The 138,332-nt window shown below is 40.3% G+C and overlaps 2 protein-coding genes across 3 annotated transcripts; one reads left to right on the forward strand and one right to left on the reverse strand.

The window, feature by feature from the left end:
• Nucleotides 1-10,341: 10,341 nt before the first annotated feature.
• On the forward strand, nucleotides 10,342-57,524 carry LOC131232422 (membrin-11-like). Its single transcript, XM_058228642.1, has 6 exons — nucleotides 10,342-10,505; nucleotides 17,864-17,933; nucleotides 23,259-23,626; nucleotides 40,982-41,102; nucleotides 45,009-45,158; nucleotides 57,184-57,524. The coding sequence occupies exons 1-6, from the start codon at nucleotides 10,342-10,344 to the stop codon at nucleotides 57,343-57,345; spliced, it is 1,035 nt and encodes a 344-aa protein (XP_058084625.1). The 3' UTR covers nucleotides 57,346-57,524.
• Nucleotides 57,525-59,780: 2,256 nt separating this feature from the next.
• Nucleotides 59,781-76,366, reverse strand: LOC131232843 (uncharacterized). 2 transcript variants are annotated; one of them, XM_058229334.1, is made up of 2 exons: nucleotides 75,224-76,366; nucleotides 59,781-60,085 (listed from the first exon to the last, which is right to left on the reverse strand). In XM_058229334.1, the coding sequence occupies exon 1, from the start codon at nucleotides 76,068-76,070 to the stop codon at nucleotides 75,231-75,233; it is 840 nt and encodes a 279-aa protein (XP_058085317.1). In that variant the 5' UTR covers nucleotides 76,071-76,366; the 3' UTR covers nucleotides 59,781-60,085; nucleotides 75,224-75,230. The 2 variants fall into 2 exon arrangements, with proteins under 2 accessions (XP_058085317.1, XP_058085316.1); XM_058229333.1 differs by having other exon boundaries at nucleotides 59,781-60,169; nucleotides 75,224-76,364.
• Between the last annotated feature and the right edge of the window lie 61,966 nt (nucleotides 76,367-138,332).

Below are 138,332 nucleotides of genomic sequence, written 5' to 3' on the forward strand. Positions count from 1 at the left end.
TGATTTCCATGTTTGCAATGAGGATGGAGCTGCTTAGACTTCTATAATGCTGGTCATGGTACTATTTCTCTGATCTGTCTACATGGTTGTCTCTTTGAATGGTTTTAGCTGTGCTTCCTAGGTAAATAGACATGGCTGATCTCTAAACCAGTTCTATGATCCCCTGCTTGACGGAGTGTTTGGATGTTCTATAAAATGAAATTACAATCGAAAACTTCAAAAATGGGTTTTTAAAGTTTATCCATTGTCAAAAATCTGGTAAACAGAGGGGAGTTATTTCACACTCTGGTTGCATATGATGCCTGATACAGAGACGCTCAAAATTTATATGCGTAGCATATATTAACTGAAATCAAACCACCTAAATAGTGGAAACCTTACAATCTGAAAATCAGATTTGTTGAATTGTGAACGCTTGTTTGCTGAAATAGAGTTGTTGGATATTTGTCATTACAATCGTCCAATAAATACCCCACCTTTCTGACAGTTTATATAATCAAAATAAGTATCACCTTTGGTTTATGATGCGTCTAAATTGTGATCCATGATTATTCCAGTTGTATTTTGAACCTCTTTTATGACACAATGTATAATTTATCAGTCTGTGTATCTTCCATCTCACTCTGCTAGAGTATCAAAGTTTTCCTAACAGAAGGTGCATACCATTGTACTTTTAGGGCCTGTTTGTTCCACCAATTAGCACCGTAATATAAAGAAAATGTGCAATTATTACAAATTACTCCCAACTACATCTGCATCTGTGTTGATTCTCATATTTGGTTTATCGACATTAAAATCGTAACGATGACATTTTACGTTAAAGCATGTCAAATCATTACTCAAATCGTAATGATACCATGAAAAAGTGCAATGATTACAAATTTCTTTACTCATCTCCCAAATACATTTGTACTTAATGATTCCCATGTTTGATTTGGTAATAGTAAAATCGTAATGATGAGACTTTTTTTATATGTTATTGAAGTTACTAGCGAAATAAATAAACTCTTCTTATGAGTAAGGTGGCAATGCCAAGCCAAAAAAACAAAAAACAAAAGAAAATCCATTAACTTGGACACGTAATTTAGATTAGTTTAGAATTGTAATTCCCAAAAGCATTTAATTGGGGGATTGATTGGAACCTGATTTGAGGGAATGAAATGCCTGTCAGACATCTTGGTCACTCATCAGGTAGGATTGCACTGTAAACATAAGTTGAAAGTTAGGGTCGCAAATTCATCAATTGAGCTACAAGTACATTGAATTTGGACCGTTTGACTTCTTTTTTACTACTCATCAGGTGAGCTACAAGTATATTGAATTTCAACTATTTGACTTCTTTCTAATATCCATTTTCCTCGTACAAGTTTGACTTGCTTCACCAATGAGCTGGCTCCATCTTTGGTCCAAAGCATGTTCATGGTGTATCCTACCAGATGAATGGCCCAAATCTATGACAAGCGTATCATGGGAATGGATCTCTAAAATGTGTTCTTCCACCCCCACAGGAGGGGCACTCATTGAATCATGACCCCTTCACAATTCTACAGTATGTTTTGTAGGGAGGTGGTTTGTTAGAATACATTCCAGCATATTGCAATGGGATAATACTTTAGCCATTGGATTGGGCCTTTTTTTATGACCCAAATATTTATATCATGGGCCTCACCGAACGTGGGAACTTAAAAATAAACATAAAAAATCACTTTGGATTGAAATAGTTCAACCCCTTGATCATCCAAAGGATTGACATTTCAATATAAGAGTATTTATTCCATAAACAGATTGATGATGACCCCCAGATCTAAAGGTTAAAAGCACACCTTCTACATGGGCATCACATGTTCAACCCTGGTAGACAATGCAATATCAAAGCCGTCCAGTGGGTGGGTCTTAACTGTTAAGATGTTCTTACTGGTGCCCTCATCAAGTGTGGATGAATACCTTAAACTAAGAAATTGTTTGGGTTCAAGCCCCTACTTCAATGCTAGGCAAGGTCGTTTCGACATTGACATCTCAGTTTCACTCCAGCTTGCCGATTGAAAAGGGGAGAGAGAGAGAGAGAGAGAGAGAGAGAGAGAGAGAGAGAGAGAGAGGGAGATTGTTTCGAGAAACTATCAAGATTTCTCACCCAAAAGAGCAATTTTTTATTATTATTATTTTTTTTCATGTATTGTTTACCAAACAAGTTTCTTCAAGCATAAGCAGCTTTCAAGAAGCAATGTCTAGTGAGCCTTAAGAGATTTGCAATCGATTTTGGATGTTACCTTACCTACATCATTAGGCAAACTAATGTGAAGAAAAGATGTTCAAAATGCAAATGTAGAAAGTTTGTGCAAGATCTAAGATGTTCAAAATGCAAGTGTAAAAAGTTAGTGCAAGATCTAAGTTGTTCAACATGTGTTCCCTGTCATATCCCATAATCAAGATCATACATTATTGGCTATACTAATAGATTTGTTCTTAGGTACATAGAGAATCCGTTTCACACGCATGCTAAAACGTTGCACTTTTGTAATGATTTGGAGCATTCCTAGATGGAACCCACTTTTAAGATGCTTAGCTGAAGGATTTATCAAGCGTACTCATTATTAAATCTCAGGTGTTAACTAACACTAGTTTAACTAAATTATTATGAAGAGAATGGAGTAAAACGGAAAGAGGAGAGGGCTGCCACACAGAATGACACTTGCCTATAACTTGGGCTATGGGACCCTATAACTTTATTATTAACCAATGAAAGCATGTGCTGTGTACGTGTCATATGTGAGGCTCCAAGTCACTTTGGAGATTCTCCTATGTCTAATGATGATCTTACCTTATGAATCACTTTGGAGATCCTCCTACACAAAAAGGTGATCTTTTTTTCTTTTTTCTTTTTTTTTTAATTATTATTATTTACTCCTGCATCTGGTTTACACGTGCATCTACGAGTTTATTGGTCCACGTCAAGAGTTACGGTGGATTCTTGTAGCAGGAGACATGCATATAAGCCCATACTCTATGAGGGCTGCTGTTCTGTCCCTGTTGTATCTACTGCATCCGTTTCGTTGCTCATTTAGGGCATGAACCCAAACACTTGCAAGATTCAAAACTCAAATGCGCCGCAGCACTGTGGATTGAATTCCCACCATTGGAACCTTGTCGGGGCTAAAAAAAGGTTTTGAATCAAGCTGATATTCATGTTTTTCATTCATCCAGGTGGTGATGTGTGGACTCTGGAGGGAGGATTTTCCAGGGGATGGGAGATCGACTCGCTTTTTCATGAGTTACCTCTCTCAAGGCCTTTCGTTTGGGGATAAGAGGGTGTTATATTTTAATAGATTCACCACTAACCAATTATTTCAATCCTACAATCAATTAGACCCTGTAGAAAACACTTTAGATTGAGAATCTGAATATCCTTAACCCCAAAATTACCCTTGAGTTTGTATTCTAGAGATTTCGAGTAAAGGACTGCGGTTACAGAGATGGAAGGTGTTAGGCACTCACTCTGTCCATACAGATGTTCGAGCTTTACTTCACAAGATCTGACTAATTTATGAGAAATAATGTTAGTTCTCACATGCAGAAGATGTAATGTAATGCAATGACAACAATAATTGATCGATCCGAATTTATGATGGCCATAATATGATTATAACGACAAGCTGTAGAACATCCATTTGAAATGATCGAGTGCTGAGTGCAAAATATGTAAAAATAAGATGAATGGGATGCTCGATGTTGTGTTGATGCTTATTATAAAACAACGACTAACTGGCTAAGGTTTCTGATGGGTAGGCTCCGATTATATCAGCAAGTTATAGACCATATGACCATGGGTTAGATACGAGAAAATGATAAAATGTGATGTGTATAACAAAATGATGGCTAATTGGCTAAGGTTTCTAGTGGGACTAATCGACAAGTGGCTCAGATTCGAACTTAGGTAGCTCAGGAGGCTTAGGTTCTACCTAGGTTAGGCTAGACCAGGGCTGGGCTCTCTCTCCTGGTCTAGCCTCTCTCTCTCTCTCTCTCTCTCTCTCTCTCTCTCACACACACACACACACTCTTACTCTCCTTGGTGGAGGGATGGAAGGGGACTCCTTATGTGAGTAGGGGTGGTTGAAAATGGGAGTGGATCAAGATCTACTAAATGTAGTGGGGGTGCTCCCTCTGAATTCTTGATGCTTGAAATGAGAAGGGGAGGGGGCTATTTGTAGCCTCTGAACCCGGTTTTCTAGTAATTGTTGGTAATCCTATGGGCAAAAGGTGGTTGAAGGGCTACGATTAGAGATTGCCACGTGGCATCATCTCATATGTTGAATGATGTGGTAAATGGGTAATTTTGGGTAAAGAGATGGGGATCGAAGTAAATACACCTCAACCACACACTTAGGGTGTGGAAAAGGAAAATCCCACATGTTTGAGGGACGCCACCCCAAAGATAGGGAGTGCCACGTGACCGGCGGCAAGATGGCTACTATCAGTCCCAACTTAGACTCCCTGCTTTAACAGGCAACCTCCTCTAAGCATATGGAGGCTCTGCTATGAAGGTTGTTATTTTGATATTTTGCATAGTACTCCGATTGGGATTAGTTTTGGGCTTTGGTTCAGGCTTGGTTTTGGACTTAGCTATGTGAGTTGACTAGGTTGTTGGACTGGGTAGGTTGATCGGGTGAGTTGACTCGTTGAGCTAACTCAAGGCTCTAGGGTTTTGGGTTCGTCTACAGATGCCCCCCTCTTTGGTAAAGGTTGTGTGTAACCGAATGCAAAGCAAGTGGAAACCCCACCTTTACTAGTCAGTCATGAATTGCGGTATGGATTTATTGTTTGCATTTGTATTTGTGTCAACTGGTTTCTTGGAAATAGATAACTCGCACATATCGTGAGGGTTTGAGGAAAATGTTGCGATTGTCCCTGTGCGGGCTGCCAATTGCAACCCATTCACTCCTGATCGGTACTAACATCAGAAAGGTATAATAGAGCCCATGCACTTTCTATGGTCTTATTAGGATACTGACCTGTACTGTAATGTCTGTTGCTTCTTAGATCACCCCAGGAGTACTTGTTTTGTTTTATCATCAAAGTGGTTAGCTACCATGCGCTCTCTACGAGCTTATGAAGAACTCACTATGCCGACTTAGACTCGATCAAATTCTGCAAGCATCCATGCGTAGGTATGTGCGAGTGACCTTTTTCCATATATCTTCTAATTTTGACACTTAGGTTACAATTTGTCTTTTTCGCCGTTTGGATGATTTCTACTAACGAGTCTTGGCCGATTATATTTTCTTAGCATTAACATTTCATACGATGAAGCTGACACCGAAGTTCAGTCTGATTGTACTTTGATGTGCATTTGGATCCGATAATCTCTAGGGAAACTGCTAGATATCGGATCTTATTTTATTTTGCACCGACTCCCACCTAGAGATATAAAAGATCTCTTAGTGCCTCAGAAGTCTGACGCTTTACTTTGAAAATATTTTATGATTTTAAAGTCATCCCACTCTGGGGAGTGATACTCCATGTTGGGTTTTTATTGCAGGATGGTTTTAAAATGGGTCTAGCTTACTAGTTGTATCTATTGGGGATGCCCATGAGATTTCAAATAAGTTGGTTTTTATTGAAAATATGTAAGGGGCTAGTGCACATGATGGTTGCAATCTGAATTGACGTGGCTAGGGATTATGAACTTTTAGGATTTTATACTTTATTGCTTGGATTTTGGTTGTCGCAATCAAGACTGATATCTGTTGGGGATGGTTTATTTAGTGCAAGTCTGATTAGAGGTTGTGATCGAGAATCTAAATCACTAGAGACAATTGATCGGTTCCATCGTCTCACAGGGTAATCAATCTTGATTTTATTTTTTATTTTTAGCTAATCTGGATTGCTGGTTGTGATCAACTCTGGCTTTTATAATGGATGGTGCAGGTTTGTTCGTCGTTGGCAATTAGGATTCCGATTTGCGACTAATCAGGTCCGTCGTCCCATTGGTTTGCGATTAAGATTTGGATCCATGATCAATTCCGTTGTCCCGCTAGTTTGCAGTCAAGATTCCGATCCATGATCAATCGGATTCGTCGTCCCTCTAGTTTGTTGTCAAGATTTCGATCTATGATCGATCAGATTTGTCGTCCCACAGGTTGCTCTTGGGGGATTTGAAAATGTTTTTGTATTTTTAAAAGATGATCCTATCCATCAGATTGCGAGGTGACAATCACGATTGATGTCGGTCTTTATTGGAAATATTTTAAGACTTTTGAAATGATCCGGTCCATCAGATCGCAAATCGACAGTCACGATCGATGACAGTTTTTATTAGGATATTTTTTACGATTTTGAAGATGATCCAGTCCATCGAATCATAAATTAACGGTCGAGATCGATGCTGATTTTTATTAGGGTATTTTTAAAGATTTAAAAAGGTGATCCAGTCCATCAGATCGTGAATTGACGGTTGCGATCGATGCTAATTTTTATTGAAAATATTTGGAGATTTTGAATGATGATCTAGTACATTGGATCGTGAATTGATGGTTGCAATCGATGCTGGTTTTATTAGGATATCTTTTAGAAATGATCCAGTCCATCGATCGCAAATCGACAATCGCAATCTATGCCGATTTTTATTAGGGTATTTTAAAAAAAATAAAATGATCCAGTCCTTCGGATTGCGAATCGATAGTCGTAATCGATGTCGATTTTTATTAGGAATGTTTTTGAGATTTTGAAAGATGATATGTACTATCAGATCACGAATCGACGATCGCGATCAATGTCGATTTTTATTGGGAATATATTTTGAAAATTTTAAAATTAATCCAGTCCATTGGATTCGGAGTTAATGGTCACAATCGATGCTGGTTTTTATTGGAAATATTTTTTACATTTTGAAAGATGATCTGGTCCATCGGATCACAAATCGACAGTTGCAATTGATGCTAGTTTTTATTGGAAATATATTTTAATTTTTTTGAAAATTATCCAATCCATCGGATTACGAATCAACGGTAACAATCGTTGATGGTTTTTTATTGGGAATATATTTTGAAAATTTTGAAAATGATCCAGTCCATCACATTGCAAATCGACAATTATGATTGATGCTGGTTTTTGTGGGGATATTTTGAAGATTTTGAAGATGATCAGTCCATCAGATCATGAATCGATGGTCGCGATGGATATTGGTTTTTATTGGGATGTTTTTTAGAAATGATCCGGTCCATCGGATTGCAAACCAACGGTAATGATAGATGTCGGTTTTTATTGTAATATTTTTTGGAAATGATCTTATCCATCGGATCGTGAATCAATGGTCGCAATCGATGCTAGTTTTTTTGAAAATATTTTGAAATTTGAAAATGAATGGGATTTTCTCTCCTCCACATCACCTTTCTAATTTCTCTTAAGTTATTGAATTTTAGATTAACATTCAAAATTTCCCACCATTTTCATCATTTACTCTCCTTCTCTCTTCCATCACTTCATTATAGATAGTCCATGCAAGATTCTTTACAAGAAGTCTTCCTAAGGTTCCTCTCTTACCAAGGAGAGAGAGCTTGGCCAAGTCACTTCATCAAAAGGAGGGCTAGTGGCAAGCTGGCTATTGTCGATCCCCCCTTTACCCTATCGTTTCTTCCAGGTGCCAGGTAATAGGGTGTGGCTTCCTCTTCTATATATTCCATGTCGTGGTGGCCCTTCCAGCATGCCTCATTCTCATAATTTCTTCATTTCCTTTCTCTCATTTCTCCCTTTCAAGCTCTCTTTCTTTCCTTCTTTTCCCTCATTCTTTTGGCTCCAAGTTGAGGTTTTTTCTGAAGGTTGGACAGCAAGGGTAGTGCCCTAGGGTAAGTATGAACGTAAGGCCCATTCATGCTTTTCCTTTCTTCCATTCATCCCTTCTTTCTATATATTTTCTCATGTTTTCTTTCTTCACTCCCATAGGTGTTTCTTTGAAGTTTTGAGTGTGGTGCAGTGGTGGACAATAAGAAATTTTTAAGGTTCAAGTGGTGCATTGAGTTGCACTTTCAAGACTTTCTATTCTTTCTTCTTCTTCTTCTTCTTTTTTTTCTCTTTTTCTACTTTTATTTGCTCTCATCTTTCCACATGTACAAATAATTCTCCTTTCATGTACATCAAGCTACATGTAAGGGGTGCTTCTTTTTTTTTTGGGGAGCTTTTGTGTTATGTAAAGAATGGCTCCAAAATGATTCCTTGGGCCTCATGTGTATTTAGGTGGACCCAAGTTCCATTTTGGTTCTCCTTTTTATGCTCTTTTTTATGCTTCCATGCTTTTCTTATCTTTTCTTTTTACAAATGATTGGGCCCATTGAAATAAGAATGGACTACATCAGATCTTCCTCCCTCAAGATTCTCCATGATGGCCTAAATGTCCTTTGGGAACCCTATGGACAAGAGAATGATCCATACTAAATTTAGACTTTTATGTTCAAGTGGGCTTGAGATTCCATTGTGGGCCCAAGTGAAGCAAGTAAGCCATCCTCCCTTAGAGCCTCTTGGCTTTGCTTACTCCTTTTATGTTCTTTGGCCACACGTTTCTTGGGCTAGGATAGCTAAACCCTTTTGCCTTATTTGGTGGGCCTTAAATAGCTTTTGTGGCCCATGTCAATGTTAGTCAAGGGCTTAGGGCCCAAGTTCTTTTCATGGGTTCACTTTGGGAGGATCGTTCACTTGGTCATTTCTTACGACCCTTGATTTGGAGATCTCGAGTCCATTTGTACATGTAAGTGTGCTATTTTGTCATTCTTGTTTGTAGAGGGACCCTAACTAGTCCATAGGAAACCATTTGCAAGTTTGGGAAATGAGACATCCTTTTATGGGCTCATGACACAGGGATGGACATGATGAGGTCGAGCATCATCTTCCTCAACGATAACTACTCTGAATCCACGGAGTTTCTCTGGACTCCTCACAGAGATTCCTTGAATCCGCGAGGGAAGAAAATAGAAAATAATTTCTAATAATTCTGAAAATAAATTGATTGATAATTGTTTAATATGTATGTGTCCCTTTTACACCAATAATAAAGAAAAAATTAAGCTAAAATTCGTAATTACCAAAAATAGCAAAATTCTAACTCTAATAAAAATCATAATTCTAGTAAAACTCTTCTAAATCCTAATTTCTAAAAATAAAAATTCTAAATAAACTTTTGCTAGAAGAGTCCTAGCATGATTAAAAGTTATTTTTTAAAAAAGAAAATCTAAAACTCTAAAAATAAAGAAATATTACAAATATCAAAATTACTAAAAATAATAATTTTTCCTTAAATTTTTATTTTTGAGTTGAAAGCACACATTTTCTAAAGAAACGGACAGACGCGACCCTCGTTGTGGGTCGGTTCACCTCGGATGGCTCGTTGTAGTAAAGATTGATAAGGTGTGCCCTCATAACGAAACCCGGATCAAAAGTTGTGGCCACTTTATGGTTCACCTTCTTTTGGTCCAACCATGCTAGGAATGTATCTATGCCACATTCTACATCAGACCCCTCCACTTGGAAAAAACTCATCCTCGAGTTACTCAAGGGACTTCACTCATGGTACTCAAATAATTTCTGGCGTCGATGTTTATCATCCTTTTTCATTATACTTTGTATTAAGCTCTTGAGCTGACATAATATATGTACTCATGCTCTCCTTTACTTGACTAGTATGGATCAGTTCCTTCACTTGTGCCTGCAAGATGTCGCATTCTTTCTAATAATGTAGGCAATTAGGCAGACTTGCTCCTGAGACAAGATCAATGTGGTTTTGTATATCTCATATTAGAGGCAATTCCTTAGGGAGTTCAATGAGCACAATCACATTGAACTCCTGTAACATTGGTTTCAAATCCTTCGGGATGTTCACTGGCTCCATATATTTTTCATTTTCAATTAATGCATCTACATCTCCCGTCTCCTTAGATTGTTTAACAAAATCGTGTTCGATTATGAGAGGTCGTACCTTCACTTTAGAAGTCTTGGGTTGGTTCTTCGTTTCCATAGGGGCCACATGTCTGCCACTGATGAATCTTGTAACACATCGCAACTCCGTTTTGACGAGGTCTCTCTCTCCGATAAATAATGAGATTTCTCTGCATAACCCCTTACTGATTGGCTATTCTGTCAAGAATTTTGGTTTTTTTGGAATAATACTTGATCGTAATCTCGATTGAGGAATCGCATGCGCAACAACTGCTTCATCTGCGATCATGTGTAGATTGGCGCCTTCATCTATCTCGTCCGCTCGAGTTAAAGTTGTTCCTACCAAACCAAAGCTCCACCCTTCAACTTATAAGCCACAAGTTTAACTTTTTTCTCTTCCACGATGTCCATGTAGTCGAAGAAATGTTCGACTTCAAGCAACCAATCGAGAAAGTTCTTGATGTGGAGTTGGCCGTTGAAACTAGGAAGATCGACTTTCATCATGAATTCTCGATCCTTTCGATCGATCAAATCACTGCCTCATCCAGGATATTGCGAAATTATGTCGTTAAATCCTACCTTCTTGGGTACGATTCTGCGATTCATCATCGGCATCGCCCTACGATTAGCGCGATTATGAGTTTCAGCACCTACCGGTGGTGGATCATCACCACGAATACGGAGTTTTCCTATAGCCTCCGTTATGCAATCGATGGTAGCCTACAGCCCTTGCATGACTTACCCATTCTCTCGTTACACCACTTCGAAAGCCGCCACTGTTAAAGGTAAATTTCCTAGAGCACTGTCTATGTGAGTGTTGCCCGACCCGTCATTAGAAGTCATATATCCAAAGAGAAAGCCTCACTCAATACCAATTGATGTAAGGATGGACTTGATGAGGTCAAGTGTTGAGTGTCAAATATTGCATATTTTTTCCTATTTATATCTTGGTTTTATGAACATGGTAATACTTAATGGTATATATTATGCATGTTTGTGTTACAAGGTAAATCTGAGAGCTTGGATTGAAAAGAATACTAAAAGCATAGATTTAATGCTCAAGAATCACCAAAGCAAAGGAGGGCTCTTAGGAGACCAAGAATGAAGAGTTCACATGCCAAAGATCCAAGGAAACCAAGTACAAAAGCTGAAGAAAGGACTCGAAAAATCACAGAATCTGTAGCAGAAAACAGACAAGTTTGGTCCAACTGAACCCATGTTCGGTCTTACTGAAATCACACAAAACAGTCCAGTAGCCAACAATGGAATTCAGAAGCTAATTTGGTTCAACTGATGGACAATTTGATCTAACCGAAACCCAGTTCGGTCAGACCGAAAGGAGGATTCGGGGCGACCGAAAGTGCACAAAAAGCTCCAACGCTGAAAGGAGTTAATTCGGTTCGACTGAAGATTAATTTGGTCCGACTGACAACTTAAGTTCGATCTGACCGAACCTAGCTCGGTCCGACCAAAATTGGGCAACTGGTGAAATAGAATCCTTTCCAAATTCGGACTCGACTTCGGATTCGACTTCGATTCGACCGATGCATAACGCGGCTGCGTAAATTGAGATGTTTTCACAATCGAATTGCGAACATTCCAAGTAGATGCGTAAGGAGGAGCTTCACAACTATAAATAGGAGTCCTTAGGACATTCCTATGGATCTTCTAAGGTTTAAGGAGTGGAGCAAAAGGGTTGAGAGCCACTGCCAAGAGTTCTTCTTCTTCTTCCTTAGTTGTTTTTATGCTCTCCTTAAGAGATTTTGGTTTAATCATGTCTATAGTTAACTAAACCTCTTAGTTAGGGCTAAGAGATGAAGCTTGTAGTGTGAGTGGGATGTTTATATTTCTTTGATCCTTGTTTTTATTGAACTTCATTGATTTCTAGTTGATTTTAAGGAATATTTTCAGTTTTCTATGGTTTGTAGTGACTCAAATTACAATAGACACTGCGATAGCTTTGAATATCTTCTTTTCCTATTTGAGATTGTAGGATTAGTAAATCACGTTGTTCACCATCGTCTCCTGGGCATGGTTGGGTGTGGAATCCCTTCCAAATCTTCACAATTCTTCTCCATTGAGGCTGGATCAATGAGAAGTTTAGAGAATTGACCATCTCTTTCTCTAACTGGATATGATAGGACTCTGATTCCAGTTGAATCTCTTGAATCAAGTAAGGTAGCATCTTAATAGCTACAAGTGGATCCTTGGCACCCTAGTTCCCACCTTTAAATTCACAAGTTTCAATCTACAATATCACAATTACTCCAATTATTCTAGATTTCTAATTTAGTTCTTCTTCTAGTTCTAATTCTAGATACTTTCCGAATACGCATGAGTTTAGTCCCTGTGGATTTAACCTTGGTCTTACCGAGATTATTACTATATCACGACCCTTCACTTGGGGTTGTGAACAAGTTTTTGGCACCGTTGTTGGGGATTACGGCTGCGCTTTTCTGAATTTAATTAGTATTAGAATTAGGTTAAGATTATGATTAACTTTCTATTTTGTTTCTAGGTTAGGATTTTTCTAAACTTATTTTTAGAATCTAACTTGGTTTTCTGTTTTGTAGCATTCTAACACATAAATCTCCAATCCGGTAACCTCTTTCTAATTCTCTCTCTTATTTTAGATCTCTTATTTGTTTTATTTTCTCTAGTTTTCTTTCTTAGGTTTAGATTTAGTTACTTGAAGGCTTTGAGTGTTTCATGCTTAAGTGGGTTCGTGACAACACTCGACATCTCTTAAGTGAAGGAGGATTAGTCGAAGGGTTGCCTATCCATCACAGGATTAGACACCACCAGATATCCTCAGAGTCAATAGAAGTGTTGGATGCAAATCAACTTACAAATCAACCTCAACCTCTAGTTGAGGAAATTCAGGATGAGAATGAGGTGCATAACGTACCCCCGCCTCGTACCTTACGAGATTTCTTACAACCACCGGGGGTGAGCGCACCTTCCTGTATGATTTTTCCAGAAAATACAGGAAAAATGGATATCAAACCAGGGGTGATCCAACTCCTTCCAAAGTTCCATGGACTTGAATATGAAAGTCCATATCTATACTTGAAAGAGTTTGACGAGTAATAGCCACTTTATATTTTCCTAATGTGTCTAAGGACACGATCAGGCTTAAACTCTTTCCCTTCTCCTTGAAAGAAAATGCTAAGATGTGGTTGCATTCACTACGTCTACGATCTATTAGTAGATAGAATGACATGACAAGGAAGTTCATAAAGAAATTCTTCTCATACCATAAGACGAACACTATCAGAAAGTCGATCATGAACTTCTCCCAAAATGAAAATAAGACATTCTTCCAATGTTGGGAGCAGTTTAAGGATCTTGTCAGTTCATGCCCACAACACGGTTTTGAAACGTGGCGCATAACAAATTTCTTCTACGATAGACTGAGATCTTCCATGCACCAAATGGTTGAGACAATGTGTAATGAGGAATTCATAAACAAAGATGTCGATGATATGTGAGATTATTTTGACAAACTTGCTGAAAACACACAACCATGAGACATTTCCCCAAGACCAAACACCACTTCAAAGCATACTCAATCAAAGGAGAAGGGCAGAATATACTTGTTGAAAGAGGAAGACGATCTAAATGCTAAAGTGGCTAGTCCCACAAGGAAACTCTAGGCCATAGAACTTAAGAAGGATAAGGCTAAGGAAGTTGTCTGCGGTATTTGTGCTTGTAACATTCATACGCTGAAAATTGTCCAACAATACCTGTTTTTCAAGAAATACTGAATGAGCAATCGAATGCTGTGAACAACTACCAAAGGCCTTTTAAAGGACTCACTTCAAACTCATATAATTCAAGTTGGAGAAATCATCCAAACTTCAGTTGGATGAATGGACAAACTGCTACTCCTCAAGGAATCCCTAACCAATTCTTGAATCAAGGGAAACCTCAAGAGGAATCGATACAAAATCCCACACAAACTCAAGAGCTTATCCAGCAAAGTACTCTCCAAGCCTTATAAGAACTTACAAAGGCCATACAAAATATAGACTCACGCGTTGCGGTTATAGAGAAAGGGATCCTTCTAGCTCAACCCATACCCAATGCTAAACCACAATACAAAGTTAGTGACCCAAGCTCTTCAAATCAAATGGAGCAAGCCAAGTCTATCACCACTCTTAGGAGTGGAAAAAAAATTTGACAAATCTATTCCGGTAAGGGCTGAAAAGTCTATGGATCTAGAAGAAGACACAGATGATACACCTAGCACTACTCCACATGGATTAGAACTGAAACCTCTAAGCAAGCCAATTGCTCCATTCCCCCAGCGGTTGATTGCACCAAAACATCTAACTAACTCACAGGATATTCTAGAGGTGTTAAAACAAGTGAAGGTCAACATCCCTCTTTTAGATGCTGTGAAACAAATTCCTTCATATGCCAAATTTCTAAAAGACCTATGCACAACTAAGAGGCTGTAAAGTATCAAAAAGAAAATTTTCTTGATAGAAAAAGTGAGTGTTATCCTCAAGCAAAATGTGCCACAAAAATATAAAGATCCTGTTAACTCAACTATCACTTGTATAATTGGGAATCACCAAATTGAGAACGCACTTCTTGACTTGGGGGTGAGCATAAATCTGATTCTTTCCTCGGTCTACGAATAACTAGTCTAGGTGAATTGAAACTCACCTAGACCGCATTACAACTTGTTGATCGCTCAGTTCGTGTACCAAGAGGGATTATTGAGGATGTATTGGTCCAAGTTGATAAATTCTACTATCCAGTGGATTTTATTGTCCTGAATACTCAGCCAATCGCGGACATGAGCACTCAAATCCCTGTCATACTTGGCCGCCCGTTCCTTGCTACATCCAACACTATCATCAATTGTAGGAATGGGCCCATGAATTTATCTTTTGGAAATATGACATTGGAGCTCAATATCTTTTTCAACATGAGTAGATAGGCAAAGGATGATGACGAGGCCCATGACATTACTATGATAAACTCTTTCGTGGAAGATAGAGCTCTGATGACCTTATCCTCTGACCCTCTAGAGACGTGCTTGGCACACTCCCCCAAGTTGGATGATGACACGATTAGGGAGATGGATGTCATGGTTAATACTGCACCGGTACTTGAAGTTAACTAGTGGAGGCCACAATTTAAGAAATTGCCCCAAACCAACGCAATGCCTCTACCCTCTAGCCTCAAAGCACTAAAGCTTAACCTAAAACCTTTGCCCGTTGATCTTAAATATATCTACTTAGGTCAAGACAAGACATACCCGGTGGTGATTTCTTCCCACCTTGAGCAAGAACAGGAGAATATGCTCATTGCTACTCTCATTGAACATAAAGGAGCCCTTGGATGGTCAATTGTGGATCTCAAGGGAATCGATCATTTGATTTGTACTCACCACATTCATCTTGAAAATAATGCGAAAACCTCTCGACAACCACAACGTCGACTCAATCCAAATATGAAAGAAGTGGTTAAAGGAGATGTACTTAAATTGTTGGATGTGAGTATCATATACCCTATATCTTTTGGGTATGATAAAATTGAGATTAAACTTTGAATTGTTGGAATTGGATCAACCAAGTAAAATTTCACCTAAGTTCTTACACTCAATTGATTAAGAGGAAGTTGAATATCATGTTGATCTAAATTACATGACACATTCAAATTGCTTTCTGTGAATTATGCTAGAATTTCTTATTATTAGTATGTGAATCATTGATAAATGTTGAGAATTTAGTCTGGAGAATTTTGTCCACTTCAAAAGATAAAAAGAACCAAATTTAAAAAAAAAAAAAAAAAAACAGTGAGATCGATAAAAAGGTCATGTATGATGAAAAGACTGGAAAAAGTTTGAAAAAGAGTGAAAAATTCTGAAAAGAATGAATAATTAAAAAATAAAATTGACCGTCGATATAAAATCAAAAATTGGAAAAAGAAGGATAAGGGGATGAGTTCGGAATCAGTACTTGAGTTTTTACTAATCTTAATATGTGAACATGGCTAACATTATGAATTGATAGTATTCTCATGGGAAGAAAATTAATTTTCACTGAGCACATTGAAAAACATGATATAGAAACTTATGCTCTAAAGAAATTAATAAAGAACTTATTTGATTGACTGCTTATATGATTCAGCTCTAGGTTTTCAAAGTCCACTCTCTTGTCTTAATTCTACTCATTCATACTCGATTGCACAAAAGATTATTTTCTAAAAAAGGTTTGAACATTGAGAATTGAGGTTCACTTCACGCATGTTTTGCTCGGGACTAACAAAATGCCGGCTGGGGAGTCTGTTGAGTGTCAAATATTGCATATTCTCCCTTATTTATATCTTGGTTTTATGAACATGATAATGCTTAATGGTATATATTATGCTTAATGGTAAATCTGAGAGTTTGGATTGAAAAGAATGCTAAAAGCATGGATTTAATGCTCAAGAATCACCAAGGCAAAGGAGGAATCTTAGGAGACCAAGAATGAAGAGTTCACATGCCAAAGATCCACGAAAACCAAGTATAAAAGCTGAAGAAATGACTCGATAGATCACAGAATCTATAGCAGAAAACAGACAAGTTCGGTCCGACTGAACCCATGTTCGGTCTGACCGAAATCGCACAAAACAGTTCAGCAGCCAACAATGGAATTCAGAAGCTAATTCGGTTCAACCGATGGACAATTCGGTCCGACCGAAACCCAGTTCAGTCGGACCGAAAGGAGGATTCGGTGCGACCGAAAGTGCATAAAAAGCTCCAACGCTGAAAGGAGTTAATTCGGTTCGACCGAAGATTAATTCTGTCAGACCGACAACTTAAGTTCGGTCTGACCGAACCTAGCTTGGTCCGATCGAAATCAGGCAACTGTTGAAACAGAATCCTTTTCAAATTCGGACTCGACTTCAGATTCGACTTCGGTCTGACCAATACGTAACGCGGCTACGTTAATTGAGATGCTTTCGCGATCAGATTGTGAAAATTCCAAGTCGGTGCGTAAGGAGCTTCACAACTATAAATAGGAGTCCTTAGGGCATTCTTAAGGATCTTCTAGGGTTTAAGGAGTGGAGTAAAAGGGTGGAGAGTCAATGCCAAGAATTCTTCTTCTTCTTCCTTAGTTGTTTTTATGCTTTCCTTAAGAGATTTTAGTTTAATCATGTCTATGGTTAACTAAACTCTTAGTTAGGGCTAAGAGGTGAAGCTTGTAGTGTGATTGGGATGTTTATCTTGCTTTGATCCTTGTTTTTATTAAACTTCACATATCGAAAGATCACACTCCTACAAAGCAAAAGCGTGATCGACCCCAGAAATTCGGGGCATTACATGGTGATTGGCAAAATATTCATGGTTGCCCCGTTTTTAACCCAAATATGGGGTATAGAACATCCATTCATATGTGTCGATATAATTAACGACTTAAGATATTGTGACATTATAAACGATGGTTGACAGAAAGTTATTTTGTTAACATTTATGCCAGATTCGATAGTAATAGAATATAACTCTTCATGATGTTTCTTATTATTGTAAATCACTTCTTCTTTAATCAATATTACTCCAGTTTCTTCAAAGTCTCCTTCAATACTACTCGGTTGATCTAGTTTAACCTAGAAATTAAGAGGAAGCGTAAACACCATGTTGCAATTCATCCTTATTGGAGGTAAAGTTCTAAAGGTAATAATTGTTGATTCTTGCTGATTATCGTATTCACCATCCTTCGGATTCATTGATTGCTGAAAATTGGTGTCCGCTTTTGAAAACTTTGCATTAATCAATGATTCTTCAATCAATAGTTCTTCTTCTAAGGAGTCATATTGATTCAAATCTCCTTCAGACAGATCACCTGGATTTTTCTAGCAAGCTTTTGTTCGCCTATAATATTTGTTGGTTTTTGTGTAGATTGGTTCTTCGATTTTATGACTCTTGTATGAACTGTTCATGTAGGTACAATTACGACCATTATTTGGTTGATTATGTGGTGTTGACTGGTTTTTTCGATTATCCACAAGATTCTGTTCTTCCATAGTCACTTGCTGCCGCTGCCAAAAATGTTTCTGCGTCCTTGTCATTTCCATTGGATATTGTGAAAACTTGGGATGAACGTCTCTAGTCCACTGTTTGACAGTATTCGCAATTGGCTTAACCATTTGAGGTTGTTTATCATCATATCATCTTTGAAAAGTACGTTGTTTTACACTCAAGTTAGTGTTCAAAGGAGGAATAGCCTGCGTATTTCGAACATTGTTATATTTGTTATATCTATTTGAAATTGTGAATTTACTGCTATAAGTGAGACTTGGAAATATGGCTAATGTCCTAAGGGGGGGTGAATAGGACTTTTAATATTTTGACTAATTTAATCAATCTCAGCCTTATATAATTGCACTAATCAAGACAAAACGGTTTAGTAGGTGTACGCATGTAAACCACTAGATCCAAAGATAACAACATCATAGGCATTTCATCAACACATTTAGCACATGTTTATTTAAGCATGAAGGATATATTAAGAAGGAGGCAGGCACAAGGACAAACAATCAATCACAAATGCACAATGATGTATATATTGGTTCAACTAATTGTCTACTTCACTCTCGGTTTCCATACTCTCTCCATAAGTGCATCGGATTTCACTATCTTCGTGGTTTTAAATCGGGTTTACCACCAACCCTCACATCCTAATCCTAGGACACACGTATACCACCCGCCGCCTCCTCTCCCTAGCGATTTTTAAAGTTGGACCTCAAACTCTCACTGATTCTAATCCAAGAACCAAACGCTTATGCTCCCGTCGGGGGCCACATGGGGACTTACTCTTGAGATTGGGTCACAATCTCTTGACCCCAATCTCAACAAAAAGAGGATCAACAATGGACTCCAAAGACTAGACACTTACTAGTTGGATGAGCTCCGATTCAGCGTCAGATGGTGTAGCTTCAACTCCTCTCTATGCTCCCAAGATCAGCTACCAAGACGAAGGTGTGCCTATAGTGTGCCGAGTAGTTGAGAGAAGTAATAGTGTTCCTCTAAAGATGTTCAAGGTTCATGATTTTAATGTTAGAATCCCTAAATCTAAGCATTAAATGACTATAAATGACCAAACGATTTGTCTATTAAGCTTATGTTAGCTATTAATGCAATCTTGAGTTCATTCTTCAATCCAAGTTTTGAATACTCAATGATTAAATGATGAAATCAAGGGAATAAAGAGTAAAGAAGTGAAGATTGAAGTGGAAAACACTCTCTTTATGCTCTATTGAGTGCTACTCCCTCACCTCTAAAAGCCCGTCAAAGATATATTTATAGATGCGTTGCAACTGGTGAAAAATGGCTAATTATCGACCTGTCGACTTGAGGCTTCGACCGGTTGAAATGGTCCTTTGACCTATCAACTCGAAGCTTCGACCAGTTGAAATATTCAGTGGCACAAGGTATTTCTAACTATCCAGTTTTTGCCACTTTCAACCTGTCGACTCACAATTTTTTATTGGTCGAGCTTGACCTTTGACTTGTTGAAATAGTCTATCCATGGGTCGAAATTATCAAGATCATGAGTTTTCATTTTGTCCTAATTTTACTCATTTCGACCTGTCGAGAGAGTGTCTATGGGTCAACAACAACATACTTAGTATATTTGATGGTCTTTTCAAATTTGGTTGTTTTGTACGTCCTTCCACAAAGTCCATCCTTATCTAATAGATACTTGACTTTCGTTATATGGATTGAGGAACGTCTATAAACATTTAGGCCACCTAACGAAGGGTTTTGGGATCCTATTAGTCTGGCTAAGTGAAGGCTTAGCAAGGCACATGAATAAAACTTCCAATACACTTGCACTATTACCTTGACCTTTTAGTGGATAAAATTCTTTTGCTAATTGTTGTTGCTGAATATCTTCATGACATCTTTCACACAACCGATTATATCTAATCACCAAACAACCATTAGAAGAACATTGCCACTAGTATTTCTTTGGTGATTGTCCATCCTCTCAGCATTATTATGTTGGCAATCATATCGTTCTCTCTCCGATCCAACTTCTTTTCTCAGTCTAGAGGCATTCATACTTGGCAACTATGCTTTAGCCATGTTAATTCCCAATGTTGGTGGGAATGTGCCAACGTTGACGAACATAGCCCCATTCTCTTTATCTAGAAATTTGAGTAATTTTTAATATATGTTATCTTGAATCATGTTCCTGAAAAAGCAACACGATTCCCTGTAGAATGAAAATGTGAATCATGCCATTTACAATATGCTATCTTTTTCGATTCATCTTCCAAAAGGATTCTTTGTTTTGGTGGAAGTTTGATGAGTTTAGACATCAATAAAAGTTCAAATATCTCGTTGGCCTTTGTAATATCAAGGGAATATCGCCTGTTTTGTTCCAAAACTCCCTTAACTACACCAGAACCTTGAAGAGATGATTCATCCTCGGTCTTGGATAAAGCCTTACAAACAAATGGTTTATTATAATTGATTTCAGCCAAAACAATCTCATAATTTGGGTTACGATAATAACTACCCAAAGATGAGTTTCTCCTTTGGTTTTCCTATTTGAGCAACCATTCATACCTGGTTACTCGATTAAACAAATCTAGCAGGTCTTCAAAATCCATTTCTTCAAATTTCTTTCGGAGCTCCATATATAAACCTTTCACGACTAGTTTCACAAATTAAGATTTCGGTAGAAATACTTGACATATATTCTTTGCTTTTTAAAACCGAGTGATATATTTTTTGGCTGGTTCGTCGGGTAGTCGTCTGAGCCGAGAAAAATCAGTTAAGGAAAACTTGGGTTCAGTTCGATAAAACTGAGCACGAACATTTCTTTCATATCTTGCCAAGATTGCACCAAGTTTACAGGTAAGTTAATATACCAGGTAAACGTTGTGTCAGTCGGCAAATTTGTAAACAATTTCAGTTTTCACATATTCATTGATTTCGTTGCATTGTATGGTGAACCGACTAGTATGTTTTACTGTAGACTGATTCATATCTCCATAAAATAAAGAGAATTTTGGTATTATTATTCCCCTTGGTACTACAAACCGATCAACCCAATCAAGATACATTTTATGATAAATGGGACGATTTGTACGTTGACCATGACATTGGTTTGTTACCTCATTTATCAAATTAATAATTTCTTCCTGGCCCGCGGGTAGGAGTCCAGGGATTCCTATTGGAGGTACTTGTAAACCATGAGAAAGCTGCATACCGGGCTCCTAACCTCTGATAATGCCATTATTTGACACAAATGGTCTTATAGCCGACATGCCATGATTCAAATCATTTTCAATTGGGCCGTTAAATTGTCCATTTTGTCCGTTCCTCCTAATGCCTACCTATGGTGGCATATTTTGGCCTACAACGTCCGAGTCTGGGCATACGTTGCGTGGAGGTATCATCAGCATTTCAAGCATATCATTGCCGAATCTCTAAATTTTTAGATTAGATTGACGGTAATTTGGTAGCCTGTCATTAGGGAAAGTCACAAGCCTATTTATTGCTTCAGTTTATAACCTGCCTTGTTCAATTAATTCTCGCAGGCTAACATTCACACTTTATAAGACTCCATTAGAATTTACAAAGTTATTTTGTGATGTTGATGCTACTCATGGAATTGTCGGAAGTAGTGGATTAAGGACCCATGGTTCAACCTGCATTGCTAATGTTTCAAGGGCCTAATTGAGGTCTTGTTCTTCCATATTCCCACTTACTTGAGTAGATCGTCTACTCATGTTGTTAAAAGTTTCGATTAACAACCGCACACCAGTCCCACTGGGTATGTCAAAATGGTGTTGGTCCTCAAATTTGACAACGCAAAACACATGCAAGGGTTGCGGGCATGCCAGAACCAATTAGGTTCGATTCAAACCGTGACCATCGATCCATGGTGTTGAGATAGAGCGTGGTTCAATCGTGGCTTGACTATTCGTCTATTTGGCCAACTATCATGCGCTCATTACTCAAGTGATTGGTGGAGGTTGGAGCTCTTCTTCCAAATAAGCTCTCTTTTGGCTTGGAAATCCAATGACTTGTGAAGATGCAACATTTGTATGGTTGAAATGAAAAAAAATAAAAAATAAAAAATAAAAATAAAAATAAAAATGAATAGTCGAAATGAACAAGGAGAAGAGATAGATGCGGTTAAGAAAAAGGCGAATAAATTACCATTATGGGGAATCACTTGCCTGGCTTAAAATAACAATGTGCTTCTGAGAGTGATGTGCTGATAAGCGAAGGAAATGCAATTTCGAATATTACAACTATGGTTGGCCCCAATATAAGCTTAGGCGGACGAGTTCCTAAACTGCAGTCTTTCCTCAGATCTAGCACACGGGACACAGATGGAAAGAAATTACAACTTTAGCTACAACCTAATTTGGTCCGGTGCGTGTGCAAGAACAGACTACTCCGAATGCTACGCTAAGGGTCCGCTACCTCTGAGCAGGAAGAGACTAATCTAAACCTTAGTACACACAACGTTTTGCTGGCTTGAAAGTGCTCTTGATGAGGATCGAGAGATCTCTTTCTTCCCTTTTATTCATTGTATTTATAGGCTGTATGGGAAAGATAAGATAAAAACTGTCATTCATGTGTCTTCATCATGTGCAATAAGATAGGAACAAGTGATTACACTGTGTCAACCATGATTTCGCCAATAAACATGTGCACCTTGAAGCTGACGTGGCTGAGGTAACCACTTACTTTTATCTAACGAGGCTAAAATACAAAAAATAAAAATAAAAAAAATGCCCGGGGGAAAGTTAATCCTTGACCTCATATCACCTGTTTTTTTCAAATGTTTTTAACACCACGTGGCAATATTAATACCATTCATCTTATCCCTACGGATTTTGGAACAAACATATTACTAACACAAAAATAGGTCCAATCGGGAATTTGATCCATCTAATTGTTGGGGCAATATGGCCTTTTTATGAAAAAAAAGAAGAAGAAGAAGAAGAGAAAAACTCTTTTTAGTCGATTTTAATTGGGGCTGTCAACGGCGGGCCTGGTGGGTCTAAGCTTGGATTTTGAAATGACGGCCGGGCATTATTAAATTCTGATTTTCAGGCCTGAGCCCGGCCCATTGACACCCCTAATTTTAACCATCCCACTATTGGCTTTGAAAAGGAACGGCTGAATGAAATAAGGCCAAATCAAAGATAAATTGGATCATCCGATCAGTTCGAATTTTTTATGGTAGCGTATTTATTATACTCTTGACTTAATGAACCGTTCAGATCAATCGATTGAAATGTTCACGTGAATTGATACAATCATGAGCACCACAACTTATTGCACTCTCAGAGCACTGGAGTAAATCCAGAAGGAGGAAGTGATCGAAGAGGGCTGTAACACAGGAATCCTGTGTCCAAGGGGCTCTAATCGCAGAGTTAAGGAGACGAAAAGGTGGAGGAGAAGAAATATCTCTTTGTCAATCGCGATGGAGTGTGGAGGAACGCTGTCAGAAATCTACCAGAGCTCGAGGCATCTGCTTCTTCGAACGCGAGACGGACTGGAGAGGCTGGAACGCCTCGATGCATCTTCCTCTTCTTTCTCTTCAAATGCCGTCGACTCTCCTGACCTCGCCTTCTCTATCAAGAAAGACATCTCTCAGATCCAATCCCTTTGCGTCGAGATGGATCGGATGTGGCGCTCCATCTCCTCCAAAGGCCAAAGAGATCTCTGGAAAAGGTACCGCAATTTGAAATTTCAAAAGGAAATCGACATCTCTTCTCTACATCTTTTCCGTTCTTTCCTCCAATCGGCCGGTCGGTCGATCAGACCGTTAGGATCGTCCCATCATTTTTGTCGTCTAGAAAACAGCATCATCCTACGGATTTTCCGCCCAAGTGTCTAATTCGGTTGGGAAATTTGTATATTTTTGTTTATTTCATCCTAATAATTTAGGCTGTGTTTGGATGGCTGTAAGTTTTTTAAGGTGTAAGTAAGTTGCAGATAATCTTGTTTGGATATTAGTTGTAACTTAGTTTCTGTGTTTGGGTAGCCTGGAACTTAGTTATAAGTAGGAAGTTGTATATTCACACCAACTATAACTTTGAGTAGAGAATCATTTAAAAATCAAATTAACACATAAAAAAGCTTAAATAAAAATATGCCATCTTATTGAGCCCATCTAAATGAATAGTTGGGCCATTTTTTAGGCTAAACTAATAATTACTTGGGCAATAAAAGCAGGCCATGTATTCAAAATTCTTACATGGTTGGTGATCCATAGCCCCACCATAATGTATGTGTTTCATCCACGCTGTCCATCCATTTTTTCATATCATTTTATGGCATGGGCCCAAAAATAAGGTAGATCCAAATCTCAAGTTGACCACATCACATGAAACAGTGTTGATTGAATGCCCACCATTAAAAACTTGGCGGCCATGAAAGTTTTGGATCAAACCGATATTTGATTTTTCCCTTCATCAATGTCCTTATGACATAATCAACAAGTTGGATGTCAAACAAACATTATAGTGGGCCCTAGGAGGTTTTTAATGATGGACATTCAATTACTATTGTTTCCCTGTTGTGTGATCCACCTGATGTTTAGATTTGCCCCATTATTGGGATCAAGCCCTAAAATGATCTGGATAAATGGATGGACAACGCAAATAAAACACATACAAGATGGTGGGCCCCACAGAGCACCAACTAGTAGCTATGTGGCTATAGCAGTGCCATAGCCAAACCGTTTCCGTCCAAAGCCCTGACACCAGATATAAAATAAAAAAAGAAAAAAAAACGATGAAGAGGGAAAAAATGAAGAAGCAAAAGAGGGTTTTAGGGCATCCCTCCTCTGGAGTTGGACGAAAGAGAGACTGCTGAGAGAGAGGAAGAATGCCACCTACCAGCTTCAATATAGGTAAACCTACCGGCGACCTCATCCTTCAAGAGCCTTCAATGGCCGCACATCCCTCCAATGCACCTGCGATTCTCCTAAGAAGTTTCGAATTTGAAATTTCAAACTGTTACCTGTAAGAAAGTTACAGGTAACTTGAAAAACGACCTTTCTCCTTGTGAGATTTTCAGATCCTTTTCATGTAAGAAAGTTACAGGTTGAAAGAAAGTTACCTCAACCTGTAACTTTTCCTCCCCAAACACCACTTGTAACTCACCTGTAACTTTTTTGCATTTTACAGAAGTAACATGCATCCAAACGGCCCCTTAGTTTTTGTTATCTTGTTTTGAAATCTGATGGATTTTTACGTCGAACGGTTAGGATCGTCCAATCTTTTCCATCATCGAGGAAACTGCATAATTTGATGGGGTTTCTGCCCAAGTGTGTAATTTGTCTCGGTAATTTGTCTATTTTGTTTGGTTCATCTTTATAATTAGGTTTTTGATAATCATGTTTTTGAAATCTGATGGGTTTTATGCTGAGTGTTGTAATTCAGTCTGGAATTCAGGCTTTCTTGTTCGCCTCACATCAGGAAAGGGTTTTGGTGGTCTCTATTAGGAATTGGTGTTACTATGTAATTAGGTTTTCTGTCAACTTGTGTAATTTTTTGGTAATTCTGCATCGTTTGGCATGCTTTATGTCAATAATTAGTGTCAAAATATTATTCTTCTCAAAAGATGAGAAATTATAGGGTCCTGATGCATCATAGCATGAATGGGTGTCCTTACATAGCAGTGGTTCTGTGATTCGGACCGTTGAGCTGATGGGCCATGGCATGGACGGAGGATGCGTCAAAGATCTTTCAAATTGGATGCTCCTTAGCTGTCAGGTGTATCATGTTCTTTCCAAAACAAGGTTTTAAATTGGGCATATCAGGCATCGTCTCAGTCGCCACTGATGCAACGATCGCCTCTATATTGGCTGTTTTGAGCAATACACAATCAGCCATATTGTTCAAGGGAGACATCGACATATTGGTGCAACCCAGTTATCGCGTCAATGAGATTTCGACAGCCAAATCACAATGAAATGGACAAGAGTACACCTACAAGAATATTTGTGTAGCGAGGGAGAAATAACTTTATTAACATCAGGCTTCTCCTTACAATACTTAAGAAAACTCACACAAAATTTTGAATGCCTACCTCCTTATAGACCCTAAATGAATCTTTAATGAAAATCTCTCCAACTATTAGATTGATTTAAATCAATGTAATCTACCTAAGATGGAAATAAGCCTAATAATAGTAAAAATAAATCTGGAAATAATCCTTAAAATCTTCAATTGCATCTTGAAATCAGCCCTCATATCTTCCACAAATAGAAAAATGCATTTATTGATATTTAGGCCTCAAATCCATCAATAACAATCCAATCAGCACATATTGGGCCTTATGGTGGACCGTGGGCCTGCATCATTTCCCCCAAGTTGGAAATAACTTGACTCTAGCGAGTTGGACACTTCATACAAGTAGTAGATGTTTGGATTAAATCTTTTTAGTTCGTTACCTATGATCCATGTGCATTTAAAATATGGCTTTTTCTTTCATTTCACCAAGTATTACTTCTGTTGGCCCAATCAAGTGTCAGTAGTCTTCATACGTAACACTTGGTCAACTTCTTCTTTCTTTTTCTTTAGGAGTTGTTTATTGACATCAATAATGACTTTATCTTGCACGTTAGACGCCTCACCTACTCGAACAAATCCGCTACATTGTCATTTGGCAACTCGATCATATAGACATTGTCACCTAATTTCTTGACTCGACATGGACCAATCGTCAAGCCAAATAAGTTTGCAAGTGGTGTAGGCCGTTGATCTATATTTTGCCTCAGCACTTGACTTGGCAACCACATTTTTCCTCTTACTTTTCCAAGAAACCACTTAAAAAAAAAAAAAACAAAAAAAAACAATGATGGGTTTTATTGCGTAGAGGCCAAAGGCCTAAAGAATTACAAGAAGAAACACACGAAAATGAAAAAAAGCAGAAACTACAAATCAATTCAACTTTCACCAAGCTGATTTGCCACAATTGCCTTAGATTCGATAGCCCAATCCTATTCCCTGATATGCTCTTTTACCAAAATACCAACCTGTTCTGAAGATCTTTTCCAATTCCTGAAAACGCGATTGCCCCTTTCCATCCATAAAACCTAAATCTCGGTCAGTAGACATAGGCGTCATGTCATATATTCTTTTCTATCTTTCCTTTACCCCCACCATGCCAAGAACGAAATAGAGATTCAATAGTACCCAACAAGAATAACCGCCCAAAGCATTGTTGTAAAAGCAAAGTGGATGAAAAGGTGGTCAACCGATTCCTCATCTTGGTAGCACATAAGACACATGTTCAGAAGAATCATTCCCCTCTATGCAAATTGTCGACCATTAGGACTTTGTTTTGTCCCATTAACCACGATGGTGCTGTATGATTGACCTTGGTACTAATTGAACCGCCACGGATCCTCTGGTAAAAAGAGTAAATTGTGAACCTAGATTTTTTTGAGATGAAGGGGGAGCTCCGTATCTCCTAAGATGAGCTATATGATTTTGACATCGGTACTAATTGAACCGCCATGGATCCTCTGGTAAAACGAGTTAATTGCGACCTAGATTTTTTTGATAGCCACCTCAACGAGTCTCTTTGTAGAATTTGTGGCCAAACTTTCTCCAACAAGATCAACAATATCAACGATTCCTTAACCTCTTCCTCATTTAAATTCCTAACCCCAAATAACTTCCTTGCCATGGATAGAAAAGCATCTTGCAACTGACATATTAACCTCTAGTGATATCCCTGCTAGGAGGGGAAACATCTCCCTTAATTTACTACCACCGGCCAAACATCCTCTCAAAATCTAATCCCCTCACCATTACCCAAGTGAAACCCCACCCCTTCTAAAAGCATGTTTTTTAACGTGGACACCCCTTTCCATAGAGACGAGGCCTTATGCAAAGATGATTCATTGATCCACACTCTTGAAGACCATACTTCATACCCACTACTTCCCTCCATAAACTCCCTTCTCTAACCCCAAATGTCCACACCCACTTACCCAAAAGCGCTAAATTCATCTCTCCCAAAACCTGAAGACCGGCTCCCCCTTCATCTCATGATTTACAAACGTATCCCACTTCATGAGATGAAACTTATCACTCTTCTGAGTTCCGCCCCTCTCCACATAAAATCCTTCCTAATTTTCTCGAGCCTATCCACCACCCCTTTAGGACATTTAAATTAGGACATATAGTAAACGGGTAAATTTGCCATCACTGCCTTTATAAGTGTAAACCTTCCACCCAAAGACAAGTGCTTCCTCTTCCAACATGATAATTTCCTTTCAAATCTCTCGATGACTTTGTCCCATAGATGTTTGGCCATCTTCTCTATACATAAAGGTAAACCTAGATATGTTGTCAGAAATGATCCTTCCTTACATCCATAATCATTGTGAATGAGGATAAAGCCACTCCCAATAACTCGCTATTGCCAGAGTTTACCTTAAGACTTGATACTGCCTCAAAACAATGAATAATCATCCGAAGATTGTCAACCTCCACTTCATTTGCCTCAGACATTAGTAACGTGTCATCCCTTAAACTAGACCCGCTGCAACACCTTTATTCATCATTCCACTCAAAGCCTCCATTATCACCACAAATAGATATGGCGATAAAGGCTCCCCTTGCCGTAGCCCTCTTGATGCTTAGAAGAAACCATTTAGAGATCCCTTTTTCAAAATTGAGAATTTTGCTATTTTAATACATACTCAAATCCATGATCGCCATTTTTCTCCACACCCCAAACAACCCAACATGTAGTTGAGGAAGTCCCAATCCACATTATCGTATGCTTTTTCAATGTCTAGTTTGCAGATAACTCCCTTCCTACCTTTCTTGTGATAAGAATCGATAACTTTGTGAGCAATCAGTATACTATCTACAATTTGACAACCATCTACAAAAGCCTCTTGAGACTTGGATATTACTTTTTCTATTAAGTATCACTTCTCAGAATCTAGAAGCTAGAAATTTGATCAAGATCTTATATGGACTCCCCAAAAGACTTATCGGTCTAAAGTCTTTCAAACTTTCTGCCCATTCCTTCTTAGAGATTAGGGCTACAAACGTGGCCCCCAACTCCGCCACAATTACTCCTTTTTCATAAAATTTGTTAACAAATGCAATTACATCTACGTTTAACAGATCCCAAAACTGTTAAAAGAAAGCAATTGGGTAGCCATCCAGGGCCAGGCCCAGGGCTTTATCACACCCCAAATCCACAATAGCCGCCTCAATTTCATTAATTGTAAAAGCTCCCTCTAGAAACTTGGCCATCTCCCTCGAAATAGAATCAAAATGAAGCTTGTCAAGTGTTGGTCTTACCCATTCTTTCCGAGATAGTAGGTCTTTATAGAAATTAGCTATTGATGTCCACACTCTTGCTTCCCCCTCCAACCTTTCCCCCTCAACCTCCCCACTTGATATTTGTTACACCAAGCTTGCTCACTAGCTATCGCAGGAAAAAATTTCTTATTTTTGTCCCCTGCCTCTAGCTAAAGAGCCCTTGAGTGTTGCCTCCATTTAATTTCTTCCTCCTTAAGTCTCGCATTAAATATTGCCTTATAGATTTCTCCCCACGCCCTTTCTTCATCTAAGAGCCCACTATCCTCCTCTTTAATATCGAGCCTTTGAATTTCTTGCAATATCTTTTGAGACTCTTCCTCCCAATTTCCCATAACCTCTTTTTTCCAAACATTAATTTTCCCCTTTAGCAATTTCAGTTTCCAAAAAAGTGAAAAACCTGCCCCACCCCTGACTGAAAAGGATTGCCACTATTCATTACCTTATCTGAAAAATCTTCGATTTCTAGCCAAGCTAGCTCAAATCTAAAATGACGGGGCCCCCAATCCTCCTCTTCCATTTCCGAAATGATCTGATAGTGATTGGAAACTGGTCTGGGCAAGCCTCTTTGAAAAACTAAGGGGTATCTTTCCAGCCACTCTACTGACAACAGGAATCGATCCAACTTTGATTTGACTGCCCTCACCTCATTATTTGACCATGTAAATTTGACGTCTCCCATAGGTATATCTACCAACTCATTTTTTCGTATCCATTCCGAGAAATTCCTCATACTTTTGGTGCAGTGACGAACACTTGATTTTTCAAAGGAAAATCTGATTACATTGAAGTCTCCTCCTACTACCCACGACAATTCCCATTAACTTTGACATAAATCCAATTCAGCCCATAGAAATTGCTGTAAACTCGGTCTATTTGGCCCATACATGGTCGTAGAAACCCACCTAAAATCTAAGGCAACCTCTTTCAGCACTACTGACAAAGATTAAAGTGTATTGCCCCTCCCAACTGTCTTCCTTTACCCATAATTTAGAGTCCCAAATGATCAAAATTCCACTAGCTGAACCATCCGCTTTTGATGCCAGCCTATCCTTAAATTTCCCTTTCCACAGAATTCACTATGCACTGCTCCACTGACTGTTACTCTCTTTCCTGGAAAACAACTAATTGAGCCTTGTAACGTTTACATATTTCCCTCACTTGTAACCTCTTTTGCAAGCATCCCAGGCCTCAAACATTCCGGCTAGTTATCTTCATGGAAGGACTTTACTTGCCCCTTTCCTTTTGTAGGTCTCTTCTCTTTCTTTTGCAACTCCTGGTTCACTTCTGAAAGGGGATTTTCCAGAACCCTGCTAGGATTGGAGGCCTGACCTTTTATAGGTCTCCCGCTCATTAGGTGGGTTGGTAGAGACTGTAGTGTGTGTGAGTGATCCAGGGTTCAATCCCTGGTAGTGTTACCTTTCAAAAAAAATTGGAGGCCTGACCGTCAATTACTACTCAACCTCTATATTCCACAAATTCAAACAATTCTGCATGGTCCTTTGGCCTGTCTCCGACGGTAACCCCAACCATATGTGCTATCTGCACCACTACTCTTTTCACACTCTTCATCCGTTGTGCCACTGTGATTTTGTTAACCATCCTCTGCTGATACTCTGAATCTGCCATAACCACACTCTTGAGAAACCCTTGCATTCATTCCTTTAGCTGTTATCACAGACTGATTAAGCTCCCTTGTCACGCCCCTTTCCTACTCCCACAATTCTTTTGACACGATAACAATCGACACCTCTTCGAGTGTCTCGTCTTTGTACAGAAGAAACTGATGGCTCTGCGCATCTATCAATCTGCATACCTGGAACATAGCCACGAACTGATTGTTGCACTTCGTAGCTCCCTTCTACCTCATCGAGTTCCTCTTGGTTCTCGCTTGCTGAAATGAGAAACTTTGAACACTGTGACCTCTACTCCTTTTTTTGTAAGAAACCATAGTCGACGAAGAACAGTAATAAACAGACCAGCGGAACAGTATATAATAGATCCAGGCGCATGCCATTACTAAAGACGTCACCCACCTATGCAAGGTTAAACACGTGCGTTGCTCCCCCTTGTGTGAGTAACATTGCCACACCGTCACCGTGTGGAGAGAAGCCGATATTTGGAAAATAATTCAAAACTTCAAATTTTCTTTTAAAAATTCCCTCTCGACTTACGTCAGCAAACCATGCGTCCTCTTTACATCTTCCTATCTTAAAGCCTAATACCGCCTTACCACGACGTGTCAACTAATCATACCTTATGACTTCACCAACCCCTTTCTCGAGATGGCCACCCTCTGCCATGGCAGCTCGTAGCAAGCCATTACGTCATTGCATCGACGTGTCAGCCCCTCATGTAAGCAACTTTCTCCATCATCTTTTCCTCCAATGAGCATCTTACACCTAGCAAACTCTTCATCCAGTACTCCACTAGAGAATAGGTTTGGTGTACCTTCTTCTTCATTGCACTCCTTCGCCATTGACGACGAGCTAGAGCAATTTGCTTCTTTGTCAATCCCCCATTCTTGGCCTTCCCTCTCCAAGTTCAGACAAACACTATCATTCCCGATTCTAATGCGAATGTGGTATGGAGTTGCTTGTGATTTTTTCCTTCGGACACAAAATCTGGCAAACCGGAGTTGTTTGCAATTATTTGTTTTCAAGTCGACCTCCACAACCATGTCGAAACAATCCCCGATTTCCATAAAAACTTCGTTTATCCATAATTCCAAAGCAAAGTTCCAGATATGAATCCATATATCTTCCCATCCGAACACAAACTAGTTCTCCTAGTATTGAATCCTTCTCACTGTGTCGCCTCGGTTGAGATTGCATGACATGAAGAAACGATTAACCTCCTCTTTTGAGTAAATAGAAACCCATACTGCATCTTCCCTTAAGACATCATTGTGTGATCATCCTTTTCTAGATTACAATTCTCATTTAACCAAAAACTCATCTCTGCCTTAATGATCCCCGTGTTCAGTGACAATACAAAACTAAACTCAAGTTCCTTGCAAGAATTATCTAACACTTCTTGAGAGATTCTGATTTCTGACCCTTCCACTGTTTCTTCCCTCCATACCCCTCTTTCTTGTGACTTTTGACTAATTTCCCCTTTCTCTATCCTCTGAGGGATCCCCTTGCTTTCATGACCAGGAGGCTTTACCCGCGCATCTTTATAAGATCGGTTATCAATCTCCCCTACCGGTTCCCTATCTAACCTTCCCTTCCCTTTCCCCAAACCTAGATCCATCCTCTGCCTATTTCCTGCAACAATATTACTTCCCACCTTTGCTCCAACTTCCTTTTGTCTTTCACCTTCCCTGTTCTTTACCTCAAGGCCAAACCGGGCTTTCCAAACACAATTTTTGGCCTTTGAACCTTTCACCATTCAATAACTTTATTGCCTTCTGCACCTCTTCTTCCCGACTCATTCACACAAAGGCTAAACCACGATATTCAGCAAAGTACCAAGCACAAGGAATAATCATAACCATCCCTACTCGACCAAACACATGCTCAGAATTGATCAGGAGCCATCCTGCCGAAAACCCAACTACATACCGCGTCGAGAACTCTGTGAGATCAGAAGTTGCTATAGAGCCCTCCAAGAAACCACGTTGCCACAAGGAGAGTACAATAACCTGTAGTCGACCGTCTGTCATATCTTGGCCCTACATAATCTGCATCGGAATAACTATTTGGAGATAAGCATGAGACCTATATAAGATACCTTGCTCAGTTTACCCACCTAGGAATTCTCATGATTGTAGCTAAATGTGGGGCTCCTCGATTTTGCATAATTCGACTAACATGCTAACGGAAAAGGCAATATCAGGTCTTGTAACGGTCAAATAGATGAGCTTACCGATAAGCCTTCTATACATACTAGGGTTTGCCAATACTTCTCCTTCAAGCTCAAGTCTGAGTTGAGAATCCATTGGTGTTTCTGCTAGCTTGGCACCTAGCATACATGTCTCTTCTAGTAAGTCATAGACATTTTTTCTTATATAAATTTATTCCAGCTTAGGATCTAACCACTTCAATGCTAGAAAATATTAAAGAAGACCAAGATCTTTTATTTGAAACTGAGATTGAAGATGCAACTTCAACATCTCAATACCCTCAAAGTCATCACCTATCATTATAATATCATCCACACGTCAAGGTGTTTCGTATCCGTTACGATACGCCCATAAAGGTTGATACATATAGGTAATTGCCATGACCGTTACGTGATACGAGGGTGAAACAGGGCGGTTGGTTTTCTGGGACTGTATTGGCCGTTACAGTGGTCGTAAAGGCCGTTACGGGGCATAACGACCGTTACCACCATAATAGTCGAAAAACCACCACCTTTTTTCTTTTTCTTGTTTTTCTATTTAAATTCATTTTTCTCCTCATTTTTTTCACTTTTCTCATTCCAAAAACTCTCTTAGATCATTTTACAACAGATTTCAACCACTCTTACTATAGTTCTTAAGATTAAAATCGTAGATTAAAATAATTTGAGTGAATAGAAGCTCTGAGGGATTTATTTTTTTCAAAAAATTGGAAAAGTAGCATTTATGCCTTTTTAATGATTTCTAATTCTAATGCTTGATTGTGATGTTAAATATTAGAGACATATAATCATGTTCACAAATTCACTAAACAACTCAATACAACAATCTCACCAAAGTGGACCGTTACACTACCATAAACATGTTCAAAACAAAAAATGAATACATGTTTGGAATATTTACATTATTATATATTTTCTAAATATTTTTTCAGATTTTTTTGAGCAAAAGAAAATTTTCAACCGTTACGGGGGTCGTAACGGTCATTACGCCCCCGTATCTGCCATTACAACTGATTCACGTATTGGTAATGGTGGTGACCGTTACTGCCACCGTAACCGATACGGAATACCTTGCCACACGCACAACGAGGATAATATAGCCAAATGTGGTATGATTTGAGAATACTGAGTGATCTATTGTACTTCTCTTCAGCCTATACGATACCACCACACCACTAAACTTCAAACCAAGCTCGCGGTGATTGCTTCAATCCATATATAGATTTCTTTAACTTGCACACTTTAAATGTCTCCCCCTAAGCAACATATCTGGGAGGTTGCTCCCCATAAGGTTCTTCGTGCAATTCCCCATGCAAAAATGCATTCTTAACCTCTAGCTGAAAGAGGACTAATCACGATTTGTAGCAACGGATATAACAATTTGAACCGAATTGAGCTTGGCCACCAAAGTAAATGTATCTAGATAATCTACTCCATAAACTTAAGTATATCCCTTGGTAACTAGCCTAGCTTTGTAATAACAATTAATTTGTTAGGAAATTTTTACCGTGTAGACCCACCTACACTTAACTGGTGTCTTACATGATGGCAGGTCTCCCACATATCATTGGAATGCATGACACTCATCTACTCATCTATAGCCCTTTTTCCAATTTTCATCCAACTGACAAGGCAAGAGAAAACTTCTTATACTTTATGGAGAAGTGGTCAAAAGCAACAAAATTGGAGATTTGATAAGAGACACATGAACGCTTGTCTTTACAAATCGCAATGGGGAGATTATTGCCATCCTCTATGGACTCGGAAAGAGGGAGAACCTCATTGGATGCAGAAGCCAATGGTATGGATTGAGAGGAAATAGTCTATGATACTTGTCTTTTCTCATTTTTCTATAATATGTCTTCGTAAAATCCTTTCGGGATGGGAGTTCCTCGATATAAGAATTTGGAGGGAAAACATTTGGTAAAGGAACCTCCATAGGCACCACTTCTACAATACGTTTGGTTTTACCATAGAACAGGACATTCAAAGAAGGTGATGTCAGTTGACACAAAGTGCTTTTTAAGGGAAGGACAATAGCACTGGTAACCTTTTTTGGTACTAGAAAATCTCATAAATATGCATTTTACAGTATGAGGTGCAAGTCTATTTTGACCAGATTCAAGCTAATGAAGACAACAAGTACAACCAAACACCTTTGGGGGAAAAACTGGCCGATTAGGAAATAACAATGAGAATGGTGTTTTACCATCTAAATTTGACGAGGGCATCTTGTTTATCAAATGACTTGTAGTAAGAACTGCACCACACTAATAAAATTGTGGAGCATTCATTTTTAACAATAAAGCACAATAAGTTTAATCAAATGTCGATTCTTGCGCTCAGTCATTCCATTATGTTGTGGTGTATAAGCACAAGAAGTTTGATAAATAATACTTTGATTTTGTACATAATTTTTAAAAATCCCGAGAAACAAATTTCAAAGCATTATCAAATCTAAACATATACAAATTTGCACCAAGTTTTTATTTCATTATGAAAATTTTGAAACACATGAAAGACTTCTATATTTAATAAGATATAAACCAAGCCATCTTGAAACAAATCATCAATAAAAGACAGTACTTAAAACATAGTAAGCTAGGAACAGGAGCCGATCCCCGCTCATCACAATGAACTAATTTAAAAGGAACATCACTCTTAATATCGACCATAGATGGAAAATGAGATATATGATGTTCACTCAACTGTCACTTTTCTCATTCTAAATTCAACATCTTGGGAAGGGATGGAACAAGAGTCTGTAATTTTTAGAGAGATGGATGACCTAAACGACGATGCCACTAAATTGTTGGACTCTCATGAAGCACTATAACACCTGCTTATTCCTTCTCCAAATAATACAGACCATTTCTCTCACGACCTCGTCTTGAGGTCCTGAAAAACACAATAGGAAGGAAAGAATGAGACAGAACAATCTAAATATTGTCAGCTTACTAACAGATAAAAAGACTAAAAAGGGTATTTGAGGGCATACAAGATAGAAGATATAAATACAAATGTATTGGATTGAGCAGTACCCAATCTAACAACAATGGACAAGTTGTTATTTGCCAAAGTAATATATATTTAACGAGATATGATGAAGAGAGAAAAAGAGCTATTCACGCAAAATATGATCCAACACCCTAGAATCGATGACCCATGGAGAAGAAAGAGATGACAAGCGGCACATTTTACTTGTTTAAGCCAAAGTGAGTGTAAAGGAGGAATGAACTATATTAGATATAGAGCCATTAGATGAGAGAAACTGCGCATATTCTTCTTACTAATATTTGACGGAGTAGGCGAGGTGAGTTTCCCATCGGCATAAATTGAAATTACATGGAATGGGATACCACAACTATGTGTGGAAGCTTGGCAGAGCTAAGGAATGATGACTATGTCCGAGAGAGAGAGAGAGAGAGAGAGAGAGAGAGAGAGAGAGAGACCAAATAAAAATTATGCCTCTAAATCCAATTGCCTACTTAAACTAATATGCAAATTAAATTAAACAAGACAATTAACTCTAAGGCTTCCAAGCCATTAGAGGGTCCAATCACATAGACTACAAAGGATGTGGCAATTAGGATCAAATAAAAATTATGCCTTTAAATCCAATTGCTTATTTAAACTAATATGCAAATTAAGCTAAACAAGGCAATTAACTCTAAGGCTTCTAAGCCATTAGAGGGTCCAATCACATAGACTACAAAGGATGTTGCAATTAAGCAACTAGTTTATAAGCATGATAAGTGTACATGTGTGTGTGGAATGTGCTAACTATCAACACTTAACATTCATCTAATCATGTATACATATAATTAAACATCCACCACATAAACATAATTAAACAAGTGCTCAAATAACAATTCCAAACACAAGCATGCATGATGGTTCGGCTTCCCTACTCCATTCCCGGTGGATGCACTCAACCTATGAGTGTACCAAATTTCACTATCAGAGGTTTTAAGTCAAGTTCATTTCTAACCTTTACAATCCTACACAAGGACCAGCTCCCGCAAGAAACTATGTGGTTTTTTGTAGGCTCGCCACGAACCTCAGTCCTACACAAAAACCTATCAGCATACACTTCCGCTGGAGGCTCCTGCAAGAGACTTTAGTTGATTTTTTTATAGGCTAACCAACAACCTCGGTCTTAATCTAAGGACCTACGTTTACTCCCATAGAGACTAACACATACGCATCCGTGTTTGGTGGCCTACACAAGGATTTTGATTTAGGCCTTACACAAGAACCTAGTCAAGTTTGACAATTCAAACTCTTACACTCAATCCCACATAAGGAATGAGTGTATACAGACTCTTACACTTAACAACTTGTCGGATTGAGCCCCTTTTGTAGCACCTTATCGGGCTGCTTGATCGATGCTCTCCCGATCATGATGCTGATGCTTTGCTAAGGCTTCAACTCCTAGATCAAACACCTTGCATGTGATGCTCCGATGCGGTGACCAATGTGATGGGAGGTTGGGTAGAATGTCCTACAACTAATGGGAAGTTGTAAAGCTTAGGGGATTCTACTTGATGAACACTCTAGAGGTTGATAAACACTTGGATTTGCCAAGAAAAATTGCGTCTAAACTTTAGAGAGAGCTTGAGATCATGGTCTTCTTGTAGAGGAGCTTAGAATGTTCATTAAACTGAATAATCACCAAGAAGAGGGCATGGATCTCATTGGGATAGATCTTATGAGGTTTGGAAGACTTGAGATGCATTAGGGCTTCTAAAATGCCAAAATCTATCATAACCACAAAGATCCAGTTGCTAGATTTATAGGAAAAAAAGCTTAAACGAATTTATAATGGCTAATCTCCGGTTGCATCGAGAGCATGTTCAGTCCCACTGAATTATGTTCGGTTGCACCGAATTGAGGTTTAGTCGAACCGAATTTAAACAGGAAAGCCGCCGGACAAACTTGGGTACTTTCGGTTGCACCGAAGGTGGTCTTCGGTCACACCTTAAATGGTCTTCAGTGAGACCGAAGGTGGCACTCGATTGCATCTGAATTACCCGAAATTCTGCCCCAACACGCTGTCCTGTTTTAGCCGTCTTTCGGTCAGACCGACTGTGGCTTCTTTGGGATCAAAGGTTGCTGAAATTGTGTAGTTTTCTCAGCAACACGGAACCTCTAAAGCTAGTCTAAGGATGGTTAATTTAGGCTCCTATGGATTAATGGATTATCAATAAAAGGGTTTACCTGTTGGGTTTAAGATCATCTAGAGGTTTAGATTGTTTTGGGTCAAGGGTTAGGGTCACCAAGGCACTGTATTTACATGTTCTTTGCTCCTTGTTGCTCCACTTTCACTTGTGTGTTCGGTCTTCAGCTTTCAAGGGCTCAACCGACTACATGACACAAGGACTCGCGTGATTGACAAATAGGGTGCATAAATCAATACACTAACAGAAATATGATCCATCACAAGAGCTTGATTAGCCTTCAGAGTCTTCTCTTGAAGATCCCAACAAAAGTCCACAATATGATTTGTCAAACCGCAATGAGTGCATTGCGGTCTCCTCTACCACCATGGCGACCTTTACCTCTCCCTGGTCATTTACTACCTCTACCACCTTTGCAAGAGAAACTTGCTGAAGTCTAGCATAGACCTTTGCCGCTAAAGGAATTGACACACCACTTAAAATATGATATTTAGTTGATTGATATTCTTTTGCAAACTAAATAGAAGCTTCACTACTATCATATCCTCAAATTGCTTCTTCACAGTAATATCGGAAGTAACAGGATGATATATCGAGAGCTCTTCCCACATGCTAGTAAGTTTAGCAAACTACTTCCCAAGGGACTTATTCCCTTTTCGAATGAGAAAATCTCCTCATACAACTGTTAGACCTGCGAGATATTCTGCTATGAGGAATACATCTTTCTCATGGTATCCCAAACATCTTTCTTAGTGTTCAAAAACACCAAATTAGAGCCCACCTCGGGTTCCATGCTATTCCACAACCACAATCTAATTTGGACATCATCACACATCCACTGTCTGAATCTAGGATCAATTTCCTCCAGTTTAGATTCTGTGAGGAATTGATCATTTTCTTGGGCCAAGAGGAAAACTTCAACCAATTTAGTCCAATGAAGATAATTCTTCCCATTCAGTTTCACGGAGGTTATGGACACATTAAACAAAGGTCTAGACACCTTTCCCAGTGATGAGGAACCACTAACTGTACTTTTGACTCTATAACAGGTAGTGTTCGTAGTATCAGTATTGTTACATGTATCACTAGATAGGAATATGGAAACATGTATTTATATTGCCGATATTTTCACTGATACCTGGAAATGCATCATTGATTGAGGGAAACATTGGGGAAACACGAGGAAATGGTGGAATTTCCCAATGAAACTTCAGGAGATGCTAAAATACACATTTGCATATTTAGGAATCAAATAATTGCAAATAAGATGCATACATAATAACTTTTTTCCTTTAATGGGGGTCTAAAAGCATGTAACACTTACTCCTATGCTCACTTTTTTGCAAACGATTCCATTTACTTGACAAAAATTGCAGAAAACAACATGTTTTCTGCCCAAAATGCAATGAGAACCACCTTTTCCTTAAGATCCAATCAACCACTAGGGTTTTGGGGACCTCCAACCTAGATCCAAATATTAGGGATTTGAAAAAGAGGTCGGTGGTCCAAATCACTCCAAGTCGTGCAGTGATACCATGTAAAATAGGGAAGTAAGGCTGGTTCTAACAGAAACTAGAGAAAAGAGGAGAAAGATGGAGAAAATAGAAGAAAAGAGGAGAGAAGAGTGGATGTCTGCTCACTCTCTATCTTCTTTTCTTTTAGGGCCTAACATTTTATAGTTGAAATTACATAAATGCCCTCCTTGTGTAAGAACTAACTAAAACAGTATTCATATGGGACTAAACTTAAAAACAATACACAACAAAGCCCAAAGGAGCCCAAGGACCAAACGTGTGGACTGCAATACTTTTAACAGATACAATACACCCATATCAGCCAATACGATACTGATATTTCAATCCATGATTGTGGCTTAGGGAAGAGATACAAATATGCATTCTTTCATAGCATGGCAAATGGGAGCTGTAGAATAAACCACATCCATAAGCTCCGAATTCATAATGTGGTAGCTGAGGATCCAAAGGAGATCAGAAATATGTTTATTGAGTTCTGTTCAAATCTATATTCCAAAGGTGTTTTCTCAAGCCCAAGGTTGAGATGTATTCCGATGTTGATGGTGGGTCTGCTTGAAACAAGGTTTGAAGAAGTTTAAATTAGGAAGGTGTTAGGGGATATGTACAGGGACAAAGTGTTGGGGCTCACCATGGCTTTTGACACTTTGAAGCATGACATTGTGGCTTTTATGAATGAGTTTCATGAGAGATCAAGATTGAGTAGAGGGTTGAACCCTATGTTCATTACCTTAATCCCTATGGTATAAGAAGCATCAAGGCTAATTGGAAGCATGTGCAAAATTTTAGCAAAGAGAAGGGGTGGCAATGGACCAGCATCTTGGGCCCTAAACTTAGTCCAAGGGCTGGGCCGGGGCCAATGATGAATGGCCATGTCAGGTCTGTTGGACTGGTCCAATCATCAAGTGGGCCAGCATTATACAAAAAGAATGGACGGTTTAAAGACACTTGTGTGTGGTTCATGACTTATCCATAGTGGCCATGTTTTGGTGTTACATACTCATTGAACGTGTAAACACACTTATCATATGCATGACTTCATGTATATCGGCCAAGTTTTGTTGTGTCATGTGTGTAAACACGCTTATCATTCGAAGCCTTTCTTACCCTGCTCAGTATCTATTTCTGAAATTTTCTGCGTGCTGCTTTATGCTAAAATCTATTTTTTTGTAGAAAAGTGGAGCAGGTAGCAGAAGAGGTCGACTCTTTGAAGGAAAGCCTGGATAAACATTTACTACGCAATCAAAAACGGATGCTGGAAGCTAAAGAGAGAGCAGAATTACTGAAAAGAGCTGTATGCAATCATTTTCCTCATTAAATTTATGAACATGAATTCTTTCTTCTTCTTTTTCCAATTAAAAAATTTTATGAACATATTAATTACTTATATCTTGTTTGTGTTATATACAGTTGCCATCATTTCTTGGTCGAGAAATCTAGATCATGGATTATCACCACGTAGTTACATGTTAGTGCTGCCTCAGCCCCACTAAAAACTGAGTTAGGGTGAGTTTAATCACTATATTTTGTAAAAAAAAATTTGAAAAGAAAGAAAATTAAGGAAAACTTATGGAGATTAAAATCTGTCAGAAAAAAAAATGGAGATTGAAGATCATTAAGGAAAACCATACATGGAAACCTAAATGAAGAACTAAAACAGTGTTTAGAGTGAAAATAAATAACCCAAATATTTGAACACATGTGCTAACAAAGAGAAGATGCAAAATATAGAAAAAAATTGAATTTAGTGGATGCACCAAAAAGAGAAAATGCATCATTTACAAAAATAGCTATCATTAGTGCACAATGTGCGCTTGCGCAGAGAGCTATAATCTATAGTATTTGTAGTTGCAATCCAGACCCTAGTGCATGATATTTGTAAACTAGTGTTGCGCCAAGGGTTCACTGATTGTGTGTGTGTGGGGGGGGAGGGGGTGGGGGCTTGTGTGTGTGTGTGTGTGTGTGTGTGAGAGAGAGAGAGAGAGAGAGAGAGAGAGAGAGAGAGAGAGTCCATTGTGACGTGTACGTGAAATCCACTCTAACCATCAGGTGAGTCAGCCCATGTTAGGCCTAACGCCCTAAAATCAGCTGCATGTGTGATTCAGGTGGGCCACACAATTGAGAACAATGTACAAGGAGATGCCTGCCCTTCAAACTATTTCCCTTGGTGCAGCCCCCCTTAATGTCTGACCAGCCTTGTTTTTGGGCCCTGGGCCTAATCTGATATGAATCATTTGATGGCTGGAGTCGATTTCTCATACACATTACTGTGGGCACTACAAAAAATCAATGGTGAGTGTCCCTCTCCCAACTATTTCCTTTGGTGTGACCCACTTGAATTGCAGAACAGTATGATTTTTGCGACCTGGGCCTAGTGTGTGATGGTGCATCTTTTTTTTTTTACACGCACACACACCCCACACACTCACGCTAGTGGAATTTCGCCACCTATGGGTACTCGAACCCTTGACCGGTTGCGTGACGGTGCATCTTGATGGTCAAATTGGGGTTCACATGCACATCATGGTGGGCCTTATAAAAATCGAGGGTTGGCATTCCTCTCCCAACTATTTCGCTTGGTGTGGTCCACCTGAGTCATGGACCAACCTATTTTTTGGTTCTTGGGCCTTATACATCTAATGGTTGGGGTGGATTTCACGTACACACCATGGTGGGGCCCGCCCCTACTTTGCTTGCACGTAAGGTCTTCAACGGCCCTTCTCACAAGAGACATTTTCCTACACATGTGTGCATGTGTGTCTATAATACCAATAATTAATAAGACGAGGAAACTAGAATTTGATGGTTTGGTCATGTACAATGGAGATGAAGAAATTGCACCGGTTAGGAGTTGGTACAAGTATAGATGGAGGTAGTAAGAACGGACTTGATAGTTGATAACCTATGGTCTAATTGGAGGTCTGGCCCTTGATAGAGTGGAATGGCAGAATAGGATTCATGTACTTGACCCTAATTAATTATTATTATTTTATTTTTTTTGGCTAGAGAAATCAAATTTGATATGTTAATTAGTGAGGGTTGATCTATCAATTGGCATTTAGCCATAATTTTTCCCTTTTCTTTTGAATAAATTATTTATTTTTTAATTATTTAAATTTTAAAAATGTTTAATATGGAAAATGTGTTTTTCATTTTCAATTAATGTGGAAATTTTATATATTAATGTGTTGGCCTATCTATCAATTGGCTACAAATTTTTATATTTATTTTTTACTGATTTTTTTCAACCGCACATGGTTTAAGCCTTTTTAACAAGGAAACTTATTACGTATAGCTGTTTTATGCAATGTTTTACCATGTGCCTTTTAACATCTCCAGAAATTTTACTGAAAAAAATCCCACCTTTTCCCAATGCTTCCATCAGACTGATATTTTCTTGAATATGGGCGATACCAATACATGTTTCTGTATCCCCCAGTTATCGATACATGTAACGATACCATAACCTGAACACTAGCTACATGAATCATATTTTACCATTCCTCTCTATCAAGGTCCATCTCCTTAGTTAGACCCAGTGTTTCAAATAGCGCCTGTAGCGTAGCGTGGCCGTAGCGCTACGTAGCGTCCCAAATAGTGTAAATCCCCTGTAGCGTACGCTACAGGGGTCGTAGCGTATGCTACAGCTACATAGCGCGTAGCGTCCGTAGTGTAAGCTACAATGTATTTTTTTTACTATTTTATTTATTTATTATTATTTTTTTTTCACGTTTTCTTTGTTTCTAATGTTGAGGAATGTGACACTTGTATTACACTTGATACTTTTAACCTATGAGATTTATATTTCTTTTCATAATTGTAACTCGTGGTTTCAATTAGACATTATTAATTAAAGTGATTTGCTTAGAAAGTTGTTGATGTGATAATTATTTGATTTGGCTTATATACGTGGATTGACTTTTGATAAATGATAACTAATGACTTTTTTGAACATGCTTATAATTGATAAAATGAATCATCTTTTAGGCATTTTTATATTTTTTTTTCCTTTTTTTTTCCCACTATTTATTTTATTTGTCCGATTTTTAAATTAAAAAATAGAAGTATCGTGTAGCTTACGCTACACGCTACGTATTTACGCTACATGCTATAGAGGGTTGAGCACTGCGCATCAAGCTACCGCTATTTAAAACACTGGTTAGACCATAAGTCATCAAATCTTTTCCAACTTGAACCAACTCCTAACTAGAGCAGTTCTTGGTCTTTGTTGCACATGATCAAACCATCCAAGTCTACCTTTTCTCATCTTATTACCTATTGGTGCTACTCCTACATTCCCACAAATGCATTTATTCTAATTCTATCCTTGCGACTAATCATCTCAACATCCTCATTCAGCCAATGCTCATCCTATGAGCATGTCAGTAGTTAACTCTTCATGGCCACTTTTCCAAGTTAGCTGAATCTCATCTCTCCAATGCATTACTCAGGTCATGTGTTAGATCTTGAAGTTTCTTTTTTAGATTGCTTGTGATTGGAATGGTTTCAACTCAGTCCTATTTTGACTTGGTTCTCCATCTATGACGATACTTAGATCCTTAGAAAAACAAGGGCACCCAAGTCGGATGCTCAAATACTTGGATGAGGGTAAGGAAAGATGGACCTCCTTTTCCCAAGACAAACCATATTTATTGCCATTTTGAATTCTAGATCTTTCAAGGGCACCCAAGAAAGGGAGTCTTCTTCAAAGCAAGTTCTTTGGTTTTTAGGTCTGCTGTGAATGCCAAGCTAGGTGGTTGTAGTTTGTCTGGCCTAGATTGGTCTGCGCTTTAGTGTTTTCCCTTTTCTTTCTTTCTCTTTTCCTTGTATTCTTTAGCGGTTTTTTTTTTTTTTTTTTTTTCCACCCATTAATAAATTGCCATCCTTTAAAAAAAAGGGCACCCAAGAATTTGTAGTGGATAGTATCGATTCATCAGTAAATTCAACTCGTAATATTGTTATGGAAATATTTTAACATGATTATACATTCATGCAAATGTTCGATTTTTTTTTTTTTACACATGTGCACTGATCAATCCTTGCGTATCCTATCCTAAGAATTTTAATTTTGAGCATAAGCCAAAATTGCATTACTTAGTTTTGACAATTTATTGCGCTATATCAAATGCAATAGTTTAGTAGACTATTTTGCCGAAATGAGTTTTTTATCCTTTCATAAAGGTTTACTGTTATGTTTCAGAACGGGGAGTCTGCTCATGTTCTAAGAATTTTTGATGAGGAAGCACAAGCGATGCAGTCAGCCCGGAATTCATCGTTAATGCTGGATGAAGCTTATAATACAGGAGTGGCTGTTCTTACAAAATATGCAGAACAAAGGGATCGTTTGAAGGTAAACTAAGACTCTGGATTTGCGACTGCTGCTCACAAAATTTCGTTGTTGAGTTCTTCAATGATATGCTGAAAATCCTGAAGTTTTTCTTATGGCACTGTAGTACAATGATTTAGTTGGCAACTTGCCAGGTCAAATACATGGAAAGCTTAGCACTCATTTTCCATTTTAAAAAGCAAAGATAAATTCAAAACTCTGCTTTAACTGTCTTATCAATTCACTCCATCCATTCATAATATCTTCTCTCTAATGTACAGTAAAAAAATCTCAGATTGTGTTCTCTATTTATGCTCCCTCCAATCTCCTTGAGAAGAGGCGCATAGGAGCTGGTGACCAACCTGCATGCCAACTATCCATAGTAGCCTACCCACAGCAAATGCCCATGCCCCTGATAATTGCATTGTTGTGCCTGGGCTGTGAGGGCTCTCAGTGCATCTAATATCCTCCTCTTGTGAAAGTTCAGCAGGAGTTGGCAGCAGTCCACGCACCCACACAAACACACACGCACCAAAAAAAAAAGGAGCATTTGACTGGTTGACTGCTGGGCTAATGGCCAATCCAAAAAATGGCTCATCAATTGGCAGTCAGGATTGATGAATTTAGACAAATTGGATGTTACAGATAATTTAAACATGGGCCTTTGCTTTATATCTATACAATCACTTTGATATGAACAGAAGCTCTATTTGTGTTCTTTATTAATTATACATGCGTGTTTGTAAATGTAGTTCTGTAATTGTTAATCCTGAATTGAAATGTCACCATCACCATCACCATCATATCATAGCCTTGTCCCAGCTATTTGGGTCCAGCTTTCAACAGGGATTCTCATGATTGCTAAGAAAGAAGTTCTACAATGGCTCTCCAATTGAAATCAGCCCTTCTCCTTTACCCAGGCTTAGAACTGGTTGGACAATCAATTCTAGGCGGTGCTTCCAATCTAAAAGAAATACTATATTTAATTATTTAAAATTTATTGCTAGAAGTTTAACTTCAGTTCATTAATGTTTATAAAATGCCATAATTATTTTCTGAGTGAGCAAGATGCCACATACGTATTGTTAAAGTGCAAAACAAACATGTTAGTAGTAGTCTGATAAATCTTTTTGCCCAAGTAATAAGTAAAACTAAGTTTAAATGAAGATTATTTATTTATTTATTCAATTTTGAAAGATATTTATTTGTTTATTTGTTATTATTATTTTGTGATAGAATTCATTGGGGCCCTGTTTAGGAGCTTGGAAAATAAAATTGAGGAATTTTTTTTTTCCAAGAAAATGCCACTCTACTAATTAGAGGAGTTACTTTTGGGTGAAAAGTAAAATCTAAGAAAATGGATTTACTTGGGTGGGCGGAAGAAATGGAGATGTGCCTCTAAAGTTTTATGTGATTGTCATGTACCAATCAAATTGAAGGGAAAATTTTATAGGACAGCTATAACACAAGTCATGCTTTATGGGACGGAATGTTGGGCAGTTAAGGGGCATGATTTTCATAGGAGTGTTGCTGAAATGGGGATGTTGAGATGGATGAGTGCAAAGATGTGGAGGGATCATCATTATCATCTAAGCCTTATCCAAGTTAATTGGGATCCGTAAAGATGACGAAGGATTCGATTAGAAATGAATGCATTCGAGGGAACTTAGGAGTAGCAGCAATGGGTAATAAGATGAGGGAAAGTAGACTAGATGATGATCATGTGCAATGGAGACCAGGAATGGCGCCGGTTAAAGGAGTGAATTGGTGCACGTTGAAGGCTCTAAAAGGGCAACGGGAGGACCAAAGAGGACATGAGTGGAGGTAGTAAAGACTTGATGTCCAATGGTCTAACTAAAGCTATGACCCTTGATAGAGTGGAATAGTGGAAAAGGATTCATGTCACCAACTCTAATTAGTTAGGATGAGGCTTAGATGATATGATGATGAATTTCCTTGGAAAATCCGAATCTAAAAATCTCACCCTTCCCACTATTATTTCATTTTCAAATACAAGTTTCCTTCTCAATTTCTTATTTCTTATTTCTTATTTCTCTACTCTCCTCCTCTTCTCTCCTTTCTATGGGTTGTCCAATTTTAAGTTGGATGGGCCATAGAAGGTGGGCTGCACTTGATAGACAGTCCAAGGTGGACTGTCCATTTTCCACACCATTTGTAGAGATGGTTAGGATAATTCAAGCAAAGTAGGTCTTGAGACGAGGAAATGAAGGTAGGCCGCATGTGATGCAATCCAAGTCATCAGACCTTTTCTAGCATGATTAATATGCACTGTACATTTTCCTAGTTATTGGTCATGTGGTTAGGATTAGCCAATTGTAGTGGGTTTTGAGAGGATGGGGCAATCAAAGAGGGGTTACATATGATGGATAGTCCAAATCAATGATTGGACCTTTTCTAGCATGGTCAATATGGACCATCTGTTCTCTTAGGCAATGATTAGATGGTTAGGATCATCCAATCAAAGTGAATTTTGAGAGAAACCCAATCCATGATTGGACATTTTCTAGTATATCACTATGGACTGATCATTCTCCTAGCCACAAATTAGATGGTTGGGATCATCTGATCAAAGTAGGTTTTGAGAGGGATGGGCCAGATCAAGCTGGGCCATATATGATAGATGACCCGAAGTTAATGATTGGATCACCAGGCTCTTTCTAGTATCATCAATGTGGATCGCCTAGTTTCCAAGCCATAGTAGAATGGGTGGAATCATTCAATCAAAGTTGGTTTACCGAGGGTTGTGCAATCAAAGGTGATCCCCACGGGATGGATGGTCCAAAAATATGATTGGACTTTTTTTTGCATGATCAATGTGGACCATTCTTTCTTTTAGGGGTATGGACCATCCATACTAGCCATTGTTCAAATGGTTACGATCATCCAATCGAAGTGATTTTTGAGAGAGGGACAATCAATGGTGAATCATCTAACATGAAGCTTGTCATTCTGGACAATAAGATGTTACCTATTGGCCCATTGGAGCCAGTGCATATATTGGGGTCCATGTGGTAAGGGTGGTGGTGGATTGGAACCATCCTCACATTCCAAAACAGAAGTTTAGTCTACTTAGACCACATTTATTTTGTAGCATAGATTCCAAGAAAAATTAACTCTCGAACAGCAGAAAAGCAAAAAAGGAAAAAAAATAAAAATAATAATAATAAATCCAAGATTTTTTTGTAAAATCTCAAATAGGTGAGAGTTTTTTTTCCTTTCCATATTTTTTCTTGGAAAGGAGGGACCAACAAAAGTCACTTTCTTTGCTTTTATTTTCCAATCTCCCAAACAAACCCTAGACATAAGTTGGCACTTAAGAAATATTAAAAGAACACCCTTTTGAGAAAAGCATGATAGTAATGGATTTTTATTTTTTTTTTCGTAGTTAAAAACTCTAAATCATTAAAAGATTTTTTTTTTTTTCTTGACTTGAAGCTTCTCTTTGGCATGGTTTTTGGTGCAACTTTGGGTAATTCTTATCCATGCTAAGAAGGTGTGATGAGAGAAGGTGCTACAGAAGGTGCAAGAGAAGCTTGGGACCATGAGGTTTGGGACCGAGAAGCTTGGGATCGAGAAGTGAGGTATCACAGAGATCAGTGACTGGAGATGGAAGGGGTGATTAGAGAAAAGGACAGGTTAATTCTTCAAGGCCTTCGTGGAGAAGGAGTGGCGCCGGTGTCGTTCGTGGAGGAGTGGCGCCGGTGGAGCGACGAGGTGATGGCTACATGTGGAAGATGGCGCTCAACAAGGAGGACTTCTCTTTATGCCAAAAGTGGGTTACCTTGGAAGACCCTCCAGCCATGAGGGAAGTGGTAGCTTTTAGGGACGTAAATAACAATGGCATCTAGAAAATGGAGTACACCACTGCTTCTAGTTCCCTTGGGGGGGGGCACCACACTGCAAGAACAACGACATCCCTAACCACCAGTCACTTGAAGGGGAGGAAGGTTGGATAGTGGTGGAAAAAAGGAGGAAGAAGCTCCATCGAGGGAAAAAAAAAAAACGGGCCTCTTCTCCAATACTTCCTAACCCTATTTGTAGATCACTTCCGAACGAGCTCAACTTCTCTAGAGTATTAGGTCGGTTCAGTATGATATTGGATACGTCCATCCAGAGATTCAAAGGATCCTCTTCCATTAGGGGATTTGTGAATGTTAAGATGGAGAAGGCATCAAATCTTTCAGTTGCAATTGAAGCCTTGAATGGTAAGAAGTTCCTAGGTAAGGCCATAAGAGTTGAAACAATGCGTTTTGAGTAACAAGGAGAGAACTGGGAATAGTGGTCCTTCCCTATCTGCTTCCGATTGGTGCCTCCTTGCCCCCATCCTGGGGCCTCCTGCCTGAGGATCTGGAAGTGGGAGAGCTTTCGAGGCATCAACCGACTCCTTTAAAGAAGTCCTACTAGGGTGGAACCCCTCCCGTCTTCCAGGGGATGTCCTGGAAGGCTCTGCCTTCAGTCTGTGTCAGCCAATACCTAACCCAACCCCACCCCCCGACCTTGTCCCCTAAAATAGTTGTTTCCCGTTCGGTGGTCTCTAAAAGCTGCGAAGTGGCTCCGTTGAAGTCTGGTGATGAAACGTAACCCGAGTTTTTCTTTACAAGATTTGGTTACTTGGGTTCTGCTGCAACTTAGACTGGTGATTTTATCCTTCATCACCTAGACCATCGGTCGGTCTAGATATCCCTCTGAGAATCAGAGGACTTGAATAAGATCATCTTCTCTAGCCACATCCACGGGGTGGGGCTGGGCGGACTCCATTGTCAAATGGTCGGATTGATCTCCATTTGGGTTCTTCGAGGTCCGGTTTCCCTTGCTTAACATCCCTCTTGAATTTTGGTCCTTCGAGTTCTTTCGTGCTTTGGGTTCTAGTTTTGGCAGGACTCTGGTTATCGACGAGGTGTCTGAGAAATGGGAGGAGCTTCGAGCGGCAAGGCTTCTCATCTGAGATCAATGTGTTTGTCGGAAAGTCGTCGTTTCAAATCCATGTTTTGAAGGACTCCCCTGCCTTCCATTCTTGGAGAGGTGTTGTTGCAGCTTGCCTCTAGGGCGGTTCTCTGGCCCCTTCTCTGATGTTGGTGGTCTTCATTGCAAACCCATCTTTGTGCCCAGCTCGTCCTTGCTCCAGGGCGCATCTGCATGCAAATGGTGCCAAGGCCCTCCTCGTGTGACGGTGTGGCCCATGCGTCTCGTGTGAACCTGACTGCAACTGAGGAGGCTCCACGTGGCCCAGGGGATGTGTTCCACATGCCCTCCTGTCACTTCTAGGGTTGTCAATGGGCTAGGTTCGGGCCTGCCAAACTCAAAATCCAAGCCAAGGCCAACCCCAGGCTCGACCCATTAATGCCCTAGTCACTTCCCACCGTCCTTCCAGAAGAACATAAGGATTTATCATCGACCTTTACATACACAATCCTTGGGCGCAAATTTGCAATATTGGACGGTAGATATCCCTCCCCTAACGCTAGACCCACGTAGCCCGGCCGTCAAGGCCGCCTCCTGTAACCGAGATTATATCATCGCTGGAGAAATTTTCTATATTGTCTCCTAAAGTTCGGTCTCCGCCTCTGGACTGGTCTGAGGATGGTCACACGCTCCTAAGACTAGTGTTCGAAATATCAGTATCATGTTATGTATCGCACTCTGGGGATATAGATATGTATCAATTACGCATGACTCATATCATTTGTATTGGATAATTTATCGCACTTTTTGGGAAACATTGGGAAATTTGTTGAATTTTTCAATGAAACTTCAAGGTTCATTTGAAATGACCTTCATACACACTTTTAAATAATAACATCTAAAAAAAGGGTGCACATAATGTTTCCTTTGTATAGGGTCCTAAGCTATGCATTGTCTGACTGAACTAATGCAACTATATTTAAATTAAATTAACATTTATAAATGTATCAAGACATGTATGAAAATGCAACCAATTCATTGAAAAGCAAAAGAAGAAGTAGAGAAATATACATATCAATGATGTAGATTGGCTGTGGCCGAGCGCAACTTGGGCGAGACCCCAGAACCAACTATGTGGATGAGACCTTGATCGTGGGGCCCACCTTGATGTATTCATTGTATATCCATGTCATCCATATGTTTTTCCAAATTATTTTAAGAAATAGTCCCAAATATTAAGCTGATAAAAGTTTAAGGTAGACCACACCACAAGAAACAGTGGTTATTGAATTCCCACCATTAAAAGCTTCCTAGCATCTCTACCGTAATGTTTATTGAACATCCAACCTGTTGATGAGGTCACACAAATCTGGATGAAAGGAGAAAACAAACATCAACTTGATCTAAAACTTTTGTGGCCTAGAAGAGGTTTTCAATGGTCATTAACCACTGTTTCCTGTGGTGTGGTCCACTTGAAATTTGTATCTGCTTCCTTTTTTGGGACCATGGCCTATATTAATATGTAAAAACAGATGAACCATGCGGATATATGATGAATACATGGAGGTGGGCCTGAACGATCAGGACTCACCCACATCGTTGGTTCTGAGGTCTCACCCAAGTTGCGCTGACCGAAACCGCTCCCCGAGCCCAATTCGAACTGCACACGGAACCAGCGATGTTAGTGGGACCCTAACTGTGGCCCTCACCATCATATATGTGTTCCACCATCCATCCATTTGGAGAGAGCATTTTAGGGCGTGAGCCAAAGAATGAGACTGATCAAAAGCTCAAGTGGACCCTATCACAGAAAACAGTGGGGACAATGATACCCATCGTTGAAACTTGAAACCATTTCTGGGGGCCCACCATGATGCTTATTTGAGATTCAACCTGTTTACAAGTTTAGGCAGATATTTTTTTTTTCAAAGATAACCAATATATATATATATATATTAAAAAAAAAAAAAAACGAAAACAGGGGCTGTTGAGTTAGCAGGAAACAGGAAAAGAAAACACAAAAGAAAAGGAAAAATTAAAAACCTAGGAACTCAAGGTTATAATCCAAGAGGCCATTTACATTAGCCACCCATTCTATGATCTGTCTTTTGGCCCTAAAACACACTATATAAACCGAAGAGGAAATATCGTTGAAGCATCTGTTGTTTCTTTCTTCTCAAACTGACCACCATATGGCGAGGATCACCATTCTCCAAATCCGGGTTTTGTTTTTGCTCATTTTACACCCATGCCAAGACGTCAGCAGATCGGCAGATGAAAGCGGATGACACTAGCTAATTTTGAAGCACCTGGAGAATTCTGACCAAATCTAGGATATAAGCGGGCAATGGACCAGAAGATGATCGACCATTTCTTCTTCCTTCATGCAGCAGAGGCAAACATTGACCAGTTGCATACCCCTTTTTCTGAGATTATCAATAGTAAGGATCCTGTTTTTGCTTGCCAACCAGCCAAAGCAAAGGAACTTGGGGGGAGCGGGGTATTTCCAGATGAATGGGCAAGAGGGACCTGGAGGATGAAAGGGAGGGGATAAGAGGGAGTATAGGGATTTAACCGAGAACACATCAGTCTTCTCCAGAGACCATATAAGCTTGTCTGGCATGGTAAGATCAGGCGTCGTCTTCGAAATGAGGTCTAGGAGGTCCACAAATTCTGTGACCTCCCAATCGTACAGATTTCTGGTGCATTTCACGTCCCATACTGTGAAATCATTAGAGACCACGAAGCAGCTAGCAATGAGGATATCCTTATCAAGGGCTAGACGGAATATGTTCGGAAATCTGACATACAGGGGTTCCTCACCTATCCACTGATCTTTCCAAAAACGAATAGCTAATCCATTGCCAATTTGAAATCTGATATTATTGATGACTGCCTGTTTTGATTTCAGGATCCGTTTCCAGATAAAAGAGGCCCTATACGAAGAGGAGTCTTTGGTCCACCAACCACCTGGGGAAGAACCGTATTTGCCTTTGATGATCGAGGTCCAGGGAGCATCTTCCTCTGTGCCCAATCTCCAAGACCATTTGCCAAGCAGGGACTGATTCATTGTCTTCAGATTCTTTATACTAGCGCCTCCTTCCGGAAATTGTTTGCACACCTCTTGCCACTTCATCAAGTGCAACTTCTTCTGATTGTCTTTGCCGCACCAAAGAAAATCACGTCGAAGCTTGTCGATGCGATTGCGGGCCACCAGAGGGCATCTAAGAAGGGACATGTAGTAAACGGGGAGGTTGGAAAGTGTAGCCTTGATGAGGATAAGCCTACCTCCCAGCGATAGGTATTGGCACTTCCACATTGCTAGATATTTCTTGAATTTGTCAGTAATTTTGTCCCACATCGCGATTGGGGGGCGGCCAATGGCCAGAGGGAGGCCCACAAAAGTTGTGGGGAGGGAAGCTTGCGGACAACCGAGCGATATAGCGAATGAGGTTAATTCTGTCTCCGATATGTTGACGCCGAATATTTTTGATTTTTTCATATTAATTCTCAAACCAGACACCGCTTCAAAGCATCGAAGTGTAGTGCGCAGGTTGTCAACTATAGTGGGGTCCGCTTCAGACAGGATAAGGGTATCATCTACGAATTGGATATGGGAGATAGGGGGAGTCACGCCCGGCATCTCAATACCTCTGATAATGCCTTCATCTTGACCTCTGAGCAGCATTTGCGAAAGGGCTTCACCCACCAAAAGGAAGAGAGGGGGGGGGGGGGGACACCTCTTGAACCATGGAAGAACCCTTTAGGAGATCCGTTGAGGAGGATAGAGAAATGGGCTGATTTGATGCACTCTGTAATCCATCCTTTCCACCTATCATCGAACTTCATACGAGTCATCAAATACTGAAGGAATCTCCAATCCACATGATCCTATGCCTTTTATATATCCAATTTGCAAAATATGGCCTTTGTAGCAGATCTATGGCAAGAATGGAGGCATTCATTAGCAATTAGGGCGCAGTCCACGATCTCTCCCCCTGATGAATGCATTTTGGTATTTCGATATCAAGTTTAGGCAGATATTGGCGAAGGGAAAACACAAATATCAGCTTGATTGAAAACTTCTGTGGCCCCCACGAGGTTTTGAATGATAGGCGTTCAATCCCAACTATTTTGAGTGGTGGGGTCCACTTGAGCTTTGGATTTGCCTCATTCTTTGTCTCATGACCTAAAATAATCTCTCCAAATGGATGAACGAAATGGATATACAATACATACATCAAGGTGGGCCCCACCATAAGGTCGCACGTTCTTGGGTGCAGCCGAATCGCACCAAAGCCACTCTACCGTGACTTAAGGGGTGCAAATTAGGTGTTACGCGGGTAACAACTTAGTGGGCATTACCCTTACTGTAGGGCCCACCTTGTTGTATATCCACTCTGTCCATTCGTTTTTCCAGCCCATTTTAGGACGTTGTCCCAAACATTAAGCACATCCAAATCTCAGGTGGACCACACCACATGAAACAGTGAAACATCCCAAGGCCCAATGTAAGCAAATCCGTAATGTTTATTTGTCATAAAACCCGTTGATAAGGTCTATTAGAACTAGATGAAGGGAACATACAAAGATTAGGATAACCCAAAACTTTTGTGGCCTACAAAATGCTTGTAACGGTCATTCACCACTTTTTCTAGTGGTGTGGTCCGACCGAGATTTGGATCTGCTTAAGTTTTGGCATAACGTCCTTAAGTGATATGAAAAAATGGATGGATGGTGTGCATATGAAACACATTCATCAAGATGGGCCCCACACGATAAGGTTAACACCCACTACGTTGTTACCTGCGTAACGACTAATCCACTCCCTAAGTTAAAACAAAGAGAGAGAGAGAGAGAGAGAGAGAGAGAGAGAGAGAGAGAGAGAGCCAAATGACTCTCCTTCTCTGTTATAGACGGCTGCACGTCCGCAACCCTACCCAAATTGTCGCTAGAAATTCCAACCCAAATTCACAAAAATCTCTCTTAAATCTTTTTTTTTTTTTGGCAAATCCCAATTCAAATCCCATAATCCTTGGTGGAAATGCAGTTTCCTTCCAAAATAATTATCTTTGAAATACCACAAAGGTAAGCAAATTTCTCTCTCATATATATATATATATATATATATATATAGGGGAAATGGTACTATGAGGTCGACCATGTGTGTCGAACATCAATACCGTGCATTTGATGGGTCCCCTTTAGGTTATGGGATATCCCAAAAATCAGCTGTATATAGAACTCAGGTGGGCCATACCATCTAAAACCATGGGAAGACATGCCTAAAACATATAAAAGTACTTGGTGGGGCCCACCTAAGTTTTGGATGCGACTTAAACTTGTTCTAACCTCTCATCCAAGTGGGACACACAATGGATGGTTTGGATTTGTAAACCACATCTCGGTGGGGCCAATAAATGATTGTGAATGTTTTAATGAGAGGGCAACCCCTCTCAATTTCTGTATGTGGTGTGGCCCACCCAAGTGATAGATTGACTTGATTTTTAAGCCCGTGGCCCACCATGGAATGGTGCATGTGAATGATGGGATAGATGTTTGACACACATCATGGTGGGGCCCACACAGCTCAACCTCATAGTACCATTTCCCTAATCCCTATACGTGTGTGTGTGTGTGTGTGTATTAATTTCTGGATGAAAAGAGATTTTTAAAAAAAATAAAAAATTCTGGATGACATGTAGCCTGATTTCGATGTGCGCCTATTTTATCAGTATCATCAACTAATTGGTTATAGGGATTCGTAGTAGGTGGCTATAGTACTGCACGATATTGCGTTATATCGTCGATATTGCATGATATTTTGTGATATATCGCATGATAGACATGATTCCGTGATTTTTTTTTACATTATTATTTCTGAAGGGCTTTTTAGGGATTTCATATCGCTAGCCTGCGATAACGATAATATCGGCCGAATTTTTCGAGGATAAATCCTCTCCTCATGGTGGGGTTCTTTGTAAAGTGTACCGGTGGATCAAGGAGTGGGCTTCTTGAGTGTCCCTTTGGGTTGGGTTCAGAGTTTTGGGAACTATTTTGTCGTGGTGTTCTTTTCTTGTTTTCCTTTTTCTTTTCCTTGTTGTTCGTTTTGTTCCTGTTTTGGCTGTCTTTCTTCCATGGTAGGGGCCACTAGATTAAGAGTCCAGATAATAGCTAGCCTCTCAGAATAGAGCAACCGTTCCTAGCCTCAATCTCTATTTTGAGACTGGTCTGATAATATCTGTATCAAAATATTAGGAAGACTGATCGTTTTAAATTCGTTTTTTCAGGAACAGTTTTATGAATGCAATCTCATTAAAGCAGTGGGACTAGTCTTTATTTACTAATTTTAAAGAGATGCCTATTATATACATTGTCTAGATGAGGCCAGATGACTGAAATATACCAAACACAAATAACCTCTTTTTATTTCTCAATGTGACCAGCTCATAATGCCTTTCACTTAATTGTTCCTATATTTACTTCCAGAATTGCATTTTCATAGAGACCATGTGCAATTATATTCATGGCCATAGGCTCTTCTGTCTGTATATATGACACTGCAGCAATGACCATATTCATCTCTGCCATTGTTGCCTTCTTTACCTTGCGACATGCCCATGTAATTTTGCAGTGATAGCTTTTAGCATGAACATTTTTTTGTGTGATTATTTAAACTATAGCATACACTAAGCTGTGGATGTAGATAGCTGCAGCCCTGACTTGGCCCCAATTAAGAAGTGCCATGTGCGTCTATCAGATGTGGGCCCAGGGTGAAAAGCAAAGATTCCCTTTGGTGAAATGACTTTTTGCCCTTTTCAATGTGGGGCCATATCTGACAGGTGCACATGGTATTTTTTCATTGTGCCACGTCAAGTCTGCAGGAGATTCCTGCAGTCATGCATCCCCCAGTCACAGGCAATCCGCATCCCTAAACTGCGTTGTGTTAGCTATGAATCAGTCAATCACCATCAGAGGGGGTGCCCTCCCAAGCAGGTCTGCACCCTGAGGTGTTGGCTCCTGTCACTAGCAGCACATATACTGAATGTTCACAAGATAGATTATAGATATGTAGAACCATCCAGTTTTCATTTCTCACCCTATTTCTCATGCGTTTCTGGTGCAGAGAGCGCAACGGAAAGCACTGGACATCCTCAACACGGTGGGACTCTCCAACTCTGTGTTGAAGATTATTGAGAGGCAGCACCGTGTCGACAAGTGGATTGCTTATGCAGGTATGATAATGACTATCATTCTTGTGTATGCGTTTTGGAGGTGGACGCATTGATTTGAGGTTTTGCATGTACATTGGCACTTTCTTTTTTTGGGTAAAAATGTTTCTGGGGCTTTAGATAATATCAAATAGTAAGATCAGTAAAGAGCCTAATGAAGACTTGTCAACCATTTATGGAAAGATACAATGTCTATACTGGCCTTATCAATAAAAACTAAAAATTCAGTTTAAAATGGCTAGTGGGGAGTCTTAGCTGATCTGCCAGACACATCCCAAATTATGTTTTTCCATGAAACCTTGGTACAGCGGAGATGATATGGCAGAGCCAGTAGCACCATGTGGCAGTCATCTATCTACAAATACACATGGCACAGAGAGACCTAAAAATTGGGGCTGTCCATCTAACTGTCCCTACCGTGGATGCCAAATGGTTTCAATAATGATCCTTTGTCAACTAGAGGCCTCCAAAGCAACAGTCCAATGTTCTCACTGAATGTGGCTTGTTCTCAAGTCCGTTGTTTGAACACCCCCATCTACAGTTTTCACAAATGTACCTGATTTCTGAGCCAGGTCACAAGGTGGTGGCCTATCTGATGCACCGCAGGTATGTCCAATGGATGCCAGGCTGCAACATGTCGAGGTGACAATGCGCTTTTAGCAGTAGTAAACTGTTATGTAATTGCCATCTCCAATGGCCATTCACCTGGAATGCTTGTAAACACGTGTCATTTTATTCTCCTGAGAGTGGATCAGATGCATTCAGCACAAGCTATCATTTCTATCAACTGATGGGGTTGGCACACATTGATCATTTTAGACTGGAATAGGCCATTTTTGCCTCTGTTGCAACTTGGTATCCAGTGTTTGTCAGCCACCCACTGGAGCGCACATGCTGAGATGGTCCCATATTTGAACAGTTCGTGTTCTTGACACAGTCATACATGTGGTTGTGACTCTATGACAGAGGCAACACTGCTACTTTCTAGAATGTTGCTTCAAACTTCTTTTGACCATCTAGAGTTAGCCAAGAAATTTGGATATGAACTTGGTCCAATTTGCATGGTTTACATGTCATTAGAGGCATTAAAGGTGCCAGAGGAAGCATTCAATTTGCAGCGAGAAGATATTTGCACTTGGGAAATGGAGGATGCCAAAGCAAACTATTTGTTGCACTTGCCTTTTTTTAACTCAATAATTGAGGGAGTAGAACCTTTTCATTTAAAAGTCAACTTTCTCGTCTAGCAAAATTTGTGAGAAAAAAGAGAGATTCTCCTTTCTTTGTGGGACTGTAATTCAAAGAATTTCAAAATACAATGTGATGTAATTGGCATGTATACTAATTCAATGGTTTGGCACTCAAACTGCACTGCACGTGCTCCTCTACGTTGCAAGTGTTATAAAACTTGGAGACTCAACTATCGGGTTGGCCGAATCTACAACTCAACCCAGTGAAACTCGCTAGCGAGCTCTAGCAACTCACCCACCAGCTATGCACTTCATCTGAGATGATGTGTCAATTTTTATATTTCATAAATATCTATTATTACTACAACATGTTTATTAAGTTGTTGGTGTCAAGCCTTCGAGCTCACTCAACCCAAGTCCCATTATCTGTGTAAGCAGTTAGAGGTGACAGGAGACAATTTCAAGTTGGGCTTGGAACGTTACAGCGACAACCTAAACAAAAATCACATTTGGTCCTTTTTCCATTTCAATTCAGCATCCGAAATACAACCTAAAAGATATGGCAGATGAATATGCAAAGTCCCTAAAGCACCAGCAGCAGTGTAGATGATTGGGAGGCTCAAGCTCAAATGGGACCACACGGGAAAAAAAAAAAAAAGTACGTATTCTCCATTACTACTTCCACACAACGGGACTCCTCTATGGAGGAAACTTCTTCCCACTCCATATTACTAAACCAGACACTGGAATACCCAAGTATCAAAAAGAAACAGACGGGAACTGCTGAATCCCAAATCAAAGCACAGTGCTGCTGGGCCAGAACAGTTTAAACAGGCATTGAACACAGCCTCGAGTAGGCAACGCTACATGCTATTAAGTAGATTAAATAGATCAAGTTGTCAGATGCAAAACAAAAGATCGTCCTTAACTAAGCCATCAAAAAAGCCAATTAATCATAAAGGTGAAAGCAGATTGTACAGGACTCAGGTGCATGAGACCCCACAGGCAACATGACCCCATAGGCACCCACATGGATTGGCTACGGGCACAAATCAGGTTGGTGTGACAGCTTCAACCTCTTGAAGTCAAAAGACTAAAAACCAAAAAAGAAAAAAGGAAATGGAAATTTTGGGTCCCTACTCCAATCAAATGGTTAGAATTTGTCCAGCCGGCGTGATTTTTGGACCATCACCAATCCATTCAGTGCAGTGCAGTGCAAGAACTGCCACATGGTTACAATTTTGTGATAAAGGTACAATAAGCTGTATGGAATTAACATTCCTCTATCCATCAACACACATAAGTCAGCTAAGTAGATATTTATAGTCTGATATAAAGCAGCAAAATCTATAGCACTGCAGTCTGAAAGCAGCGCATGAGCACTAACCAAGACAATATATCCATGTCCTCTAGTTTCATAATCCATAGCTGAAGTACAGTAAAAAAAGAAGAAAAAAAAAGTCAATTAGCATTCCATTTCCATGGCCAAGAGATTCAAAGACCCGGAGACAATAAAGAAGACTTGATCTTCAAGGTAGATAGCTATGCATGGTATCGAAAAGGGTGGTCTTCCCACTAATCTCCAAATGAAACCAAAGGGGCATCTCTCCTAATGGCACACTCAATTGTCAGAAGAAGCCAGGGCAGTAAAGAAAAAAGAAGAGAACGCAGATTCCACAAAGCTGCCGGGACCCTGCCCATGAACAAAAACTATTACAAAATAGTCATTCTGAGTATAGAAAATACATGAATTAGAGAAGAGAGATGCTCCAGTGCTTTCACAGCACTATTAAGTTATAGTCTTCCTAGTTGCATTTGGACACTTAAAACAGTCCAGTAGATTGATCTACAGTGTCCATAGTTCCAATACAAATTCAATGGGCTCCCATGAAAACATCACACCGATCTGATGATCTTAATCATCTGAACAATTGCCTCTGATACAGAGGCTCAAAATCATTTGTGCAAAAATAGGTCTAACCAACTATTTGATCCATCTATTTGACAGTTTCCATCATGGATTGCTTATGATTCTAAAGATTCCCTTCTGTTAGGCATTCCTCACCATCCCATCCATGGGTTGATGAAGGGATGGCTACAAAAAAAGGGCCAAAACTAGGATGGGGTTGATCATCCAATCAGTCTTATTTGTCGTAACCTTTCAAATGTGTTCTAGACTTAATTGACAGTTTAGATTCACCTATTGGAGTGTCCATTACCCAACGCAACTAGAAGCATTATAACTCACAGTGCTCTGAGAGCATTGGAGCACTCAATAAAAAATATAAATAAATAAATTTACGTAATTCATGCACCACTCTATGAGAATAATAAAAATGCAAGTTCTAGGAAATATCAATGTAGATCCCCCTTTAGATACAAGAAATGTGGGATGCAACTAGGAGCATTATAACCTATAGTGCTCTGGTAGCATTGGAGCATTCCTCGTTAAAAAATTACGTAATTCATCTGCCTCTCTATGAGAATAATAAAAATCCATTAGTTCAAGGAAATGTCAATCTAATTTTTCATTAAAAGAGCCCCCTTTAGGGCCTGTTTGGTTTTCCAACTTCCTATGAAATGTAAATTAAATGACTCATCATTACCATTTCCAGGTGTTTGTTTAAAAAAGGACCGTGGCTTGTAACAGTTGAAAAGAAGTAGGTAAAGTAAATTGTGATCATCACATTTTCACACTATAAAACCACCATTTTCGCAGTGAAACAAACAATATAACAAAATCATCATTGCAGTCAAATGCATGTGATGTCACCACGCAATTATAAGAGAATCATTTTATACACTTACGGTTGAAATTGCAAAGCCAAACAGCCATACAATAAATGAGTCAGTAAATTTTGAGGAATATCCTTTGGAACTATGAAGACAAGAGTGTATGTGTGTGTAATGCCTATATCTATATGTGTGTGTACATGTCTATATCTATATATACGTTTACACGCACGCGTGCATACACGCAAATAATGCATGTTGGAGTGATGTGCTCTCATTGCCGGTGAGGGTTGCATCAGGTTGGCAGCCTGCATGAAACTTATGCTGTGACTTTTATGGTCTAAGAAATTTCTCGAGGACTATGGTATAAGGACACGGTCTGTTATAGAGTAGAATGGCAGAACATGATTTGTGTAGCTGACCCCAATTAATTGAGGTAAGGCTTAGATGATGATACACCAATACACGCACACAAGCACATGTATATGCATGTGTATATGTGTGCGAGTGTGGTTTTTTTGGGACAGTATTTTCGTTATAGGGCAACCCACCCACACACACACATATAGGGCGACCCACACAAATAAGATGTCCAGAACCTTCCCTCACATATCCTGCTTACAATTTTGGAGCTACAATGCAGGAAATGGAAGCCCACTTAACACATTATTTTTTGTTAACCACCCCTAGCACAAATTGCATTGTTGACTTGAAAGTTCAGCCAGCTGCTACTAGGGGATGGCTCTATTTCGGAGACTCTCAACCTTAGGGATATCATGCAATGGTGGTTTATGGCCTGAGAATTAACTATTTGAAGAGCATTTTCTATGGGTTGAACTTGAAGGCCTATAAAGTAGACGATCTGGCACAAGTTGTGGATTATGGGATTGCCAATGGAGTGGCCAAGTTGTGGGTTATGGGATTGCCAATGGAGTGGCCAGAGCACCGTTTGAAGCCTGGGACATTCTGCTAGAGAGGTGAAGTCAGTGAGTCAACAACATGGAAAAGCATCTCTCTCATTGGCTTGAAGGATCACTTTTTTTTTCTTTTTTTTTTTTTGAAGATTTCTTGAAGGATCAACATTTTTTTAACATTGATAATTGTATTACTAAAACAGGCCGAAGCTGGAAATGTACAAAAATACAAAAGAAAGGAGTTTACAGTACAAAAATACAAAAGAAACTGATTTATCACCTTTGAAGCTAATGCCCATTCCATTACAAAAGATTTGGCCCTGCTAAAAACCTCTAAAACCTTACCCTTTCTATTTTCGAAACATCAGTTATTTCTTTCTAGCCATATGACCCAAATCCCTGCTAACAAGCTTAACCACCATACTTTTTTCCCAATTTTGCCAACACCCCCACCATGCCACATCAATAGGACAGAATCGACGGCCATAGGCAATACCCAGGAAACTCCAACCAACTTGAAAAAGGTGTCCTGCAATTCTTTTGCAATCCTATAGTGAATGAAAAGGTGATCCACTAATTCCTCATCTTGAAGACACAGGCATGCATTCGAAAGAATAAAACCTCTTTTGTGAAGATTATCTATTGTTAGCACCTTCTTCCTCCCTACTAATCATGCAAGAGCTGTGTTGCTACCACCTTTGAAGGAGCACCATGACGCCAAAAAAGAAAAAAGACATCAGATGAATCCCACCACCTGACACAACCCCACTTGTGCACAAATAGAAAGATTTAGCCCTACAACCTAGTCTTTTTAACATGTAATCCAAGTCATCCCAATCGAGATGGTCATACGCCTTCTCAATATCTAACTTACAAATGAGCCCTTTCAACCCCGTCCTGCTACATGAATGGATGCATTCATTCGCCACCAAAAAACTATCCACTATCTGTCTGCCTTCCATAAACGCCCATTGAGAAATCGAGATGACACCACACCGCCCAACACCTTTTTGAATCTTGAAGCTTGGCCAATATCTTGTAAGGACCTCCCAATAAGTTGATTGGTCTGAAATTTTGAAGACATTCTGAACCTTTTTTTTGGAATAATCACTATGAACGTAGCCCCTAGTTCCGATGCTATGCATCCTGTCTCATAAAATTCGTTCATGAAATTTAACACGTCCTTTACCAAATCCCAAAATTTTTTTATGGAATGCAATTGGAAATCCATCCGGCCCGAGAGCCTTGCCACTCCCCAATTTTGACACTGCCCAATTAATTTCCCCCTTAGTGAAAGCCTCTTCTAATGACATCGCCGATTCAAATGACATAGATGCAAAATTCAGATTTAACTAGCAACGGCCTTTTCCAAGCTTCGCACGATAGGAGCTTCCTATAGAAGTCCACTGTCGAAGCACATACCTATCTTCCCCTCCAACCTAACCCCTTCCACCATTAAAGCCTTAATCTTGTTCGATCTTGCTCTAGCGCTAGCCATTGCATGGAAGAATTTGGTATTTTGTCCCCCTCTTTCAACCAAAGGGCCCTCAATCCTTGCCGCATACCTTCTTGAAGGATCACAATGATCATCATCATCATCTAATCCTTGTCCAACTACTTGTGGTCGGCTACATGAATCCTTTTCCGCCATTCCACTCTATCAAGGACCATATCCTCAGTTAAACCATAGGTCATCAAGTCTTTTTTTACTACCTCCTCCCATGTCCTTTTAGGCCTTTCCCTTACCCTATTAGAGCCTTCAACATCAACCCACTACTAATCGACACAGTTCTTGGTCTCCATTGCACAACTCTACTTACCCTATCTCATTACCTATTGGTGATACTATTTAAGTTTGAGGCATTCATTTCTAATTCTATCCTTCCTTGGTTTGCCACTCATCCATCTCAATGTCCTCACATCAGCCACACTTATCCTATGAACACGATGTCCTCATATTAGCCACACTTATTGATGCAAGACAATTAATCACTTGCTCTAAAAGCTCGAATTGATAAAGCATGGCGAATTAATCCCTTTATCTCGACCAAGCCCCACATCCATCGGTTAGGTCATCAGCCGAACCCTCCTCGTGGGCCCTAAATCCATGGGTTCCGCCTCACACGGGCCACCCACCCCAAGTGCGCCCCCCGCATCCCACAGGCCACCCCATCAAGCCCGGTGTGAAAATGCCCATGCATTACTTATCATATGAACATGATGTTCTTTAACTACCCAACATTCTGTTCCATAAAGCATGGTTGGTTTTATATCTATCCTATTAAATTCCCCCTCTAGTTTGATTAGAACACATCAATCACAAAAAATTCAAAAGGCAAATCTCCACTTCTTCCATCCAGCTTAAATTGCATGAGTAACATCATTCCCAATCTGACCCCTCTCATAATTTTTTTTTCCCTTTTCTGAAAGGTCCCCTCCACGAATTATTGACCCAAGATATAAAAAATCGTCATTTTGGGTACTCGTTTGTCAGCAGTCTTAACTAATTTCTCATTTCCACTCTTACTGTCACTAAAAATGCATTCTATATACTTTGTTTTAGTCTTACTAATTTTAAAAACCTCTAGATTCTAAAGCATCCCTCCATAGTTCTAGTTTTATGTTTACCCCTGCCTCATCTTGTCAATCAAAACTATGTCATTTGCAAACAACATACACCATGAAACCTCTTCTCGTATATGCCTCATTAACTCCTCTATAACCAATGCAAAAATATGCAGATTTTTTAAAGGTAACAGTACCAAGGATTGAATCCTAGATCACTCACACACAATATGATGCAGGCTCAAAGCTGCCTTGTAGAATATTTCGCTTTAACTTTTGTTGCTATTTAGATGCCCTGCTAAGGTTGCGGCTAAGATAGAATCCATTCAACAAGAGTTTTTTCTGGAATGTCTGGATGATAGCCACAAGTGTCATCCTCTGGCTTGTAAAGATGTGGGTAAACCAGTGAATCTGGTGGTTTGGGTATAAAGCTCATCTGGCAAGTTAACTCTGCCGTACTTGTAAAATAGTAATGGTGAAATTCTACTTCTAAATCATATTCTTACAACAGAGTACAAATTATCAGCAAAACATAGAAAGGGATCTGCAATTTGGAGAGCTAAATTGTCAGTTTCTAGTGATATCATGAACCGCATCAGGTACAAGGTTCACATCAGGAACATAGTTTGCTTCTGGGATGATCAGTGGTATAGCGATGCCCCACTCAGTGTCTAATTTCAGTCGCTTTACAAAATTGCAACTATCAAAGGAGAATCTGTAGAGAGGTTCTATCAGCAGGTTGTGGGCAAGCTTGCATGGGGGGCCAACATTCAGGCAAAATCTTAAAGATGAAATATCTTCATTGTCCCAGTTGTTTGCCCATTTGGGAGGTATTAAAATTCAGCTCGTTGGAGTGGACAGGTTCTAGATCCTTGAATCTGACAGAAATTTCTCAGCCCAATCGTTTCATCTTGCAACCCAGGCTTCTTCCAATTCATGTTCTAAATGGTATTATGCAGTTTTGTCCAGCAGGTTTCCACTAAAGACTAGTACATTCTGCTGGTCTGCTTTCTTGCACAAATCTTGACATTAGATCAGTAATGAGCAGGGGCTCATTATGCTTCACAGTAGAAGAAATTGTTTCCCACTTCGTGATGCAGGATAGAGAAATTGTTTCTCACTTTGTGATGCAGGATAGATAGTCTAACCTAGAATGATGTAATGAAATTAATCAACGGATTAATTAGAGAAATCAAAACACAAAATAAAGCTAATCTATCACAAGGTTAAAAAGTTCAAGCATTAAAGGATGCTCCAGTTCAAGACTATCTACAATTCTGCAGTATAGGTCTTAGAGGATATTGATTAATTAGGACCTATGGAAGGTAGAACTTCCATCTAACATAAGGATAAATCTTAATTCAAAAGACATCACTTGGTTTTATTAGGGTTTGGGTTTTAGGATTTGGGAATTGGGTTTTTGAGAATTATGTTTTTGGTAATTAGGATTTTTGAAAATTAGGATTTTTTTTAAATAGAGTTTGCGAATCTAGGGAATTAGGATTTGAAGATGGGAAACGAAGAAGCAAGAAGGGGGGGGGGGGGGGGGGGGGCGCTCCATACAGTCGTAGGGACCAGGTTGGGTGGGGTGATGGCTTGGGAGTGGTCCGGATAGTTAGAGTGATGGTTTGGGTTAAGTTCGAAAGGGCTAGGGTGATGGTGGTGATGGTCTTTGGTTGGAATGGTTGGAAACAAAAGAAAGGGGGAAAAAAAAAGATGAGAAGAGAAGAAAGCGAAAATAAGATTACCTGAAAAAAAGAACAAAAAAAGAAGATAATTGGAATCACTCCATGACTTAACACCAAACTCTAATCACAGGAGGAATTTTGCTTCAAAACAAAGCAAAAAAATTTCATTCAATAGCCAATAATTGCCCTAGGCTTCACACGTCCAAGCCTTATATACTCTATTTGGGGTGTTTTTACAAAATAAAAATAAAAATACGCTTAATATTATAAAATGGCCAAAACACCCCTAATATTAACTAAATCATAAAAGAAACCAAAATAATCAAACAAACTAAACAAAATACATAAAACTAGTGTCTAATGTGAGTCCATGATCAAGATGACCCAACCATCAAAATGGTCCAACGGTCCGATAGATGTATCGAATCGATCCAACGGTCCAATACTCCCAACTAAGCAGCTCACATGCATCTTCCCAGTGTGAGGTCTTTAAAGATGCACGATCATGCATGTTGAAATCTTCAACATGGCTAAGAACTCAATTGGGCCCGACTAGGTTCTATGTAATGATCACCTAACCATAAAGAAATCGGGGTAGCTCTCCTCCTCTAATAAACTCTAAAAGGCGGTCGAATGTCCTCGTCACTTTGTTTATTCAATCCCATTTGCCTTATGCATCTAGTCTTGCATCTTTTCGAGAGTTGAGTTCGCATGAGTTATCCTAGATTCAGTGGATGCTCTCCTCGGCCCTTGCCTAGTGGTGGTCAAATGCTTGGGGTCATATTGGGCACGTCTTGTGGAAATTGATAATTAAGGAAACCCTCTACATCATTTAGTTGGAAACAATAGGATAGTCAAAGCAAAAAAACAAGAACAGAGGCCGTTGAATCTAAGACCACCTTCGAGACGATTTTTGAATGGCGCAGGCTTGATATGAAAATGATCACATCCCTACTCAGTTGCTGAGATTTAAATGGGGCGATTCCATTAGATGTGGCTGGGGTATAGCAAAATCCTTAGATCTCTAGCATTCCCACCACTCAGGTTGGATCTAGCTCAAATTTAACGGCTGCTCTCTCTGTAGATCTGGACCTGAAGAAGGGGTTGGAGGTCTATTGAGAAATCACCATGGAGTCAACTTGCTAGAATTTTCAGGGCTTTTGGGAGTTTCCATCTCCAAGTACGCTTAAGTTGTTCTTCTCTAAGGGATTAGACAAGTTACCAACTGCAACCTCCATATTATCATCATCAACGAGGATTTGAGAAATGCCATTGGTTTGGAATAAATCTCGGTTTGGTCCAATGTTGTCAAATCGCATACGCGATCGCATGCGATCAGCATACGTTGTTCGCATATGCCATGGCATATTTTTTTAAATAATAAAAATTTTAAAAAGGAAAATTAAAAAAAAATGAAAAAAATCTTTAAAAATAGGAAAAACTTGCCTAATTAGTACAAATGATTGGATTGGGTTATTTTATTTATTTCATTATAGTTTGAGTGTTTCATTAAGTTATATATTTAATTACTTATATTATATTATATAAATTTTAACAAAATAATCAACAAGCTACATTAAAAGAGAATTAAGTATTAAAAACTTCGAACAAAGAAATTTTACTGATAAATGGATAACTTGAAACAACTTACAAGTTATAACTTACAATTTAATTTACAAAAAGTAAGTACAACTTATAAAATACAAAAAATAAACATACTTGAAATAATTGTAGAGAGATTAGAGTAAGAGGGAACGAGGTGTAAGAGAGAGAGTTAGAGATTTAGAGCTTTGGAGTAAAGAATTGTAAAAATGGAGGGGATATGCGTGCTTATTTACAGCAAAAGTTCTCAAAATTGAAAAAAAAAAAAAAATTTGTTTCCACTCTGGCTATTGGGAAATATGCGATCGCATATGCAGTAGCAATCACATGTTGGTCGCATATAAAAGTATGTCATGGCATGCTTGCTGGGATCGCATATGCCATCATGGCATATGCAATTTGATCCATAGTATGCACATGTTGGTCGCATATAAAAGTATGTCATGGCATGCTTGCTGGGATCGCATATGCCATCATGGCATATGCGATTTGATCCATAGTATGCGCATATGTGATTGCATATGCGCATTTGCGATCGCATTTGACAACAATGGTTTGGTACTTAAAGAGTGTGGGCAATCTCACTGAGAAGGCCTCTAATTTGTGCTCTTCCATTTCAATGTTATTTGTACATGCGCACCGTTCAACAACCTCTGAGGCAGATTGGTTAGCTGAGGGAGTCAATCAAAACTGGGATTTCTGCGATCGTTTCAACATTAGCTGGTGCTCTCTAGAATCGGTGGACACCCTTTTCAAAGCTTGGCACGGGTCATATTAGGCAAGCATAGGTCTCGTTTATGGAGAATGGCTCTCCTCGCAATCTGGTGGTCAATTTGGGAAGAAAGGAATGGAAGATGCTTCAGGGATATTGCTAATTCTGCTTGCACTATTTCTTCTAAAGCTAGGCGTTGAATTTTAGAATGAATTTTAGAATGGGTTGTTCATGTACATTTTATGAAGGACTATGACCTTCTTTTTCTTGGAGTTTAGTCTCGTCTGCTCTCTCAGTAGATCTGTTAATCTCTTCTTTGTTTTATTTCTCTTCGTTTAATATAATTTGCGTGATCTTTCAAAAAAAAATCAAAACTGGGATTCTAATCATGGACAGGATCTAAGGAGCTCTTCTTGATCCTTTATTGTGGTGGTTTATGCTGGTTTTGTCTCTTTTTATAGATATATTTGTAGTTTCCTTTTCTTTTTCGTAATAAAATTTCTCTAGTTATCAAAAAAGAAAAAAACTTTATAAGGGAGAAGATAAATTCGCATCTTACAAACTCCGATTTGTTCTAGTATTTAAAAAAATCGCAAATATGGTCCATGTAATGAATGCCCAAGTTTCCTTCGGGTCCTAATTCCAATAAGATCCGCCCTGAAAAAGCAAGGTCACCTTGCGTCCTTGAATCGATAACCATCTTTCAGCCAACCTAGCCTCCTCCATCCCTCGGGACCAACAAAGGGCAATATAGGAATATCACATGTTGTCCATCAATTGCACCTTTCAGCTAAACAAAAGATCTTGATTGCAAAACAAGTTGTAGGAGTACTCAAAATTGATGATGAAACAATAGATTGCTTCTTCCAAGAGATGAAATAATCAATCACTAATGAATAGGGCTGTACACAAACTGGGTTAGCCCGGTTAACTCGCTCGACTCGGCCCGACCCAAAACTGAGTTCGGGTCGGGACGGGCCATTTTCTTCAGCCCGAAACTGAGTTTGGGCCAAGTTCGGATAGGTCCCAGTTTGGCCCGAAACCCGACTCGACTTGGCCCGACCCGGTCAAGTGGTCTATATATATATATATATTCAAAAACCTACCCATCCCTTTCCCCTTTACCCTTCTGGGATAGTTCACCGCCCATCTTTGAAGTGACAGTGACTCATCCACCTCACAGACGTATAACTTGAACAGCCTAGATTCATCCAAATACAAAAAGGAATTATAACGTCCTGACTAGTTAGATTTTTTGTGGAGTCTATAGTTCAACTATCTAAACCGTTGATTGAGGGCCTTGTAATGGGACGCGGATTACCTACCAAAGCCCTTCCCATGAACTTGCTGTAAGGTCCGAAACTGGCCCGAACTCGCCCGATTGTTGACCGGGCCGAGTTCGAGCTGGACATGTTGGCCCAGTGACCGGGCCGGGCCGGGTTCGGGCTGGGTTTGGCTGGTGACCGGGTCGGGCCGGGTTGAGCCCAGTTCGACTCGTGTACACCCCTACTAATGAACTTGTATAAACACATAAGGTTGGAAACCCATAAGGTTGGTAACCTCAAGACCTGTACTCGACTCAGGCCACTTGCCAAATTTGACTCAGGCGGTCAATACAGTGACTTGAGTGAGTCATTTTTTCCAATTAAATTATTTTATTATATGTAAATTATTTGATTAAAGAATACCAACATAGTTGTAAAATATATGGTTCGTGTTTAGAATTCACATGTAATGCAATTTGAGCTTTATAAATATAAATAATATTATTACAATAATAAATCATAAGAGTAGAGCCTCTCGTGCATGTAGATGCTTTACAAGATCCAAGGTGTTTATTAAGCAACCCCTTGGAGACATGTCCTACCTAAAACTAGTTGATTCCATTGCCATTCCCTATTCCTTGATCAATCGCTGAGTATAAGGTTCACCATTTCTCATTCGATTGTCCAATTTGGGATTACAATCAGCATTGGAGCTGTGAGTCCAAATTGAAAAGGAATGAGAATGTGAGAAATAAAATGAGAGAACTCTAACTAAAGTTGTGAGTTTAAATATCATATTTAGCAGTTATTGCACGATATTAATATTGTACATGTTAGGTAACATTCACGTCTCTTTTCAACCAACAATCCAATATCACACGATTGCCACGTTTCATTAGTCACAAAAAAAAAAAAAAGTCATATCACCCTCAACGAGTCTAACTTGTTTTTTTGTTGATGCAACAACAAAATAAGTAGGCTTTGGCAAGTATCAAGTCAACTCATCAAATCAGCCAAATTTGGTATAAACTAGTTAAAGATGATGGGGACATCACGCGCACGCGCACACGAACGCCCCCTACGCACATACACAAGGAGGACCCCACCATCGATATGGATCAATGACGACGTCCAGGGAGGACCTCCTAGCTAGAGGACTGCGTTTTGGTCCCTTGGAGTAGACCCAATCATCATGTGAATCCCACCATGGGCTCTCATGATCATGGCCCACTATTCTAAATGATCTCGTACTTTGAGTTTTGGTTATTTTTGTTATTAGGAATATCATGGACGGTTTGGATTGCTTTGATTAGTTGTTATTTGTGGTTATTTCATCTCTAAGTAATAGGTTGCGCACATGGCGCGAGTTTTGGGGTATAGGGTTTTATTATAAATAGAAACCCTCGTAGGTTTTTTTTTTCATTGAATATTATGAATAAAATTCAGCGTTTTCTTGCTTCTTTAAGGGCCTGCTTATTAACGCTGAATTTTTGCACTTAACGCGAAATTGGGAAAATGTTCCTGTTTAGTGGTGTTTGTTAATGCATTGTTAACGCGGAAGAAGGAAAGCACTAAGTGGTTTTTCACTGAATTCTCTCCGTGATAGGAGTATGGGGAATGCGGAATGCGCTCCATGAATTTTTCATTAAACAAAAATTTTTGCTTCCAAAATTACCCCTTTTCAAGTTACTACGGCAATTTTTTCTTTTAAATTGTTTGCGCAATAAAAAATCAACTTTTAACCTGTGAAACTTCTTTATGCCCCCACCATGATTTATGTGCTTGATCCCCACAGTCCAACTTTTTCAGATCATTCTAGAGCATGAGCCCAAAAAAAGAAGTACATGTAAAACCCAAGTGGACCACACCATCGAAAATTATCACTGGTTTCAATGGTGGGTGTCATTAACACTGCAGCTTCCTTTGGTGTGGTCCACTAGAGCTGTGGACCTGCCTAATTTTTAAGATAAAAAATAAAATGATCTAAGAAAAGTAATGAACAGCATTGATAACAAACATCACGGTGGGCCCCACAGAGCCCTGCCCAGACGGATTACCGTCCGGGTGGGGTAGGACGCAATCCACGTCCAGCTATATAGCTTGTGAAGATACGTGTGGAAACGAATGCGGATTGGCTGGTGTACCTCACACCAGCTATATAGTTGTTGTATTGACGTCAGCAAGTTCTGTGGGTCCCATCATGAGGTATGTGTTATATCCAAACCGTCCATCCATTTGGCGAGCTCATATTAAGGCTTGAGACGAGAAATAAGACATCGAACTATCAAGCGGACTACACTGCAAAAAGCAGCGGGGAATTGAATATCTACCATTGAAACCCTTTTTGGGGTTACATACACCAAGGTGGGCCTTATTTGAAGGTTTTGTTGCTACTAGTGCTCAATGCTACACAACACATAGTGACAATCTTCCCACTAAGAGGAATTGAGGGCTTTATGAATAATGATATTTTAGTTTTCTATTAAGTATTTTAGTTCATTTGAATTAAATATAATGATTTTATTTTCATTTAATAAAAAATAATTTCTTCATAATGTAAAACATTTCCAAACTGTAGAAAGGGATAAATGTGTCAAATTAACATATTTCACATTTAAGATGTTTGTTAACAAATAGGTAGTTTCAAATTCAGTACTTAATTTTCAGACTTCAGCCATAATTATCAAACAATTTTTTTGACTTAAGATTTCAGATTCAGGCTTAAGATTTCAGATTCAGGCTTCAGATTTCAAATTCGGTCTTTAGACTTCAGATTTAACAAACAGGGCCTAATTCTCTGAGTTGTGGAAATCCAATTGGGTGCGAAACTCTCCCTTCTTCGAAGGGCTAACTACCGTAGTGTGAAGCCACACCTATCCCGATTCGCCCCCATCTCCTACCATCAATATCCAACATCTCCTACGACCAACCAATCATCAAATCCATCATCCTTTCGCAGCGATTCTCCCCCTACAACAGAATTTTGGAATCTAGCCCTGCAGGAGGGCTGAAACTTCGGCGTAGCATCGTGATCAAACCAATCATCCGTTTGGCCTGAAACTTGGAGGGAAGGTGGCCCACCCCTGGCCGACCAGGGCCAAGCTGACCTTTTTCTGATTTTTGGGCCCCACGCACGTGCGGGCCAACACCAGCGCACGTACGTCAGGCGGGTTAGCTGTCCACACATGCGGAATTGGTTCCAGGTTCTCTCTTACCTCTCTTTCGCTCCTCTCTCACCTGATTTCCCCAACCCTAACCCTAAATTGTCCTAAATCCCTATTTCCATGCCCTTTTTAAACTCTAGGGTTCCCCGAATTGAAATCCGTGAATCCCTTGGATTGGGGAAATATTTTTGTGCATGTGTGGATGAATTTACTCTCCTTTGAGTATTGTTTGGTCTATAATTTTTATTGATCCAGCCCTAAAATGTGTAGGCCTGGACCCACATAGATTCTCCTTGATTGAGTGCTTGACTTTATGTGGGATGTGGAATTTTGTGTGATTGTTTCTAATTTAGTATGATCTTAAGCCTAAATTTTTTTTGCATATCATGTTTAATTTCCATGTCCTGCATCAAAAGAGCAACTATCGGTAACCAAGGTAAGCAAAAGAAACCAGTAGCAAATCCACTTCTTGAATTGGTTACAGCATTTCAATTCATTAGTGCATCCAAAGAAGCCTTTGTTTCTCCATATTATTAACCATTAACTATATGCAGAATGAAGCTGCAACTTCTATTCACAAGATTCATGGGGAAACTCCTCAATAACCACACTATGATGAAGAAAGTAGTAATTGAGATAAGATGGTTACGTTATGAATTTGCCTTGCAACTCAGTTATGTCCAGAGCTTATGATCCTCTTCACATGAATAAGTTTGCTTAACTATGCCTAAGTAGGCCCCTCTTAATCGATTAAAGTTGCTAGTGGCAGATAGAGCAACACAATCCCAACTGGTCAACTACATGAATCTTGTTACGCTAGCCACTAATGGACCATGCCATCATATAAACTATAGGTCCTCGAGTCTTTTCTTCTTGCCTCCATCACGTCCTTTTAGGCATTTCCTTTCTTTTATAAAGCCTTCAACTTAAACCAACTCACTTTTAATTAGTGCAGTTCATGGTCTTTGTTGCACATGGCCAAACCATCCAAGTCTACTTACCTCATCTTACTACTACGAAGTTCTCCTGGAAGCACCCATTCTCTTTCTATCCCTGTCCTGCCACACATCCATCTCGATATCCTCATTTTCCAGTATGTTCATCCTCTAAACACGTGATCTTTGACTGCCCAACATTCTATCATATAAAGCAAGGCTTTTCTTATTGCTATATATAAAGTATCCCTTCCGTTTCATTGGTATGCAGCGGTCACATAAAACTCCAGAGGCACATCTCCACTCCATCCACCCAGCTCTAATTAGAGGGAACTTGGGACTAGCACCAACATGTAATAAAATGAGGAATAGTAGAAAAATGGTATAGTCATCTGCAACAAAGACCAAGAACTACATTGGTTAAGAGTGAGTTGGTACAAGTTGAAGGCTCCACAAGGGCAAAGGGAAGGCCCAAGAGAATGTGGGTGGAGGTAGTAGGAAGAGACTTGATGATCTACGGTCTAACTAAAGTTATGGCCCTTGGTAGAGTAGAATGGCAGAATAGGTTCATGTAGCTGACCCCAATTAATTGGGATAAGGCTTAGATCATGATAATGATTTCCACGAGTATTATTAAAACATGGATTCTAATTAAGTTCTTGTTTGAATAGCAAGTGGAAATCTCATATTCCTCTCACAATCCTCAACTAGTTTTTTGGTGCAAGAATCCAAATTATGAGAAAGTGTAATAATTACCGGGTGGAATCCACCCTTCTCTTTGTAATCCAAACAACACAAATCGTCATATCAAAGGAAAACCCTTTTTCCTTTTCCACTGTTTAGCATGGAATCCATGTTTTCCATACATGGCCCCGGGTTACATTTCCATAATCAAATGCTTGGTCAATTTTATATATATATATATATATATATATATATATATATATATATATATATATAGACACACACAAGATAACACCATATAGAAACTTTTCAATTCTATGAAAGCTAAGAACTCAAGTGCCGTGATGACATAGAATATTCAGTGAAAAACGTATGCTTAAAAGCAATAAATCAATTAAAGAATACAAAAGGACAAGAAAGGAAATTTTAGAGAAAGAAAACAACTATCAAGTCAAAAGCAACAAACAGAATGACAGAACACATACCGAATCATCACTGCTGCTGATTTTGCTGATTCTGCTGTGGATTTGGTGGTGGTGGCATGCCAGGACGTGGCGGACCAAAAACTGGGACACCCCCACCTGGCGGAGGTGGCATACCTGGCCGGGGTGGAGGCGGGGCCACCATCCCAGGACGAGGCGGCGGTGGTCCACGCATCATTTGTGGTGGTGGCATCATTGGCCGCTGCCCAAACTGTGGCGGCGGTGCAGGGAAAGGCGAAGGTGGTGCCCCACCTGGACGAGCACCAAACTGCCCCTGCATAGGCATAGGAGGGCCCCGAGTCATCTGAGGCGGTGGCTGCCCAGGGTAACCAGGCATCTGACCAGGTGGGCGGATGACAGGTGCCTGGGGGTATGTCATTGGTGGGGCAGAGAGCTGGGGAGGGCGCGAGATCTGTGGCTGCATCATTCCAGGCGCCGGTCCACCAACACCACGGACGGGGCCAGCAAGCCCAGGCTGGGCCTGGACGAGTGGTGCCGTTGGGATCCCACGGCCGGCGGCGCGGCCAAGGCCTGGGCCTGCCATGGCAGCAGCGCCGACAGCCTTGGCGCGGGACTCCTCAGGAGGGGGAGGGCCTTCAACGGTCATGGAGACAACCTCCTCACCGCGGAGAAGGACGAGCCCAAGGGTACGGCGCTCCTCGCGCTCCTCACCCTTCTTGGAACCCTTGGCAGGGGGGAGGCGGCGGAACTCCTCACAGTCACCCAGGACGAGATTCATGTGGCGATCGAAGGCCATGAACTTGCCAACGAGGTGGCGACCGTCCTGGATCGTCACACGCATACGGTAATTGATGTACTGCAGCATCTTGGAGCTCTTCGACATCGACATTTTGGGATGAGCTTCTCCAGCTGCTCTGATTAAGATAAGGGATTTTAGGTTGGAAGAGAATAGGGTTTTTGGGGATTGAGGAGAGGGTAAGGTTAAAGGGGTTGGGAGAGAGGAGAAGAAGATTTAATCTTCCTAGGGTTTCGAAATGGAAGGATTTCTCTATCTTTTGGCGGGTTTTAGAGGGGATGAGAGAGGGAGAGAGAGGAAAGGAGGGAAGGGTTTTGAGCGTTGGAGGGACTGAGGGTTTTAGGAGTGGGCGCGCGTCAGTTCTACGCATACCGGGCACGGTTCGGGTCCTACCCCCACCAGTACCTAGCTAGAGACGGACGGTTCTGTCAAAGGCACTGTGCCCTCGAGAAGTTTTCAACGGTAAGCTTTGAATCCCAACTGCTTCCTGTGGTGTGGTCCACATGAGTCTTCAATCCCCCACCTTTTTGTTTTTGTATTCTAAAATGATCTATCAAAATGGATGGACGGCGTGGATAAAACATAAAACATGTACATTATGATGGCCCCACGACAGGACCGTCCGTCTCTATCTGGGTGCTGGTGTGGTAATACCCAATCGGCGCCCACGGGTACCTTACTGATGTGCGGCCCACCTGATCTGTACATGACATCCAACCCGTTCATCAGATACATCATCTCATTTTTACCATTAGGGCCCAAAATTCAAGTGAGCTAAGCGACAGAATAATTTGAGAGGGGACGGCCACCGTTGATTTGTATTGTGGAGCCACCGTGTCGTGTTTACCAAATTTAGGCCATCAGATCATCTGACGTGGACCACAGGCTGGGCCAAAATTCGAACACGGACTAGCTGCGACCCGGAACCAACGACGTTCGTGGGACCTGACCGTGGGGCCCACCTCTATGCATTGCATATCCATGCGGGCAGTCCATTCTGCTAGCTTATTTTGGGGCATGGCCCTGTAAATGAAGCGGCTACAAATCTTAGGTGGATCAATCACCACTGTTTCCTATGGTGTGGTCCACCTGACATCTGGACCTGCTTTATTTTTTTTCATGCCCTAATACGTGCTCGCAAAATGTAAAGATAAAACACAAACATCATGGTGCCAAGACGAATATAGCAATCACTGCCAATCCGAGTCTCCTGAATTGTGTCTTTAGATTCTTATAATTATTCGGTGGTATAATCTAAAGATTTTGGACATGATACAAATATTCAAAAATAAAGTAGTTCTAAACTTTTAATAGCCTAAGACTCGTTAAATTTTTAATTGAAATAAATTATCCTATTTCTTTTTAAGAGTTTTGTTGTTGAATCCCAATATATGGGCTACATGTACAATAAATGGCATATATTCAATTAAATGTATGTAAATAAATTAGATGTCAGGTATGTTAGAGTCTTGTTTGACTCATATCAAACTGAGCGCTTGTGACCCTAGCCGCCGAATTGGCTGGATTAGTTTGTAAAGATTGGCTTAAATATTTAACCATCGTCAGACAATTTAAGAAAGAGATGGTTAATCTTTCTGAATGACTTCATTTTGATTTGATGTCAAAACTTTTCTTTCAATGGTAATAACTTAAATTATGTTTTTCAATAAAAGCAATGAAAGACAAACAAAATAAAAATAACTATTTAATTACCGATTTTATTAACCAGAATATTAATGAAGTACAATTGATAAAAATAAATAAATAAATAAATAAATAGGCAGAAGAGATTACCTACAGCCGTATGTGCTAGCAAAATAATCACGATTTTCACAATGTTATAGACCTAAATGGTCGTGAGACGATCATGGAAATACCAGACAATCACGAGACAATCACGATGCAAGGTCAACGTGATGTGACCAAAGAATTACCATGTAAAAACTCAGTAATCAATTAGTTAGATGATGAGGTCATGGATATTTATACTAACTTATTGGCATAGTACAGTGGTGCGCTAGATAGTAAGAAAACTAAGCTAGAAAACCAAAGATTCCAAACTCGCTACAGCATGCCACTGGACGGGAGTTAATGACACTAAGCTAAGAAACTAATAAATATCCACGAAGGACAAAAGAGATAAGTAGTGTAGATCTAAAAGTTTGTTTATGATTGTGTTAGCGTGGGGCCCTAAGCTCATTTTCGAGTATTGCTTTTATAGTTTTGGAGAGGAAGTGGTCATGCTTAAGATCTCGCAACTTGTGTAAGAGTCTTCCAATTATGTAGTTGATGTATTCTACTTGATTTCGGAGTCCTTGCTATATTATGTCGCTATGAGCAATATGTTTCTTTTTTCAAATGGCTCCTCATTCTTTGTTACGTTTTTCTCATTGCTTATAGAAATATCTTGAATGTTCTCCAGAGGAATTTTCTCCTACATTAAAGTCTTAAAATGGTCATGCCGTGCAATTGTTAACTTTGAAGAGTCCTGCAACGATGGCATAGTAAAGCTTCCTCTACTACACGTTAAAGGTCGAACATGCCTTATATTTGTTGGTCATGTGTCATGCGAGAGACAACCGTCTTTCGAGTTTTGGTTGTGCGTATGACTCTAAGCAGTTGACCTTTTAGTAAGATATGTGTCCACAATAGATAAGCATCTATGGTCTTTTCTTACAACGAATATATTTTTCTCCTATTTTCATACAAGATTGCTGACACATGGCAACTTCTTGATCATTAATTTGGTCTGACAATGCTCCCCGCGTCTCTTTGCATTCAGAGAATGTGAAAAGATGTTGCGTCTTTTGACTTTTTGTCAAGAGTGACGGATGACTCATGGCGATACAGAGTTTGCTTTCGCTTATCGTACATGCCCTCTAAAGTCAAAAGTGTTTAATTAGGTTATGAGATTCTAGCTTTAAGTTTTAGTTTACGACTCCTAAAGTCTTTGAGCATACGTGTGTGCAAGCACGTGTGGTTGCCTATTTTAATTGAAATATTCCTGGTGTCACCTAAGGACTTTCAATACCCGAGTATTTGAAGGTTGGGGTGTTACAAGTGGCAACTCTCAAAGTGCTCGAAAAACCCAGACGAGTCATTCTATTAACCTTGAGAAAGGTATTGCACCGTGCCAAAGGAAACAAGTGGGGTGCATGTGATGTGAGTGGCATTCATGACATCAATACTTTCCTCCTCAACCCCTCTTTGCTAGCTTTCCATTGAGTCTAAGCTTCGTGACTTGCTGGAATTCTAGATCCTGTCTCATCAAATGACTCATGGTAGCCTAGTTCTCATGTATTGCATTCTAAACACTTTTTGGATATATGATCTATTACTTGCCGGAATACTGGATCCTGTCACATTAGAAATCCGAGTGTGTCTAGTCCTATATTTATTATGCCATCATATAACCATCCTCCGCACGTGCAACCAACGATCCGATAGGGACGTGTGGGTACCTATTCTTTAGCGTTCATAAAGAGTATGTATGCCGCCTACATAAATTACCAGATGACATTCATAACATATTACTCAAGGAAAGCGAAATGTGCCAAAGTTATCATGGAGGCATATGAATGTTGGAAGTTAGAGGAGAACGATGAATAAATGAATAATTTCATCTATTTGAATAATTGGTTGTTTAGAAACAATTCACTTATTTCTTTTTCAAAATAATTAATTGCTTTATTTAGAGTTGAATAATCAGATGAATCAGAAAACATTTGGTGGATTATGAATTTCTATTCATTAAATTTATTCGATAATTTTTTTATTCACGTCGCGAATTGTGTAATGGAATGAATATGGTTATTTACTTTTTTCCCCTAAGCCACCCTTTTAACTATACAACTGGGTCGAGAGGGCTCCAATCCCGAATTTAAGGTTGTGACAATTCCAACCCATTGATTTCTACCTTCTTATGCTTGGCTATTCGTGGTATGAAGGCTTGTACAAGTGATGATTTATACGGGCGATGACTAAAACTCAAAGAGTCGGGTACTTCAAAGATTATGTATGTATAGGATCACTTTTTTACCACTCAACACATAAAGTCACTTCCTCATTCATAAGCTAGCCTACATATAACCGTTGAGGACACACTAAACCTACCTGATCATGACCTATGACTCTGTATCAAAACTACCCAATTAAGACCTTGTATTTATATAAAAATTTGCCCAAGTAAGATACCTACTTGTACACCCAAATAGCCCATTCCAAACCATACAATCTTGAGCTATACCACCCCAAAACAAACCTGTAAATTTAGAGATCAATTTGTTTTCATTTGACCCATGATTCTCATAGTAAACTTGCATCACTAATGTTCATTAACCCCATTCTTCAAATCCACGTCTCAAGCTAGGCAATAACATACTTAAAACTGTCCAAAATGACTCAACCAAGAATATCATTTAACCTATGATTCTCACCATAAACTTGCATCACTAATATTCATTAACCTCATACTTCATATTTGAACTAGGTGATAACATACTTAAACGGTCTAAAATGACTCAACCAAGAATATAAACTAATCCCTTAATCCTTACCCTTAACCGACGTGCATAAATCTTCCAACTTCATCACTAATTCTAGGCCATTCATTCATTTATTACATATCTGCTCGTATACACAATCATTCATCAAATCAACCATAACGATACCAAATTAACCTTAGATCTTGCAATCTAACCATCCACGTCATCACCAGACCATTCAATCAAATTTACCATAAGATCATTTAAACCGCACTTACATTTGTCCATCTATGATTTTAAACTATTCATCCTATTTCTGACCTTTGCATGATCATTTTTCACCAAAAAAATCTAATTTTTAATGACTATGATAGACTTATCAATCATCTAAGGATATTCATAGTGTATACATCCTTACTCTTATACCGCTTTCAAAAATCCCTTTACACATCCGATCATAATAAAAATTCAACCAATGGTTACTTGACTTAATTGAACCACCCATTCTCAATCTCTTCACTTAAGCCGTAATATCCAACTATCCATTAGAATTCTTATCATATCCGCTAGATGGCCCACCAAGATATTGGACAAAGATCATCGACATAATCCTTGCATGACCCCTAATAAATCTACTGGATCACCTTTCTCATCAGGCCATGTTTGGACCTATTTCTGGAGTCCCCAGGCTTTCCAAGAAAGAATCCTCCAGTTCTATGATTTTCTAGAACTAAAAAAAGACATTCATACATACATTCATACACTCCATTGTACATCCACAACCCTTTAGATCACAATATGATAATCGACCCTTAAAACTGATCGTACACCAACTTCCTGATGCATCAATAAACCCCATGGACCACTCTTCTTCCAATTTCAAAATTGATCGACCATCCATTTCAATATCAACATCCTACAATCATCCATGCGAAAAGACCTATTTAGATTCGTCTAGTCGATAATCTAACCCCATTCATTAGGTGGAACATGTAGAGATATACTTCAAGACTAGTACACAATACCCTGACCCAAATGATCCACACATGTGACCTCAAGTATGTCTACCGGTTGTCATGTCGTGTATGGGAAAGAAATACACATACACTGTCTATTGTGGAAACATTTCTCCCCTCCATTTTCAATTTTGGAAGCACAATCGTCTGATCCTAACTATCCATCCATCCATCGAATCCACTAAATCTAGACCGTCCATCACTAGCCATCAAACTAGGTATTACATCGACACATGTTGTTGAGAACAAACTCATGCAGTTGTCTTCTCCATTCACACATCCGACTTCTTCTCCTCCTTTCAGTCTTCTTCAATTTCAAAACATTTGTATTGTAAACTCCTCAACCATCCATAAATCCTAGCTATTTAGCCCATCAGCATCCTTCAAGTGTCCAACATGCTGAATGCATCACAAGAAACAGGAATTGCCAACCTCTTCTCCATGTTCTTCGATTGGCAAGAGAACGCCATTGCAGCTAGGCTTTTAATATGCAAGATCCAAACAATCCAAACTGTGGGAGCCATCTAATCCACAACTCAACCTTCTAAACATCTATCAAGAAACCAGGGAAACCGTGTCAACCCTTCGTCTCTCTCCATCTTCTTCAACTGTGTGCGATGACAGAAATCATAGCCTTGGAACCCACATGTTAAACGCATCTAAACCTTCGAGAATAGCTGCTCCAAAGCATCATCTTCACTATCCAAACTGTTCGATAAAACTAGGTTGATGAGATCTATCTAGTAAAACAATCGTCCATTAAAAACTGGTCATCTTCGAATCAAAACATTTGAATTAAACGTGCATTTGAAAACTAACCATTTAGAATCCAAATCAATCAAGATTTGACCATCTAATAGTGCATCATACGAATGGAAAGCAAAGTTGAGAACTTCATAGTGTTTTACGATCTATTAGCATTTGCTTAGTTGAGTGTAATCGAAACTCACCAACATAAGAAACCTTATGCACAAAGGAGTTAGAATTGGAAATAAATTTAGTGAGAAAGAGAGATAAAACCCATGACCATGAGCGTGCACGGGGAGAGCAATCATGAGAGAATTCTAGTGGCTCAACTCCGAGAGAGAGAGAGAGAGATGATGGGGATTTTCTCCCCAGGCTCGACCGGTCGAGTGCCTTGCTCGACCGGTCAAGGATGGTCCTCGACTAGTCGAGTAGTACTCGACTCAGAGTCCAGCGAGCTTTTGGTTTTGGATCTTCGAGGTACTCAAATAGTCGAGGGAGGTGCTCGATCAGTCAAGTGGGCCGCTCGACCGATCGAGGACTCTGCTCAACCAATCAAGGTTACGCAGATTCATTCCGGATTTTGTGCGGACTACGTAAATTTGAGGTGGTTTCGTAAGAGGTGTAAAAGGAAGTTGCCTAAACTATAAATAAGGGTCCCTATGGCTTTTTTAAGGGATTAAGAAGGCTTTCTAAAGCTATTGTGCTAAGGGTTTTGATGGCCAAGGTGTGAAAGAGAGAGAAAAGAGAGAGAGGAAGCTTGTGGAAAGGAGGGTTATGCTCGTAGAGGAGATCTATTGTGCAATCAACGTCTCAGCGCTTCTATGTCCTCATGATCGGTGAGATCTCTTCATATTTCTTTATTCTCTTACTACTTATCCACTCTTGCATGAGTGAAGAAGGTTTGATGCAAGCGGTGTGTGCTTGTGATTGATTATAACGTTCTACTTTATAGTGGATTGTTGCTCTGGACTAGGTCCCGTAGTTTTTACCTCTTTGAGGGTTTTCTATATAAAAATTCCTTGTGTCGTGTGGTTTGTGCTTTGATTTATTTCATTGCTTTATTATCCCATAAATTTGGTGTTTTTGGGAGGTTAGATCCTAAGGTTTTGTGCAACGGCCCCACAACAAAGTGGTATCAAAGCGCCAAGTTTATTGAACGAAGTGAGATCGGTTCTGAATTATGGAAGGTGGCTCATCAAGGATGATCAGTCTCAATGGTTCTGACTGGACCATATGGAAGGCTAAGATGGAGGACTTGCTATATTGCAAGGACTTGTATTCTCCAATTCAAGTCATATCAGCAAAGTCGAATGATATGACAGATGATGATTAGAAGAAATTGGACTGGAAGGCGGTGGGGTTTATTAGACAATGGTTGGACGATTCCGTATTCCACCATGTGTCTACGGAGACCTCAGTCACTAGCCTATGGCTGAAACTACAAGGGCTATATGAGAGGAAGACAGTCGACAATAAGATTTTTTTTATAAGGTGACTTATGAATCTCAAGTTCAAAGATGGTAGTTCTGTGGCTGAGCACATGAATGAGTTCAGCAATATATTGAACAAGCTCTCCGCCATGAAGATGGTCCTGGACGATGAATTATAGGCTTTTCTATTGCTAAGCTCATTGCCTGATAGCTGGGAGACATTGGTGGTGTCTATAAGTAACTCTGCGCCAGACAAAAATGTGTCCATGGAATAGGTAACTAGTTATCTCTTCAATGAGGAGACAAGGAGGAAGTCTCAGGGATCTACTCAGCAAGAAGCCCTTGTGACACAAGAACGGGGGAGAGGAAAGAACAGAAGGGTGAGAAGGCCCGAGATAAATCAAGAGACAAATTGAGTACCAGGAAGGATATTGAATGTTGAAATTGTGGCAAGAAGGGCCACTACAAGCATGAATGTCATAATAAGAAGAACGACAAGAAAGGAAAATGAAAGGAGAAGGAAGATGAATCAGATTCCACTATGGTCGCTTCAGATGACGACATTGTAGTTATTCTTTCAGCAGATCATGATGTTTGTCTCACAGCTACGAGTCAGGATACCGATTGGGTGATAGACTAAGGAGTCTCGTTTCATGCGACTCCAGCAGAGATTCTTCACAAGCTACAGGTTAGGTGACTCTGGGACCGTGAAGATGGGGAATTCTGGCATATTGAAGATCGTAGGGGTCAGTGATATTTGTGTGAAGACCAATGTGGGCTGCACATTGATTCTCAGGGATGTGAGACACATTCTAGACCTTCGCCTTAACTTGATGTCGACGGGAATATTAGATGATGATGGCTATAAAAGCCAATTTGTTGGTGGGCGCTGGAAGCTTATCAAGGGTTCATTGATCACATCCAGAGGAAAGAAGTGTTGCAAGGCATGTGTCATGCGTGCAAGGGTAGGTTGAACGCAGCGGAAGATTCAACTATTAACATGTGGCATAGGCGTCTAGGACACATGAGTGAAAAAGAGCTTCAATTACTAGCAAAGAAGCGGCTCCTTCCAGACGTGACAGGTATACCTCTCAAAACCTTTATTGATTGTTTATCAGGAAAACAACATATAGTTTCATTCGTTAAATCTGCTTCTCATGTTACTAAAGTGCATGCATTAGATTTGGTTTATTCCGATGTTTGTGGTCCAATGAGGACAAAAACCTTGGGTGGGGCATTATATTTTATCACTTTTATAGATGATGCATCTAGGAGGGTTTGAGTATATACTTTGAAATCTAAGGATAAGGTCTTTGGTGTGTTTAAATTATTTCATGCTATGGTCGAGAGAAAGACGAGTAGATCATAGAAGTGCATCTACACTAATAATGGTGGTGAATACATCGGTGACTTTCATGAGCATTGCAAGCCCTGGGTATACGGCATGAACAGATGGTTCCCAAGACCCCCCCAGCATAATGGTGTAGCTGAGCGAATGAATCACACCATTGTTGTAACGACCTTGGAAATTTTGTGTTAATCTTTCCTTAAGTAGTTGTTTTTGGGGTAATTAGCGTTATACTCGATTGCTTGTGAAATTCGCATCAATCACTTTAAATTGTATCTGCATGACTCAAAACTTGTAGATTAGTTAGCGCTACGTTACTCTGAAATCTGGGATCCATCGCTAAATCCAGTTGTTCTGGGGAATTTTTGGAAGTTTTGGATCGGACCTGGACCGCGCGTCGAAAGTCCGATAACGATGATCTTAGGCTGTTGCGGTTACTATGTTGGGCTTGACCATCACCTCAAAAATTAAGTCCATGTGATGTTCTGGGTCGATTTGATTGAGCTCGGAGTGAAGAGTGTGGGGAAAGTTGGCTCAGGCATATCCTAGTGCTTGTGGACCTGATCGAGATTCTGTGACCATTGAATTGAGTGTGGTCCGCCACGGTTGATCTGAAGAGCCGGTCGGTATGAAAACTCAGCCTGACCTAAATCCATGGTCAATGAGCTTAAGTCCGACCTTTCGTGGTTATAGGCCCACCAGAAGTGCTTCGTTGGATCGAGAGAGGCATGCTTTGATTATAACCTAAGTATACCTTGTCCCTGGGGTTATTTTCATTAATTTGAGGCCTATTTATAGTCCTTAAACCCTAGCCCTCTTTTCCATACGAATTTTCTAACCCTAGCTTGGAGAGAGAGTGGAAAAGAGAGAGATAGTGAGAGAGAAGTTGGTGAATCATCTTGGATTCTTTCTTGTTCTTCTTCATCTTTGAACCTTCACTTTGAATCGTTATTCTGACGGTTCTGAGTTCATTTTGGGGTAAGTTAACCTAACCCTAATCTGTGTTAGAGCTTAGTTTAGTCTTGGTGTTGTTGTATCTCATTTTTATCTTTGTTTCAGGGTATTCTATCGCCGTTGACGAAGACAACTCGTCTAAATCAGTTCGGTGTTTCTTTCCTTGCTTAAGGTGCGGACTTTAAGTGTATAAGTTATGGTTTTCAAGGCTTTCAATGCCAGTTAATGATTTATTCTTGTTATGGATGAGATTTCGCATGCCAAATGTTATGTTTATGTTGCGTTCCTGATATGCATGTGTTATATTGAGATTTGTGTATTCTATGTGTATGTATAAAGTACCGTATATGTATAAAATATGCACTTGTGTTTGCCATGATTATTTGTCATGTATGTATGCTAGATGTATGTATGACAACTCCTTGGTAAAAGGAATTGTCTAAATGCATGTATTTCAACATACGTCATCTATGTTGTTCCATGTATGCTAAGTGTTTGTAGAAATGCATGAATGATCTAAAGTGTAACTTATTACACTAATTGCAGGCATTGAGAAGTGATTCTCAACACTCCTATTGATGTGCATGATTTCCTTTATGCAAGTTACATTCCATGTTATTTAAATTCAAGCATTTCATATGCTTACATTTATGTTAAGTTGATATTCCTCAGATGCGTATGTACCATGATTTAAGTTGTTGTTCTATTACTGTTTTACATTCAACATGAATATCTGTTGTAGTGTAAGGTGTTTGGGACTATGCATTAGTCCAGGAAATCGGTAATCGACTCTATGTTCGTGGTTGAGATTGCTTTCGCCACGTAGGACGTATTAGACGAACCCTAGCCGTATTAGAGTTGTCGGCAGTGGTTTGGCCACGCGGAGTGTTTGCGCACTCTATGTTGCTCAACTCAACGTGCGCTCGTGCTAGTTGAGTTCGTCAAGTAACCCGATTGTCCGATGTATGTTCACCATGTATGGACGCTACTGCCTGAATCTAGGATACCGAACTTACCAGTGAAATCCTAATAACCATGGTACCTTGATCCGCTAAGACTCATGAGCCGGACATGGTGGTATGGGATACCGTGGTCAAGCTGTCGGCCTACGCTGGGGTGACGAGCCTCCCCGTAGTGATCAGTGAGCAATTAAACTCGTGAGCCGATTATGATGGTATGGGACACTATATTTGTGCTGTCGGCCTACATTGATTGGTGATGAGCCCTTTGTAGTGACCTCAAGCATACCTAGATACCGCAATGAGGTGACGAGCCGAACTGTGGTAGTAAAGGTGTAAAAGGCGTGCATTGATTGGTGACGAGCCCTTTGCTACGACCTCAAATATATGATCGTATGAGATGTCTAGGACTGACGACCCTAGAATGGATCACTGTTTGGATGGTGATATGAGGAAGGTATCTTAGCTTCCCAAACCTACTGTGTGAAATGGACTAATAACAACTTGGTAATCATATCCATGCACCGCATTTGCATGTACTTTGTAGATGTGGCGCACTTTGAGGTGATGTCATGCGTGACGTAAGATGAAGACGCTGAGGGTGTACGCGTGAGGGCACGCATCATTTTGCATACATCCTTGCATTAATAAGAGTACTTAGGATTTATTTAATTGTTCTGCCTTATCATTACTGTTTGATTGAACTGATAACATGTTAACCAGTGCCTTATTGTTCCACTGAGTTGATCATTCACTCCCACGTTCTGGGGCGGTGTTAAACACCCACCAGACTGTCTTAGGTTCTGATGTTGCAGATGTTGATGCGACTTCTGAGGCAGAGCGAGAGATGGATGATGATGAGGCTGCCTTCTCTTATATGCAGTTTTCAGACAGGTTCTAGCGAGCCTTGTTCTGATGTGCGGGACTCTGGGATTATTTTTGGGATTTAAATGATGTAACTTGATACTTATAATTTTGTTAAATAACACTTGCATACGACCTAGTTTGTATATGTACTTCAGGGATTTACACTTGTACACATATTTTTCTATAAGTCTTCCGCTTGCTTTATTCACTAATCCCTGAATAATATCTGTGTTTTGGCTTAATCTATTCCATGTTTTATGCACTAATACAGTCAACATACATCCATCATTAAATATGTTGCATAAGTGATGTTTTGGAACTCGGGAGCTGAGTTATGCTCGACTCCCGAACTCGTGAGCCGATTACTCCACCGCAGAGGGTTAGCCGTCCGATGCCTCAGGTTATTTCTCCTCCACCTCTTCGATCAGTGCCAGCTCATCCATTCTTCAGACCTGCAGTTCCTAGCTTCAGGCCACCTCAGCGGCCCATGGTTCTTCCGCCCAATCGTCAGCAGCAGGCTCGTGTTCATGCGCTTTCAGCTGAAGCGCCTATGTCTGACTTAGTGCCGAGGTCCTTCGAGGTGACAGCGCACATTGAAGGTATTCCTGTTTCTATGTTAGTGGATACAGGGTCCACTACTTCTCTTATATCTTATGCGGCAGTTAGGCGTTTGGGTTTGAGATTTGTTCCTATGCAAGGAGTGACGCTTACTACCACTACGGGGATTTCCTCTGCTTTAGGCAAGCGTTGTATGGATTGTTCGGTCGATCTTGGAAGTGGATCGATCCGTGTTGATTTCTTAGTCGCACCGCTTTATCACTACGATATTATTATGGGTATGGATTGGCTCACGAGGATGCGAGCTGAGATTGATTGTGAAGCTAGATCAGTGACGATCCATGGACCTGAGGGCGAGACTGTTACTTTCCCAGTTCCGGTCAATTACCCTCTTCGTATTGATTATTATTCTTCTCTATTGGAGAGTTTGGCTGAATCGGCGTTAGTTAGTACGCCGGTAGTTCGGGAATTTGAAGATGTGTTTGAGTCAATTCCTAGATTACTTCCTCGGCGTGAGATTGATTTTGCTATCGATCTTATGCCTGGTGTGGCGCCCATTTCTTTACCCACCTATCGTATGCCTCTGAGTGAAATGGAGGAGTTGAGGAAGCAGATAGATGGCTTGCTGGATTTGGGTTTTATTCAGCCTAGTGTGTCTCCTTGGGAAGCACCTGTTTTGTTTGTGAAGAAGAAGGATGGTTCCTTGCGATTGTGTATTGATTATCGCAGGTTGAATCTGGTAACTGTGAAGAATAAGTAACCTTTGCCCAGGATTGATGATCTGTTTGATCAGTTGAAGGGGGCACGGTACTTTTCGAAGGTTGATTTGCAGTCAGGGTATCATCAGTTGCGCGTCAAAGATGGGGACGTGCAGAAGACCGCTTTCAGGACTAGCTTCGGTCATTATGAGTTCCTTGTGATGTCGTTCGGTCTGACGAACGCACCGGCCGTGTTCATGGATCTAATGAACAGGGTGTTTCGGCCATTCTTGTTCCGATTCGTCATTGTCTTCATTGATGACATCTTGGTTTATTCGACGAGTCGGGCAGAGCACGAGGAGCACTTAAGAGCGGTTTTAGATACTCTTAGGAAGAATCAGCTTTTCGCACAGTTCAAGAAGTGTGATTTCTGGAAAGAAGAAGTCAAGTTCCTGGGACATGTGGTGTCCAAGGAAGGAATAGCCGTCGACCTTGCCAAGGTAGCTGCAGTGCAGGACTGGAAGCAGCCTGGTTCAGTTACTGAGGTAAGGAGTTATCGACGCTTTATTCAGGACTTCTCGAAGATTGCCAGACCGTTGTTGCAGCTGACACGGAAGGATTTGAGGTTTGCTTGGAATGAGCAGGCGGAGTTAGCTTTTCAGGAGCTGAAGGACAAGTTGACGTCCGCCCCTGTGCTAGTTTTGCCAGAGCACGGGGTTAAGTATATTATATATACTGACGCCTCTCGTGTTGGCCTGGGTTGTGTCCTTATGCAGAAGGATAGGGTGATTGCTTATGCTTCGCGTCAGTTGAGGAAACACGAAGAGAATTACCCTACGCACGACCTGAAATTAGCAGCTGTCATATTCGCATTAAAGCTTTGGAGATATTACCTCTATGGTGAGGAGTTCGAGCTCTTTTGCGACCACAAGAGCCTTAAGTATATTTTCACGTAGCGTGATTTGAATATGAGGCAGCGTAGATGGATGAAAACATTGAAGGACTTCAAGTTCGATGTTTCTTACCATCTAGGCAAGGCGAACCTTGTGACAGATGCGTTGAGTCGCAAGAAGGCTATTGAGTTTGCGGCTTTGCTGATGATAGCAGAGTGGGATATGTTGGAGTTCGTGCGCGATTTTGAGCAGAAGCTTACGGTGGTTGAGCCGTATGAGGTTATCGCACACATTTGTGTACAGTCCCTTATCGACGAGAGGATCGTTGCAGCTCAGGCAGACGATAAGCTTTTGGTGAAGATGAGGAAGCGGGTTGGTACAGATGAGAACTCCGACTGGAGTGTTAGTTCTGATGGGGGCCTACGTTTTCATGGCCGGTTATGTGTTCCTGACATCCCTGACTTAAGACGGGAGGTTCTCGAGTTAGCCCATAGTTCTAAACTTGCGTGCATCCAGGTAGCACGAAGATGTATCAGGATATGAAGAGGTCTTATTGGTGGGACAATACGAAGGTCCAGATTGCTGAGTTTGTTTCTCATTGTCTCACGTGCCAGCAGGTCAAGGCAGAGCATCGCCGACCTCCTGGGTTGTTGCAGCCCATGCCCATAGCTGAATGGAAGTGGGATTTCATCTGTATGGATTTTATTTCTGGGTTGCCGAGGACGAGAAAGGGATATAACTCTATTTGGGTGATCGTCGACCGATTAACGAAGTCGGCGCATTTCTTACCGATCAGAGTCACTTACTCTGCAGACGAAGACGAGTTGGCTAGGTTGTATATCAAGGAGATAGTGCGTCTGCATGGAGTTCCCCTGGAGATTGTGTCTGATAGAGACACGCGTTTTACATCTATCTTCTGGACTTGTATCCAGGAAGCGATGGGTGTGAAACTGAAGTTCAGCACCGCGTTTCATCCACAAACAGATGGGCAGACGGAGCGCGTGAATCAAGTCCTGGAAGATATGTTGCGAGCTTGTGTTTTGGATTTCAAGGACAGTTGGGATGATTGTCTTCAGTATGCAGAATTCGCGTATAATAATAGTTTCAAGGCGAGTATCGGCATGGCTCCCTATGAGGCGTTGTATGGTCGCCCGTGCAGAGCACCACATTGTTGGGCAGAAATTGGTGAGCGTAGTTTGCTTGGCCCGGAGTTGGTGCAGGTGACTTCAGAGAAGGTTGACATCATTCAACGTCGACTTCTGACAGCGCAGAGTAGGCAGAAGAGTTATGCTGATACGAGGCGTCGACCGCTTGAGTTTGAGGTGGGAGACCATGTTTTTCTGAAGGTCTCTCCTATGAAGGGAGTTTTGCGGTTCGGTAAGAAGGGGAAGCTGATGCCGAGATTTATTGGTCCATTTCAAGTTCTGGATCGAGTGGGAGCGGTAGCATACCGCCTTGCTTTGCCCACACCTCTTGCGGGCGTGCATAACGTATTTCATGTTTCTATGCTGAAGAAGTACGTTCCTGATCCTTCGCATATTATCAGTTGGGAGCAAGTGTAGTTGAGTGAGGATGCCACTTATGTACTGCGACCGACGCGTATTCTCGACAGGAAGGAGCAGGTATTGCGTAGCAAGGTTATCCCTCTTGTGAAGGTGTTATGGACGCATCATGGTGTGGAAGAGGCTACTTGGGAATCTGAAGCTGAGGTCAGGAAGACCTACCCTCTGATCCTTGAGGATTATATGAAGGTATGAATTTCGAGGATGAAATTTTCTTTAAGGGGGGTAGATTGTAACGACCTTAGAAATTTTGTGTTAATATTTCCTTAAGTAGTTGTTTTTGGGGTAATTAGCGCTATACTCGATTGCTTGTGAAATTCGCATCAATCACTTTAAATTGTATCTGTATGACTCAAAACTTGTAGATTAGTTAGCGCTACGTTACTCTGAAATCTGGGATCCATCGCTAAATCCAGTTGTTCTGGGAAATTTTTGAAAGTTTTGGATCGGACCTGGACCGTGCGTCAAAAGTCCGATAGCAATGATCTTAGGCTGTTGCGGTCACTATGTTGGACTTGACCATCACCTCGAAAATCAAGTCCATGTGATGTTCTGGGTCGATTTGATTGAGCTCGGAGTGAAGAGTGTGGGAACGGTTGGAATTTAATAAGTTTTTATGAAATCTGAGTCGTGTCGCTTGCGCGATGATTTTAAGCTATCTGACCGTTGGATTCTGACCCAATTTCACCCTCTGATCAGGGAAGGTGGCCCAGGCATATCCTAGTGCTTGTGGACCTGATCGAGATTCCGTGACCGTTGAATTGAGTGTGGTCCGCCACGGCTGATCTGAAGAGCCGGTCGGTATGAAAACTCAGCTTGACCTAGATCCATGGTCAATGAGCTTAAGTCCGACCTTTCGTGGTTATAGGCCCACCAGAAGTGCTTCGTTGGATCGAGAGAGGCATGCTTTGGTTATAACCTAAGTATACCTTGTCCCTGGGGTTATTTTCATCAATTTGAGGCCTATTTATAGTCCTTAAACCCTAGCCCTCTTTTCCATACGAATTTTCTCTAACCCTTGCTTGGAGAGAGTGGAAAAGAGAGAGATAGTGAAAGAGAAGTTGGTGAATCATCTTGGATTCTTTCTTGTTCTTCTTCATCTTTGAACCTTCACTTTGAATCGTTATTCTGACGGTTCTGAGTTCATTTTGGGGTAAGTTAACCTAACCCTAATCTGTGTTAGAGCTTAGTTTAGTCTTGGTGTTGTTGTATCTCATTTCTATCCTTGTTTTAGGGTATTCTATCGCCGTTGACGAAGACAACTCGTCTAAATCAGTTCGGTGTTTCTTTCCTTGCTTAAGGTGCGGACTTTAAGTGTATAGGTTATGGTTTTCAAGGCTTTCAATGCCAGTTAATGATTTATTCTTGTTATGGATGAGATTTCGCATGCCAAATGTTATGTTTATGTTGCGTTCCTGATATGCATGTGTTATATTGAGATTTGTGTATTCTATGTGTATGTATAAAGTACCGTATACGTATAAAATATGCACTTGTGTTTGCCATGATTATTTGTCATGTATGTATGCTAGATGTATGTATGACAACTCCTTGGTAAAAGGAATTGTCTAAATGCATGTATTTCAACATACGTCATCTATGTTGTTCCATGTATGCTAAGTGTTTGTAGAAATGCATGAATGATCTAAAGTGTAACTTATTACACTAATTGCGGGCGTTGAGAAGTGATTCTCAACACTCCTATTGATGTGCATGATTTCCTTTATGCAAGTTACATTCCATGTTATTTAAATTCAAGCATTTCATATGCTTACATTTATGTTAAGTTGATATTCCTCAGATGCGTATGTACCATGATTTAAGTTGTTGTTCTATTACTGTTTTACATTCAACATAAATATCTGTTGTAGTGTAAGGTGTTTGGGACTATGCATTAGTCCAGAAAATCGGTAATCGACTCTATGTTCTTGGTTGAGATTGCTTTCGCCACGTAGGACGTATTAGACGAACCCTAGCCGTATTAGAGTTGTCGGCAGTGGTTTGGCCACGCGGAGTGTTTGCGCACTCTATGTTGCTCAACTCAATGTGCGCTCGTGCTAGTTGAGTTCGTCAAGTAACCTGATTGTCCGATGTATGCTCACCATGTATGGACGCTACTGTCTGAATTTAGGATACCGAACTTACCAGTGAAATCCTAATAACCATGGTACCTTGATCCGCTAAGACTCACGAGCCAGACATGGTGGTATGGGACACCGTGGTCGAGCTGTCGGCCTACGCTGGGGTGACGAGCCTCCCCGTAGTGATCAATGAGCAATTTAACTCGTGAGCCGATTATGATGGTATGGGACACTATATTCGTGCTGTCGGCCTACATTGATTGGTGATGAGCCCTTTGTAGTGACCTCAAGCATACCTAGATACCGCAATGAGGTGACGAGCCGAACTGTGGTAGTAAAGGTGTGAAAGGCGTGCATTGATTGGTGACGAGCCCTTTGCTACGACCTCAAATATATGATCGTATGAGATGTCTAGGACTGACGACCCTAGAATGGATCACTGTTTGGATGGTGATATGAGGAAGGTATCTTAGCTTCCCAAACCTACTGTGTGAAATGGACTAATAACAACTTGGTAATCATATCCATGCACCGCATTTGCATGTGCTTTGTAGATGTGGCGCACTTTGAGCCGATGTCATGCGTGACGTAAGATGAAGACGCTGAGGGTGTACGCGTGAGGGCACGCATCATTTTACATACATCCTTGTATTAATAAGACTACTTAGGATTTATTTAATTGTTCTGCCTTATCATTACTGTTTGATTGAACTGATAACATGTTAACCAGTGCCTTATTGTTCCACTGAGTTGATCACTCACTCCCACGTTCTGGGGCGGTGTTAAACACCCACCAGACTCTGTCTTAGGTTCTGATGTTGCAGATGTTGATGCGACTTCTGAGGCAGAGCGGGAGATGGATGATGATGAGGCTGCCTTCTCTTATATGTAGTTTTCAGACGGGTTCTAGCGAGCCTTGTTCTGATGCGCGGGACTCTGGGATTATTTTTGGGATTTAAATGATGTAACTTGATACTTATAATTTTGTTAAATAATACTTGCATACGACCTGGTTTGTATATGTACTTCAGGGATTTACACTTGTACACATATTTTTTTATAAGTCTTCCGCTTGCTTTATTTACTTATCCCTGAATTATATCTGTGTTTTGGCTTAATCTATTCTATGTTTTATGCACTAATACAGTCAACATACATCCATCATTAAATATGTTGCATAAGTGATGTTTTGGAACTCGGGAGCTGAGTTATGCTCGACCCCCGAATTTCAGGGCGTTACAATTGTAGAGAGAATCAGATGCATGTTATCCCATGCGAAGTTGCCCAAGACATTCTGGGGAGAAGCAATGCACACAACAATGTATTTGATAAACAGGTCTCCATTAGCCCCGTTAAATGGAGAAGTACCCGAGAAGGTATTTGGATGCAGGGCATCTGTTCACATACTAAAGGATGAGAGGTCCAAGCTCGATATGAAGATTAGGCAATGTGTGTTCTTGGGATACGGTGATGAAAAGTTCGACTACAGATTATGGGATCTGACTAAGAAGAAGCTCGTCAAGAGCAAAGATGTGGTTTTCTTTGAAGACCAATGTATTGAAGACATTTGTAAGCCAAAAAAGACACAGTTAGTTCAAGAGAGCTAGAGGATACGGATCCAGTTATTCCTCCCGTGGTGCCTAATGATAGGGGAGTATAGCAAGGTGCAGAAGACGAGGGAGTTCCTACAGAAGATGGACCAGAGGAGCAGCCCTCACTTGATCTACCTGTTAAGCCACAGGCGAGGAGGTCATCTAGGGACAGACAGCCATTCAAGAGGTACTCGCCAAATGAGTACTTATGCTCACTGATAAGGGAGAGCTAGAAGATTATTCTGAGGCCTTAGCCGACGAGCTTAAGGGGGAGTGGTTGAAAGCTATGCAAGAGGAGATAAAATCCTTGCATAAGAACCATACCTATGATATGGTGAAATAGATACTGCGGTATCTAAGAGGCTCATCTAGGTTGAGCCTATGTTATGGTGACGAAAAACCTGTGTTAAAGGGCTATACAGATGTAGATATGGTAAGTGACATAACTTCAGGATATCTACGTCGGGGTTCATGCTCACATTTGTAGGGGGAGCGGTCTCTTGGCAGAGCGAGCTATAGAAGGTTGTAACATTGTCGACGATAGAAGCCGAGTACATTGCGATCATAGAGGCATGTAAAGAGATGCTTTGGATGAAGAGGTTCCTACAGGAACTTAGCCTAAAGCAGGAGCAATACGTGATCTATTGTGATAGTCAAAGTGCTATACACTTGAACAAGAATCCAAGTCAGCACTCCAAGTCAAAGCACATAGAGATTCGGTATCACTGGATTAGGGATACTTTGGAACAGAAGGTGTTACTGCTTGAGAAGGTCCACACAGACGACGATAGGTCAGACATGATGACCAAGGCTTTGCTCAATTGTATAAACTGGGTTGGCTTGAAGAAGGTGAATTCCTCCTGAGTTAAAATGGGAGAGATTTGATGGGATTTTCTCCCCCAGCTTGACCGGACCGGTCGAGTGCCTTGTTCGACCAGTCGAGTGGTGCTCGACTAAAAGTCCAGCGAGCTTTTGGTTTTGGATCTTCGAGGTGCACGACCGGTCGAGTAGGCCGCTCGACCGGTCAAGGACTCTGTTCGACCATTCGAGGTTACGTAGATTCATTCTGGATTTTGTACAGACTGCATAAATTTGAGGCGGTTTCGCAAGATGTGCGGAAGGAAGTTGCCTAAACTATAAATAGGGGTCCCTATGGCTTTTCTAGGGGATTGAGAAGGCTTTCTAAAGCTATTGTGCTAAGGGTTTTGACGGCCAAGGTGTAAGAGAGAGAAAAGAGAGAGGAAGCTTGTGGAAGGGAGGGTTATGCTCGTAGAGGTGATCTATTGTGCAATCGACATCTCAACGCTTCTATGTTCTCATGATTGGTGAGATCTCTTCATTTTTCTTTATTCTCTTATTATTTATCCACTCCTGCGTGAGTGAAGAAGGTTTGATCCAAGCAGTGTGTGCTTGTGGTCGGTTGTAACCTTCTACTTCATAATGGATTGTTGTTTGGACTAGGTCCCATGGTTTTTACCTCTTTGAGTGTTTTTCACGTAAAAATTCCTTGTGTCGTGTGGTTTGTGCTTTGATTTATTTCATTGCTTTATTATCCCATGATTCTATTGTTTTTAGGAGGCTAGATCCTAAGGTTTTGTGCAACGGCCCCCTAACAAGAGAGAGAGAGTGTGTGTGTGTAATGACCCGAAAAATTTTGTGCCAAGACCCGAGTACTACCTCTATTTTTTTCCTTAGAAGCTAGTTGTGGGGTAATTAGCGCTAAACTCGATTGCTTGTGAAATTTGCATCAATCACTTTAAATTTGATCTGCATGACTCAAAACCTGTAGAATAGTTAGCGCTATGTTACTCTGAAATCTGGGATTCATCGCTAAATCCAGTTGCTCTTAGAAATTTTTAGAAGCTTTGGATCGGACCTGGACCACGCGTCGAAAGTCCGATAGCGATGATCTTAGGCAGTTGTGGTCACCATGTTGGACTTGGCCATCACCTTAAAAATCAAGTCCAGATGATGTTCTAGGTCGATTTGATTGAGTCCGGAGTGAAGAGTGTGAGAACGGTAAGTAATTAAATGTGTTTTTATGAAATCTGAATCGTGTCGCTTTCGCGACGATTTTAAGCAATCCGACTGTTGAATTCTGACCCAATTTCACCTTCGGATCAGGGAAGATGGCCCAGGCATGTCATTATGCTTGTGGACCTGATCGAGTTCCGGTGACCGTTGAATTGAGTGTAGTCCGTCACGGTTGATCTGTAAAGCCGATCGGTACGAAAACTCAGCCTGACTTAGATCCATGGTCAGTAAGCTTAAGTCCGACCGCACGTGGAAAAAAGATCACCGCAAGTGCTCCGTTGGATTGAGAGAGGCCTGTTTTGGTTATAACCTAAGTATACCTTGGCCCTGGGGCTATTTTCTTCAATGTTAGGCGTATATATAGACCTTAAAACCCTCACTCTCTTTTCCATACGAATTTCCTAACCCCAGCTAAGAAAGAGAGAGGAAAGGAGAGAGAAAGTGAGAGAGAAGTTGGTGAATCATCTTCAGATTCTTTTCTGTGACTCTTCGTCCTTTAACCATCACTTTTGAATCGTTATTCCGGCAATTGTAAGTTCCTTCTTGGGTAAGTTAACCTAACCCTAATATGTTTTAGAGCTTCAAAGAGTCTATGTGTTGTTGTAACTCATTTCTATTCTTGCTTTAGGTTATCTTGTCGCCGTTGACGAAGACATATCGTCTGAATCAGTTCGGTGTTCTATTTCTAGTTTAAGGTGTGGACTATATTCGTATAGGTTATGGTTTTCAAGGCTTTCAATGTTAGCTAATGGTTTATTCTTGTTATGGATGAAATTTCATATGTCAAATGCTATGTTTATTTTGCGTTCCTGATATGCATGTGATATATTAAGGTTTGTGTATTCTATGTATATGTAGGAAGTACTGTATACGTATAAAATATGAACTTGTACTTGCCATGATTAACTGTCATGTGCTTATGCTAATTATATGTGTGACAACTCCTTGGTAAAAGGAATTGTTCAAATGCGTGTTTTTTAACATGCGTCATGTATGTTGAACTTTGTAGTCTAAGTGTTTGTAGAAATGTCTGAATGGTTTATAATGCTATATATTGTCCTATTTGCGGGCGTTGAGAAGTGATTCTCAACTCTCTTCTTGGTGTGTATGATTTCCTTCATGCAAGTCACATTCTTTGTTGTTTAACTTCAAGCATTACTTATGTGTAAATCCATGTTGAGTTGATATTCTGCAAATGCTCACATATTACATGATTTGAATTATTGTTCCATTACTATTCTAAATTGTTGATATGAATATCTGTTGTAGTGGAATATGTTTGGGACTATGATTAGTCCAGGAAATCAGTATCGGCCTTGAGTTCGTGGCTGAGTTTGCTTTCGTCACAAAGGACGTGATTTGACGAACCCGAGTCGTATTAGAGTTGTCGGCAGTGGTTTGGTCACACGGAGTGTTTGCGTACTCTATGTCGTTCAACCCAACGTGCGCTCGTGCTAGTCGAGTTCGTCAAGTAACCCGATTGTCCGATATATGTTCACCATGTATGGACACTATTGTTTGAATCTAGGGTACCAAACTTACCGATGAAATTCCCGTTAACCGTTGTACCTTGATCCGCTAAGACTCATGAGCCGGACATGGTAGTATGGAACACCGTGGTCGAGCTGTCAGCCTACGTTGGGGTGACGAGCCTCCCCGTAGTGACCAGTGAGCAACCAAACTCATGAGCCGATTATGGTGGTATGGGACACTATATTCGTGCTGTCGGCCTACATTGATTGGTGACAAGCCCTTTGTAGTGACCTCGAGCATACCTGGATACCGCATTGAGGTGACGAGCCTTATTGTAGTAACGAAGGTATGATAGGCGTGCATTGATTAGTGACGAGCCCTTTGCAACGACCTAAAACCATATGATGGTCTGAGATTACCTAGGACTGACGACCCTAGAATGGATCACTGTGTGAAAATTGATATGAGGAAGGTACCTTAGCTTTCCAATCCTGCTGTATGAAAAGGACTAATAACAACTTGGTAATCATGTTCATGCACCGCATTGCATGTGCCTGGAAGAGGTGGAGCACTTGAGGTGATGTCATGTGTAACGTAAGATGAAGACGCTGAGGGTGTATAGGCGAGAGCACGCATCATTCTGCATACATCCTTGCACTAACAAGAGTACTTAGGACATGTTTGATTGTTCTGCTTTATCATTACTGCTTGATTGAATTGATAACATATTAACCTTTGCTATATTGTTCCATTGAGTTGATCACTCACTCCCTCGTTCTGGGGGGGTGCTTAAACACCACCAGACTCTGTCTTAGTTGCAGATGTTGATGCGACCCCTGAGGCAGAGCAGGAGTTCGAGGATGATGAGGCTGCATTTTCTTTCATGCAGTTTTCAGGTGGGTTCCAGTGAGCCTTGTTCTGATGCGTGGGATTCTGGGATTTCTTTTTGGGAATAGATGATGTCATTTGATACTTGTAATTTTGATAGTAATACTTGTAAGTATGACCTGGTATGTATATGTATTTCAGGAATTTGCACATGTACACATATTTCTTTAAGTCTTCCGCTTGCGTTCTTCACTTATCCCTGAATTATGTTTGCAGTTTGACTTAATCTATTCCATGTTTTATGTACTCATACAGACAACATATATCCATCATTAAATATATTGCATAAGTGATGTTTTGAAACTCGGGAGCTGAGTTATGCTCGACCCCCGAATTTCAGGGCGTTACAGAGAGAGGTAGGGCAGCGGGTTCACTAAGTTAGGCTAAGTTCGAGTTGAGTTTGGGTTCTTTCGATGATGTGATTCAGTGAGTAGTCTCTTGAAATTTCTCACATCTATAATTTGATCTTCTTAATGTTGTTTTCTTTTTATTCCAACCTATAAAACCTACACAATCAAATTGTTAGATTACAAACTTGTAGCTTCTCCATTCAACATAGAGTTGTTGTGATTTTTGCACTTAATTTTTTTTAAAATTTGTTCTTTAGATTATGATACAGACTAAGAAATTCCATAAAAATCTTAGATTTCAGAAACTTTGAGCAAATATTTGAAATTTGGCTTTCCACATGACCATAAATTGAGATTTCCATGTTCCGCTTGTCTAAATATGAAAATCTAGGGTTTTTTCATAAAATATTTTAAAATTGGGGATTTGTATATCATCTTCTGATCTTGATTATATTAGTGATCTTCTAAGAACAAAAATTCTAAGTTTCATGTGTTAGATCACCCAAAAATCTACCCAATTACGCTATACGTTCAAAATACTAAGATATGACTCGAAATTGGATAATTCAGAGGGTTTTGCATAATTATTTTGACAATTTAGAGTTGTGTATTTTTACTTTTAATTGTGGTTTATTATTGAAAATATAAGTTAGTACATTAAGTTTTCAAATTGGTCCTCTAAAAATCGTGTTTGTGATAATTTTGACGAACTATACAGAAATTATCAAATATGTTGAGTATTGGAAAAACTTTTGATTAATTGAAAGTATAATTGAATGTTGAGTATCTCAGAAAGGTAAAAAATTGATGAATTCCCTTAGAAAAAGCTTTGTTAAAGGTATGTGTGACTTTGAGAAAATTCATACATTTTATGATGAGAACACTAGTACTGAGAAAACGTGCAGGGAAAAGTCCTTTGGGTGAAAGTCCCTAAAACTAGCACATAGGGAAATTGAGTCCCCGGGGTGAAAGTCCCTAAAACTAGCACGTGGGGTGATTGAATCCCCAGGGTAAAAGTCCATAAACCCAATTAGTACCTTTTAGCAACTCCATCGATTAAGGCCAGCTAGGTGAGCACCAAAGTTGTGTGTAATTTATCAATTATGCAGGAAAGGTGAAAGCTCCATTGATCAAGGCCGATTGGATGAGCACCCCAGTTGAGTACAATAAACTAGCTACGGAGGCTAGGCCGAGGTTTTAATATTGCTTGACCATGCTGAGTTGGTCTCTCATTGTAATTCGAATGGATTTTCTAGCAGGACTGCGAATACCACTAGGGATAGCTGTTGTAGTTGATCGTGTTAGCCAAATGAATTAAAATGGCCCTGGGTGTTCTACTGATAACCATACTATGATGGTTGATCATTCTTACATATCCTTTATAACATGCATATATTTTAAAGGCTTGATTTGTATAACTTTTTTTTTTTAATTTAAACCTCAATCATTTTTGTTTATGAAAATTTTTCTTTACACAATTTTAAAACTTTGATTACATGTGATAAATTATGCGACACTATCTCACTAGGTTTTATAAGCTCACCCGTTATTCTGAACATTAAATTTAAGGATGTAGAGTTTAGTCACATACTGAAGTGGAGTGGAGTTTAAGCAATCTTTTTGCCCATTGACTACATTTTTTTTTAAAAAGTTTAGATTCGATGTAAAAAGAAAAAAAAAATGTATAGTGGAAGTGTAAATGTGACTTTAGTTCATGGTGGAGATATTTAAATATTTTATAGAAGTATGGTTTGTGTTAAATGATTATTGTGAAATCATTATTGTAAACGTTTTAAATTAATATTAAATTTACCTCACACAGTATAACTTGGGACCGGAGTCACCATACTCGGGTGCTGAAGTTTGGAGCGTGACATCGGAATGGATGGTCTCCATTATCAAGAACTAACTTGGTGTCTGTTATGCCTTTACCATTATCGTAAAAGAAAGTGTAAGTGTGGCATGGATATAAGATCCTAGTATGAGACTTTTGGTCACTTGCATTAAGATTATTGAAGTTCAAGTCAATAGTCTGGGAGCTCATTAGCCTGAATTATGATCATGTGATTAAATACTTGATGTTGCATGAAAGATCATCAATCCTTAGACCTAAGGATGAATAGTGGCCATGGATCTTTACTAGGCGACTTTGACTCAATTTATAATGTTTCATAAGTGGGTGATATTGGGTACGTCCAACAAGATTCATAGATTCTTACTAGAGCCAACATTGAGATCTACTAGGTTTACTTAGGAACTTATTATGAAGTAGATCTGATCAGAATAGCTTATCAAATGATTTTACGGTAGGGCCTTACACTTAAAAGGTTTTAATTGGCTTTACAAATGTTTTCAACCATTAAAGTTTTGTTTTAGCTATTAAAATTATTTTAATCGCATTTGATGATGACATAATGGCCTAGAATGGATTACTACTTGATTAGTATGAGATTTGGATATGTGATGAATAACATAGATAGTGAAAGGATTAGATCATAAGTATATTAATGTAAAAGGTAATTTAATGGACTCCTTTACAATAGGGTATACCCAAGTCCATATGGTGGTGGAGCACCATATTGTATACGCCCCTAAAACCCTAAGCACTCTTTATATAAGATCCTATTACAGAGATGAATAAAAAAGAAAGAGTGAGAACCCTTGAATGTCTTGCCCCTCGGCATCACTTCATGGAGAGGAGAGAGAGTGTGTGACATCTCCCATTTTTCATCTCATCTTCTTTTTGTTCAACTATATATGGGGGTGTGGTCCACCTAGTGGACGTCTTGCATTACCCTTGGCTCTTACAAGGGTGTAGATGTAATTTTTCTTAACTTCTCCACTTGCAATAGATAAGGGAGAGACCTATTAAGTTAGAGAATCTGCATCGAAAAATAATTATGTAAAACATCCTGCAATTTGATCGCGTGATATAAAGATCTCAACCATCATTTAGGTTTTTTTTCTTTTTTGTATAAATCAGACTTATTACAAATAGGATTTTGGGGAACGGTTGGATTATATCTAAAGTAACACAACATCGTGGCAAAATTTTAATTTTTGCTATCCCTGGTGACCTAAAAAGTCAACCTAGATGACGCCCACGAAACCTTAGGTAGAAATGTCTCTTGGTTCGAGCCGATGCAAAAGTCATTGAAAATTGGATTTTCATCAATAGCTTTACAAAAACTCTTTATTGCTTGCTTCAAGAGGAGGTAATTCGACTAAAGAGGAGGAGGAGGAGGAGGTGGAGAGAGAGAGAGAGAGAGAGAGAGAGAGAGAGAGAGCCCCTTCCTCATTAAAACTATCCAGGTTGATCTAACCTGCCTCAAACTTCACAACTGATCATCATCAACAACTACAACAGTACAAATCTTACGTAGTAGGTTTGACATTTTAGATATATGATCATCTTTATTACAGAGTATCAGGTTTCTTCTTTTCCCTCCCATGTCTCCTTAATGAATAGTCAACCTACGTAATTTCTTACTACTTTACTGCTTTATTTGCTTTACCTTGGAATATCTTCCTCCTCATACACCCTCTTGATATATTTTTAATTTTTTGACATATGTTTTTATTCTTACATAACATTCGGATCTTAACACGCCACAAATCATGAATTAGATTGCTTGTGGGATTTCCATGGAAAAAAGCAATCAAGCATGACCATCTCTTCAGTTAGGATCACAATTGAGCAATACGTAGTTTAGTTTTAGATCTTATTCATGGCTGAACCAAATAAATTTTTTTATAGCTTAAAAATCCTTAAGAGTCCCTGAATCCCACAAGGTACAAACTGCACATCCATGCGGGTGAAGAATAATGGCTAAGCCTTTCATTCTTTATCACTGAGGCCCTTACTCAGAATCCTTAGTTGGAGATCAATCATAGGAATCACTCAAATAAGGGAGGTTAAGATTCCTTAGCTCAATGTGATCTTACAGTTTCTAACCGATCGTAGATTCTAAAGTTATGAGCTAGTGATAACTATAATCTCATGAAGTACCTCTAATCGAAGCCCCTCATCATCCAACAAATACACCCACCAGATTTGGTGACTTGCACGTCAACAAGTTCTTTCTAAGGTCATTAATGAATCTCAAGGTGCTTTTGTTGCTGGTCATCACATTCTGAACAATGCCCTATTCGCTCATGAATGTATAAATTTATAGAATTGGGGGGGGGGGGGGTAAAGAAGATATTGTTTGTAAGTTAGACTTGGAGAAAACCTGCGATCACTTGAACTGAGACTTCTTAGACTACTTGTTGGGTCATTTGTGCCATGGCTTCAAATAGAACCATTGGATCTAAGCTTTTGTTCCTTCAACTAAGTTTTTCATTCTAATAAGCAGGTATTTAAATGGTTTTTTTAAGGCCTTGTGGCGCCTTCGGCAAGGGGATCCCTTCTCCCCTTTTTAATTCGTGGTGGTCTTGGAATCCCTTAGTAAAATGTTGGATAAAGTCCAGGCTACGGATCTCATTAGAGGGTTCTCGGTGGATAACTTGAGCATTGTATTTCTCATCTCCAAGTTGTGGATGATACCATAATCTTTTATGAGGTATAAGAGGTCATGGTGGATAGGTTAAGAAAGACAACGAAATACTTTGAGGTAGTGTCGGGGTTGAAGGTTAATATCATCAAAAGTAAAATCTTAGTGATTTGCATGTCTTTTAAGGACGTGGCTAACATTACAACAATCTTTATGTATAACACTTGGCCCTTTTTTTCAATGTACCTTGGGCTCCCATTTTGCATTGGTAAACTAGCAAAGCATTTGTGGGACAAGGTCATTGAAAGAATGGAGAGGAAGGTATATTTTGTGGACGAGCAGACATTTATCTTTGGATTATAAGAACATACTCATTAAACATGTTTTTTCTACTTCATATCCTTGTTAGAATGCCTGGAGTTAGTGTTACCTAGGTCGGAGATCTCGAGGAAGAATTCCTTTAGCAAGGTGTTGTGGGAGCGTAAGTTTCATTTATTGGAATGAGGCAAAGTTGTATGCCTTATGAGGATGATGAAGCTGATATTAGGAAGTTGTAGGTCATTAATCTTTCCTTTTTTAGCAAGTAATTATGGAGATTTGGGACAGAGGAAGGAAGGTTGTGAAGAGAGGTGGTGGCTAGTAAGTATGGTGTTGATGATATGTGATAGTGGGTTAAGGGTTCATCTCTCTATAGGGCCTCTACTCTTTAAAAGGTTGTTGCTAATATGACATGTAAGTTTTAAGAGGGGATCTACTTCTCTATTGGGTATTAAGAGACTATATGCTTCTAGGAAGATGTATAGTTGGGAGAGGTCCAACTTTGTGAGGTGTTTCTATGGTTAGCTAAGCTTTACTTAGAGGTGGGCATCTCTATTGCTTGGTATTTCTCCCCTATTGGTATAAATGATATGTGGGCTCCCCCATTTAGAAGGGGCTTGTCGAATGTGGAGTTGGATGATTTCATCTAGCTTCTGATTCAACTTCAAAAATATCACCCTTGGGTCGGTGTGAAGGCTAAGATGGTGTGGTGTAAAGAGAAATCTGAAAATTTCTTGGGTAGGTCCTTTTATGACTTGCTCTCTCACCCCTTGATGAATGTGTGGTGTCATCATATTGCCTTTATATGGCATTATGGTGCCCCGTCCAAGGTTATGGCTTTCGCCTGACTGGTGGGAAGAAATATAGTAGTCATGATTGCTAGTCTTCAGAAGTGGTTGATGCTCGTTATCAATGCACGTAACTTATGCTTGCAAGATGTTGAGTTGTATGATCACTTATTCATTCACTATACATTTGTGAGATTAACTTGGGAGAGATTCTTTGAACATTTTAAGGTCTTTTGGGTTTTTTTAGGATCCATTGAGGTTTTATTCCTACATGGCATAAGAAATGTCGAAGAGGAAAAGGTTTGAACAGGTGACCGGTTAGCCTTGTTGGTCGACCTTTGGTCGCTTTGGGGTAATGGAATAACTAATACTTTCTGAATTTTTGTCGACCAATGTCAAAGGTCTCGAGAATGGTGAAGTTAGTTGTTATAGAATGAGCTCTTTAATAGTTTGGATATTAACATCCTCTTTGGTAAGTTTTAAGCACTTCGTGTAGTCGTCTTTTGACTTTTCTTTAATAAAATTTGATTTCATTTTTTCTATGGTGTGGCCCATATAATGATCACATAACTTTTATTTTTATAGCATCCCATCATCATGGTTTAAATGCAATTAAAAATTTCAAATGGTATAAATGAATATGAATACAACATATTTATTTTACCAATTTAGTAATATAAAGGAAAAGTGTCATCATTACGATTTTACTACTGCCAAATGAAACACAAAATTGTTGGTCAAATGCAAATATATTCAAGAGATGGGTAAATGAATTTGTAATCATTGTATTTTTGTCGTAGTGTTGCAGTGAAAATCTTGAATCCAAACAACGACGTAAGTGTAGTTTAGGGATAATTTGATGTTAAAGTAATATAAAAATGTCATCATGACAAATTTACTGCTGATAAACCAAACATGGGAATTGGTAGTCAAATGCAGATGTTGTAAGGAGACAGGGAAAATAATTTGTAAACATCAAACATTTTCTTTACATTACCATGGTAACTAGTAAAACAAACAAGCCCTAAGAGGGGGAGATTTTAGTTATGACGTTGAAGATGATCCTAACATTCTAAATTTTGCAAGCCGAGGGTCTCCCTTAGAATTAATATTAGGTAAAAATCCCGAATTTATCATCGATTGTGAACCACCTTGGGATTAAAATTTAGAATTTTTAGGGGTGATAACTAACTCAAGTTTTACAAATCCAAGATTTCAAGACCAACTTGTACTGACATTTTTTGCTATGCATTGTCCATATTAAAACTCATTACTTTATGGTCGAGATCATTGTGCTTATTTGATAGAGGAGGTTTGTTGAACTATAACTTAATCTATTATATAAAATAGGATACATACCTTTAATACGAAGCCATATTTCAACTATCAATGTCGTTTACATTATGGGCCTCACCTTAGATGGGAAATATAGGAAAGATTAAAACTCATACATGTTGGGAGAGGAGATCCCTTCTCGACCACATGCAACAATATCGATCAAAAGAAAAAAAGAGAGAAAAATATGTAAACTATGACATAGAGATTTACGTTGTTCCCTTTCGGTAGTCCGCTGATTCACACCAATTCACTATGCTCAAACGCAAAAAATGAATAAGCATCTCTTAGCATGATGACTGCTCTCTCTCTCTCTCATGACAGAATATATATCACCCCAAACGAACTAAGGTTTACATAAAAAACTCCATGTGAAATTACGAAATTGCCTTCTGGATTAGGGGCACGCCCCTGGACCCTCAAGCAAGGGGGCGCTGACCCCCTATGTCCCCGGCGAGCTTAACGCGGAGCTCGAACCGCGAAAGTGCTGGCTAGATGAACAATACATATGTGATAATCAGGCTCTATAGATCCTAACAATCTCGCACATGGAGACTGATCATAGCCAACTCCCATTGAAGTTGATGCATCTGTAAAAGCCATGCCTTCATAGAGATCTTGGTGTGAATCTTATCTAACAGAAACTAAACGTGACTTCAGTTTCTCTATAGCAACTGCCTTGGTCAATATATTTACAAAGTTCTGACTTATATGAATCTTCTCCAAAGTAAATTGTCCACCTCCAAAAGTGGTAGTATAAAATGATATTTGATGTTTATATGTTTTGTTCTTGAATGAAAGGTTGAGTTCTTTGCTAGATGAATTACACTCTGATTGTTGTTGAGTGTGAAATATTGTATATTTTTTCCTTATTATGCATTGGTTTTATAAGCATAGATGAGCTTAATCGATCCAATTATGTATTTTTTTCTATGCGAAGTGATTTAAAGAGCTAGGATGAAAAGAATGATGAAAAAGAAGATTTAATGCTCAAAGAATGACCAAATGAAGATTTAGAGATTTGGAGGTGATTAATGAAGAATTCAACTGTCAAAAATCTAAGAAAATCAAGTGTAAAGGAGAGATAAAAGACAAGTAAAATCACGAAGTACTACAACAAAAATAATAGTCTATTTGACGCCACCTAAGGTTGGTTTGGTCCGATTGAATGTACACATAACAGTCCAGCAACAAACTGTTATTTTCAGAGATAATTTAGCTTGACATTCAGTTCGACCAAAGCCAGGTTCGATGCCACCAAAGTCATGTTCGGTGCTAAGGAAGACAGAGACTTTAGAAGGATTTTGAGGAAATTCGGCTACAATCGAGAGTTAATTTGGTGCGTTCAAAGGCTATGTTTGGTGCGATAGAATCATATCATTGGCTGCAGCCGAAGCATAACAAAAGTGTGTAAATTAAAGTCGGTTACAAGTCGGTGTGGATTTTTTCTATTTAAAGGGATGTTTTAGGTTTTCTTAGATACAAATTAGGGTAAAAGGTGTAGAGCAAGGAGTTGTGCAGCCTCCATGGAGTCCTCTTTATTCTCCAATCCTTCAGTTCTAGTAGGTTTTTATATTTTTCGTTATGAGTTTTAGTTCAATCATGTCTTTAATTGACTAATCTCTTAGCTAGGACTAAGAGGTGAAGCTTGTGGTTATTCTTAATGTTTTAGTTTACTTTGATTCAAGTATTTGATTTGAGTGTTGAACAACTCATTGATAATTGGTTTAAATGAAGATTTATTTCTAGTTTACTTTGATCTATTGTTGACTCCGAGGACATTGAATACTTAGAAAAACTAAGAATAGTTTCTTATCTATTTTGTAATGGATTAATCTGTAAAATCCATTGATCCATTGTAGGCTACGGGCACGATAGATGCTTTGAATCCCTGCGATCAATACTTTAATGCTTAATGTAGGAATCAATTCAATTGAAGTTTAAATTTGTTTTGATATGTGAATGATGATTTAACCACTTCATTATCCGGTTGGATAGGATAGGACTTCGATTCTAGTCGAGTTATCCAATTGAATCAAGTAAATTAATATTAAGATATAGCTAAAAGTGGATCATTAACACTCTAATGTTTTATCCTTAATAGTTTCTCTCAAAATTACTCTTTAAATTAAATTTTATTAGTTAGTTTAGTTTTAGTTCTAATTCTAAAGTATTTCAGAAATCGCACAATATTCATAAGTCCTTATGGTACGACCTCGGTCTCACTTAGTTATTACTACATCGCAGCCCTGCACTTGGGGCTATCCGAAAATTGTCACTATACAACTTACAATTTTCTTACTTCTTACCCAACTCTTTAATGAAATCATGTAACCATATCATTTCCTTGTAAGCCTCTGTTGCAACATATACTTTGCCTTTGTCATTGATATGGTAACAATCTTCAGTAACTGTAAGACCCAACTAATTACTACACTACCTAAATTGAACACATACCTTGTAGAGCTCTTTTTGTTATCATTATCCTATATTAGATTTGAATCAACATATCCCTGCAAACATATTTTTGAACTTCCATAGCACAACGCTGCATGAGCAGTTCTTCTCAAGTATATGAGAATTCATTTGACAACTTCCCAATGCTCTTTCCCTAAGTTGTTTATAAACTTGCCAACAACTCCTACTATATGGGCAATATCTAGTCTTTTGCAAACCGTGACATACATTAAGCTGCCAATGGTTGCGACATATAAAACCTTAGCCATGTAGTCACATTCTTCCTGCGTTGTCGCACCCTATTCCTTTGAAAGTCTGAAGTGGCTTGCCAAAGGAGCGTTAACTGGCTTAGCACCTTTCATGTTAAATCGCTCGAGTACTTTTGCAATATATTTACCTTGTGACAAATTTAACTTCTTATTTCTTCTATCTTTGCTGATTCTCGTACTAAGGATTTTTTCTGCCGCACTTAAATCCTTTATTACAAACGTCTTAGATAACTGTTTCATAAGATTTAAAATCTCATACATGCTTGACTGCAATAAGCATATCACCTACATATAAAAGAAGTATGAGATACGAATTTTCAAGTTTCTTGAAATAAAAGAATGATTAGCATAGCACATCTTAAAGCCATTAGCAGACATAAAACTATCAAACTTCTTGCAATGTCTTGTAGCCTATTTCAAACTATATAACTCTTCTTGATTTTACATACCATGTTCTCTTTGGCATGTGCAACATATCTCTCTGGCTATCGCATATAAATATCTTCTTCAACATCACTATGAAGAAAAGCTATTTTTACATCTAATTGCCCTAAGTGCAAATTATCTACAGCGAAAATGCTTATAATTGATCTAATGTTATAAATCTTAACAACATGAGAAAATATTTCAATATAGTTAAAACCTACATTCAATTGAAAACCTTTCATAACTAACCTGACCTTGAATTATTTCATACCACCATACTCTTCCTTCAATCTGTAAACTCACTTGTTATATAAAGCTGCCTTTCCCTTGGGTAACTGGACCAAGTCTCCATGTCTGATTTGATATCAGAGAATCCATTTCATCATCCATAGCCTACTCCCACTTGTTCCTAGTCTCAACTTGCAAGGCCTCTTCATAACATTCTAATTCACCATTATCAACTAGCAACAAATAATGGATGTTAGAGAGAAGGAGAATAATAGATTGTGAGTTTGTTAACCCTAGAAGATATCCTCATAGGAATAGGGGTATGAGGTTCTGTGTGTAGATTTTCATCTTGGGGCCTTAGAATAATGTAACGTCTTGGAAAAATCCGTACAAAGACCGAGTACCACCTCAGGCAGAAATTACCCAGGACTAAAACCTTTAGAAATTAGGTTAATGTTAGTAAGTGCTAAACTAGAGTGCTTATGAAATTAGCACTAATCACTTTAAATATGATCTGCAAGACCCAAACCGTGCAGTATCATTGACGCTACGTTATCCTGGAATCTAAAATCCATCTCTAAACCCGGTTGCTCTCGGGAGCATCCTGAAACTTCGTATCGGACCTGGACCGCATGTCGAAAGTCCAATTACCCCGAAACTATACGGATATGACTGCATTACTGGACTTGACAACCTCCTCGAAAATCAAGTCTTAATTGTGTCTAGAAATGCACAACTTGAACCTGGAGCAAAGTATGTGAGAAACGTGAAAATATTTAGAAATAAAAATCTAAATTTAAGTAATCTGAGTCGTGTCGCTTGTGGGCCAAATATAATGATTCAGACCATCAGAATCTGACCCAAATACACCCTCGGATCAGGAGAAATGTCCCACACATGTCGATGTACTTGTGACCTTGATCGAGTGACCGTGACCGTTGAACTGAAACTGGTCCGCCACGGTCGATCTGTAAATCCGATCGGAACGAAAACTCAGCCTGACCTAAATCCATGGTCAGGGAGCTTAAGTCCGACCGCACGTGGAAAAGGAGCCATCAGAAGTGCTCCGTTAGACCGGAACAGTCCGTATTTAGATATAACCTAAGTATACCTTGGCCCTAGGGCCATTCCCATCAAACCTGGGCCTATATAAGGACCTTAAACCCTCACTCTCTCACCTCATACTAATTTGAGAAACCCTAGGAGAGAGAGAAGAGAAAAGAGAAGGGAAAAGAAAGAAAGTGAGAGTGAGAGTTGAAGATTCTTCCTGGGATTCAATCCCGCTATTCCACGCACTCAACCACCACTCCTGTATCGCTATACAGGCGATTCCGATTTTATTCTTAGGTAAGAAAACCTAACCCTAATCTGTTTTAGGGTTTCAGATAGTGTAAGTTATGAAATAGCTAACCTAATTTATGCTATAGGTTGCCAATCTGCCGTAGACAAAGACTTAGCTTTAAAACTAAGTTCGTTACGAGTCTACCAGCGAAATGTATGGACTCTAAACGTATAGGTTATGGTTTTCAAGGCTTTCAATGTCGGTTAATGGTTTATTACTGATGTGGGTGCTATTTCACATGCCAAATGCGATGTTTGTTTCGCGTTTCAGATATATATGAACTATACGGAGTTTAGGGTATTCCATGTATTTGTAGGAAGGGTCGTATACGTATGGAATTTGAACGTGCGTTTGCCATGATTAATTGTCGTGTGGTTATACTAGATGTATATGTAACAACTCCTTGGCGAAAGGATTTGCCCTAAGACGTACTATCACCAATATACATCATGTATGTTGGAATATGTAGTCTAAGTATTTGTAGAAATGTCTAAATGAACAAGTGTGTAATAAACTATACGTTATATGGGCGTTGAGAAGAGATTCTCAACTATCTTAACGATGTGTATGATTTCCTCCATGTAACTTATATTCTTGTCTGTTTTACTTAAGGATTACATATATGTGAATTCTTGTTTAAGTTGAAATCCATCACATGCTCACATGTTTGTATGATTGGAATTATTGGTCAATTACTGTTCGGATTAGCTTGTATGATTATCTGTTATAATTGAATGTGTTTGGGACTAAAGAATAGTCCAGACAATCGGTAACGGGCACTGATTAGGTGGCTGAGGTTGTTTCGCCACATAAGACGTGATCGATGAATCCGAACCGTACTTGGGATGTTGGCAGTGGTTAGGCCATACGGAGTGCTTACGCACTTTATGTCAATCAACTCAACATGCACTCGTACTAGTCAAGCTCGTCAAGTAACCAGATTGACCCGATGTATGTTCACCATGTATGGACGCTACTGCTTGAATATAAGGTATCAAACTCACCAATGAAAACCCTTTTAAACCTTGGTACCTCGATCCGCTAAGACTCATGAGCTGGGCATGGTGGTATGGGACAATGTGGTCGAGCTGTCGGCCTACGCTGGGGTGATGAGCCTCCCCATAGTGATCAATGAGCAACCTAGACTCGTGAGTCGAATACAGTGGTATGAGACACTGTATTCGAGATGTCGGCCTACGCTGGGGTGATGAGCCTCCCCGTAGTGACCAATGAGCAACCTAGACTCGTGAGTCGAATACGGTGGTATGAGACACTGTATTCGAGCTGTCGGCCTACACTGATAAGGTGACGAGCCCTTTGTAGTGACCTCGACTGTACGCTAAGACTGCGCAGAGGCGACGAGCCCTTACGTAGCAATAGGAGTACACTAGGCCTGCACTGATAAGGTGACGAGCCCTTTGCAGCGACCTAGAACCGTAACATCGTATGAGATTTACTAGGATTGATGACCCTAGATTGGATCATTGTTTGGGAATTGATATAAGGGAGGTACCTTAGCTTCCCAATCCTACTGTATGAAAAGGACTAATAAGAACTTGGTAATCACGTTCATGCACCGCACTGCATGTGCCGTTTGGCGTTGGGCAGAGTACTGAGGAAGTGACTGACATGCGCGACCGTTAGATGAAGATCGCAGAGGGAGTGTAGGCGAGGGCATGCATCATTTATTCATACCATTCTTGCATTAATAAGAGTACTTAGGGATGTTTGATTATATTGTTTTATCATTACTGCTTGACTGAATTGAGAACATGTTAACATTTACTTTATTGTTCCACTGAGTTGATCACTCACTCCCACATTACGGGACGGTGTTGTACACACCAACCAGACTCTATCTTAGCTGCAGATAGAGACCCGACTGATGAGGCGGAGGTGGACTTTGTAGACGATGAGGATGCCTTCTCATATATGTAATATTCAAGCGGGTTTACGTAAACCGTTCGGATCGGCGGGGCTTCAGGGTTATACTTATAGTGGACTATTACATTTTGACATTTTGTAATTTGAATCAATACATGTAATTATTGACCTGGCAATGCATACATACTTTGGGGACCTAAACTAGTTTATAAAGTTATACATACTTGTTTCAGTCTTCCGCTTGCGTATTATAACTGTCCCTGGATTATGTATTGCTGATTTGGCTTAATCTTATTCATGTTTTATGCACTAATACGGACAACATTTAATCATCATTAAATATGTTACACAAGTGATGTGTTGGAACTCGGGAGTTAGACTTCTATTCGACCCCCGATTTTCAGGGCGTTACAAATAACTTTGTTAAGTATCTTATCAAGTTCCACAAACTCATTATGCCTAGTTTTCTTTTCTTGTTGTTCGAACTTATGCTTATGCATGACAGTTTCATTAAATACCACATATTTGCTCCTAATGATTTTTTTTATTTTTTTATTTTCGGCATCCCAAAATTGGTAATCAAAATTATTAAGACTATATCCAATGAATGTACACCTTTTGGATCGAGGATCAAACTTGGTCCTTTTTTTTAGAATCGATATGAACATAAGAGATACAACAAAATACTTTTAAATGTGTTAAGTTTACATCTTTTGTCATGCCCCCAAACCCAGAGATCGGACTCATAGGAATCCCGATCGCAGAAATCTGGTGCCGACAGCTTCCGTAGTACCCCATTCTCAGCTTCCAACGCCCATACACCAGATTCCAATCCTGGGATCCTACAAGGAGGATTTTCCAACATACATTTATCTCGTAAGAAGCATAACCACGAGTTTACCTAAATCACAAGGGCAACATCATCATCACATATCCACTAATATAATCATTTGAATACAATGCGGAAAGGGAAATGCATATATCAAAAATCAAAGCTCCAGAGGTCTGCTACATGCTCCAAGCTCAACGTTGCTGCAACCTAATGCCACCTGCACGCATCTATTGTACATAAGCTTATAGAAAACTTAGTGGGTGGTGAAAGTGTGTGCACAAGGTAAGTGTCAAGTAAGCAATATCAGAGTAATCAGACTAAGCGAAAATATTGATAAGCCCATAAATCATACAATATTAGAAATACTGGCAATATCATAAATTATACTATATCAAAGTAATGCAAAAACATGCTGAAAGGCCCATAAATACCATCAGTCTTATCCAGGCTATGCGATGCAAAAATATAATAGAAACAATATCATATACTGATGAAGCAATGTATATCAGCTATGCAATTCGGGGACAGTAAGCCAAATATTAGATGCTGATGATGCAATGCAATATGCGGTGCGAATGAAATGACCAAGCTGAAGTGAAGTCGGGATGATGGTACATAGTATCGCAAGCTATGGGGTCTATCACAGAGGACTTCTATCCAAACCAGTCTCATACCTAAATTTAGATAGTCAGACTCAATGTGGTAGACTCCTGATATCAGGTTAGTCGCGCGCTCAACCGAAATCTTGGTCATGCGAAGGTACACAACAATTAGTTGTACACCACCAGCCCAAGTGGATAGTGAATGAAATGAATGCATGAGTATGTAACTCCTACTCAATAAGTCCACATATCAGTATGGTTCCTCTCTGAAAAATTACCGGGGTCTATTACACTCAAAACAAGAATGCCGCCCCATCGCGCCCAAGAAGGTGAGTGGAAGAGACCTCACTGCCCGCCTGCCAATATTGGGCCTGGCTCGTCGATAGCGGACCCATTCCTCGAGCTGGTCAGACTCAGCCTAGCATTGCCCCTTCCTCTCGGACGGGTAAGGCCGTACCCCCTTCCAACCGACCACGACATAGTGGAAGACGCGACCTAACGGTATGCGGCCCTCATACGCTCATGCATCCACTCGGTCTAGGCGTTGAAGCAACCTCTGGAACTAAGAGAGTTTATGGACTTTCACCGATGGATATCTATAGCACCCCATGTAGAATAGATTTTCGGTGTCCCATCTGGCCATCTACGAAATACCTGTGGAGGCCATGACCCTGATGTTGCTAGGATGTACAGTAATCACAACGCACAATGTAAGATGCATGAGTCATACAAATCAGTCATGCATCAATCCTGCGCATATTGTGTACTCATGTGAGACAATCTCCGCCTACCAGGGAGTCTAATAACAACATGCCCAATGACATATGCAATGGTCAACCACATCTCATAACAAACATGCAGATGATGCGTATGGGCATGTATCGTGATGTTATGCTGTCACATACTCATAATCGCTATCATTAACCGGCACCGACAATCGGCATCGACAATCGGCCTCAACAATGTGGACATTTAACCAACATTACCCCCCAAGGAGTGGCCCACATAGAGCCTAACATATAGTGGACCCATGGTCTCATGCAAGGGCCTAATACACATCATGATGGGCCTCAAATACGGACCGTATATACATCACATAGGTTTCGAAAATCGACCTCTACAATCGAAATCGGCCTCGACAATCAGAATTGGCCTATACAATTGGCCTCGACAAATCGGAATCGGCCTTGACAAATCAGAATCGGCTTATATAATCGGCCTCGATAAATCGGAATCAGCCTATACAATCAGCCTCGATACTCGGCCTCGACAATCGGAATCGGCCTCGTCAATCAGAATCGGCCTATACAATTGGCCTCGACAAATCGACACCAATAATCATCATCGACAATCAACACTGACAATCAGCATTGATAATCGGCATCGATAATCAGTATATAAACAAGACGAGATCTATAGATGAACAATCGATCAACCATAATATAAGGATCAGCCCTCGGCCATGTTTATATTAAATCCGATAGCATAAAACCATCCATCTGTGGTGAATGGGGCCCACTTATCTCGGTTAACCTACAAGAGAATTATGGGCCTAACAAGGCCTACAGGAAGGTCACAATGTGGACATTTAACCATCATTGCCCATCAATGTAGACATCTAACTAACATTGCTCCCATGGAGTGGCCTACATATAGAGCCAAAACATGTAATGAGCTCGTGGCCTCACATAAGGGCCATATGCACATCAAGTGGGCCACATCGCATGGGCCTCGAATACATCACAATGGGCCTCGCTCATGGGCCTCGAATACATCACATTGGGCCTTGCCATGGGCCTCGAATACATCACATTGGGCCTTACCATATGGGCCAAAAATACATTACAATGGGCCTCTTCACACAGGCCAAAAATATATCATAATGGGCCGCACCAATGGGCCTCATATACAACAAGTGGATCGCATTAATGGACAGTATAGATATACAATACATGGATCAATAGTAGGCCCTTGGACGATATGAATATAGAATACGTACACCAAGCTGGGCCTTATCACATGGACCTCATATACATCAAATGGGCCATGTACAACTAGCAGGTGAGCCTGACACAGTAGATGGGCCTTGCGTACATAGCAGGTGGGCCTCATGAATCACAAAATGGGCCCCACCAGTTGGATATACAACGCATACATTACGGTGGGTCCCATGGATGGACTGCTAAGGTAAAATAAACATATCATGGTGGGCCTCAAAATGATTTGAAAATAGGGTGGACGGTGTGGATACAACACCTACATCATGTGGGTCCACAGCAGCATCGTCCGGTGTGGACACGAAATAAATACATCAATGTGGGTCCCATGCTGGTCAAGTAGATGGACGGCTAGGAGAAATGCGTGCATCACGGTGGACCATTGAGATGGACGGTTTGGATATAACAATACCTCATGATGGAGGCCCAAGGACAGCTGACGTCAATACAGTCAGCTATATATAGCTGTGTGCGGTGCACTATCCAATCCGTTATACAACAGGTGGGTCCTGCGTGGGGCCCACCACATATGCATATGCTCTCTCTCTCTCTCTCTCTCTCTCTCTCTATATATATATATATATATATATATATATAGAGTCATGCTCCCTTGCGCACCTGCACATGTGCGCACCTTTGCACACGTGCCATGGGTGTCTAATCTGAATGGTCCATGTGATGCGGAATCCCATAAAACCTCATGTGACAAATTTTCACCTCGATGTAATATTCTGATGGGCCATAGCAAAGAGAAATGCAAATCAAGGGAGGAAACTGTTTTCATTTTTCATGGCCCATCAAAGTTTTGGATCAAAGTAAAACCCATGCCTGGGGGGTTTGAGGAGGTGCTGGTTCACATGAACTGTTCAGATTTTGGATCTACCCCACGTATGATGGGTTCTCAAAAAATTTCGTACGTAGTACGTACGAACTGGTTCGCAGGTGAGCGATTCCGCGCGTGTGTATATATATATATATATATATATATATATATATATTTCAATGACCAGCATCCACCGAGCTGGACGGCTTGGGCTTGGATATCAACAAGGTGGGGGGTCCACGTGCTGAGTACAACACATTACCAAGGTGGGCCCCACGTGCTAGACGATGCACATCAGATGGCTCCCAAGATTTCAACGGTAGTCATCAATCCTCAGTCTACTATGGTGCGATCCATCTGAGCCTTGGGATCTTCCTCTGATGGACGGTGCGGAGAATTTCACACGTGCCGGGTGGGACCTGCAGATGGACAGCATAGGTCAAATAGATATAACACATGGTGGGCCGCTGCGGCTGCTGGACTACAATCCAGCAGCATTTCCACGGACGGCGTGGATGCAAAAATGCATACATCAAGTGGTCCAGCACCGTCTAGGATCTGGACGGTGTGGATATACAACATATACATCACGTGGGGGTTCCACGTCCAGATATTAACGGTTTGGATGCCACACGTGTGGGTCCTACGTCCTAAAGATGGGCGATGGAAATAACACATACCTCATTATCTGACCCATGGAATTTGCTGACATCACTACAGTCGTAGGTCCCACCTTCCCACAGATGGTGTGAATTAAAAATATATATATAACTATGGTGGGTCCCTCGTCCAGTCCTATGGACGGTACGCGCACCACACATCAAGGTGGTCCACATCTGATGTACGGATGGCGTGGATGAAATATGCACAAATAAGGTGGGCCCCACCCCTCACACGTGCAGCACGTGTGGGGTGGGCCCACAGCTGCCAAACGGATGGACCACACTGATAAATCACGGGGTTCACCCACCACCGTCCAAACAAATGGACGGCTGAGATAAAACAAATGCATCTAAGGTGGTCCACCGTCCAGATGCTTACGCGTGGACAGAGCACATACATCATATCATATCAGGGCCCCACCGTCCCTTGCTGGACGGTGGTGGATGGCACGCACTTAACAGGTGCGTCCAAGCACCGATGGATGGTGTAAGTACAACACCTACCTCATGTTGGGATCCCCGGGACTCGCTGACGCCTTCAGCACTGGCCACCGTCCAAACGGACAGTGTGGATTTAACGCATGCATCAAGGGGTACCACCCCACACGTGTCACACGTGTGGGTGGGTCCCACATAAGAGAAAGATGGATGGGTGATATGATATAACACGTATATCAAATGGTGGGTACCCACCGTCTAGCAGCTGCTGGATGGCAGGGATACAGAATGAACACGTTAAGGTGCGATCCACTCCACACACCACGTCCTGATGATAAGACCCCAGGTATTGGCGTCAACACATCAGCTATGAGGTGGGGTCCACATAGATGAATGATCTGGACTAACGGATACATTAGGATGGCCCACTTCATCATTGCCCAAACAGTCCCGCACCGTCCAAACAAATGTACCGTGTGGATCAAACAATTACATCACAGCGGTCCACACAGGTGGATGGTGTGGATCGACATCAAGGTGGGCCACACTACATTCCAAAAAGAGGAGAGAGAGAGAGAGAGATTGGAGTGACGGAGGAACCCCGCCACTGTGGGCCCCTCTTTAATACCAATCATACATCAAGATGGGTCCCACCATATGTGGGCCCTTAAATCATAAAAAGTAAAATAAAGATTACCCACCTATGATCTTCGCCTCCTTTTTCCGCTAAAGCATGCTAGAGCTCCAAAGGGACAATTCCAACGGTTCAGATGAAACTTGGATGGTGGAGATGGGAGATAGAAAGTGGGCCACACAAAGCTTCTCCCATGGAGAGCCATGGACGTGGGTTGCTTGGGAGGAAATGAGAGAGAGAGATGAGAGAGAGAGGTTGTAAGGAGTGAGAGGGATGGGTGATGGAGTGATGGGTGATGTGTACTTTGACATGTGAGGGATGAGTTGCTTTGACTTTGGGGTTGTTTGGGGATGGGGTAAAAGGTGATGTGTACTTGACATGAGATGGGATGGAGTACTTGACATTTGATATGATTAATGAGATATTGGGTAGAGATTCTCTCAGAATTGCAAATGCACAGCGTTTTCCTCGAACTGAACGCAGGCCCACATCTCCTGGCTTGGGTATCGCCTCGATGTGTGAGACGCGGTGTTGGAAACACAGCGATGGCGCGGTCGCACCGGTACAAGTCTTGGGTCAGGTTGATTTTGGAATACGGAATATGTCTCAAGGTTACGCACAACTGTCGATTACAAGTCGTGAGTTGTCGGAATTCGACCGGAAGGACCGCGAAAGCCTATGGAACAGTACGGGATAGAATACGAGTTTCACATCTTTTTTAGTCCATGCTTCCTTTGTCAATCCACCATCTGAAGCAATTGAGGATCCCCTGTTAATCAAATAAGCTGCAGTATTTACGACATATGCCCAAAACTCTTTAGGTAATCTAACATAGATTCTCATGCTCCTTACATGCTCTAAAATGGATTTGTTCATGTGCTCAACTACACTATTTTGTTGTGGCGTTCTTAGAGTCATTTTATGTCTCTTGATTCCATTAACCGCACAATATCCCTCAAACTTATTATTACAATACTCTCGCCCATTATTTGATGTAAGACACTTTAGCTCTAGACCTGTTTCATTCTCAACCAAAGCTTTCCATTTCTTGAACATGTCAAATACTTTTGATTTATGCTTTAAAAAATTAACCCATAATTTTCTACTAGCATCATCAATAAAGGCAACAAAATAAAAAGAGCTACCGAGAGGAGATACCTTAGCTGGTCCCCACATATCGGTGTGAACCAGTTCCAATTGCTCCGACACTGAGGACGACTCACAAAAGAATGAGGAGAAACGATGAACAAAAGGGCCAAGCAGATTGATGTGCTAGCTGACATGCTGCGTGGTATGCAGGATGGTTGACTGCTCTGAGGAAGTATATGAAGTAGTAGTACGAAGCCTAGAAAGGAGCACGTAGAACGACACACTTACCAATTTGCTGCCGTGCCAAACAGGAGGAAGGCTCCCATGACGCTCAACAAGCGACCAACACGCGGGCTAGTCCACCACCATGCAAGTTGGGTGGAGGCTCCCTGTGGTGCCTTACCACAATGCCAAGCGATGCACGACGTACAAGGGACATAGTTGACGCACAGGTTAACGCGCCACTCCTTGAAACGCCATGCGCGACATATCACATGGTGGATTCCTATTCACCTCAACAACTGTCCCCTCACCTATAAATAACACACCACTCTACGGAAGGACACATTCAGACCATTGGACAAGAGGAGGAAGCTAGAGGATCTCACCGGGATTCCAAAATCTGTCACCAGAATTCAAAATTTATCATTGAAATCCCTAAAGTCCAGTCACCACAGGCAAGGAACAGTCTCTGGCGCAGCACAATTACCCTAATAAGAGGTTCAATACGTCAAATCGATTCCTGATAAAATAGAACACCCTCGATGGTAACTAGAGAAGTTAAGAGCGGAGTGATGTGCAGGACCCACGACAATTAAGCTAGTTACACAGCAGTCGCAGTGCCCACCATGGCAACCGAGTCATGAGGCATGACGGCTATAAGCCCTCGGCATCAACGAACTGACCCACCGTGACGCCCAACCTGTTCTTATGATGGTCAAATTGCCACTTGTGATGGTTTGCCCTTATGCATGACAGCTCGCCAGTTTCCGCGACGGCCGCAAAGCCTCCCGCAGTGGTTGTTCTCCTCTGCGTGGTAGTTTGCCAGCCTTCCATGGTAGCCGACCCAGGTGGCACGATGATTTCAACTCTATCACAACAGCCTCCCTGGCACTCACGATTCACGCTCAACAAATGTCGTTCGACTGTCTCCAAGAGTTCATTAGGGTTCCAATCAATCTCCACTATTTCTCAAGAATTATATGAGTACTAGGATGATATGAGTATCCTAGTGCTTGTAAAATGACAATCCAATAATCTTCTCTATCACTAGAATTATGTCAATACTAAGGACCCTCAACATCTACAGATGGTCAGTGGCCTGCTTACTAAAAAATCAATCTCCATGGGCCAGACTCTTTGAGTTCAGAGTCATAATTGGTCTTCTAGAGTCTGTGTCCCAGAGGTAAAGACTAAAGTTGCACCGCTCAATCAGAGGCCTAATGATTACCTGGCCTAAAACTTGAATAAAATAAGAATAAGTTAATGCCACTTGACCAACTAGGAATTGTAAGGCCCGTATCCTAGATCGTACTATTTTGTGGGCCTCCGCGGTCCTCTTGGTCGACTTTCGGCGACCCTCGACCTGTATCCGATGTTTGCGTATTATCCTAAGCCGAGTCCTCATATCAGAGTCGACTCGACTTGAAACTTGTACCCTTGTGACCGCGCCGTCGCCACGGTTCCGACGCTGCGTCTCGCGCGCCGAGGCAATACCCAGGTCAGGAGGTGTGGGCACGCGTTCAGTTTGAAGAAAAACACCGCACATTTGCAAACCCAAGAGAACATCAAATCAATCCCATCAATCAAGTACACATCAGACATCGAAGTCAAGTACAACCACTCCTCCCCTAAGTCAACTCTCTCTTACAACAAGTACACATCCATCACCCATCACCCATCTCTCGCCCATCACACCCCATCACTGACCCATCCCTCTCTCTTACACCTCTCTCTCTCTCTCATCTCTCTCTCTCTCTCTCTCTCTCTCTCTCTCTCCCTCATTCTCCTAGCAACCCACGTCCAAGCTCCATGAGAGAGCTTGGTGTGGCCCATCTTCCTACCCTCCTCACCTCTCATCTCCACCGTCTAACCTCCATCACCCTCCGTCAATGTTGGAGCTTTGGAGCTAAAGGGTCCAAGGAGCCTAGAAGAAGCAAGAACGGTGGGTGATCGACCGTCGGATTTCATTTTTTTAGGGACCACTTGTTGTGAGACCCATCATGATATATGCATTGCATAGGGAGGGCCCATAGTGGCGGGGTCCCTCCCCTTCTCACCGATCTCTCTCTCTCTCTCTCTCTCTCTCTCTCTCTCTCTTGTGATGGGTGTGGCCCACTAGATCCACCCGTCCAGATAGTTTGAACGGTGCTGTGAAGGCCACACCATAATGTATGTTTTGATCCACACCGTCCAGACAGTTTGGACAGGCGCTGGACAGTTTGGACGGTGTTGTGAAGGCCACACCATGATGTCTGTTTTGATCCACCCGTCCAGCCGTGGTACCCACTTTGATTTATGTATTTAATCTGCACCGTCCAGATGTACTGGACGGTGGTACCCACTTGCTGGATGAAGAGAAATGCAAATATCAGCTTACACGTGTGGACCCACCTGATGCAGGTATTTCTTTCCAACTGTCCAGATTTAACCATCTGGTGGGCTGCACCATAGCAGCAGCAGAGGTGCTGCTAGCATCTTGGGTCTCCAGGCCCACTTGCTGTATGGAGGCAAAACAATTATCAGTTTGATCTAGCAGGGTGGGCCACACTGGCGTGGACCCCACCTTGATGTATGTGTTCTATATCCTAGCCGTCCATCTGCATCAGTGCAGGTCTAATGATTTGTGGATTACACTAACAACAACAACACCATCCAGATTGCTGACTGTTTGGATGGCAGGAAAACACAGATATTAGCTTTGTTCCAAAACAGATGGCCCACTTGACATAGACTCCACCTTGATGCACGTGTGCAGCACCTACACCATCCAGTTTCCAGACCATTGTACGGCCTGACTTGATGGGCCAGGGCCACTAGGCCGGCTCCTGTCCAGAAGGCCTGGACGCTCAGACCACAAATACTAGCTTGATTTAAAACGCTGGTGGGTCACACTGGCGTGGACCCCCACCTCAGTACACGTGTGTTGTGTACACACCATCCATCCAATTCTCTATTGGGTCACACGTGGAAATGAGACAGATTCAAATCTCACGTGGAGTACACTGCTGGACAGCATGCTGTCCAGCGTGTTCTCTAACGCTGGGCCCACTATAGGGCCCATCGTGATGTGCAGTGCATCCAAGCCATCCACCCAACCTTTGGATTTATCAGGCCGTGGGCCTGGATATGAGCCAGATCCAAATCTCTAGTGGGCTGTACCACAGTTGTAGCCGGGCTTGCCTGTCTGTCTAGCAATAGCAGGCCCACTTGGTCTGACTGCTTGTGCCAACGGCCCACTCCCTGTTGGTCCACATCCAGCGGGTTCCACCATGATATATGTGATTCAATCTAGACCGTCCATCCACCAGCCTCAGCTGCTGGGTTGACGTCAACAAGTGCTATAGACCCCACCATGAGGTATGGGTTTTATCCAAGCCGTCCCACTGCGGAACTCCTCCACGATGTATGCTTTAATCCACACCGTCCACTGTGTGGGATGGTGTGACCCACTGTGATATATTGTTTGATCCACACCGTTTAGACGGTGCTGGACCTATTTGGATGGTGCCACGTGGGGCCCTGATATGATGTATGTGTTGTGCCCACGCGTCCAGCATCTGGACGGTGAACCACCTTGTTATATGTATTATATCCACACTGTCTAGCTGTTTGGACGGTGGGCCCTACTATGATGTATGTTTTGATCCCACACCGTCCATCTGGATGTGGGATGGTGGGACACCACCGTGATGTACGTGTTTCTCCCACACCGTCCAGTGGTGCCATGGGCCACACCTTGATGTATTAATTGTATCCACATCGTCCATCCCTGGACGTGGGGCCCACCTTAGTGATGTATCTGCTGCACCGTCCGGCATGGGATGGTGGGTCTGCCACGATGTACATGTTTCATTCCATGTTGTCCATCTGTTTGATAGGTGGGAACCACCTTGATGGATGTGTTTCACTCCATGCCGTCCATGGGATGTGGGCCCCACGTGATGTATATGTTTGATCCAAACGACCCAATTTGATTTATATAAAGCCCATTTGGCAAGGCCCGATGTGATATGTGAGGCTCAATGTGATGTATGTATGGCCTATGGGATGCGGCCCGCTTTGATGTACATGAGGCCCAGGTATGAGGACCACTTGATTGTATTAGGCCCATGTGATGCGGCCTACTTGATGTGTATATAGGCCCATGTAATGTGGCCCATTGTGATGTATTCAAGGCCCATGGGTGAGGCCCAATGTGATGTATTCGAGGCCCATGGGCAAGGCCTGATGTAATGTATTTATGGCCCATGTGGAAGGCCCACCTGTTGTATATTTATGGCCCATATGATGGGGCCCACCTGTTGCGTATTTGAAGCCCATGGGTCATGGCCCATTGTGATGTATTTCCAGCCCATTTGGTAAGGCCCAATGAGATGTACTTTCGGCCCATATGTTGTAGCCCATTGTGATATATTTTCGGCCTATATGCTGTGGCCCATTGTGATATATTTCCGGCCCATATGATTAGGCCCATTGTGATGTGATGAGGCCCATCACGATGTATATTAGGCCTTTATATAAGCCCATGGGCCCACGATACGTTTGGCTCTATGTGGGCCACTCCTTGGGAGCAATGTTGGTTAAATGTCTACATTGATGAATAATGATGTTTAATGTCCACATTGTGACCTTCCATTAGGCCTTGTTAGGCCCATTCTTACCGATCCCGATTGTCGAGGCCGATTATCAATCAATTCCAATTATCGTGGCCGATTGCCAATTCCAATTAACGTGACCGATTTGTCGATTCTGATTATCGATCGATTCTGATTGTCGTGGCCGATTGCCAATTAGCGATCGAGGCCGATTATCATGACCGATTGTCGATTCCAATTGACGTGATCAATTTGCCGATTCCGATTATCGATCGATTCCGATTGTCATGGACGATCGCCAATTTGCGATCGAGGCCGATTATCATGACTGATTGTCGATTCTGATTGACGTGACCGATTTGCTGATTTCGATTATCGATTGATTTCGATTGTCGTGACTGATTGCCGATTCTGATTGATGTGACCAATTTACCGATTCCAATTATCGATCGATTCCAATTCTGATTGTCGAGGCCGACTGTTTCCAACTTTAATTATCCAGGCCGATTGTTGAGGCCGATTCTGATTGTCGAGGCCAATTATAGAGGCTGGTTCCGATTGTCAATACTGATTCTGATTGTCGAGGCCGATTCTGATTGTCGAGGCCGATTCCGATTATCGAGGCCGATTCCAATGATTCCGATAATCAAAGCTGATTCTGATTGTCGATGCCGATTCCGATTGTCGATGCAGATTTCGATTGTCGAGGCTGATTATCGAGACTGATTCAGATTGTCGAGGCCGGATATCGAGACCGATTGACAAGGCCTAATGTGATGTATACGTGGCCCGTATTTGAGGCCCATTGTGATGTGCATTCGACCTGTGTTTGAGGCCCAAAGTGATGTATATACGGCCTATATTTGAGGCCCATTGTGATGTGTATTCAGCCGTGTTTAAGGCCCAATGTGATGTATATGAGGCCTATGTGATGCATTTGAGGGCCAGGCAATGTAGTCCATTGTGATGTATGTTAGGCCATTGTGAAAGGCCCATCGTGATGTGTTAAGCTCTTGAGTGAGGCCTATGGTGTTGTATATTAGATTCTTGTGTGAGGCCATGGGTCCACTATATGTTAGGCCGTATGTGGGTCATCCCTTGGGGGCAATGTTAGTTAAATGTCCACATTGTCGAGGTCGATTGTTGATGCTAGTTATTAATACCGATTATGAGTATGTGACAGCATAGCATTATGATACATGCCCATACGCATCATCTGCGTGTTTGTTATGAGATGTGATTGACCATTGCATATGTCATTGGGTAGGTTGCTATGAGACTCCCTGATAGGCGGAGATTGTCTCACATGAGCGCACGATATGTGTAGGATTGATACATGACTGAATTGTATGACTCATGCATCTTGAATTGTATGTTGTGAGTACTGTACGCCCTAGCAACATCAGGGTCGTGGCCTCCACCAGCATATCGTAGATGACCAAGTAGGACATCAAAAATATTTGGTTCTAGCATATGGGCGCCATAGATGTCCCTGGGTGAAAATTTCTAAACCTCCGTGGCTAGGAGACGCTCCAACATCAAGACCAAGTGGATATATATGAGCGCATGAGGACCGTATACTAGTAGGCCGTGTCTTTCATTGTGTCGTGGTCGGTTAGGAAGGGGTGTGACCTTACCCGCCTGAGTGAGGGGGCAATGTCTAGGTTGAGTTTGACTAGCTTAAGGAATGTGTCCGCTATGGACGAGTCGGGCCAGATATTGGCAGGCGGATAGTGAGGTCTCTTCCACTTACCCATTTGTGCGCTCGGGTAGGGGCGGCAAGCTGGCGTAGAGTGTAATAGACCCCGGTGATGATCCCAGAGAGGAACCGTACTGATATGTGGACTTATTGAGCAGGAATTGCATACTCATTCATTCATTCATTCACTATCTACTCGGGATGGTGGTGTGCAACTATTTGTTACGTATACCTTCGCAATGGCCAGGATTTCGGTTAGGGTGCACGACTAACCTGATATTAAGAGTTTACCACATTGAGTTTGACTATCCAAAATTAGGTATGTGACTGGTTTGGATAGAAGACCCTTGTGATGGACCCCATAGCTTGCGATACTACGTACTATCATCCCGACTTTACATTGGTCATTTCATTCGCATTGCATATTGCATTACATCCGTAGGCATATGGAATTTTTGCTTACTATGTTTCTGCACTTATATGGCCTAGAAGGACTTTGCAAGATTTACATATTGCATTGTACCCTCGGCACCTGATACTTGGCTCTCTTTGACTCCTCATTTGTATAACTGATCTGTATTGCATACTCTGATATCGTATGATTCATGATCTTGCTAATATTTTTGATATTGTATGATTATGGCATTGTAATTGTGTACTTGGCACTTATCTTGAGCACACACTTACACCATCCTCTAAGCTTTCTACAAACTTATGCACGATATATGCATGTAGGTGGCGTTAGGTTGCAGCAGAATGGAGCTTGGAGCACGCAGCGTCTTTTGGAGCTTTGATTTTCGATATATATATTTCCCTTTCAGCATTGTATTCAAATGTTTATATTAGTGGACATGTGATGATGATGTTGCCTTTGTGATTTGGGTAAACTTTTGTTTATGCCTCTTACGAGATAAATGCATGTTGGAAAATCCTCCTTGTAGGATCCCAAGATCGGAACCTGGTATATGGGCGCTGGGAGCTGAGAATGGGGTACTACGGAGGTTGTCGGCACCAGATTCAGCAATCGAGATTCCTATGAATCCGATTTTCGAGTCTGGGGTGTGACAGGAATGGTGAGGTTTGGACCGTTAGCTTAACGGTCTGGACGGTGAGCTTGACAGTCTGTACTATTAGCTTGGCAGGTATGGACCGTGAGCTAAGCGCAATTCTGGTGACATTCTTTAGAAATGCAGTCATAAACTATTCGCTTTTTTAATTAAGAGTATTCTACATGATGTAATTAAGGGCCTGTATTAGACCACAACTTGTAATACAAAGAACTCAGAATATCTAGAATAAAATGTCGTCTTTTGTTTTACTTTCTTGTATACTTGTTTGTGTTTATTCATGAATGCCTATGAAGTCCACCGAATAAAGAAAATACATGCACAAAATATTTGCACTAAAAACGGGATGTATTCTAACAAACCTTGCAATAGAAATATGCATGGAGAAAATAAATTTATGCCTCTCTTTGTGCGTGGTCTCTATTCTTATATGAGTTTTGCACCATTTAAACTTTGTTGTGGCTCTTCAATCGATATCTAGTAAAGTGGTGACTCATATATATATATATATATATATATATATATAGAGAGAGAGAGAGAGAGAGAGAGAGAGAGAGAGAGAGATGCTCACCTGCGCAACTTCTTAGGTGAGAACTTATGCGCACCTTTGCACTCGTGTCATGGGCACAAAATCTAAATGGTCCATGTGATGCAGCACCCCGTGAAACCCTTAAGGCCTAAATTTTAGCATGATCCTACACTCTAGTGGGTAATAACAAGTGGAAACTGTATCCTCCCTTGATTTGCCTCTCCCTTTGCTATGGCCCACCAAAGTTTTAGATCAGGCTAAAATTTAGGCCCTAGGGGTTTCATGTGGTGCCACATCGGTGGATCATTCTGATTTTATGCCTATGACACTTGTGCAAAGGTGCGCACGAGTTCTCACCTAAAAAGGTGCGCATGTAATATATATATATATATAGGGAAAAAGTACTTGCACTCGACCTCACGATAAGCTCCCATGAGGTCGAGCTGTGTGGGCCCCACCATGATGCATGTCGACCATCAATACCGTGCATTTGATGAGTCCCCTCTAAATTATGGGATATCCCAAAAATCAGCCGTATACGGAACTCAGGTGGGCCATACCATCTAAAATCATGTGAAGACATGCCAAAAACATATAAAAGCACTTGGTGGGGCCCACTTGAGTTTTGAATGCTGTTGAAACTTGGTCTGAACCCTCATTCAAGTGGGACACACATAATGGATGGGCTGGATTGGCAAACCACATCTCGGTGGGCCCAAAAAATGATTATGAATGTTTTAATGGTGCACGACCCCTCCCCACTTCTGTATGTGGTGTGGCCCACACAAGTCACGGATTGACTTGATTTTTGAGATCTAGGCCCACAATGGAATGGTGCATCTGACTGATGGGGTAGATGTTCGAAACGCATCATGGTGGGGCCCACACAGCTCGACCTCATGGGACGGTCCCATCAGCTTGAGCGCATAGTACCTTGTGTGTGTGTGTGTGTGTATATATATATATATTTCTATGTGTCTTTGTACACACACGAGTGGGAGAGAGAGAGAGAGAGAGAGAGAGAGAGAGAGAGAGAGAGAGAGAGAGAGAGAGAGAGGGTCTCAAGTCCAACTTGGACATGAGTTACTTGGACATGAGTTAATGTCCACCTAGTGATTAACATCCAAACTTTAAGCGCATGTAAAATCCAACCCTTCTAATGGCTTGACCTCATCATGATGATCATTTACTGCAAATTTCAGCCCTATATTCTTATCCCGTGGCCATTTCCTATAAACAATTTGTAGCCACTAATAAAAGTAAAATTTAAGTTCGTTGCACTCGATGAGTATTTGTGGCCTAGTTTTAGATAAGGTGACGCTATTTATCTGGTTGATGATGAATATGAGTCTTTGAAGACCTGTAATTTCTTTATGCCTAGGATGATGACTTTCTTCAGACTCGGAATGCATGCCTCGTACTCTACCACATTGTTGGTGCACCAAACACTAGTCACCTTAAAATTGGAATTGGAACATTGTTAAGGAAGTAGAGGATTGCTTCTACTTTGCTTCCATTTGAATTTACTACACCATCAAAGTATAAGGTCCACTCATCTGCCTTCATCTCTTCTTCTTTCTTGATGAAGAGGATGTCTTCATTGAGGAAGGAGGTCTTCAGTGGTGATAATTTGACATGAAGTATGCTACTAGGTGAACCACTAGTGCTTGCCCCTTGATCGCTTGGTTAGAGTTTGAATACACATGAAAGGGTGGAAGTTATACATCACACGCACAAAAATCCACAAAGAATAAAGGGGAGAGAGAGAGAGAGAGAGAGAGAGAGAGAGAGAGAGAGAGATTCTCCTAGGTTCTCATGAGATCTTGGGAGAACCTTTTACAAACTCATCTAATGTGACGTCTGCACAGATCCAAACCGTCCACTGGATAAGTTACCTCATGAAAATCTCAGGGCCTAAAAGTAAGCCTGATCTAAAAGTCAGGTGGGCCATGGTAAAGTGGGAGGGAATTCCCACCCTCAATTTTCACCGGGCCCCAACTGAGTTGCAAAACAACACGATTTTTTGTCCAACCTAATACAAGTTAGATGAAGAGCCTGTATGACCTGGATTTCATATACATATCACGTGAAATGAGTTCTTGAAGAGTTTGATAGAGTTTCTCCTAAGTTATCGTGAGAACTCGTAGTAACTTTTACAAGCTCATCCAATGTGACATGTGCACAGATCCAAACCTTCCACTAGATGAGTTACCTCATGAAAATTTTAGGGCCTAAAAATAAGCTTGAACTAAAAATCAGGTGGGCCATGGTAAAGTGGGAGGGAATTCCCACCCTCAATTTTTCATCAGGCCCCACCTAAGTTGAAAAACAACACAATTTTTTGTCCAACCTAATGCAAGTTAGATGAAGAGCCTGTATAGCTTAGATTTCATATACACATCACGTGAAATGAATTCTTAAAGGGTTCTCACGGATACTAATGAGAATTGGTTCCTAGGCGTGTGCACATGAGTATATATATATTAAACTTCAATTCATTTGTTATTTAATTTTTAATGAAATAATTAGTATTAAAAGGAAAACGAGTCGACAAGCAATCAAATGATTAAAATATTTATGTTGGCTTCGAATTTGGTCACACGTTGTATATACATGTGTGCATGTGCCGGGCGTGCCAGACCCAATATTGACTCAACTTGAAGTGAACCCCTTATGACCCGAGATGCTGAATAGACCAAGAAATCGGATTTAGGTGAATTGAGTTGTTTATCAAGCCACCGATCGCGAAAGATTAGGTGATTTAGGAAGGGGTGGGTTCGTCCTTCTAATGAGTTCATTTTACCTTCAATAAGGACTTTCAATTAAGTGCATGATAGCTTACTTCAATAATAATTTATTCAATATTAATAAAAGAAATGCTTTGGATGTAGCCAATAAAACAATATATATGTCACTTTACTAAGCTTGTACAAGTAAAACAATAAAAGGAAAGGATAACTAACGATTGTCTTGTCCGGATGTAAAACAGTCATCTGGCATGGTCATCTGGTTTGTCTCTCTGCCAACTTTGTGAACAAGACGTTTGTTGTGAAACGATCAATTGTTCATTTAGCCATTAAGTCTTGTTAAGTGAGACGATCGTTGATGGTGGACGGATCTTTGACGATCTTGTGAGAAAGTCAGTGGAATGTGCATGATCAAAGGTTTCGTCATCTGATTAGGACCCCATAGGCAAGATAACTATCATGAAACAACCGAATATTCGTTTAGCCACTGATTAAACTTTGTAGACTCAATGCATTTCTTGAGTCCATTGCATAAGTTATGGCCTATAACATCTTGCCATGTGTTTGTGATAACAATGGCGTACTTTTACCCTCCAAACGTATAACACATGTTGTCTTGCGAGGGCATGCTTCTCTTCCACAATTTCCTTCTGCGAATAGTATTAGTCGCAAAGATTTCGTGATGATTTTCTTATGGTGGTGCTACCACCATTAAACCTAATGGCATCATGTCATATGCAAACAATTTCAACTAAGAATTTTTATGCGATGATGGTTATTGCAGCAATAGATGGGTTTGGCCTCCAAGGTTCAATACAGGTGTAACGATACTCCTTTCGGATTGGGATCTTCCCAACTAAATGAACAACCTGAAACGCCTCACATGTGTGCATTGGCACATGTGTAGATCTCCAATGTGCACGGAATTGCTCGTGAGGCTTTTCCCTCCACTTTAACATCCCTGCTCCAACCATACTCCAACAAATGCAACCCAAATTGTAGCTGACCATATTTCCTTAGACTACATGATTAGATTTTATGGCCCACTTATTGCTCGTTGTTTTCGGCAATTTGATTACATGGTGAATGCGGACGTGCCATAATTGAATTTTCGGCTCAATTCAAACCGAACAACTATGACCCCAAGCACCAAGATAAGCAGATACGTAATATATGACCGAGATCAGTCGCCTATTCAGCCACTCACTTAATGTGTAAAATAGGATCAGGAGATATTCAAAAGGTAGGGTTCATCCTCTGATGATGGGTTACACCTCTGTTTTCCATACGAAAGGATATTTCAGTACAGATATAGTTGCGAAGAACGGTTGCCAAGCACCTTCTTGGATGAGGAACTAAGTCCAACGTATGAGCGTAGACCCAAATTACAGCTAAGATTACTAGTTACTTGATTAACGATACATATTACACTATGGAATTGTAGACACCCCACCTAAAACAAGGACATGCCACTCTTTAAGCTTCAGCTTGGTTTCAATAAATTGTCTCCTACTAACTTGGAAATCATTGAAAATCCAAACAAATCAAACTGAGAACATATACTCGGCATGTTACAGAGACAACCAACGGACTCGATCAGCTAACACCAAATCCAGTAGTGATTTGGTCACGACCAAGCATCTGAACTCCAAAATCCCTGAAACTCTCTGTATGAAAGGATAAAACGAACCCTCTCTACCCATATATCGCTCTCTGTACCACTTACTCTTCCTGAATAGTGTTGTGTTGAGGCGTGAGAGGTCATATCTTTAAAACTGAGGAAAGTACAGTCGTCATTGTATACAAAATGGCCATGGTATTATTAGAAGCAAATTTTGACCGATCAGAATGATTTATAATTATATGAAAATGTGGTCAAATAATCTTCCTAACAAATTTAAGTTTCCTTCAATCTGAGTTATGATAAGGAAGATCCGTCCGGTTTATCAAAATCCTACATTGCCAAGCAACTAAAGTCGGAAAAACTTTGGCCGCACTTTAAACTAGTCAAACGGGACTTGATTTAAGTGATTTCAGTTGTAATGAAAAGCTTATCAGGTAACGTTTCCAATGATCTTATGATCATCGAAAGTAGACCATTGGTCAAATTATAAACAATCGATTTCATATACTAGACGGATATATTTTTGGCATATCAAACGAGGTTGGATGAAAGTAATTCTAGTCTTTTTAGAAAGGTTATCTGATTATCTTACCAACAAGATGAAGATCACCAAAAATGAATAAATAATGAAGAAAATACAAGCATTTGAATATCTGACAAAAAAAATAATAAATAATAATTACGTTTATATATATATATATATATATATATATATATATATATATATATATATATATATATATATATATATATATATATATATAATCAAGACACTGCCCACAACTAATGGTAGGCACACACAACATTGACTGAGGTTGTAAGCTGTTGGCAGCGGATGCCAATGCCTATATAAGGCGTCCCAGAGGTCCACACACAGAGGGGGTCAAACATAAACATATACAAACATAAATGGAGAAACAAAGAGAAATGAAAAGAGAAAGAAACAGAGGGTGAGGGAGAGAAAACAATAGAGAGTTGAAAGAGAGAAAAAAAAATATAGAGGGTCTGAGAGTTGAAGTTCACCTGTAGGTGCTGCCCAAAGTGCCTTGAAGATTTTCAATGTGTTGATATGCTGCCCAACATAGGAGACAAAAACGGCTATCAAAGAAGTAAAAAAAAACTAAGAATTCGTCCATCTTTATTTAATTTGCATTCCACTCCATGCATTTCAATTGCATCAACTATATCCACATTTCCTTCTATTTCATTCTGTATTTTTCTCAATCTTCCATTTTTCTTATTTTATTAGCCTGCCCAGGATCTTAAATCCTACGAAGCAAGACTAGTTGGCAATTTATTTTATTCACTGCATTTTACTCTATTTGCCTACCTGGGGCTACTTAGCTTTGTGATGTCTTAGCTAGTTAATTTTTTTTCCTTATTTCTGCCTGTCTGGCCCCTATGTGTTATGAAAAGTACGATCAAATATAAAAACGTCGAAACTCCATTAAATCTCAAAAATTGCAAATCTTGTTAAATAGAGACCGCATATTATGCGGGCGAAAAAGAGTGCTTAATCCTTTTATTTTCCATCACCGAGGCCCTTATTCAGAATGTACAGTTGCAGATCAATTACAGGAGTCACTTGAGTTAGGAAATCGTGAAATTCCTCGACTCCTAAGCGTTTCTACAGTTTCTAGCCATTTGTAAATTTTAAGCTTCATTTGACTAGTGACGACTCTGAATTAAATGCATTTTTACACCCGAGTCAATAACATACTTTGGCTACAATATCAAATCAACACTAAAACCAACGAACTGAGGGCACCGCCATGCTCGTAGGAATGTAAATAGAAAGCAAAAAGGTAAAGGATTACACTAAGAAATGTAATTTACTTGGTATAGAAAATTAGAGTGATTACACTAAAGAATGTAATTAACTGGTAATTGAAAGGATAATTTGAAAGGTAATGTTTAGGTTTGATTAGGTTGGTACGAGATGAACTTTCTTACTAACAGAAAGCGAAAAGGTAAAAGATTATACCAGGAAATGTAATTTACTTGGTAGAAAATTAGAGTAATTACACTAAAGAATGTAATTAACTGGTAATTGAAATGATAATTTGAAAGATAATGTTTAGGTTTGATTAGGTTGGTACGAGAGGAACTTTCTTGCTAAATTTTTCTACTATTTATAGCTTTACACTGGCCATCTCGATCCTTCCTACGTTTTGACGATTGCTATAACCGTTCGATACTACATGACCTTCTTTGCTCCTGTTATTGTCATCTCTGCTGTAATTGCTTCTACATGATTGCTCTTCCATCGGCCACTTAAGCAACGTTGTGGCATCATTTGATGTGCTCTAGCTGTACTATCATAGGATCCTCTTCGTATATCTCCACATATCTTCAAATACACCATGCGGATCTGTCTAGATTGCACGTAACTCGCTCTGATTGGTTCCCATAGGAAATTGTGACAATGGGAATGAACACCACGTAGTTCATGGCTTAGATGTCATGTACATGCTTCATCTTCACCATCACGGTTTGAACCTTCGCTACCCCTTCATAACAAGCATAATTGTGTGTTGGTATAGGGCTTGCTCCTTGACTAAGGATGAGAATTTGGTCAATCTATTAAGCGTTGACATGGGTAAGTTGGATGTAGGTTACATCAACTTTGTACAAGGAAAGGAAAGGACACACAAACGGAAAGCAGAAGACTCGTATTCATTCCTTGTAAGCCATACCAAAGAGATTGCTTTTATAAGCAAATGCTCTCCAACGTACAACCAGTTACAATTGCCTCCATCTCTTACCTTATCTTTACGACGTGCGAATGACCACTTGAAATTTCTGTAAATAAACTGTGTAGGTTCTACTTCTACATGTTGAAAGAAATCGGACGGTTCCTGTTAGTTCAAAAGATTGTAGTCATTATCCAATAATAATAAAAAAAAAACCAAAAAAAATAAAAATAAATAATCCCTCTTATTAGAATCTGAGAGCCCTCTCAAACCATTGCACTGTTATTATGACCCGAACACTCGCATGCACTCGTCATTGTCTTGTTAAAACCAACTCGATATTGAATTTGAAACTGATACTTGATGCACATGCAAGACACCCATAGATATGTTCTATTTTATTAATTTTATGTATTACTTTTTGAAGCCACAACACTTTTATAAGATTATGTTTGTAGGGCTACACTCATACGTTAGTTTTGCACAGTAAAATAAAATTAAAAATGGTAGTGGCTCTTCCAATGTACACATGACGAGGTTGAAAGGCAGTCTAGACCGTCCCCCAAATGTTTGCAATATTCGCCATCTTTTCATGCTTGTTATACATGGATGCAAGGTGGATGTTTTGGATCAAGCTGTTATTTTGTTTTCACTTCATCCTGGCAGGACTCAACTTATGAACAGGTTGGATGGCATATAAATATCATGGTGGGCGCAAGGAAGGTTTCGATGATGGGCGTTTTTATCTTCACTGTTCCTGTGGTGTGGTCCACCTGAGCTTTGGATCTGCCTCATGTTTGGAGTCACATCCTAAAATGAGCCAGAGGAAAAAAATGGACGGAGTGAGCATAGCACATAAAATATCGATGGCCCCATAAAGCTTAGGGCTGCAGATAATTCCCGTCCTGTACAAACCATGAATAAAGCAGACCCTACGGTATAGATGACCAATACACTCATCAGGCAGCTAATATGTTCACATCAAATATAGACCATTTACAGTCATTTTAAAACTGTACATTGTTTACATACATATGTGGACTACCTAATGTATTGATTAGATAAGACTCTTGGGCCCTACCCACTACATAGTGGCACCTCTTAGGACATTGCCTGCCAAAAGCCTTTAGCAGGAACTTCCTGGGACAGAATGCTAGGTGGGGCCCACCTTGATGTTTGTGAGAAATTCACCATGTCCATCCGTTTTTACAGATCAAGTTAGGAGATGGGCTCAAAAATGAAGCAAATCCAAAACTCGAGTGGGCTGCACAACAGAGGATTGAATGGCCATTGTTGAAACATTCGTGAGACCACAGAAGTTTTGGATCAGGCTTATTTTTGTATTTTCAGTTCATCTTAGTAGGAATGATTTTATAAACGGTATGGATGGCATATAAACATCAAGGTGGATTATGGAGAGGTTTCAATGGTAAACAAAATTTCATGTCGTGGGGCCCACTTGAGTTTTGGATTTGCTTGGATCCTTACTCTTGCTCCGGTGGTAGACTCCCAGGAGTTTCAACACCCGTTCAAGGGTTCGAGTATCCATAGGTGGTGAAATCCCACTACGGCGTGAGTGTGTGGGGGTGTGTGTGTGCGTGTGTAAAAAAAAAAGTATTTAAAAAAAGAAAAAGAGTTTTGGATTTGCATAATTTTTGGGCCCATGTCCTAACATGATCTGGGAAAATGGATGGACATGGTGGATTTCCTACAAACATCATGGTGGGCCCCAACCAGATTCCTGTAGCAAGAAGTGGAATGGGCATCCCACCTCTTTATACCTATCAAAACTAAAGAAGGGAAAAAAGGGGAGAGAAATAATTGTTGCTTTAGTAGAGTAAGACAATCCAAAGGCACATACTTCAATTGAACATTTCCACATTGTAGCTCTTATTGTGGATGGTTTACTAGACAAAAATCTCAATCATCAGGTGCATGGAATTGACCGTTAAAACAAATAATAGGCACAAGTTTGAATTTGACAAATAAATGTCCATGGATCAGAGGTTAGAATGATGCAAAGAATCTAACTTTGGAGCTCTATGCCATCTACAGTGGGGCCAATGATTTGAAGGATTGGATTGAATTGAGTATGTGCAGGCTACACTTGTATAGGTGCATTTGTTCATGAGTGTAGATTGTCACATCAGTGAGGGTAGTTTTGTAATAATATCTTTAATATATATAACATTTTTTCCCATCCAATTAGTCTCAAGATGAGATAGGGCATTTAAGATTTTACAAGACATTAAATGAAAATTTCAAGTTATGATTATTTATATAATTTTGAAAATCTCATGTGCTTTATAAACGGACGGCTTGGATTTATCCATGTAAACAAATGGCTTGGTTTTTACCCGCTTTGCATGCGCCTTTGGAGTAGCTCTTTCCATGAAAATCTTTCTTAATTTTTCTCCCTTACTCTCTACACGGCATTGGATGTGCCACTTCCCTAGTCAATTTGAAAATAAAGACAAGGTAAACTGGTCATTTGCTCAAAAGATAACAGTGCTAATAGACAATGGTTTCTTGTTTGAGAAAATCTACAATTGATATGTGAAAGAGAGAGAGGTATCTGCAAAAAAAAATAATAATAAAGGGGAGACGAATCAAATTGTCATTTAACAT

Source organism: Magnolia sinica, chromosome 18 (assembly GCF_029962835.1).
Source record: "Magnolia sinica isolate HGM2019 chromosome 18, MsV1, whole genome shotgun sequence".
In the NCBI taxonomy this organism is placed as follows: domain Eukaryota; kingdom Viridiplantae; phylum Streptophyta; class Magnoliopsida; order Magnoliales; family Magnoliaceae; genus Magnolia; species Magnolia sinica.

Bases quoted from the DNA above. Each gene is read 5' to 3' on its own strand.
- LOC131232422 (XM_058228642.1), top strand. From the start codon at position 10,342: ATGTTCGACTTCAAGCAACCAATCGAGAAAGTTCTTGATGTGGAGTTG. The intron at 23,627-40,981 runs GTACCGCAATTT...ATTTTTTTGTAG, and splicing joins CAAAGAGATCTCTGGAAAAG to AAAAGTGGAGCAGGTAGCAG. The intron at 45,159-57,183 runs GTAAACTAAGAC...TTTCTGGTGCAG, and splicing joins AACAAAGGGATCGTTTGAAG to AGAGCGCAACGGAAAGCACT.
- LOC131232843 (XM_058229334.1), bottom strand. From the start codon at position 76,070: ATGTCGATGTCGAAGAGCTCCAAGATGCTGCAGTACATCAATTACCGT.